This window comes from Scyliorhinus canicula, chromosome 8, assembly GCF_902713615.1.
Source record: "Scyliorhinus canicula chromosome 8, sScyCan1.1, whole genome shotgun sequence".
Lineage (NCBI taxonomy): Eukaryota > Metazoa > Chordata > Chondrichthyes > Carcharhiniformes > Scyliorhinidae > Scyliorhinus > Scyliorhinus canicula.
Window position 1 is genome coordinate 112,629,248 of NC_052153.1, and position 144,179 is coordinate 112,773,426.

The window sequence follows — 144,179 nt, forward strand, 5'->3', positions numbered from 1 at the left end:
CCAGCCTGGCATGGGCTGAGACATTCCCGCCCAAGGAATTTTTTATGTGTAGATAATTGGGAAAGCTGCGGTTGTTTCCCTTGAAGCAATGAAAGCTTAAAGGAAATTTAAATCATGAGGGGTGTTGATAGAGAAATGCCCCTCCCATTGGTAGAAGGCTGAGAACTAGAGGACACCAATTTAAGGTGAATAGCCAAAGGACCAACCATGACATGAGTAATAACTTCTTTACACAGTGAGTGATTCGTGTCATAACCTGCCCAGATCCGATTGGCTGTGTACAATTGATTACCCCATGTTCCTTGAGGAATATGAGCTTCCCCAATGAGAGGGGGAAGGGGGGCTGCAATTATTAGAAGTGCAGCTATATAAATAGAGCTAGCCAGTGTGGTTCTAGCTAGAGAGGGAACGAGAAGTGACATGCTGGTTCATATTGTAAATAAAGTTACTTTCTGTTTGATGCAACAAACTTATGCTGGTTTTTTGTGGTCCTCACAAAAGTTAGGATCTGGTATAACTGCCTGAAAGTGTGGTGGAGCATGACACAATTGTGGCTTTAGAAAGGCAAATCGATAAACATCTGAACAGGAAATAAAGTTCCAGGGTTATGTGGATATGGATGAGCTGAGGTGATCTTGCAGAGAACAGACATGGGCACAATCTGAATATTTCCTTTCTGTTCTGTAACCATTCTATGATTCTATAAATTGAGGAATATTTGCTTCAGTACATCTACTTTGAAAAATATGTTTATATTGGGTGGGATTTTCCTGGGATTTTCCTGGTTATTGGCAAAGGTTGATATTGGGTAGGAAAAGCAGTGTTGAAGTCGCTGGCACCAATGGCGGCTTTCTCTGCTGTATCATCCAGGAAATAACATAGTGCATGACCCTCTCCCTTCTGAGTGATGCATTCACCTGAGCTCCTCTGGGATGGCTGCCTGACAGGTGCACGCATTGATGGAATTTCTTTGGGGGAGGTGGGGTCAGATGATTCAGACAGAAGAGGCTTGATAATCAGATATAAATATATGGAAATGATGTTCCTGATGTTCAACATCAGGAATCCCATGAATCCCATTATGCCACTGATAGGGAGCAGGGACAATCAGGGATGTCAAATCCAATTTGGACATATTGTAATATTTTCCGCTCCTGTCGCTGATCCTTCTCTTCAAAAATAGGAGCAGAAACCACCCCCCAGAGTTTAAAGGATCTCTGGTCCGTGCAAAGCCAGCATGCATATTGTTGCAACCTGGATTCAGGACCAAACCTAAACTGAACTCAAACTATTCTGAGAATAGATGTTCATCAATAATGTCTAATTAAATTTCCAAAGTAGAAAGAAATAATGGGAAACATCCATACATCATCAATAGTGTTGGGCTAAATGAAAATGAAGTTGAAACAGATGTAGAAATTTCTGGACACTTGTTAATTAATATGTCCAATCATTGAATTGGCATTATTCACAAAACAAACGAATGATGAACACGGTAATCAAAAAAGGGTATAAGTTAAAGGATCTCATGTTCAATCTGTATCATGTTGATCAATTAATTTTCCAATTTAGTCCCGCTGCCGGTGGTTGGAGGTGTTTGTCTTTCAATGGCGAACCAAGAACAAAAAGAGAAATAAAGTGAAGGAAAGAAAGGTTGGATTAAGAATGAAAAGTGAAAGAAAATTTTAAAATTATTCATAGAATTCATAGAATTTCCGGTGGAAATACTGTGGTTATGAATGATATTTGCATACTTGAGTTCAGTTTATTGACACTTAGGTAATGTTACTTGCAGAGAAGCACATCCTACTCAAACGTTGATGTCACTCACCATTTTTAATATATATAGAGATAATGAACAATCTTCTGATAAAATTGCAATGATTATAGTCTGTTGAAGACAGACAAGTACAGCCAATGAATGGCAGAATCTATATTAGAATCTGGCTGGAAAGCAAAGGCCAAATAAACAATCGACATCAGGAAACACATAACTATGGAAGGCATAAAAACTAACAGCACATGACAGTGTTTTAACCGGTACTGACTGATTTTGCTGATGGGATATGCAAGTTAATCAGGGTGGTCTTGGAGAAAGAGACAAATAGTAACAGTGATTCAAGAATTTAACAATGTGGTCATGAGCAATTTGTCACTCGGCCCCACACAAACCAAGATGAGGAAATTGAAATTTGATCAACAACTATATATGTAAATCCTGCTTTCTTCATGCAGTGTTATGCAGAACAATGAAACTATTTGAAATGTAAATATATCACAGGATGTAGCACCGGTATTGGGTTGCAAAGAGCCAAATCTCAATCTGGCAAAACAAATCCCGAGGTAGCTGTAATATGGAGTGGAAGTTATGCAACAGTTATATAGATCTGCTCAGATCTATTTTTGAGTGCCTGATCCAGTTTTGGGTACTCTAACCCAGGAAGGCTATATGAACCTGGTGGGAGGGTGTAGGTGTAAAGCAGACTCACCAAAATGATACTGGGGCTGTGTTTGGTTTCATGTGTTCATGGGACATGGGCATTGCTGGAAAGGCCATAATTGGTGATCGTTAATTCCCTTGAAAAGGTGTTGTTGGTGAACCACCTTCTTGAACCGCTGCAATCTGTTTAATATGAGTACACCCACTGCCCTGTTAAGGAGGGGTTTCCAGAATTTGAACCCAGCAACAGGGGAGGAATGGTGATATAGTTTGTTGTCAAAATGGTGTGCGCTCAGTGGCAGACTGGGTCTAAAAATATTGGTTGCCAGGAGACAAAGGGGGCCCACCCACAACTACAATGCTATCATTTAATTTTCATAACGAATAAATAACATTTTCAAAAAATACATTTGGAAAAAAGGGTACAATTAAAATTTTTGTGGAAATCCTTTCTTAGTAATTACAGTGCACATGTACTGTATATATTACTGGCAGTAGATACCAAATGTAAATACAGAATGTTATAATTGAATTATTATTTTTTTTTTAATTTTAAGTAATTGGTTGATGTTTTTAAATAGTTTACTGCACAATTTACACATTAACAGATAGTTCAAAAGCACAATAGAGCATTGCATGCAATCCACTATATTAAGAGCAATCGTTTGTGTTCACTAGATGATTGTGCGAATCTGCCAATAATTGCTTCTGCATCCAATTCATCTAACAATTCCTTTTCAATAGATAGCAACATGTATGATTCCAAATTTTCCTCAGACAGCGAATTTCTTAACCTTGTCTTTATGATCTTTAGCTTTGAAAATGTACTCTCACATTGGACTTGAGTAACTGATAGTGTGCAGATGACTTTATAAAGTTCATAAAGGTTATCATATGCCTTGTCATGAAGTCTGTTGGATGGCAGAATTTTTAGTACACACGATAGGCAAGTGCTGCAAATTTTACAATTGTTGCAACTGGAATCCATGTTCTCACCATCATTAAGCAATAGCTTTAATACATCAAAGTTTGAAGCAAAAGAAAACAATTCCAATATGACTTGATCTTTGCTGATTTGTGGAAACAGTTTAATAATACCTTCCAATGCTTCATCTTCAAGACCCTTCTCTGCAATAGTTTTAAACTTTGCTGGGTCCAAGCAGGATAAATCTTTATACAACTGTTTGTGTTGTACAAAGCGTGATTCTAGTGACTGGACAATGCGATCCATTATTAGGTTAAACACATTTACTCGAAAATCAGCTAGAGAATCTGAGGAATTTCTTTCATCATCAATAAGCTCATCTGCCATTCTTTTCTTCTTCCTTTGCCTCTTAACTGGCAATGCTGTTTCCAACGCATCAATTTCCAATGTTTGATTTTCATCCATATTCATCTGTGAAATCCTGTCATTGCATTTATTTACAAATTCTAAAGCCTTGCTGTGAACGTTATCAAATGTTCTTGTCTGTTCCTTCAACTTTGTTGTAGCTGAATCTACCAAACTCCATGCAGTAAACATATCTAAACCACTTGTCTGTAGATAACTTGATAACAGGGTTGTAGTTTCAAATATATACAAGTAAGTAAATGCTGTCAATATGGTTTCAAACTTTAGAAGACTTTGAAGACATTTGCTTCATGTTCATCAAAACGTCCAAATATAGTTGTTGCTGCATTGGATTTTCCTGACCATCTGGTCTCACCAATTAGCTTTAATCGTTTCATTTTTTCTTGTCCTAGATGTTTTCCAACAACCTCTATCCATACAGCCATTCTCTTGTAGGATGCTTTCACAAAAGTTGCTATATTCTGGAGCAAATTGAAAAAAGAAACTGCAGGCACACAACATTTTGTTGTTTCAGTTATCACCAAATTCAAGACATGGGCATAGCACCATATATGAACATGTTGATCAGCCATATCAGCAATTTTACTTTGTAAACCATTGTACTGGCCATGGTAGCTTGCAGCGCCATCTGTGCTATCAGATAAACATTTTTGGGGTCAATTTTAAGATGCTGTAATGTTTCAATCAATAGATCAAAAAGTCCTTATCCTGTGCCATCATTACTTGGCACAACTGAAAGTAGTCGCTCACAGATAATACCTTTAAGCACATACCGAATAATAATGCTAAACTGATCGATGGATGAATTATCTTGTGTTGAATCAACCTGAATAGAATAATATTTTGCTTGAGAAACTTCATGACTAATTCTTTCTTGCATCATATTCTTCATAATTTTGATTAACATGATTATAGTTGTTTTACTCAGGTATGTAACAAGTCCACCATGGCCTTTACTTTGAGCCTTTCCTTGTTGCTCTAATCATTTGATTCTTTGTTTAGACTTGTTTTGCACTGCAGAAACGTGAGCTGCCATAATGGGGTCATATTTTGCCATCAACTGCACTGCAGCTAAAAAATTGCCATGATTCAGAACCTCATTATCTAGAGTGTAGGCCGATTCATTTCTGTGACCTCAAAAAGGAGGTGCTTGCTTGCCTAACATCTTTATGATGTCTATAATCCTCATGACAATACTTCTCTGCTTCAATACTTCTTCTTTTCTTTTAATTAGTGATGCTGCAAAAAATTTATCTAAGGTGCCATCATTAACCACACTGATATATTGCTGAGCATTTCTGACATGTGTTGTTGTCGATTCATGTAAAGTCAAGCTCTGGCTAATACGCCTGTAGTCACTAAAGCCACGTACAAAGGGTGATGGATTACAAGTGTTGGGAAACTCAAAGGCTAAGCAGTATGAACAATATAAGCATCTATTTTCTTTGTTATATGTTAGCCATTTTCTTGGGACTGAGTCATTCATAATTTTCCTCATACAAACGAGCATCAAATGGCAGATCATCAAGTGGCTGAAGTGGATGTTCAGCAAAAAACTGTTTTAGCTTTGCTCGTGATGGATATTGGAAGATTCCAGTAATTGATCTTTCATTTTCTTGCTTAGGTTCATTTACAGGATGTGCTTCAGAAACCAAGTCATTTATGCTTGAAGGAATATCTGATTCCCTGTCACCAGTTGAAGCTATGTGTTCAGATGTTGCAATTACAGGCAGTACAGATGCCGGAACAAGGAAGCCAGAAGAAATATTGGGCCTGGGTTGATTAGTAATGGATGCACTTGTATTTGTCTCTACATTCAAAGTAGCTTTTCTCTGTTCTTGTAACTCGTATGTCATTGCATCACCACCATGAGCATTGTTTCTTGCTTCTTGATTATTTGTTGCAGAACTGGATATTGATGTGGATTGTGCTTGTGGTATTATAAACTCTGTAATAGGCCTGCATCGCTTGGCTGATTCCTTCCTTTCTGCTTCTTTTTGTTCTTTGCGTTTTAGTAACCCAGATTTATGTTTTTTTCTGTTCCATGCTGGTAGGGGTAATATTTCTGAAATAAAAACTTAATTAAAAATAGCCCACATTGGGAAAAATGAATATGGATGATTGCAAGAATAACTTGAAGGAACACCAGATAAACCCCTACTTGATAAAAAATATAAAATAACTTACTTACACTTCAATAGGCTATGTCCATTAGTCAATACTACTGTGGCCTATGCAGCTTCAGAAGAGGAGACAATCCACTGTCCAGTGTTCACACCAGCAAGCAACTGAGACAACTGTTGAAACTTAGAAGTTTGGTCCGACTATAGTAAGACATTAAGAATGGTCCCACGACCAAAGTTAACATGTCCAGTTTGATACCAGTGTAGTGTTACAAGTCGCAACCCTTTGAGTTTACCGATCATGGCTTATCACTTCAATATCTTTGACCTCATGATTCACGGTCAAAGGTACCGCTTCTCCTTTTCGGTGACCTCACGACCCTATGTACTGCTTGATATCCTTTCAAGTTGCCGACCATCTCAAATCATGAACTGTAACTTTATCTTTAAATTCACACACTCTTGCTGAAAACGTGGATTTCCAACTATGTCCGACCCGGGTGAACCAGCCCCCCCCCCCCCCACTCCTTTTCACATCCGATTAACACTGCTTCGTTCCTTCATACACTGAGTGATTATTTGTTTGTTTCTTTATTGCATTTTTATTTGGTATTGCTCTTTTTAAAAACAATTATATTTTATTAAGTTAGAATACAAATCTCAGGAAAGAAGTTGGAGATTTATTTATCTAATTAATTATAATTTTTAAGGGCCCATCAGAGATTCACGGGCCCCTTCTTGGCTCTCCGGGCCCCGGACCGATGTACCGGCTGAACCAAGACTACTGCTTGATATCCTTTGAAGTTGCCGACCATCTCAAATCACAAATTGTAACTTTATCTTTAAATTCACACAATCTTGCTGAAAACATGGAATTTCCTTAATAATGCCCGACCCGGGCCCCCCTATTTCACATCCTTCCACTACCTCCCCTGCTTCGTTCCTTTTCATGCACTGCTTATTTGTGTCCTGTTCTCTTTTTTTTCTTATTCCTTTTTATTACTAAAACAGTTGTCTGTGTTTGTTTCTTTATTGCATTTTTATTTGATATAGGGGGCCCTCTTCATCAGGGGCCCACTTGCCATCGGGCAAGCTGACACCCTGGCCAGTCCGCCACTGTGTGCGCTTGTAGGACACCTTACAGTTGTTGGTGCTCCTGTATGTCCGCTGTCGTTGTTCATCTACATGGGAGCGTTTGCTGGTGTTTGGGAGGTTGTGGAGGGAGCTTTAATGATTTTTTTCAGTGCATCTGTAGACAGTATACATTGCTGCTACTGTGCACTGGTGGTGAAGGGAGTGATGTTTCAGGCGATGGATTAGATGCCTATCAAATGGGCTGCCATCCTGAATGTTATTGGAGCAGTGTGGTAATCACCACTGTTGTGTATATTAACAGATGTGTGGTAAGACCCTGTACTACAGGTACGGGGGTAGTCCCTGCCTGCTTACTCCGCCCAGTAGGCTGAGTATAAATATATGTGCTCCCTGTACAGCAGCCATTTCGCCAGCTGCTGTGGGAGGCCACACATCTTAGAGTAATAAAGCCTCAGTTGTATTCAACTCTCGTCTCTGTGCAATTGATCGTGCATCAAGCAGCACTCATACAGACAAGGAGAAAGCATATCATTCATAACCACAGTGTTTTCACTGGAAGGTAGCACTCCTGACTTGTGTCTTGTAGATGGTTGGCAGGCTATGAGAAGTAAAGAGGTGTGTTACTCACCTTAAAGCCCCAGTCTCTGACCTGTTCTTGTAGTCACAAAATTCTGATCAATGATAGTTAATGATGAGGGATTCAACAATGATAATGTAATTTAACATCAAGGGGAGGTAGTTAGATTCTCTGTTTTTGGAGACGGTCATTGCCTGGTACTTGAATGGCATGAATGTTACTTCCCACCTATCTGGCCAAGCCTTAATGTTGCCCATGTCTTGCTGAATGCAAGCAAGAACTACTGCAATATCTAAGAAACTAAGAATGGTGCTGAACATTGTGCAAACAAAGTTAAAGAAGAAGATAGGAATGCAAGTTAATGGTGAGGAATTTAAACTCGTTAAAGGAGCCGAGGGCTCATGAGAGGTTAGTACAGTTTCCAGACTACGTAATAGAACAGAGACTGTAGAAGATGGCAGGAATCTAACCTCAGGCAGAGCAAAAAAGGGGACAAATATGAGAAGGGGGGCGGCCAATGCAGGACTGAGGGTGTTGTGCCTAAATGTGCGCAATATACGGAACAAGGTCAGTGAGTTTGTTGCACACATTGAAATTGGCTGGTACGATGTTGTGGGCATCACATGGCTTCAAGGGGATCAGGGCTGGGATCTAAATATCCAAGGATATGTGTCCTATCGAAAGGACAGGCAGATGGGCAAAGGGCACGGAGTTGCATTGTTAGTAAGGAATGAACTTAAATCGGTAGCAAGGAGTGATATAGAATCAGAAGGCATATAATCTGTATGGGTAAAGTTGAGGAATTGCAAAGATAAATAGACCCTGATGGGTGTTATGTACTGGTCCCCTAGCAATAGTCAGGATGTGGCAGAAAATAAATCAGAAGATAGAAAAGGCATATAAAAAAGGCAATACTACAATAGTCATGGGGTACTTCAATATGCAGGTAAACTGCGAAAATCAGGTTGGTAGTGGATCCCAAGAAAAGGAATTTGTGGAATGTCAAAGAGATAGTTTGTTTGGAGCAGCTTGTCTCAGAGCCTACTAGGGAACAGGCAAACCAGTTATTCTATTTCATTTTTTATTATTTACTATTTTCTTTTCTTTGGTATGTTTGGGTGTGTCCTTCTCTTCTATATATGTGTGTGTGTAAATATATATATATATATATATATATATATATGTCTCTTATCCTGTGTACATAACGGTAAATATACTTTGTTCAAAAACGCAATAAAAAATATTTATAATTAAAAAATTCTGGATTTGGTAATGTGTAATGAGGCGACTTGATTAGGGAACTTGAGATGAATGAACCCCTAGGGGGCAGTAACCACAATATGATAGAATTTACCCTGTAATTTGAGAGGAAGAAGCTGGAATCAGATGTAACGGTATTACAATTAAATAAAGGTAACTAAAAAGACACGAGGGGGAGCTTGGCTGAGTTGAATGGAAGGGGAGCCTAGCAGGGAAGACAGTGGAACAGCAATGGCAGGAGCTTTTGGGGGTTATTTGGGAGGCACAACAGATATTCATCCCAAGGAGGAGGAAACATGCTAAGGGGAGTACGAGGCATCCATGGATGATGACGGAATTGAAGGACAGCATAAATGCAAAAGAAAAAGCACGCAAAGTGGTAAGGGTTAGTGGGAAGTCAGAGGATTGGGAAGCCTTTAAAAGTGAGCAGAAGACAACTAAAAAAGCAATAAGGGGGAGAAGATGAAATATGAGTGTAAGTTAGCTAGTCATATGAAACAACATAGCAAGAGTTTTTTCAATATATAAAATGTAAGAGAGAGGCAAGAATAGACATTGGACTATTGGCAAATTAGGCTGGCGAAGTAGTAATAGAAAACAAAGAAATGGCAGAGGAACTGAATAGTTACTTTACATCAGTCTTCCTGGTAGAAGACACCAGTGGGATACCAGGACTCCAGGAGAATCAAGGGGCAGAGGGGAGTGTAGTGGCCATCACTAAGGAGAAGGTTCTGGGGAAACTGAAAGGTCTGAAGGTGGATAAACAACCTGGACCGGATGGACTACACCCCAGGGTTCAGTAGGAGATAGCTAAGGAGATTGTGGATGCATTGGTGGTGATCTTTCAGGAATCACTGGAGGCAGGGAGGGGGCCAGAGGACTGGAAAATGACTAATGTAAAACCACAGGTAAAGAAGGAAGGAGGCAGAACACAGGAAATTATAGGCCGGTTAGCCTGACTTCGGTCATTGGTAGGATTTTAGAGTTCATTATTAAAGATGACATTGCGGAGTACTTGGAAGTGCATGATAAAATAGGACTGAGTCAGCTTGGCTTCGTCAATGGGAGGTCATGTCTGACAAATCTGTTAGAGTTCTTTGAGGAGGGAACAAGGAAGTTAGACAAAAGAGAACCAGTGGACGTGACCTATTTAGATTTCTAGAAGGCCTTTGACAAGCTGTCGCATAAGAGGCTGTAAAATAGGTTAAGAGCCCATGGTGTGAAGAGTAAGATACTGGCATAGATAGAGGATTGGCTGACTGGCAGAAGTGGAGGTAAAGTGGTCTTTTTCAGGATGGCAGCCGGTTACTAGTGAGACCACAACCTTTCAGAATATGCATTAACAGCCTGGAAGACGGAACTGAAGGCACTGTTGCACAGTTTGAAGATGATACAAAGATATACAGAGGGACAGATAGTATTGAGGAAGCAGGAGGGCTGCAGAAGGACTTTGACAGGCTAGGAGAGTGGGCAAAGAACTGGCAGATGGAATACAATGTGGAAAAGTGTGGAGTTATGCACTTTGGAAGGAAGAATGGAGGCATAGGCTATTTTCTAAATGGAGAAATGTTGGGGAAATCAGAAGCACAAAAGGACTTCGGAGTCCTTGTTCAAGCTTCTCTTAAGGTTAACGTGCTGGTTCAGTCGGCAGTTAGGAAGGCAAATGCAATGTTAGCATTCATGTCGAGAGGGCTAGAATACATGAGCAGGAATGTACTGTTGAAGCTGTATAAGTAACAAGTCTTACAACACCAACACCAGGACTTTAACCTGTTGGATTCTAACCTGGTGTTGTAAGACTTCTTACTGTGCTCACCCCAGTCCAACACCGGCATCTCCACATTGAAGCTGTGATAGAAATCTAGCTTTTAATATATAATAAGTCTAAAGGTAAGAAATGGTTCAGAATCAAAATGGTTTATTAAAGTGGTTCAGAATTAAAATGATTTACTAAGGTCACACAGTTCAAACAGACAAACAGTGAGAACTGCTGAATAGCATGAGAATGATCAGATTAAAACTCCAGACAGACACATTCGTTGGTATGTAAATCTGGGCAGCGTCCCTAGTTCTGTTTTCATGAGAAGTGAAAAACGTTTGGTGGGAACGGGATATCACAGTCACACCACATCAAAATTTAATGGACAGCCATTTCTATTGAATTAAATGAACTATAATTATTATGACCCAATCACAGACAGAACGCGGACAGAACATTAACGATAACAATTACCTTAAAAATAGGTGCTGGTTGAACAATTCATTCCGGAATCATCTTACTTAATTTCTTTAACTATTTCCTGCGCTTTGCTCTGAAAGCCACCATTTTTTCTATTTCCAACTTCTCTGTATTGTGTATTTTAATTTGAAGAAATCATCAAGAACTGTAATTTGTATTGAATTTAACTCAGTTATCTGTATTTGCTCAGACCAAATGAACTTTTAAGAAACTGACCTGATCAAGAGACATTTGAAAACTGACTGAATAAAGTTGCAACTTACTTCACGCATGAAGCTCAGTTTTAAGTTCTGTCGAGTGATATATAGGGCGGCAACACATAAGACATGTTAACCAAGTACAGATTTATCAAGCTGTATAAGGCTTTGGTCAGACCCATTTGGAGCATTGTGAGCAGTTGTGGGCCCTATATCTAAGGAAGGATGTGCTGGCCTTGAAAAGGGTCAAGAGGAGGTTCACAAGAATGATCCCTGGAATTAAGGGCTTGTCATATGAGGAGCGGTAGAGGACTCAGGGTCTGTATCGGAGTTTAGAAGGATGAGGGGGTAATGCAAATTAGCAGCAGTTACTTACCAGCCAATGAACTTGCCATTTTCCTATGATGTCACTCCTGGATAGTTTTTGCAAGCTCAGCCCGCTGATCAGAGGCGTCCCTCTCAGCTCTCGCTCCTTTTAAACCTCCTCTTGGTCTCTTGGTCTCTCAGCTCTCGCTCCTTTTAAACCTCCTCTTGGTCTCTTGATCTCTCAGCTCCCGCTCCTTTTAAACCTCCTCTCTGACTCTCAGCTCTCGCTCCTTTTAAACCTCCTCTCTGACTCTCAGCTCTCGCTCCTTTTAAACCTCCTCATGGTCTCTTGGTCTCTCAGCTCTCGCTCCTTTTAAACCTCCTCTCTGACTCTCAGCTCTCGCTCCTTTTAAACCTCCTCTCGGTCTCTCAGCTCTCACTCCTTTTAAACCTCCTCTCTGACTCTCAGCTCTCGCTCCTTTTAAACCTCCTCTCTGACTCTCAGCTCTCGCTCCTTTTAAACCTCCGCTCTGCCACCCAGCTCCCGCTCCTTTTAAATCCCCGCTCTGCCACCCAGATCCCGCTCTTTTTAAATCTCCTCTCTGACTCTCAGCTCCCGCTCCTTTTAAACCTCCTCTTGGTCTCTCAGCTCTCGCTCCTCTTAAACCTCCTCTTGGTCTCTCAGCTCTCGCTCCTTTTAAACCTCCTCTCTGACTCTCAGCTCTCGCTCCTTTTAAACCTCCTCTTGGTCTCTCAGCTCTCGCTCCTCTTAAACCTCCTCTCGGTCTCTCAGCTCTCGCTCCTTTTAAACCTCCTCTCTGACTCTCAGCTCTCGCTCCTTTTAAACCTCCTCTCTGACTCTCAGCTCTCGCTCCTTTTAAACCTCCTCTCAGTCTCTCAGCTCCCGCTCCTTTTAAACCTCCTCTCTGACTCTCAGCTCCCACTCCTTTTAAACCTCCTCTCTGACACTCAGCTCCAGCTCTTTTTAAACCTCCTGTCGGTCTCTCAGCTCTCGCTCCTTTTAAACCTCCTCTCGGTCTCTCAGCTCTCGCTCCTTTTAAACCTCCTCTCTGACACTCAGCTCCAGCTCTTTTTAAATCCCCGCTCTGACACCCAGCTCCCGCTCCTTTTAAACCTCCTCTCGGTCTCTCAGCTCCCATTCCTTTTAAACCTCCTCTCTGACACTCAGCTCCAGCTCTTTTTAAATCCCCGCTCTGACTCTCAGCTCCCGCTTCCTTTAAATCTCCGCTCTGACACCCAGCTCTCGCTCCTTTTAAATCTCTGCTCTGACACCCAGCTCCCGCTCCTTTTAAATCTCTGCTCTGACACCCAGCTCCCGCTCCTTTTAAACCTCCTCGCAGTCTCTCAGCTCTCGCTCCTTTTAAACCTCCTCTCTGACTCTCAGCTCTCGCTCCTTTTAAATCTCCGCTCTGCCACCCAGCTCCCGCTCCTTTTAAATCCCCGCTCTGCCACCCAGATCCCGCTCTTTTTAAATCTCCTCTCTGACTCTCAGCTCCCGCTCCTTTTAAATCTCCTCTTGGTCTCTCAGCTCCCGCTCCTTTTAAACCTCTTCTCAGTCTCTCAGCTCTCGCTCCTTTTAAATCCCCGCTCTGCCACCCAGCTCCAGCTCTTTTTAAATCCCTGCTCTGACTCTCAGCTCCTGACCTTTTTAAATCGAACCCAGGTCGAACAGTGAAACAACAGTGCTAACCACTGTGCTACCAGGCCATCCAAAAAGTTAGAAACGAACGCATAATATATTGCAAGGGCCAGTTGCAGGTTGGAAGATTAGGAAACTTTTGAAGATCAACAAAGGATTAATAAAAGGTATTAAAAAGAGCAAAGTTAAATTATGTTTAGAAGAATGAGAGGAGATATAATTGAGGTATATAAGATGATAGAAGTTAACTGCCCCTCAAGGGCAATCAGGGATGTGTAATAAATATAGGGCCCAGCCTGCAACGCGCACATCCCATGAACGAATATAAAAAGAACTTTGTCCATGTTATGGCGTGTCAAGTGCTTATCCGGGCACTTTTTAAAAGATGTGAGGCAACACGTTTCTACCACCCTCCCAAATAATGGATTCCAGACCATCACCACCCTCTGGGTAAAATGTTTTTCCTCAAATCCTGGCTCAACCTCCTGCCCCTCACCTTGAACTTGTGTTCCTTTTTGATTGACCCTTCAACTACGGATAACAGCTGCTCCCTATCCACCCTGTCCATGCCCCTCATAATCTTGTACACCTCGATCAGGTCACCCTTCAGTCTGCTCTGCTCCAGCGAAAACAACCCAAATCTATTAAACATCTCTTCATAACTTAAATATTCCATCCCAGGCAACATCCTGATGAAATGAAACAGAAAATACTGGAAAATCTCAACAGGTCTGACAGCATCTGTAGGGAGGGAAAAGAGTTAACGTTTTGAGTCCAGATGACTCTTTGTCAAAGCTATAAGACAGAGAAAGTGGGAAATATTTATACTGTGGAGTGAGAATGAAAGATGATGTGGAGATGCCGGCGTTGGACTGGGGTGGGCACTGCAAGAAGTCTTACAGCACCAGGTTAAAGTCCAACAGGTTTGTTTCGAATCACTAGCTTTCTGAGCGCAGCTCCTTCATCAGGTGAATTCACCTGAGGAAGGAGCTGTACTCCAAAAGCTAGTGATTTGAAACAAACCTGTTGGACTTTAACCTGGCGTTGTAAGACTTTTTACAATGAAAGATGAGTCATAGCCACAGAAACCCAGGGAAATGGTACTAATAGCTACAGAAACCATGGGGAAAGAGTGCTAACGGCAGGCCCCAGAGAGAACAAAAGGTGCGAAAGGCCAAACAGCAGAGAAACTAACATCAGAGGGTAAACCATGACAGATGTAGATATGGGGGGAGGAGAAGAGGGAAGCAAAGGGGAGAAAGGGTAAGGAAAGGTGGCTAAGATGAAGGGGGGTTAAATATATATAAAGAAAGACAAGAAAGAAAGAAATGGTAAAATACAGTTAAAATGAAATGGGGAGAAAACAAATGGGTTGAGGTGCGATAGAGCTAATCATCTGAAGTTGTTGAATTTGATGTTGAGGCCGGAAGGCTGTACTGTGCCTAACCATAAGATGAGATGTTGTTCCTCCAGTTTGTGTTGAGCTTCACTTGAACATTGCAGCAGGCCAAGGACAGACATGTGGGAATGGGAGCAGGATCTTGTGTTAAAATGGCAAGCAACGGGAAGGTCCGGGTCCTGAATGCGCAGATCGAAGGTGCTCAGCAAAGTGATCACCCAGTCTGCTTTTGGTCTCTCCGATATAGAGGAGACCACATTGGTAGCAGCGAATGCAATAGACCAGATTGAAAGAGGTGCAAGTGAAACGCTGCTTAACCTGGAATGAGTGTTTGGGCCTGGGATGTTAAGCATGGAAGAGGTAATGGGGCAGGTGTTACACCTTCTGCGATTGCATGGGAAGGTGCCATGGGTGATGGGAGAGGTACTGGGTATGGTGGAGGAGTGGACTAGATTATCTCGGAGGGAACGGTCTCTGTGCAATGCTGACAGAGGGAGCGAAGGGAAGATGTGTTTGGTGGTGGTATCACGCTGGAGTTGCCGAAAATGGCGGAGGATTAACGGAGGCTAGTGAGGTGAAATGTGAGAATGAGGGGACTCTATCTTTCTTCTAGGAGGGAGGGGAGAGGGCGAGGGTTGTGGTGCGGGAGATGGACCGCACACTGTTGAGGGCCCTGTCAACAACTGTAGGCAGGAAATCACGGTTGAGGAAGAACATCCTGGTGAATCTCCTCTGCACCCCCTCCAGTGCAATGGCATACTTCCAATAATGTGGTGACCAGAATTGCACACAGTACTCCAGCATTACCAAAGTTCTATACAACTCCAACATGACCTCCCTACTGTTGTAATCTATGCCTCAATTGATAAAGTAAGAAGTCTTACAACACCAGGTTAAAGTCCAACAGGTTTGTTTCAAACACGAGCTTTCGGAGCGCAGCTCCTTCCTCAGGTGAATGAGGAAGAAGCTCACCTGAGGAAGGAGCTGCGCTCCGAAAGCTCGTGTTTGAAACAAACCTGTTGGACTTTAACCTGGTGTTGTAAGACTTCTTACTGTGCTCACCCCAGTCCAACGCCGGCATCTCCACATCAATTGATAAAGGCAAATTTCCCATAAGCTTTTCTCACCTCCTGCCTTTCTGCCTTCAGAGATCTATGGACAAACATGCAAAGGTCCCTTTGTTCCTCAGAACTTCCCAGTGTCATGCCGTTCATTGAATACTTCCTTGTCAAATTATTCCTACCAAAGTGTATCACCTCACACTTTTAAGAGTTAAATTCCAATTGCCACTTTTCTGCCCATTTGACCATCCCATCTATATCTTCCTATAAACCAAGACACGCAACCTCACTGTTAACCACCCGACCAACCTTTGTGTCATCTGCACACTCAATGATCTTAACCCCCACATAGTCATCTATGTCATTTATATAACTGACAAACAAGAGGGAACCCAGCACAGATCCCTGTGGTACACCACTAGACACTGGCTTCCAGTCACTAAAGCAGCCATCTGTCACCGCCCTCTGTCTCCTACAGCTAAGCCAATTTTGAATCCACCTGATCAAATTATCCTGCACCCCATCTGCATTTGCCTTTTTTATAAGTCTTCCATGTGGGACCTTGTCAAAAGCTTTGCTGAAACCAATAGAAACGACATCATCTGTACTACTCTCATCCATATACCTGGTCACCCCTTTAATACAAATGGGAAAAATGAGAATAAAAGAAGACAAAAGGGTGACTCAATAAAATCAAGAAATGGTTTGATGATCTTTGAGGTATTTTCTTCGATAACTCACCAGATACGGGGGCAGGGGGAGTTGGTCAATCAGGTGGGAAGAATGCAGAAATACTTCCAATTATTTTGGAAGGCGGTAAGAAAGAGCTCGCTAATAATAGGGCCATTAATTTCACGCCATTAAGAGGTAAGATGTTCAAAGATATCATAAGAGACCAAACACAGATTCTGCAAAAGAAGGCTATTACATGTCCACAAATATCAACTGGCTTAGGAACAATGGATGTTCATCATTAAGGCTGCTAGTCTCCAGGAGATAGGAATTGCTGAACTAAACGAGAATATAATGATCTGTAGCAATTACCTTGCACCATCTTAATTTATGTCCCAAGCAAGTTCATCCAATATATCGTCTGGCCAATTTTGCCAAATTCTAATAAAACCACAGACTGCAGGCTAAACACCTATTGCATTGTCACAGTGGGATATGTATTAATTATAAATTATGATTCAATAGTTATTGCTTTTGTGTGATACTCCCTCCAATTAACCATGGGGCTAATGGCATGAACCCAGGGATTCTTTCGATATTATTGAACTAAAACAAGATACCAAATAACTATGTAGCAGGGATGCTACTTGGCATGATGCCTTGTTTTCTGATTGGATTTGCAAAGTTGTGTGTGGTAGGTAAATTATACCAAATTCTGAAAACAGTTAAAGTTGAGCTTGCAGTTTGAAGATGGGAGAAAGGAAACAAATATATAACTCTTCTCGTAGCTGAAATTGGTATAAATATGTAATGTAAAAGGCAGTGTTTGGAGATAGAAATGATGTATTATTCATAAATTATACACTCCTTTGCTGTGAAATATTCTATTATAAAACTCACTAAGCATCACATCATACAAGAATGAAGCTTGAATATGTTATAACCTGATAAGAGGCTGCTTTAGCACACGGCTAAATCTCTGGCTTGGAAAGCAGACCAGGGCAGGCCAGCAGCAAGATTCAATTCCCGTACTAGCCTCCCTGAACAGGCACCGGAATGTGGCGACTAGGGACTTTTCACAGTGACACTAAGCAATTTTCATTTCATTAAAGAAGCGCACATAATGCAACATATTTCTGCTGTGAAAATGTTTCAATTACATTTAATTCCCAATGTATGAAAAAAGGCATTAACAAACATATTTGAGTTCTTGTCCTTTCAGTTTCCAGTTATTGAAAACATATTGACAGCTAATTGGCAGAATTTTCCAGCTGCTCACACCAGCGGTATCTTCCTCTCCCACCGATGGCACATCCATGCCGCGGGTTTCCCGGCGGCAAGGGGTGCATTCAACAGAAAATCCCATTGTCAATGGCAGGGCAAATCCTGCAATTAATATTCAGCTTGACATAATAAAACCATGTTAATTTTGGATGAAATTGGATGAATTTCATTTCCTGAAATGGGGCCCAGAACCACCCCCTCTTTTGTCGGACTTTCTACATGCTGGCTCAAAAAGCTTTGCTGGATCCACTTTTAGAATTCCACCCCCCCTGAATCGTTCAAAATTTGCCTCTCCCAATTAATATTGGGGAAGTTGGAATCCCCGACTATTATTACCCTATTGTCTTTACACTTCTTTGAGATTTGCATATATATCTGCTCTTCTATCTCTCTCTGTTTGGGGTTCTATAGTACACTCCCAGCAATGTGATTGCCCTCTTATCATTTTTACGTTTCTACCATATGGCCTCAATTGAGGAGCCTGCTAAGATATAATCCCTCCTCACTGCCTCACTGCAGTGATTGACTCCTTGATCAATATTGCGAGACCACCTCCACAATAGCACAGTGGTTAGCACTGTTGCTTCACAGTGCCAGTGTCCCAGGTTCAATTCCCAGCTTGGGTCACTGTCTGTGCGGAGTCTGCATGATCTCCCCGTGTCTGTGTGGGTTCCCTCCGAGTGCTCCGGTTTCCTCGCACAAGTCCCGAAAGACGTGCTGTTAGGTAATTTGGACATTCTGAATTCTCCCTCTGTGTACCCGAACAGGCAACTCAGGGATTTTCACAGTAACTTCATTGCCGTGTTAATGTAAGCCTACTTGTGACAGAGATTATTATTATTTTATCGCACCCACCGCCCCAACTCATCCCCTCGTCTCGCCTGAAGATTCTATACCCCCGGAACATAGTGCTGCCAGTCCTTTCCCTCCATTAATCATCACCTGGGGAAGGTGGGGATTGAGTCGGAAAGATAGGGGTTGAATAGGGGGAGGCGGGGGTTGCGTCGGGGGGAGAGGGGATTGTGTCGGAAAGTTGGGTTTGAGTTGGGGAGTTGAGGCCTGAGTCTGGAGTAGACGGGGGTGAGTTGGGGAGATGGGAGTTAAGTCGGGAAGACAGGGATTGAGTTGATGAGACGTGGGTTGAGTCGGAGAGATGGGCTTTGATTCAGGGAGATGGGAGCAGAATCGGGGGAGACAAGGGTTGAGTTGGGAGAAACGGGGGTTGAGTCAGGGAGACGGTGATTGAGTTGGGGGAGATGTGGGTTGAATTGGGGAGATGGGCTTTGATTCGCGAAGATGAGGGCAGAATCGGGGTTGTCAAGGGTTGAGTCAGGAAGACAAGGGTTGAGCCGGGGAGAGTTGAGGTGAGATATGCCAATTTATTCAAAATCATACACCAGATCCACACCTTTAAAGTACTTAATCCCATATAAAAACAAACATTTGTATTCATAGCCCACCATCAAGCCAGCTGATCTCTTTATGGCCACTTGGAGCCTTCTATCAATTGTGAGTGTACAGGCCCTCCACTGTGATAATGATAGATTAGCGAAGCAATCAAGCAAAAATAATATGAAAATGATAATACAGGCTTATGTCAACAAATATTTATTAACATTGCAAGCACCATTTTTTATCAACTGCTTGCTGGCTGGTACATTTCAAAGTTTAACATCCAGGAGGTCGAAATAATTGGCACCTTCACAGTTCCACAGACTTTATCTACTTTTTGTACACATTCATTTGTATTCTTAACAATCCCAAAGGAAAAAAAGGGGCACCTAACCTTCCCTAAAGGGATACTTGACCTCTCAAAAAGGGGTACCCTACCTCTATAAATAATTCCAGTAGGTGTAGGTCTTTTCAATCAAATTCATAAACTGATAAGCAGTGTTTCAGAAACCCAGTTGACCAAATGTGCTTCTGTTTGATGGCAGCTGCTATTTTTATAGAATTTACAGAACAGAAGGAGGCCTCTCGGCCCATTGAGTCTGCACTGGCTCTTGGAAACAGCACCCTACTTAAGCCCGCACCTCCACCCCATCCCCATAACCCAGCAACTCCATCTAACCTAAAGGCAATTTAGCATGACTAATCCATCTAACCTGCACATCTTTGAACTGTGGGAGGAAACCGGAGCACCCGGAGGAAGCCCACGCAGATAAGGAGAGAACGTGCAGACTCCGCACAGACAGTGACCCAAGTGAGAATCGAACCTAGGACCCTGGCTCTGTGAAGCCATAGTGCTAACCACTATGCTACCATGCTGCTTCTGTGAACCATGGATGTGTGGAATATATCCTGCCTCCATTCCCACCCTCCCCTCCCCGGATTCTGGACCCTGCTGCCATTTTGACTGGAACCTTTCCCATTTTGCAAGCATTCTGACCTAAATACCTGCCACTGTTCATTATGAAAACAGGATTCCACTCTTGATAAAAGGGTGAGTACAATGTGAAAGTTGTTGGTCATTTTTTTTATGATTGTGCTATCATGAAAAATTATTTTGCCGTACATACCACACTACTCTCTCCATTATTCTCATTTCAGAATTGGACTTATGGAAATGTTTTCTCCAGGAGCTCACTGTTGGCACTATATATTTATGATGATCAATTCATTTGTCGAAGAAAGAGACAGCACAATAGACCATGATCTAGAGGATACAACCCATCTATACACACCTCAGAAAATGAATGGATTGGCATTTAGAGGAGGCATTAAAGGCTCCAAAATAGATCTTCAAATGTTTCCCTGTCATTAAATTGAAAATCACCAGAACCAAAGGGATGCAAACTCACTAAATGTACTTCTTTCTTATGGGACCAAGACGACCTTGCTGTGATGCTTGGAGAAGCAATTAGTGGAAAATAAAGGATTTTGATCATAATTGGAGCCTCTGCAATTGCTAAGCAACATACTGCCTCACAGTTATTCTAATTGCCAAGCTCTACAAAAAAAATCACTTTACCTTATGTAACATAGAGGCTTTGGCACAGGGTGCATTCTATATAAACATCTCCCACTCGTGAAGCCAGCATTGAGTGAACTGCAGACGCTCATTTATGCAAACATTTATTACATCCAGCAGCTGACCGTGGCACATTCCAATTAGAATGTTATAGTCGTTCTATAATTGGAAGTTCAATATTTGTAGTGTTTCTACTCTAAGGAAATAAATTGAAACTGCTTGGAAATGTCAGTTGAAGTACTTTTCAATTTTCTAACAAGATGATATGGCAGCTACAAAATCCATTTTCTGTGTTCACAAACAAACCAAATCTATCTATGAGTACTGTTTATCATAACTCTGGCATTATTCATAGGATTGTGGTAACATCAGTTTATTCTTAAACAGCAGTTGTTTATGGTGGTTATCTTGGTGTGTGAGTTGATACTGATTGTAGATCAAGTGGTCATGTGATGACGCGGTTATTTAAGAGATCACGTGACGGAGGCGTGGGAGTTCTCGGTGAAGCCTGGGCAGAGTACAAGCATGGAGCAGCTCCTCAGCTAGTGAATAAAGTATTGTTTGTTACACGTCCTTTCATTCCAGTCTTTGGAACCCAGCATTTCTATATGGTGTCAGGGGTTGGCAGTATGGCACAAGGACTTTGCTGCATCGACCCGCTCATATGCAATGAAAATATTGTGGACAGCTGTTCCAAGTTTGAAAAGGAGTGATACATCTATTGCAGTACTGGATTATTGGATAAATCCAAAAAGGGCCAAGCTTAGACCTCAATAATTCTAACATGTCCTGAGACTGTTACCATCATTGTCTGAGGAGAATCTGAAATGTGAATTAGCATATCAGTGAGAAAAGCTATGTGACTAGTGGAAAACAATGGAATATAGAAGAGGTAACAGGAGATATAAGGAAATTGGCGCATATCTGCCAACGGCCAAGTCCCCAGGCTGGGTAACATCAAAAGGAAGAAGTATGGGATGGATCCTCCATTTCTGAGACTAAGTGTTGACGCCGGCGCAGGTATTGTGGAATTCCACAACAGCAAAACTGGTGCCACACCTGGACGGAGTCAGCTACTGTTAAGTGGCTAGCACCGGCACCACGTGGAACACAATTGATTCCAATGAAAAATGGGATTTGCCGGTTTCGTGATTGCCACTCAGGAGACTGACAAGCTGCAGCTGCATATACACACTGCACTCCCCACACTCACCATCCCAGGCAATGAGATGGCAACAAGGAGAGGAGCTCCATGATTCACAGACGCCAAGCTGGAGACCCTCTTGGACACGGTGGAGGAGAGGCAGATGACCTTGTACCCCGGCCTGGTTAGGAGGCTGCCAGCTACTGCCATTTGTGGTCGCTGGGCGCAGTGGCCGAGGTTGTCAACGCCGTGGCAACACCGTCCAGACCGGCCAGCAGTGCCAAAAAAAGCTGCATGACATCCTCAGAGCAACCAGGGCACTTAGGCAACACTGTGCCCCTGGCACTAACCTGCATCTCCCGCATCCATAACCCGGCCCCCCAACCCGGAGGGAGGCAAAACCCCCACCCTGCACCACATGCGGTACCCATACTGGCCGCCATGGTCGGGTGCCCTACCACTAAGGCCACCAGTTACCCACCCCTGGCCGGCATGCATCGGACTGTCTAACACTGTCATATTCCGTTTGCCTCCCCCCCCCCCCCGCCCCCCCCCCCCCCCCCCCCCGCCCCCCCAGGAGAAGGCCGCTCATAACTGCTGGGAGAGGGAGAAGACTGGATTGGGAATGGCGGACCTGTGGCCCCTGACCGGTGCAGAGCAGGAGGCCTTGGATGTGGTTGTTGGCCCGGTTGGAGTTCAGCCACGGATGAGACCCTGCTGAGTTGCGGTTCCTCATGACATGTGTGTCAACACCCCACCCCAGCACTACCCTCACCTCCACACCACTCTCACCCCCACCCTCTCACCCCCCCCTCCCCCACCAATACCACAGCCGGTGCCCTCCCCCCCGCCACGTGCCGAGCACTGACGGCGAGGGCAGCACCGACGACGAGAGCAACTTAGGACACCCCAGAGCTGGAGTCCGATGTTGACACTGATTTCCCGTCACAGCTGTCTCCAACACCCTCCACCATCCTAGAGACAGTCAGTTCGGTTGGGCATTTTAGTGAAGACGCTCCTGGGACACTATCTCATGCGCACCACACAGCTGCTCCAGTACATCAGGTGGAGGTAGGACATGCCATGGGGGTGGATGGTCGGAGGGTGGGCCGACCCCAGGGACTAGCTGCCGTCCAGACGGGTTTCGGGCTTCTGAAACAGACAGTCCCATCTATTGTGGAGATGCAGTCGCAGAGCCAGAGACTGCATGAGGGGTTGGCGGCAAGCATCCAGCACCTGCAGGTGCCGTTGGAGGAGTCCAACTGCATGCAGGAGCAGGAGGTGGTGCAGGCCAGGCATGCTTCCCAAGCCAACACCACACAGGTGCCGTCCGCGATGGAGGCATTGGGGACGACGGTCTTGGCGATGAATCAGCATGTCCAAGGCTTGGGGCATTCTATGCGGATGTTGGCTAAGGTCCAGGGCAGGGTTACCGCCTCACAGGCAACCATGTGCGAGAGCCACCTTGAAATCACAGTGGCGCTCCTTAGCGTGACCAGTCACAGCAGGCATTGGCTGGGAAAGTCAGCGGCATTGCTCAGGCACTGGCAGATGTGGTGCAAACACAGAGGGAGGTGCCTCAGTACCAGATGGAGGTGGCGCAGTCACTGGTTGATGTGATACTTACCCAGAAGGTGGTAGCAAAGTCACAGCATGATGTGGCGCTGTCCCAACGGAGATGGTCCACTCCCTGCGCTCCATGACCTTGAGCATGCAGACTCTGGTCAAGACCAGAGTGGGCCTCTAGGACTGACAGCGCCAGGTGGCAGAAGAGCCTTGGGGATAGCTCCCTCACATCTCCGTCTCATGGGGTAGCCGGGGGGTCATCAGGCATCCCAAGGGAGGACGAGGTGATGGGGCCCGTGCCAGTGACTCGCGCAGGGGAGGTGTCAGAACATTGCAGCACCTCGGACACCCCCTCTTGTCCTTGGCACATCTGATGGGCAGCGGGTAAACAGGGCAGCACCACACCACCTGGAAAACCCAAGAGCAACCGGCCCTCAATGTCACATGGAGTGAAGGCACATGTTACAGCAAATAACAACATTATGACTGTATACTGTACACCCAGTCAAGCTGTTCCAATATAGCTACAACACTGATACCTACCTGAAAATGTGGCAAATGACCTGTCGAAATAAAGTGCAACAAATCCAATCTGGCCAATTAATGCCCCATTAATTTAGAACAACTCTCTGGGAAGGAGAATTCTAACGATCCACAACCCTTTGATAATCAGCAAAGTGATGGAAGATGTCATCAACAGTGCTATTAGACTGCACTTCCAAAGCAATAACTTAGTCGCTGGCCACAGTTTGGATTCTTTAATAATAATCTTTATTGTCACAAGTAGGCTTACATTAAAACCGATGAAATTACTGTGAAAAGCCCCTAGTTGCCACACTCCTGAACCTGTTCGGGTACACAGAGGAAGAATTCAGAATGTCCAATTCACCTAACAGCACGTCTTTTGGGACTTGTGGGAGGAAGCCGGAACACCCAGATGAAACCCACGCAGACACAGGAAGAACGTGCAGACTCCGCACAGACAGTGCAGAGTCTGCCAAGGGCCCTCAGCTCCAGACCTCTTACAGGTTTGGTCCAAACATGAGCAAAAGCCTGAATTCAAGAGATGAGGTGAGAGTGATTGCCCTTGAATCAAGGTTGTATTTGACCGCGTATGGCATGAATAAGCCATAGAAAAACTGGAGTCAGTCGGAATCAGGGAGAAACTCTCCACCAGTTGGAGTCACATCTAGCATAAAATAAAGTTGGTTTTGGTTGTCGGAGGCCAATTATCTCAGTCCCAGGACATCACTGCAGGAGTTCCTAAGGGTGATGTCCTAGGTCCAACCATCTTCAGCTGCTTGATCAATGACTATCCCTCCACCATAAGGTTAGAAGTGGGGATGTTTGCTGACGATTGCACAGAGCTCAGCATCATTCACAACTCCTCAGATACTGATCCATGCCAACGTGCAGCAAGACCTGGACAACATTCAGCCTGGGACCGATGAGTGGCAAGTAACATCTGCATCAAAAGAAAATCTAACTATCTACTTTTCCCATTCAATAGTATTGTCATTGCTGAATTCCCCACCATCATCAATGTCGACCCGATCATTCAACCCCCCTCAGCTAGCCTACCGCAGCCTTCTGACCCCCCCCTCCCCCCCCCCACTGCACCTAAATTACCTCTTACGGGTCCTCGAGCCTCCCATCACCCCATTTCTTTTTTAAAAAATAAATTTAGAGTACCCAATTATTTTTTCCAATTAAGGGGCAATTTAGCGTGGCCAATCTACCTAGTCTGCACATATTTTGGGTTGTGTGGGCAAAACCCATGCAGACACGGGGAGAATGTGCAAACTCCACACAGACAGTGACCCAGGGCCGGGATTCGAACCCGGGTCCTCAGCGCCGTAGGCAACAATGCTAACCACTGTGCCACCGTGCTGCCCCAATTTCTTAAGGGCAAGACACCCCCAGGCCCGACTCATGGCATGGGCAACCTGCACCCAGGCACCTTGACACTGCCAGGTTGGCATCCAGGTGCCCTGGAAAGGTCTTCCAGGCATAGCCATTAGGTCCTGGGCGCCAGGAGAATCCAAAAGAGCCAAATGGCTCATTTACATGTACTAATATGGATCACAGCCAGTACGGACTTACTGGTGCAATGGACTGAATGACCTCCTTACTCAATTCCTCTGATTCAAGAAGTTTCTAGCAGACAGTGCTACAAATATTGTAAATATCCAGAAGGACCAAGTGGATGATCCATCTCGGCCATCTCACGAGACGTTTCGAAAGTCTCGAATCCTCGAGCGAGATTCAACGACCTCATCGCATCACCAACTCGGGCACTACGTGCATGTTAACTCATGCCCAATCTCTCAGAATGCACCCTGTCAAACCCCATCAGAGGGTTTCATTGAGATCGTCTCTGATTCTTCTAAATTCCAGAGAATTTAGGACCAATTTACTCAACCTCTTATCATATTCTTTATTCTTCTTTATTCTTGTACCCCAATCCCCTTGCAATTAAGGCCAAATTATGTGGCGATTAATTTACCTCCTGACTCCCTAAAACCTTTCCACCATCGCAAGGCACAAGTCAGCAGTGTGATGGACCACACTCGGCATGCCTAGATGAATACAACTTCAACAACACTCATGGCTTTTCAGACCATCCAAGCCAAAGCAGCCTACTTGACCAGCACACCATACAGCAGCTTAAACATTCATCCTCCCCAACACTGGCACGCCGTGTTAGTAGTGTGTGCCATATACAATGTGCATTGCAACAACTTGCCTCAGCTTCTTGACAGCATCTTCCAAATCTGCACCCATTACCACCTGGAAGGCCAAGGCAGCAGAACCAATACCTGCAAGGTTCCTGCCAAGCCACAGATCATCCTGAAATATATTACTGTTCCTTCACTGTCACTGGGTCAAAATCCTAGAACTCTCTTCCTAACTGCACTGTGGGTGTACCTACTCCATATGGAATACAACAGATCAAGAAGGCAGCTCACCACCACCTTCTCAAGGACAATTAGGGATGGGCAATAAATGCTGGCCTAGTCAGCGAATCCCAGAATCTGTGAGAGAAAACAAAAGTCACCTTTGATCTTGGGTCCCTCGTTGATTCTGGGCTTTTGGCGAGTGTATTCCTGGCAGCTGCACCCTGCACCTAATGGTGCTGATGTCAATGGACAGCTGCTGGCCTACCAAAGGAATTTCTGTACCTGGGTTCCTTAATCCAGGGCTAGGTGTAATGGTGGCCACCTATGTGCCTGATGGGCACTTTATACCAGCAGGCTTTCACTAACGGAGGTGATGGAGGTCTCCACTCAGTTTTCCTATTGGCAGGTGAGGCCCCCAGAGTAAAGATTAATTTCTACCCTTAGTACACAGCCATTCAGTGTTCTCCTGTATGCCGCTTCATTGAGGTCCTAACCCAAGTCCCCTGAACAGAACTTGTCAATGGCCTCACCCTCCGAGGAGCTAGTATGTGAAGCATACATCACCTTCTGGCCTGGGTACAGCCTATTCACAACTGGTTACTCATTAAGTGCAGAGCCCAACTCTATCATAGTCTCTAGGATAAATGAAGTGCCAATATCTGAGTAACTGAGTTGATGGTTGCAGATGACAGATCAATTAACTGGGGCTCTTCATCAGTGCTGAGTGCTGAGCAATTGTTCTCTTTCTCCCTCTTGGGTGTGCTGTGGCTGGGCAGGTGGCAATTGTTGGATGCGTAAAAGCAGAGAATCAAAAGGAGAAGGTTGGGGTGAGAAAAGTTAAATGTTGGTGGGGGAGAAGAGGTCCATGGTGGCACCACTTGCAGTTTGCTCCTCAAGCCAGACAGCAGGATGAGAGTGAGTTAAGTGTTGGCAAGAGGAATAAGTCAGCAAAATAATGTTATCCTCAATGTTTTCAGCGATGCTAGGTGCAACGGGTCCTCTTGCTACTGTTTCCACAATGCAGCCCCTATTCCTCCATGGGGTTTAGAAGATGTAGGTGTCCTTGTCTCCCATCAGTTAGGCTATTCTCCCAGCAGTTATAGGAAATATTGCCCTGCAAGTCCTACAATACCGCTGGTGCAGTGGTATTGTTGCTGGATTGATAATCGAGAGTCCCAGGGTAACCCTTTGGGACTCGGGTTCGAATCCCACAATAACAGATGGTGAAATTTAACCTCAACAGAACATCTGGAATTGAAAGTCTATTGATGAAACTATTGTTAATTGTCATAAAAACAGGCTCACTAATGTCCTTTGGGAAAGTAAACATGTCCTCAGCTGGTCCATGAATGGTGGTGAACAATTAAACAACTGACTGGAGGAGGCTTCACAAATATCCCATCCACAGTGATGGGTGAGCCCAGCACATCGGTACATAAGATAAGACTGAAGCATTCGCAACGATTTTCAGATAGGAGTGTCAAGTAGATGCTCCATCTCAACCTCCTCCAGAGGTCCCCAATATCACAGTCTTCAGCCAGTTTGGTTCACTCCATGGGATATCAAGAAATGGCAGAAGTCACAGATACTGCAAAGGCTATGGGCCCTGACAATATTCCGGCAATAGTACTGAAGACTTGTGCTCCAGAACTTGCCGCACCCATAGCCAAGCTGCTCCAGTACAGCTACAACACTGGTATCTACCCGGCAATGTGAAAAATTGCTCAGGTACGTCCAGTTCACAAAAAACAGAATAAATACAAGCCGGCCAATTACCCTCCTATCAGTCTACTCTCCATCATCAGGAAATTGATGGAAGGAGTCATCAATAGTGCTATCAAGTGGCACTTGCTTATCAATAATCTGCTCGCGGACTCTCAGTTTTGGTTGTGTCAAGGTCACTCAGCTCCTGACCTCATTACAGCATTGGTTCAAACATGGGCAAAAAAGCTGAATGCCAGAGGTGAGGTGAGAGTGACTGTCCTTGACATCAAGGCAGCATTTGAGCGAATGTGGCATCAAGGAGCCCGAGTAAAACTCGAGTCAATGGGAATCGGGGGAAAACTCTCTGCTGGTTGGAGTCATACCTGGCACAAAGGAGATGGTTGTGTTGGTCGGGGGTCAATTATCTCAGAGTGTTTCTCGGGTTAGTGTGCTGGGCCAAACCATCTTCAGCTGTTCATTAATGACCTTCCTTCCATCATAAGGTCAGAAGTGGGGATGTTTACAGATGATTGCACCATGTTCAGCACCATTCATGACTCCTCAAATAATGAAGCAGCCATGCCCAAATGCAGCAAGAACTGGACATTCCACTTGCCTGGATGAGTGCAGCTCCAAATACACTCAAGAAGCTAGATACCTTCCAGGACAAAGCAGCCCGCTTGATTGCTCCCACTTCCACAAACAATCAGTCCCTCCACCACTGACGCACAATAGCATTGTGTGTACCATCTACAAGATTCACTGCAGGAACTCGCCAAGGTTCCTTAGGCAGCACCTTCCAAACCCACGATCACTACCATCTGGAAGGACAAGAGCATCAGGTACCTGGGAATCCCACAAGCTGGAGTTTCCCCAAGTTACTCATAACCCTTACTTGGAAATATACGCTGTTCCTTCACCACTGTTGCTGGCTCCAAATTCTGGAACTCCCTCTCTAAGAGCACAGTGGGTGCACTTACATATCAGGACTGCAGAGGTCAAAAAGGTAAAACACCACCACCTTCTGAAAGGCAATTAGGAATAGGCAGGAAATGGTGGCCTAGCCAGCGATGCCCACGTCCCGTAAATGAATAAAAATAGGACAGAGGACAGGATGTCAGTGGCTGAGTAACACCGTGTTTGAGTCATGTGCCTGCCACCATTGCATAGCTGAACATCTGTGGATGTGGTAAAAGGTGGGCATGAAACTGGCAATATTGGTTAGATGGAGTAACTAGATGTTAGATCTGAGTGGTTGGTACTGCTGATAGCTGAATGTGTGAGTCTGTGGTGCATTGAGAAGTTTGAGGGGTGGTGATGTGGCAGGTAGGAGATGTCACCACAGGTATGTTCACTGACCTTGACTATCCAAGTGAGGTCATTAGACTTTTTGTGTCACTGCTGCCAGGTGTCCAGATTCCACAAGTCACACTCATCCCCTTCCCCTATATACCACAAACGCCTTCTGAAAGTGATCCCATGGTCTCTAAGACATGGACCACCTCTCTCCCAGTGGAGCCTTGGCATCTCCCCTCCTGTGCGTCTCTACCACTAAGGTTTCCAACACTGAACGTATGATCCTGTAGTCCTCTCGCTGTCCAGGTGCTCCATTTTCTTTGTTTACAAGTTCAGCAATAATATTCAGAAGCAGCTTCCTGCAATTTAGCACAACTTCCCTTCGAGAAGGACAGACTATCTTTAAGATCAGAAATCTGGCAACACCATGTGATCTCTGCTCATATTGCTCAGCCTCCTGCTGAGTGCAGAGGCAGTCAGCAGTGCAGCGGAGGTTTGCCACCACTCTACAATCATGAAGATGAGTTGACAGGACAGCATTTATGTCTTGCTTACCTCCATTAGAACTGGCATGGGCTGATTGTGATGCCTGTGATTGCCTGATTGTACAGCCAATATTTAGGTCTGCATTTCTGAGCATGCCACAACAGTTCACAATTTGAACACCAATAAGTTGCTGTGGAATAGTAAATGGAGATTTCATTTATGGGCCTGAGGGAGATCTCATGTTGCCATTAATCAAGTTTAGAAATTTAGTAGCAATTCTTCCTCTCATAATGTTGGCTCACCATCCTTGATTTCATGCATTAGTTTCAAGAACTTACATTTATCCAACATATAGTCCGAAGGCACTTCACAGAGCCAGTAGGAAAAACAGACACGGAGCTAAGGAAGGAAACACTAAAGGGGATAACTAAAGGTTTGATTAAAAAGATATGTTTTAACATAGTGAGGCAAAGGGGTTTCGACTGGATTTTCAGAGTAAGGAGCCTTTGAGGCTGAATGTACAGCCAGAAATGGTGGGAAAAAGGAGGCGAAAAAGCATAAAGGCCAGAGTCAGTAGAACACGTCAGCATAAAATGTAGTTACTAAGAAACATCCTCCGGGATTTGAGCTCTTTAAACTTGAGCGCTTCCAGTAAAATCAACAGACCGTGGCAAGTCACAGTATGTTATTTAGCCTATTAAAGTTTAAACTGAGCAATGGGGACAGTAGTGATGTCGATGTATGGATGGATGGATTTGTTTATTGTCACGTGTACCGAGGTACAGTGAAATGTATTTTTCTGCGAGCAGCTCAGATCATTTAATACATGAAAATAAAATAAAAGAAAAAGAAAATACATAATAGGGCAACACAAGGTACACAATTTAAATACATAGACACCGGCATCGGGTGAAGCATACAGGAGTGTAGTATTAATCAGGTCAGTCCATAAGAGGGTCGTTTAGGAGTCTGGCAACAGCGGGGAAGAAGCTGTTTTTAAATCTTTTCGTGCGTGTTCTCAGACGTTTGTACCTCCTGCCCAATGGAAGAAGTTGGAAGAGTGAGTAAGCCGGGTGGGAGGGGTCTTTGATTCTGCTGCCCGCTTTCCCCAGGCAGTGGGAGATGTAGATAGAGTAATGTTTGCGAGGCAGGTTTGTGTGATGAACTGGGTGGTGTTGGCTGTCCTTCCATTAGTATTTTATTTGCATCACAATACTTCTATAACACAGCCAGATGAAAAAAATACTCATCCCCCATAACCCCACATAAGGAGAAACCTCCATTGGATACAGAATTGGGCAGAATCGTGGAAAGAAGAGATATTGACCCTATTCCCACTCTTCATTTTATTTCCCAATCACTATCATGCCCCAACAATGCCTCAAGCACCAAAGAAATTTGGGATATTTTATCCTCCATTCACATAATCTGCCATTACAATTAATTAGAACACAGAATTCCTGGGTGTAGAAGGAAGTCATCCATCCGATTGTGTCTGCACCAACCTCTGAAAGAGCACACACCTGCAACCCCATAATCCCACCTTACTTGCAAATCCTTGGACTGTGGGAGAAGACTGGAGCACCCAGAAGCACATCAGGTTAAAGTCACTACTGAGAGCAGCTATTAGTTTTAAATCACCAAAGGATCGATTTACAGTCTTTAGATTCCAGAGAGAGACTAATACCCCTTCTGGCTGTGACTGCATCCATCCAGCTCTGAAAACGAAACTAAAACACACCCTGCAGCAAGCAGCCTAAAACAAAAGTAAAAAGCTGACAGACAGCCCATCTCCACCCACACTCTGACATCACTGATAAACACCCATTTCTTAAAGGTACATTTATTAAACACCCATTTATTAAAGGTACTCTCACATGACAGTACTCAGAAGGAGAAGTATCTTAGCCTGTCAATCTATCTTCATTTTAAAAGCTGCTTCCAGACTGCTTGATAACTTGAAAAGAAATATCTGTTTTCCGGAAGGAATTCAAACCTGCTGTTTTGGAAAGGAAACAAGAAATATCCATACCAGGTCTTGAGTGCTGTGTGCTGGGCCACACCTTTGAAAAGTGGGTACTGGGTTATGGGATCTTATGGAACCGTTAAAGGTGGGAATTTATTAATGGTGATACATAGATTACTGTAGCTGTGTGGTGTATTTATGTTGGTAGTTGATAAAAATGCTTACTGTGTGTGTTTATGAAAATGTTAACTCAATTTGTAGAATAAAGCTTGTTTTTGATGAAAAGTGCTGAAGGCCTCTGTTGAATAACAGCTGAAAGGCAGGCCCTTGTGCTGCTCCCAACCAAAATGATAAACAGTCGTAGGTCAGGTGAACTCTATGATATACTTTCTAAACCCTGGCCCACAACAATTTTAAAACCTAGGTTTGGTGACACCTAACTGTAGATTGTTGATCTACTTAATCTTCTGTCCTGCCTTTTACCGCCTGTGACCGAATGGATCCTGATATTTCCATAATCGAGTCAGAGGCAGAGGGAGTTCAAATATAAGCCTGATCGTAAACTCAAAGAGTTCATAACCATCATCTAACCCTTAGATTAAATGACAGCAGTGAGATCACTGGTTCCTCCTTGTATATATAATTGGAACATGTTGACTGTTAGTGTGGGAGTACAGGCTCCATATGATTGATGCATAATATTACTCACACACAATAATTAAATGATTGTTATTCTTGTGTGTAGGCTTGTGAGCTGGCTATTCTGTGTAATATTGATTTTCATGTGAACATTTCCTATGAAATGTCTCCGATGAAGTATTCCACTGCATTCTAAACTGGTAATCTAAAAATGGCATTATTATTAAATATATATGTAGACAGTATTCATTCACACTAAATGTCATTGTGGTCTACACAATGACTGCTAAAGGACTGATCCCAATCAGACACAAGGATAATGCTCAGTTATAATATTCATCTCCCTTTAATTGTTTCACCTCTTGATTTGGTTTCCAAATAATTCAAGGCTAGTTTTCATAATTAGACATGACATTAAGGCTCTATCTCTATTCACTTCAGATAATAAAATTACATGAAAAGGCATCCATCATTACACACTAATTACTACCTATCAATGTACCAAAGATTCAAATATAATCACTTTGTTCAACTCTGAGAATCTTGCATATATGCAGCAACAATCCCCAAAGGGTTTGTTGTGATTTTTTTCACTTCACATATTGCTCTCATCTCATTAATAACCCAGGAGAGTAAATAATCATCTTCATAAATTTTGGAAAAATACAATCAGTTAAAGTAAAATTCTTATACCGCTGTTGGACCACCGGAAGTGATGTTGGGCAGGGCATGGGCTGATTCCAAACTGAATGTAAATTATGAGCTAGGTAAGAAACATATCAAAGGCTTCCAGGTTCCGTAACCTACAACACCTCAGGTATGGCCAGGATAGGGTGAATTCCTGTCGTGATAGAAGTTAGGCTCAGAAAGATTTTAGAATAGCTGGCAAAATGTTTGGTGGGGAAGAAAATTGAGTCCAGGGAGTGATAGAGGCCTCGTTCAGCAACAAGATAGAAAACCAACCTTTGATTGAAAGCAAATGAGAGCACTGGAGGTTGTTGGTGACCAAGGTGAAAAGGATGGCACTTGTATGAAGAAAAGTAAGGCAAAATGTAGGGGAGATATTATGGGTTTGTTTGGATTGGGTCCTGAATATTGGGAGATACATGACATTCGAGACAAATAGGAAGCTAGGTTAAGGTGCAGGGATAGCACTGTTAATCAAGAACAGCATTTGTGCAATAGTTAGAGATGACCTTGGTTCAGGAGTTCAGGATGTAGAATAGGTTTAGGTAGAGATGGGAATAGTAGGGGAATTAAGTCACTAGTGGGAGCGCTCTTCAGAACACTGACCAGTAATCACGATGTAGGAATAAATATTGGATGCTTGTAATTAAGGAACAGCAATAATAATGGGTGATTTTAATCTACCAATAAACTGGATAAATCGCATTGGCAGTTGATAGTTTGGATGAGGAGTTTTTAGAATGCTTCTGTGATAGTTTCTTAGTACAGAATGTTTTGAAACCAACCAGTGAGCAAGTTATATCAGACTTGGTATTGTGTAATGTGACAGGATTAATTAATGACCTCAGAGTAAAGGCACCCAGAGGTAGCAGCCAACACAATATGGTTGAATTTTACAGCCAGTTTGAACGGGAGAAGAGTGGGTCTAAGACTAGTAGTTTAAGCTTAAATAAGAGCAACTTTGTGGGCATGAAAGCTGAGCTCGGTGAAGTGATCTGGGATACTAGGCTAGGGTACAGATCAATACAGAAGCAGCGGCAGACAATTCACCGGATATTTCAGAATATTCAAAATAAGTATATTCCTGCAGTAAATAAAAATTCCAAAGGGAGGATCCACGAATGGTTGACTAAATAAGTTAGGGAAAGCATCAAACTTAAGGAAAAAATGTATAACTGTGCGAAGATGAGTGGCAGATCAGGGGCGGGATTCTCCGATCCCCCGCCAGGTCGGAGAATCGCCGGGGGGGGGTGGGGGGGGGGGGGGGGCGGGGGGGGGTGGCGTGAATCCTGCCCCAGCCGGCTGCCAAATTCTCCGGCGCCAATATTTTGGCGAGAGCGGGAATCGCGCCGCGCCGGTCGGGGGCCATTGGCAGCAGCCCCCCCGGCGATTCTCTGGCCCGCGATGGGTCGAGTGGCCGCCGTTTTCGTCTGGCTCCAGCGTAAATCACAACAGGTCCTTACCGGCGGGACCTGGATCCACGGACGGCCTGCAGAGTCCTCGGGGGGGGGGGGGGGGTGCGTGGGGGGATCTGGCCCCGGAGGATGCCTGGCCACCGATCCGCGGGTGGGCCTGCGCCGTGGGGACACTCTTTCCCTCCGCAACGGCCGCTGTCAACCTCCTCCATGGCCAGTGTGGTGAAGAACCCCCCTGCGTATGCGCTGGGAGGACGCCAGCCCACGCCGGCGCTCCCGCGCATGCGCCAACCCGTGACGCCGGCGGAGGCTCTTCGGCACCGGTTGGCATGCCGCCAAGCCCTTCCGCACCCTCTGGCACGGCACCAAACACTCCAATGCCGGCCTATCCCCAATCCTCCGCACCTTCGGGGCGACCCAACACCAGAGTGGTTCACGCCACTCCTCGGCGCCGGAGTGGACCGCCCGATTGGTTCGCGGAGAATCCCGCCCAAGATGTTTGGTCAGAATAGAATGAATGCCAGAATATGATTAAAAGGTTAACAAAGGGAAAGAAATTACAGGATGAGAAGCTCGCTAGGAATGTAAAAATGAACAGTAAGAGTTTCTACAGGCATTTAAAAAGGAAAAGAGTAAGTAAAGTGAGTGTTGGCCCTCTCAAGAGTGAGAATGGTGTTGTTAGAAGATAATAAGGAAACGACAGAGAGCATAAACAAATATTTTGCCTTGGTCTTCACTAGCGAGTATACAAAAAGCATTCCACTAATAGCTGTAAATCAGGAGGTGGAACGGAGAGAGGAATTTGGTGAATCATTAGGGAAGAGGTATTAAGCAAACTAATGGAGCTGCAGGGTGACAAGTCTTTGGGTCTGAATGGATTTCATCCTTGGATCTTAAAAATCAGGTCGTAGATGCTGTTAATTTTCCAAAATATAACCCCTCTGTTCAAGAAGGAAGGAAGGCAGTAAACAGGAAACTATCAACCAGTTAGCTTGATGTTTTTCATGAGGCAAGAATCGATCATTAAGGAGGTTATAGCTGGGCACTTAGAAAAACATAACGTAATCGGGAAGAGTTAGCATTGTTTTTTGAATGGGAAATCATGTTTAACCAATACTCTTTGAAGATGTAACATGTGCTGTGAATAAAGGTGAACCTGTAGATACACAGATTTCCAGAAGCAATTTAATAAGGTGCGACATCATTGATTTTCCACAATAGCCTGAGCTCATGGTGTATGGATTAACATATGAGCATGGATAGATGATTAACTAGCTGGAAGACAACAGGGATATGCATAAATGGGTTATGTGTGAAGAGCGAGATGATGAGTGGAGTCCCACAGGAGTCTGTGCTGGTTCCTCAGCTATTTACAATTCATATCGATGACTTAGATGAAGGAAGGAAAGGTATGGTAGCTAAATTGGTGAATTGGTTAATGAAACAAAGATAGGGGGTGGGATTGTCCATAGCCCGAGTCCATAATCGAGAACGGCAATCGGGCGGAGAATGGCCCCAATGCCGAAATCGGGGCAGGCACCGGTTTGATAGAGGTTCACGATTCTCCGCTCCCTCCAAATCGGCGTTATCGGGCCTTGGGCCACACACAGTCGCAACCCCGTTGGAGTGCCATCAGCCAGCCCACCTGCGATGCTCCACCTCCGATGGGCCAAGTTCCCAACGGCGAGGGCCACGTGTGGTCCCAGTGGTCGGGAGCCCGGCGTGCCAGCTGCGGACAGTGTCCAGCGCCGCCACACTCGGCCGTGATCCGTGCCGCTGGCTGGGGGGTCTTCTGCTAGGGCTGGAGGGGAGTGGTGGAGGGTAGCCAGTAGTTGGGCTGTGGTGTCAGGGTGGGCGGGTACATGGTCCAGCACTGCCGGCTCCATGTTTTCCAGTGCAACCGGTGCGTGTGTGTGGGGTGCAGGCGTGCACGTCTGCAGCTGGTCAGGCCTGCACATGTGCAGCCTGGGACCTGGCGATTCTCCGACCATTTTCCATGCATTCTGCGGGTGTTTCACGCGGCGCTGGTGCTATCCTCTTGAATGCCTTGATTTTCTACCAACTGCAAACTTTGAAATTGTCTCTTGTACACCAAAATACAGAGTATTAATATATGTCTGAAAAAGCAAGGGTCCCAATACAGACCCTTTGGGAACTCCACTACAAGCTTTGCTTCAGCAGGAAAAACATCCATTAACCGTTATCCTCTATCTCCTGTCATTCAGCCAATAGTGTATTTATGTTGCTACTATCCCTTTTATGCCATGAGCTAAAACGTTTCTCACAAGTCTGTTGTGTGGCATTATATTGAATACCTTTTGGAAGTCCATGTACACCACTTCAACAGCATTACCCTCAATCAACCCTCTCTGTTATCTCTTCAAAAAACTCCAGCAAGCTAGTTGAACATGATTGCGAGTGGGCAAAAATCTGACAGATTGAGAATATTTGGGAAAATGTGAAGTCGTTCACTTTGTTAGGAAGAATAAATAAAGCAGAGTATTTCTTAAACAGAGAACAACTGCAGAATTCCTTTTCTTTTAAAATAAATTAAGAGTATCCAATTCTTTTTTTCTAACTAAGGCAATTTAGCATGGCCAATCCATCTACCCTGCATATCTTTGAGTTCTGGGGATGAGACTCCTGCAGACACTTCAGAATTTGCAAATTCCACATGGGCAGTGACCCGGGGCCAGGATCGAACCCAGTTCCTTGGCGCCGTGAGGCAGTACTGCGCCACCATGCTGCCCCAGGGACTGCGAAATTCCGAGGTATAGAGGGATCTAAGTATTCTAGTGCATGAACCACAAAGAGCTAGTATGCCAGTACAACAAGTAATTAAGAAGGTTGATAGAATGCTATACTCCATTATAAGAAGAATTGAACATAAATGTAAAGATGCTTGAGTTTTACAGGGCATTGGTGACACTTCATCTCAAATACTGAATGCTTTTTTGGCCTTCTTATTTAAGGAAGGATGTTATTGCATTAGAAGTGGTTCAGAGGAGGTTATCCAGATTGATACCTGGAATAAGTGGGATGTCTTATGAGGAAAGGTTAGACAGGCTGTATTTGTTTCCACTGGAGTTTAGAAGAGTGACGGGTGATTTGATTGAAATATATGAGTTTCTACGTGGTCTTGACAAGGGGGATGTTGAAAGAATGTTTCCGCTCATGGGTGAGTCCAGAACTAGGGGCACTTTTTAAAAATTAGGAGTCACCCTTTTAAGACAGATGAGGAGAAATCATTTTTCTCAAAGGATTGTGCGACTTTGAAATTCTCTGCTTCAGAAGGAGGTGGAAGCAGAGTCACCGAATATTTGTAAGGCAAAGGTAGATAGTGTGGTATTATAATAACTGTCAGTAATGCAAGTGTTAATGAAATGTTGAGAGTAGCCACTAGAGGGAGCTACAGTTACAACTATATAAGGCAGTGATGCTAAGCCTTGGGGAGAGTATGTTCAGGAGTGAGAGTCAGAAGTATAGGTAGTGTAAGTGAGTACAGATCATAGTTTAAACCAGTAGTGAGATTAGCTGTAGATGAGTATAGATCAGCTGTTATTAATCAACTGTCTATTCTTTAGGAGTACGTGTCAATTCCAAGTTAGTAGTGTCAATAAATTTATAGCTTTGTTTAAGTTCAAGCTATTTTGTGGTTTTTAAGAACACTACGCCAACCATCCTGAAACAAGCAACACAAAGAACACCACAGATAGATTATTTTGGGCCAAAATAATTGAAGGTTATCAGGGGTAGATGGGAATATGGAACTCAAAACACAAACACATCAGCTATGATCTTATTGAGTGGTGCAGCAGGTTTGAGGGACCAAATAGTTACTTCTGCTCCTATTTTGCATGTTCATATGCTCGTATGCTTATGGAACTGGTTTCAAGAGGAATGGTAGTGTTTGTTTGACGGTCCTCTCATTGAATCCAGAGGTTGCGGCAGAGGCATTGCTGATGGAATTTCTCTTGCACTCTCACATGTCACTAATCCAGGTCTCACTGCAAAGGACAGCAGTGAATGTTTTACAACAAAGACTTCTCCAAGACAACAGAGATTCCAGTGTGCAGAATAGTTGTCATCCTGTCGTGCCCTGAGGTAGAAGTCAACATTGAACCACCATCAATGGGAGAGCAGCAACAAGCAATCAAACAGACCCAGAACAATGAAGCCTGCAACCTCAATGGTATTCCAGTTGAGGTCTTCAAAGCTGGTAAACATTTGCACCCATCAAGACTCAATGCACTCATCTATGGATTTGGGTAGAAAATAACACCAGGAATGTGACAATTATAACTATGTCCAAATAAATCATTTTGTGGAAACTGTTGAGGTATGTACTATTCAGTGGTTTAATTGATCTGTTTGATTATATTAGTCTGCTGATTGATTTATGTTCACTGTCCTTGATTGATTAAACCTATGTAGCATCTGAGATCTAAAGTTAACTGAAGCTTCCAAAAAGATCGGAGAAGCTAGAGCTGCGAACATGTATGAAGAAATCAAAAGATTGCTAAGAAATGTTAAAGCACTGGAAATAAAGCTGTTGCAGACTTGAACCATTATCACCTCTGCATTGCTTTGAAGTAACTCATATGTCATAATATACACCAGTATATCATGGTGCAGATACATACTGATGGACATACACTAGGACCAATCAACATGCACAAACACCGCAGCCAATCACGTTAGAACACACACACTATAAAGGCAGAGGGCATCACCTTTCCTGTTTATTTTGGATGCTGTCTTTAACTTGCTCACCTTCTCTGATGGGGAGGATAAATCAAAGTTCAAGACAGTCCACTGAAAGTTCGACAGCCACTGCGAGGTCAAGGTAAACGAGAGCTTCGAGCGATATGTATTTCAGCAACGCCTACAGGGTAAGGACGGACCTTTCCAGTCCTTTAGCACCCACCTCCGTGTCCTTGCGCAGTCCGGGTCCACCTCTGACTCCATGATCCGTGACCAGATAGTTTTTGATGTGCAGTCGGAGCCCTTTCGCCAGCAGCTACTTAAAGTAAAACAGCTCACCCTGTCCACTGCCATAGAGACCTGCGTGTTCCATGAACACGCCTCCATGCAATATTCCCGCATCCAGGACGCTGAAACGGCGTGGCAAGCTCCCCACGAGGCAGAATGGGTCCAAGTTATAAAGTCTCTCCAGGGCCTAAGTCTGGACGATGGCGGCCATTTCGCGTGCTTTTCGCGGGCTCCCGCGCCGGCACGCAATGAACGTGGTGAAATCGAGGACCGTTCTGCGCAGGCGCGCACCTCGCTGGATCGTCCCGCGCATGTGCGGTGGCGCAACGAACGTGCCGACGCAACGGCGTGCGGCAACTGTGGCTCCCCCCACTTAAAGCGGCAATGTCCAGCGAAGACCCGACGCTGTCTGCAGTGTGGCAAACTTGGCCACTATGCTGCTTTATGCAGGTCGACCCAGCCTGCTACTTTCAGGAGATCCAGCCAGCCCCGCAGGGATGTCCAGGCCATTCAGCCTACAATCAACGAACCTGTTCCAGACCTGTCCGCCAACTTTAACAGCGATGACCTGCAAGCCCCCTTCCAAGTTGGCATTATAACCAAGAACAGGATGTCTCCTAAGCGCAGCACCAAACCCATTCCAATACACAGCATCGATCCGGATGATGAGTGGTGTGCCACCCTTACGGTCAACTGGTTCCCTGTGAGGTTCCGCCTGGACACTGGCACCTCTGCCAATCTCATTGCGTCGTCTCACCTTCGCAACCTCTGTGTCCAGCCTGCCATCCTGCCATCTACATGCCAACTGCTTGACTACAACGGGAATGCCATCGCTGCCAGTGGATCCTACCAACTCGAGGTGACACACCGTGCTCACACAACTGTCCTATCTTTTGAGATTGTTGCCGCCTCGAAAGCCTCCTTGCTGGGTGCGCAGGCATGCCAGCTGCTCAACGTAGTGCAGAGGGTTCACTCTCTCTCTCTCCCAGCCACGTGTCTGCCTCTCCTGACACCGACTTCAGGGCGCAACTCGACTCCATCATCCAGCACCACCACGATGTCTTCGAGGGCATGGGCACGCTCCCGTATGCATACAAGATTCTACTCAAGCCCAACGCCACACCTGTGGTACACGCACCTCGCAGAGTCCCAGCGCCCCTTAAGGACCACCTCAAGCAACAGCTCCGGCTCCTCCAGGACCAAGGGGTCATACCCAGAGTCACGGAACCGACGGACTGGGTGAGTTCCATGGTCTGTGTGAAGAAACCGTCTGGCGAGCTCAGGATCTGCATTGATCTTAAGGACCTTAATAGGAATATCATGCGGGAGCACTACCCGATTCCAAAACGTGAGGAACTCACGTGTTAAATGGCCCACGCCAAAATCTTCACAAAACTCGACGCCTCAAAAAGCTTCTGGCAAATCCAGCTGGATGAATCGAGCAGAAAGCTGTGTACATTCAACACGCCCTTTGGCAGATACTGCTACAACCGAATGCCATTTGGCATCATCTCGGCGTCCGAAGTGTTCCATCGAATAATGGAACAGATGATGGAGGTAATACGTCGACGACATTATAATCTGGTCCACCACCCCGCAGGAAGACATCAGCCGCCTCAGGCGCGTCTTCAAGTGCATTCACGAACATGGCCTCTGCCTCAATAGGGCCAAATGCTCCTTCGGCCAGTCAGACATTAAGTTTCTGGGTGATCATATCTCCCATTTAGGGGTGCGGCCAGATGAGGACAAGATTGCGGCGGTCACGTCCATGAAAACGCCCGAGGACAAGAAAGCGGTCCTCCGGTTCCTGGGCATGATGAATTTTCCTCGGGAAGTTTATTCCAAATCTCGCCTCGCACACCACGGCCCTCAGAAACCTGGTTCGCAAAACAACGGACTTCCAGTGGCTCCCTGCCCACGAGCTCGAGTGGAGGGAACTAGAGGCCAAACTTTCCACGGCCCCAGTGCTGGCCTTTTTCGACCCGAACAAAGAGACTAAAATCTCTATGGATGCTAGTCTGTCTGGGATTGGAGCCGTGCTTCTGCAACATGATGAGGCCTCGTCATCGGCCCCCGTTGCGTATGCGTCACGGGCAATGACCCCCACAGAACAGCGCTACACGCAAATTGAAAAGGAGTGCCTCAGCCTTCTGACCGGTGTCGTGAAGTTCCACGACTATGTATATGGACTTCCCCAGTTCACTGTTGAAACCGACTATCGTCCGCTCGTCAACATAATACAAAAGGACTTGAATGATATGACGCCTCGCCTCCAACGCATCCTACTCAAGCTACGGAGGTATGACTTCCAACTTGTTTATACCGCTGGCAAAGACCTTGTCGCTGCCGACGCCCTCTCCAGGTCGGTCACCACTCCATGCGATCACGAAGGGTTCGTTTGCCAGGTCGATGCTCAAGTTCAGTTCGCAGCCTCCCACTTGCCAGCATCGGATGCACGCCCGGTACAGATTCGCCGCGAGACAGCGGCTGACCCCCTTCTGCAGCATGTCATGCGTTTAATGACGGACGGGTGGCTCAAGGGCCAATGCCCACAATTTTACAATGTTCGTGACGATCTGGCGGTTGTTGACGGGGTTTTCCTAAAGTTAGACCGCATCGTGATCCCGCACAGCATGCGCCAGCTGGTCCTAGAGCAACTGCATGAAGGCCATCTAGGAGTTGAAAAATGTCGCCGCAGGGCCAGGGAAGCTGTCTATTTGCCGGGCATTAACAATGACATTGCCAATGCGGTACTCAACTGCCCCACCTGCCAGTGTTTTCAGCCCGCCCAGCCACAGGAGACCCTGATGCCCCATGAGTTGGTCACATCGCCCTGTACCAAGATGGGCATCGACCTGTTCCACACATTGGGCAGGGACTATGTCCGAATCATTGATTACTTCTCCAACTACCCGGAGGTCATCAGGTTGCACGACCTCACTTCTTTTGCTGTCATTCGGGCGGGCAAAGAGACTTTTGCCCAGCATGGCATCCCGCTCACAGTGATGTCGGACAATGGCCCCTGTTTCACAAGTCAGGAATGGGCCAGCTTCGCCCGGCAGTACAACTTTGCACACATCACGTCCAGTCCCCTGTACCCTCAGTCAAATGGCAAGGCGGAAAAGAGGGTTCATATAGTCAAGAGGCTACTCTGCAAGGCTGCCGGATCTGACTTCCATCTTGCTTTGTTGGCCTATCGCTCCGCTCCGCTCTCCACTGGGCTGTTACCTGCACAATTACTGATAAACCGCACCCTCAGGACGACGGTGCCATCGATTCACACCCCCAACCTCGATCATGTCCCCGTGCTCCACAGGATTCAGACATCTCAGGTGCAGCAAAAAGCGACACACAACTCACGTGCTGCTGATCTCCCCAACATCCAGCCAAACCACAAGGTTCGCATTCATCTGCCGGATGGTGGCTGGTCTGCACCTGCTGTTGTCCTTAGGCAGGTGCCCCCCCGTTCCTTCCTGGTCCGGTTACCGGACGGATCCATTCGGCGCCGCAATCAGCGTGCCCTTCGCCTTGTTCCACAGTCGTCACGGGATCTTCCGAACAATTCCTCTGCTGACCCTGCCATGGACTGTGCAGAGCTTCCGGTCACTCTGCCTCCCCCTGACTGTGCTGCAGCCCACCCAGCTCCTGACCTGCCAGCTATTGACCCACCCTTGAGGCGGTCAACCAGAGCTCGTCACCCACCTCAGAGACTGAATTTATGAACTTTGCAAATATGTGGACTCTCTGAGATGTTTCCTTCCCTGTTAAAATCATTTTCCAGTGGTTTGTAAATAGCATTGTTCTTGTTCAATTTGCTGCATATTAATTATCTGCACCAAGCACCTTCCCTTGTATATAGCTTTGTTTCCTGTAAATAGATTTGTACATATGTCTTCGCACCTCACATGTAGTTAGGAACATTCATCACACAGCCAGACTATTTATTGTCACACATTCACATCAACAATTTTTTTAAAAGGGGGGGGGAAAGTCATAATATCCACCAGTATATCATGGTGCAGACACACACTGATGGACATACACTAGGACCAATCAACATGCACAAACACCGCAGCCAATCACCAGTTAGAACACACACACTATAAAGACAGAGGGCATCACTTTTCCCGCTCATTCTGGATGCTGTCTCTCAGAAGCACAAGAGCTCATCAAGTATAGTACAGACTCATACCACGTGCTGAGAGATTCAATTGGCTCGGACAGGCACAGGTCTCTAGTTAAACTAGCATCGTTTAAACCCACAGTTATAGTATGTCTAGTATTTTATAAGAGTTAATAAAATAGTGTTGAACCTTCTTCAGTGTTGGTGGCATATGTTAGCTTCACAAGTCTACACTGCCCAACACTTCATCATATATATATAAAATATACAACAGACTGGTGAATACACAAGATATCCAAAGCAGGGAAAATCCTAACATGCATTTTCCAGAGACACCAACTTTCTATGCCTGAGGAAACACAATGTGGTTCTGGACCCTCCAGATGAACCTCTGGTATAGCCTTTGTTGCTAAACAAATCCAAGACAATGTTGAGAATGACACCAGGAATTCTTTATTGCATTCACTGACCTGACCACAGCATTTGACTCTGTATATCATGAGGCTCTGTGCATTGTGCTCCAAAGGTTTGGATGCCCAAAAAACCTCATCACAATTTTGCAATTGCTTCATGATGATCTGACTCCAACTGTCTTGAGTACGTGACCTGAAACAGATACCTTCAAACTCTGAACCGGGACCAAGCAAGGCTATGTATTAGCCCCCATACTATTTACAATCTACCTGGCAGTGGTTATCCATCTCATGAAAGGTCCACTGCCCTCTTGCGTCAGCATTAAATGCCACCTCGATGGAAAATTCTTTGAGTTTGCAGATGACTACAATGCCATGACTCACTCTGCACCGGATTTACAAGTCACTCTCAATCTTTCCAATTCTGTGTACAAATGGCTCCTCCTGACCTTGAATGTTGTCAAAACAAAACTCATCTATAAACCTACAAGTCAACATTCCACCTCATGTATATGCTGCTGGAGAGACTCTGTAATATGTTGAGCATTTCCCATATCTTGACGGCCATCGCTCTGAAAAATGCCAGCATAAATGAAGAAATCCGACATTAGATCAGCTCCGCCAGCTTCGCCTTGTACAAACCATGGCAGTGAATGTTTGACAACAAAGACCTCAGCAAGTTGACAAATGCCTGACTGCACAGAACAATTGTTGTCACCACTCTTCTGCACTGCAGCGAGACTTGGACTGTTTGTCAGCGATGCATAAGAGAGAAATTCCAATGGCAATGCCTCCACCACATTGCTCAGATACAATAGGAATACCCTGAACAAATGCTAGTGTGCTGCTTGAAGAAAACTCATTAAACATTCAAACTCTGGCAAAATCAATTTCAATAGACTGATTAGAGTATCTGGAGGCCAAAAACAGTCACCCCCACAAGGTCCTTTTCTCTCAACTCTCAAATGGCCAAGGTCCAGGGGACACCCAAGAAAATGATTCAAAGATCTCTGAAGCTCTCCTTGAAGCGCAGTAGCATTGACATTAATGATTGGGAGGAACTTGCTACCAATTATTCAAAATGTCACCGAAGTGTCCATCAAGCTGCATCATGTTTTGCATTCCAATGTCTCAATGATGAGGCAGGCCAATGGCAGAAAAGGAAGAAAGTCCTGCACTCCAGATCCCCCCACCTCATGAGAGATCCACCCCATATGCCAAAAGATCTGTGGGTCGAAAATTGGCCTGTTCAGTCACATGAAGACCCAGGGCGAAAACACACAGCCATGTAGCCATCATCTCGAACTGAGGGACAGCCAAAGACAACAACCCTTTATATCATGGTTTTTAAAACTAAGATTCGCGACCCGCAGATGGGTCATGGGTGGGTGTCGAGGGAGTGGGGTGGCGCAAGGCTGGGCTGTGCGCTGGTCACCGCATGCATAGAGGAACAGGGGCTGATGGGCGGCAAGATGGGCGCGCAATGCTCACAGTGGTCACCCCAGCTTGGAGTTCTGCTCTGGAGCTCATCCTCTCCGTGATGCATGGCTCGCTTCCCACCACCGATTGTCAGTATGTGATCTGCGGTATGTGGTCAAGCCGCTCAACGGTCGGCACAAGATCCGCTTGCATTCGCACGACGTGAAGTACAGGTAGGGAAGTGGTTAGCAGTCTATGACTGGGGTAGACGCATCTGACAATAGTAACAGCTACTGGACATGAGAGAGAAGCCAGATCAGGTTTGCCAGTGAGGCTATTGATCAAATGAGGCCAGTTAATACGGCTGACACACGATAACTCTGGAAATAACCTACACAGTCATCACTTTGTGTTACCACTCTCTGGAAACCAGGAAGTCAGTGCTTTTGGTGAGAATGGAGAAGGAGATGGCTTGGATGTTTGAATAGTGCAATGCAGTGGAACCAGTAAGAAACATTGTGACATTGTGTGTGTTTGAAAAGTGGGGGGCTGGTTTAGATCAATGGGCCAGCCAGCTGGTTTGTGATGTAGAACAAGGCCAGCAGCAGAAATTCATATTCCCATACCAGCAGATTATTCATGAAGGCTCCACCTTCTGAACTGTGCCTCTCGCCTGAGGTGTGGTGACCCTCAGGTGAATTCACCACCAGTAGGCACTCCCCCTCAAAGGGGAAAGCAGCGCAGCCTATCAGGGCCTATGGCAACTTTGCCTTTACTTCATCTTGTCAAAACTCATAGTTTGTAAAGTAATTTTTCTATATTTGTTTCAATTTCTAAAGAAATGGGAATATATTGAAAACAAAGTTTATGTGTAAATATTAAGAGGCACATGTTCAACTGAAATTGCTTTAATTTTCAGGAGTAAAAGTCATAAACTTGGAAACATTAGGTAGTGGAAATAAAGTTTCAAAGTTTTTTAAAATGCCAGCCGTGACTGGCCTTTAAATACGAACGGTGGAATCTTTCTGCTAGAAGTGGAGGCAGAGAGAACGTCACGGGCCCAGCACATACACTGACATAACACGCCCTTTATGTTCATAGATTGGGCCCAAAATCATGGAGGAGAGATTCCTTCATTTTGTAGCTGCAGGCAAGCAACGCAACAGGACTGTGTGAAGATCTGAAGATGGATTATATTATAATAAAGAAGAGAGGGCCAGAGACACAAAAAGGCTAGGATCTCACAACTGAATCTGCTGGACAGAGCTGCCAAGGAGAGTCCGCAGCAGAGCAAAGCAGTGCTGGGATCATCATAGAATTTACAGTGCAGAAGGAGGCCATTCGGCCCATCGAGTCTGCGCTGACTCTTGGAAAGAGCACCCTACCCAAGCCCACAACCCCACCCTAGCCCCATAACCCAGTAACCCCAGCCAACACTAAGGACAATTTTGGACACGAAGGGCAATTTAGCATGGCCAATCCACCTAACCTGCACATCTTTGGACCATGGGAGGAAACCGGAGGACCCGGAGGAAACCCATGCACACACGGTGAGAACATGCAGACTCCGCACAGACAGCGACCCAAGCCGGGAATCGAACCCAGGGACCCTGGAGCTGTGAAGCAATTGTGCCCACAACTATGCTACCCTGCTGCGGAGAAAGTGGGAAATATTTATACTGTGGAGTGAGAATGAAAGACGAGTCATAGCCATAGAAACCCAGGGAAACGGGGTGCAAATGGCCAGGGACACCAAGGGGAAAGGGTGCTAATGGCAGTCCCCAGAGAGAACAAAAGATGTGAAAGGCCAAACAGCAGAGAAACTAACATCAGAGGATGAACTGTAGATATGGGGGGAGGGGAAGGGGGAAGCAAAGAGGAGAAAGGCTAAGGAAAGGTGGATAAGATTTGGGGGGGGGGGGGGGTGGTTAAATATATATTAAGAAAGAAAGAAATGTTAAAAGATAGTTAAAATTAAATGGGATGAAAACGAAAACAAATGGGTCGAGGTGGGGTAGAGCTGATCATCTGAAGTTGTTGAATTCGATGTTCAGGCCGGAAGGCTGTAGCGTGCCGAACTGGAAGATGATATGTTGTTCCTCCAGTTTGCGTTGAGCTTCACTGGAACATTGCAGCAGGCCAAGGACAGACATGTGGGCATGGGAGCAGGGTCTTTTGTTAAAATGGCAAGCAACAGGAAGGTCAGGATCCTGAATGCACACAGACTGAACATGCTCAGCAAAGCGATCATCCAGTCTGCATTTGCTCTCTCCGATATAGAGGAGACCACATTGGGAGCAGCGAATGCAGTAGACCAAATTGGAGGAGGTGCAAGTGAAACGCTGCTTAACCTGGAATGAGTGTTTTGGGCCTGGAATGTTAGGCATGGAAGAGGTAAAGGGGCAGGTGTTACATCTTCTGCAATTGCATGGGAATGTGCCATGGGTGATGGGAGAGGTACTGATATGGTGGAGGAGTGGACTAGATTATCTCGGAGGGAACGGTCTCTGCGGAATGCTGACAGAAGGAGTGAAGGGAAGATGTGTTTTTTTCCATTTTTGAGGACCATTATTGAAAACCATTTTTGAGATCAGTGATGCACAATCAATGGACACGAAACGTAGGTGAAGTCCAAAACGAAAGGCTTTAATCAGCAAGAAGTGAGCCGGCAGCAGCTGTACAGAAATGGCATGGCTGCTGGGGAACACGGGTTCTTATACCCCGCCTCGTAGGCGGAGCTACCTTCCTCTTAGCCAATAGGAACACAGAGAACACGATACTTGGGCCAATGGGCAGCAAGCCCTGTGCACCAATGGCAGCTCACACTCCCAGGTACCGTAATACCCCTAGTCATACTACCACAGTCAGGTTACACGCTGCCCTCAACAATTGATGACTATCACAGGCAGACAGCAGTTGTGTGGTCAGCAGGGAAAAGACTGGTAGACTTTGCTAGATACTGAAGCCAGATGCAAGAGGAACATAGTTTCTAGTTTTTAATGATAGTTGTGAATTTAAGAAACTTGCCGCAACCAGCAGTTAGCCTGTTCTGATGCTTCTTCATCCCTGCCATGCATAAACAAATTTCCGAACTGAAGGATGCGTTTTTCCTCTGGAGATTGTAGGTGGGGGAGCGAAAGCAAGACCGCCAGCCCAGGATAGGCAAGTGAGAGCCAGACCGCACACCCGCCTGGGGCTGGCCAAGCAAGAGCCAGACCGCACACTGGGGCTGGCAAAGCAAGAGCCAGACCGCCCACCCGCCTGGGGCTGGCCAAGCAAGAGCCAGACCGCACACCCGCCTGGGGCTGGCCAAGCAAGAGCCAGACCGCACACTGGGGCTGGCAAAGCGAGAGCCAGACCGCACACTGGGGCTGGCAAAGCGAGAGCCAGACCGCCCACCCGCCTGGGGCTGGCAAAGCGAGAGCCAGACCGCACACCCGCCTGGGGCTGGCCAAGCAAGAGCCAGACCGCACACCCGCCTGGGGCTGGCAAAGCGAGAGCCAGACCGCACACCCGCCTGGGGCTGGCCAAGCAAGAGCCAGACCGCACACTGGGGCTGGCAAAGCGAGAGCCAGACCGCCCACCCGCCTGGGGCTGGCAAAGCGAGAGCCAGACCGCACACTGGGGCTGGCAAAGAGAGAGCCAGACCGCACACCCGCCTGGAGCTGGCCAAGCAAGAGCCAGACCGCACACTGGGGCTGGCAAAGCGAGAGCCAGACCGCCCACCCGCCTGGGGCTGGCAAAGCGAGAGCCAGACCGCACACCCGCCTGGGGCTGGCCAAGCAAGAGCCAGACCGCACACTGGGGCTGGCAAAGCGAGAGCCAGACCGCCCACCCGCCTGGGGCTGGCAAAGCGAGAGCCAGACCGCACACTGGGGCTGGCAAAGCGAGAGCCAGACCGCACACCCGCCTGGGGCTGGCCAAGCGAGAGCCAGACCGCACACCCGCCTGGGGCTGGCCAAGCAAGAGCCAGACCGCACACTGGGGCTGGCAAAGCGAGAGCCAGACCGCACACTGGGGCTGGCAAAGCGAGAGCCAGACCGCACACCCGCCTGGGGCTGGCCAAGCAAGAGCCATACCGCACACTGGGGCTGGCAAAGCGAGAGCCAGACCGCCCACCCGCCTGGGGCTGGCAAAGCGAGAGCCAGACCGCACACTGGGGCTGGCAAAGCGAGAGCCAGACCGCACACCCGCCTGGGGCTGGCCAAGCGAGAGCCAGACCGCACACCCGCCTGGGGCTGGCCAAGCAAGAGCCAGACCGCACACTGGGGCTGGCAAAGCGAGAGCCAGACCGCACACTGGGGCTGGCAAAGCGAGAGCCAGACCGCACACCCGCCTGGGGCTGGCCAAGCAAGAGCCATACCGCACACTGGGGCTGGCAAAGCGAGAGCCAGACCGCCCACCCGCCTGGGGCTGGCAAAGCGAGAGCCAGACCGCACACTGGGGCTGGCAAAGCAAGAGCCAGACCGCCCACCCGCCTGGGGCTGGCAAAGCGAGAGCCAGACCGCACACTGGGGCTGGCAAAGCGAGAGCCAGACCTCCCGACAAAGCGAGCACCTGGATGCTCAGCTCCAGGACCTCTGCTGAACAACCTGCTAAGAAGAAACTGAAATTTTCACTTTCTCCCGTGTCTGTGTGCATCGCACCCCCACAACCCAAAGATGTGCAGAGTCGGTGGATTGGCCATGCCAAATTGCCCCTTAATTGGAAAAAAATGATTGGGTTCTCCAAATTCTTTTTTTAAAGAAACTGAAATAGGGTACACAGCAGTGTAAAGATGATTTCTTAAGGTAACGCTTTAATTGTGCCAATGCATATCAGGATGCAAGGCCCAGGTGTGTTATATGCAGGGATGTACTGTCAAATAAAAGTTTAAAATCCTCAAAATGTCAAAGGCATTTAACGATGCGTTTGAGGACAAAGATTTTTTACATAGGATGCAGCAAGAATGTAAATTGACAGCTGAAATCCTTAGCAGAAATGTAACATTGAATGACAAAGCAAGTGAGTTTGTGAGGATCAAGCAGACTCACCTGTCACATTAAAGGTAAGCAATAATGGTGTGTTGTGAAGGTTGGCTAGCGTGGGTCGCCAAGGTCGGCCTGCGTGGGTCGCGAAGGTCAGCTGGCATGGGTTGCAAAGGACGGCCGGCATGAGTCCCTAAGGTTGGCCAGTTGGTAAAAGTGGGTGCCGGGAGAGAAAGTTTGAAAAACACTGCTTTACATAAACTCCACACGCTGCTGTCTGGAACATTAATTTTGTGCCATGTGCACAGAGCATTCCCCATTCCAACTACATTACAATTTCCCTCCCCAACATATTCCAATTCATTAAAGACTTATCGTGCTTCTGGGCAAAGGGTCAGCATTCTGGGTAATCTCTAAGTTCCTTTACCATCCCCTGAACACTACTCTCAGCAAATGATTTTCTATGAAGTTGATGCTTCAATAATTTTTTCTCCCTGACCTATTGTATGTGCTCAGAGCAGTATAAGAACTAATACTCCTCAGTATGGACAAATATCACACCCATGATTTCCTCAGTTGTTCGATTTATGTGTTTTAATTAAAGGTCAAAATTGATTGTTTCTGAGATTTTATATCAAACACTCAAAATGAAGATTATCTCCATAAATGTGGTATAATAAGGGAAAGCAGATCTGGTTTAGAATCGAGTTTGCAATGTAAATTAAAATGAAGAAACAGCAGGCACCAGTCCTGACTTTGAACTGTCAGATTAAAAAAAACAAGACCTACGTGACTGAGAAGGTTATGGAGAGCAATTACTGAATTTTGTAACTGTTTGTACTGTACCTCTGTAAAATATGCTTTTATGTGCGACAACTACTCCATATGCATGAAGAATACGTGGAGATCATGATGTTTGAAATATTAAAAATAAATACCTTTTTGCATTTTTCCCAGCTAAAATGGAGCAATACCAGTTAAAATGTCTTTGCAGAATTATTACCAACTCTTTGAAATGTAAAATCCATGATACGAGACTGTATGCCTGCAGAAGAAGATTAGAGGGATGTAATTATGCATCATGAAAATGCTTTTTGAAATGTTGATGGAAAAGGCCTCCATAATAGACACAAATCACCATATGTGTCAAAAGCAACTCGACTGGTATAAATAACTGCTCAAATGATCTCCATGGTGCTTATTCTTTGAGCATTATTTGAAAGAAAGCCCCAGTTTGCCCAGTATTGTACAAGTAAACACAATAACAAATGGGTGAAAGTATAAATTGTGATGAAATAGATACATCATAAATATTAATATATAGAATTATGATCAGGAACAGTTAGAAGATATTATCCACCTGCTGACATCAGATAGTGTTATAATATTCAATCGCAATATAAGCCACATATGTAGATATCTGGGTTTAAGATTGGTGCACAATTTTAAACCTAAACCCAGAGAGAGCTGAGGTGAACCAAGGTTCAGTTTAGGAATTTATTACAACTTTGGAAAGATATGCCCCTAAACCAGAAGAGAACCCCATGGAAAGTAAACATGAGCTGGCCACAAGTTATACTAATTTCAAAGCTCCCGTCTCCCTATCCTAATGTCGGCACAAAGCAATGCACGACAGTTATGGTGAAATGTTATGGGTTCATGAGTTCTCCTGAATGATTCCCTTAGCAGATGAAGAGTTGGCATCCGATAACTTCACTACACTCTGGTCCACATACATGTGGTAAAAAGGTGACAAAAAAGGAAACAGAACAGAAATAGCATTAAATCAAGATAAGTGTTAAACTGGACTTTTATTCCTTCATGGGATATGTGTGCCACCGAGATACCAGCATTTGTTGCCCATACCCTAAATGCCCCTGAGAAGGTAGTGGTAGGAAGTCCATCAAGTGTAGTTAGAGCAACAGTGCTGTTAGGGAGGAAGTTCCAGGTTTCTGACCCAGTGACAGTGAAGGAATGGCAATAGAATTCCAAGTCAGTTGAGTGGCTTCCCATACATTCCCATGGTGGTGGTGTTCCCATTTATCTGCTGCCTGTGGTGGTATGATTAACATAGCTGCCTGCCATTGTTGCAGAACACCGGCTTACCATTGGCCCTGGTCGGTCATGTGCCTCTCGACCGATTGGTTGAGACCAGTCATGTGACGGCTCCCCGGTTGGTCGAGAGGCTGAGTTAACCCCGCCTCCAGGGCGGGGTATAAATACCCAGTACTCCCGGCGGTCGTCCATTTACTGTAGTCGACCGCAGGGCTAACATCTAGCTGATTAAAGCCATACTTTTGTACAGCAACTTGTCTCGCGTTCAATTGATGGTACATCACTGCCCTTGTCCTTCTAGGTGGTAAAGGTTGTGGGTATGGCTGCTGGTGGCAAAGGAGGCTCGGCAAGTTGTGGCGGTGTATCTTGTATACGACACCTACTTTTCCGCGGTGCACTAGTTATGCAGGGAGTGAATATTCAAGCTGGTGGATTGGGTGCCGAGAGAGTGGGCTGCTTTTTCCTGGATGATGTCCTGGATGATGTCCTGGATAAGGGAATGATATATTTTTGAAGCTGTCATTTGGTTAGATGATTGTCCAGCAACAAAGCACTGCCTGTTACAGCAGTTCATGTAGATGTTACTCGAAAAGGCTTCTCTTCGCACTCCCACACCGGTACCCTTGGCTCCCCCAAGATCTCCAATTACTCATCTATATGCGGTCCCTTGGTGGCATCCTGTGAAGAAACAGTAGTATATCTCACATGTTCGCTGATGACATCTAATTCTACCTCACCACCATTTCTCTTGACTCCTCCACTTTTGCTAAATGATCAGTCAGCTTATCCAACATCCCGTACTGGATGAGTATCAATGTCCTCCAATTAAATATTGGGAAGACTGAAGTCAGTGTTTTTCATCCCCATTCCTACCTTTGTTCCCTAGGTCTTGGCTTCATCTCTCTCCTTGACAACATTCCGAGATTAAGCCAGTCTGTTTGCAACCTTGGTGTCATGTATGACCCCCAAGGTGAGCTTCCAACCTCATATTCATGCCATCAATAAGGCCGTCTGTTTAAACCTCTGTCACATTGCTCGACTCCATCCATGCCCTTGTTACCTGCAGACTTAACTATTCCAATGCACTCCTTGCTGGTCTCCCACATTTTGTAAACTTGAGTTCATCCAAAAATCTGTTGCCCTTACTTTAATTTGCAGCAAGACCCACTCCTCTATCACCACTTTGTTCACTGACTTACATTTGTCTCCCAGCAGGCCAGGTAAGTATTTCAAAATGTTCATCCTTGTCTGCTAATCCTTTACGGCCTTGTCCCTTCCTTCTTCTGCAATCTCCTCCAACCCTCCGAGATATCTGTGCTCATCTAAACCTGGCCTCTTATGTATTCTCAATTATAATTACCCCACCGTTGGTAGCTGTGGCATAAGTTGCCTGAGATTTGAGATGTTCCCCATCCCTACACCTCTCTGCCTGTCTACTGCACTTCCTTCCCTTAAGTCACGCATTAAAGTCTACATCCTTGACCAAGCTTTTAGCTTTCTGACCTCATGTCTCAGTATGTGCTCATAATTTTGTTTTAATGCTCCTGCTGTTGTTCAACCATTTAATTGCTATTTGTAGTACTTTTCTGTGCACAAAATGCTTATTACATCTGCCTACATGACAGTCATGACAGTTCATAGTAATTCATTATTTAAGAAGCACTTGGAAACATTTTCAAGAGATGTCATAAGTGTACAAATAAATGTAAATCTTTGTTTCTAATGCTGTACCTGGGAACTAATAAATTTCACATATTCGTATCTAATTAACGTTTTCTCAGCTTCTTTTGAATTGTTGAAATTCTCAGTGTTTCCTGGAACTGGTCCATGCATGACATCATGCAATCCTTAATATTGATTGCACCTGAAATCTGATTATTAATTTCATTAAAATCTGATTATTCATTTCACTACTAAGTTTCATGGTTGGTTGCTACCATGTAAACACAATACCATTGTGACAAATTCATTGGATACTTTTCAGAATAGTTTAATAAAGGAAACAATTTCATTTTGATGTGAAATAGGGAAATGTAAGATGTGAAAGTGTCATTCTGCCGTCTAAGTTTCCAGTAGTCGATAAGACCATAAGACATTGGAGCAGTAGTAGGCCACAAGGCCCCTTGAACTGCTCCCCCATTCAATGAGATCTTAGCTGACCTGATATAATCCTCAACTCCACTTTTCCGTCTTATCCCCATGACCGTTGATTCCCTTACTGATTAAAAATCTGTCTACGTCAGCCTTGAACATACTTAACGATCCAACCTCTACAGCTCTCTGCAGTAAATGATTCCACAAATTCACTGCCCTCTGAGAAAGAAATTCTTCCTCATCTCTGTCTTAAAAAAGGTGACCATTTACTCTTTTATTATGTCCTCGGGTCCTAGACTCTCCCACAAGAAGAAACAGCCTCTCAGCATCTACCTTGTCAGGTCCCCTGAGAATTCTATAAGTCTCAATAAGGTCACCTCTCATTCTTCTAAACTCCAATGAGTACAGGCCCAACCTATTCAATCTCTCTTGATAAGAAAATCCCTCTGTTTCGGGGATCTACCTTGTGAACCTTCTCTGGACTGCCTGCAATGCCAGTATATTTATCCTTAGATAAGGGGTCCAAAACTGTTCACACTTTTCCAGGTGTGGAACTAGTGTTCAATCTGTTGTCGTGTAGACTCTCCCTAATACATTTAAAACTACAAAAGAAGCAAATTAGAGAAATTTGTGAAATTTGTATTTGATCCCAAAATTAAGTTAACAAAATCTATGACTTCAAATTCACACTAAAATGAAAGTGGTTTGGATCTAATTTATCATATTCCCATGATCATGGGCTAGTGTGTGGTGAATTACAGCCCCTCTTGACCCAGAATTGCAACACAATTGAATTAACCAATAATTCTTAGAAAAATACAAATACTTTTTGCCCTTAGTTGCCCAGGTGTGTAAGGTTAAACACAATTACTCTTTATTTATAACAAGGCCTTAAATGAAATATGCAGCAAATACAACTGGTTAATTATTAACTAATCCCTAATTCCCCACTTTAACTTGCCCCTACCCTCGACACACACACAGAAGACAAACAAACACAGAGAGGAAGAACGGGGTGAAAATAATAAGTAAAATAATAGATAGATCTATCTAACAAAGATAGATGTTAGTCGGTGGAGTTGTAGACAGTGCGGAAGGATGTTGCAGGTTACAGAGGGACATAGATAAGCTGCAGAGCTGGGCTGAGAGGTGGCAAATGGAGTTTAATGTGGAGAAGTGTGAGGTGATTCACTTTGGAAAGAATAACAGAAATGCGGAATATTTGGCTAATGGTAAAATTCTTGGTAGTGTGGATGAGCAGAGGGATCTCGGTGTCCATGTACATAGATCCCTGAAAGTTGCCACCCAGGTTGATAGGGTTGTGAAGAAGGCCTATGGTGTGTTGGCCTTTATTGGTAGAGGGATTGAGTTCCGGAGCCATTAGGTCATGTTGCAGTTGTACAAAACTCTAGTACGGCCGCATTTGGAGTATTGCGTACAGTTCTGGTCGCCTCATTATAGGAAGGACGTGGAAGCTTTGGAACGGGTGCAGAGGAGATTTACCAGGATGTTGCCTGGTATGGAGGGAAAATCTTATGAGGAAAGGCTGATGGACTTGAGGTTGTTTTCGTTAGAGAGAAGAAGGTTAAGAGGTGACTTAATAGAGGCATACAAAATGATCAGAGGGTTAGATAGGGTGGACAGCGAGAGCCTTCTCCCGCGGATGGAGGTGGCTAGCACAAGGGGACATAGCCTTAAATTGAGGGGTAATAGATATAGGACAGAGGTCAGAGGTGGGTTTTTTACGCAAAGAGTGGTGAGGCCGTGGAATGCCCTACCTGCAACAGTAGTGAACACGCCAACATTGAGGGCATTTAAAAATTTATTGGATAAGCATATGGATGATAAGGGCATAGTGTAGGTTAGATGGCCTTTAGATTTTTTCCATGTCGGTGCAACATCGAGGGCCAAAGGGCCTGTACTGCGCTGTATCGTTCTATGTTCTATAGATTGTTATCTTTAAGTACACCTCCCTTAACTAGGCTTTCAGGTCGAGGCCTCTGTCTTCAGTCTGTACTGGTTTAACTGTAGATTAATTCATTCAGGTTCTCTGTAGGCTGAGAAATACATCAGCTCACAGACTTTCTGGAGAGAGGAAGTGAGAAGGCACTCACAGCTCCTTCTTCCTTGAGCATCCAGGAGAAACTCAGCTGTCCTTAGGTATCTGGAAATCATCCCACTCAGGCAATATCCAATTACCACCAGTTACTGCGTAGAATCCAACCTTTTGGCCAATTCATTGGCCACCAGCCAACCAAACAAACTAAGTCCCACCTCATCTCTCGGGTGCCACAAAGTCCTAGTTTGGCTGGTTGGAAACTAGCACCAAGTACTATTTTGAAACTTTTTGAATTCCTCATTCTCTCTGCTGCTTGACTTAAAGATACATGTCCATTAACCATCCATGGATCAAAAATGATAACGGCAAAAATAAAGAAAGGAGAAATAAGAGAATCAGCAGGAAGGGCCCTGACAAGTTGTATGACAACAAATTGACAACTCATTCAAAATCCTGTACAATTCTCCTATTATTGATTTAACCCATTTTAGACAACTACTGATGACCCATTTCACGTCTTCTAAGTCTTGAGAAAATGAGATTTCCTGCATACTTCTGAAACCTGTTCAACATAAAAAATATCCTTTGAATGGTAGCGTCCCTAAATTAGACATGATATTCCAAGTATAGGTTTGCCAACAACTGATAAATTTTAAATTTTAGACCACCAGTGGGCCCGGAAAAGAATGTTTCAGACAAAAATTGTGTTTGAATGTGATTCTGAAACAAACACTAACACTGCTGTATTAATAAGGGCAACTTTATTATAGCAAGAATCCATTTAAAGTACAAAAATGGTTAATAATTTTCCAATAAAAATTCTTCATAAATAACGTTTTTGCCATATTCCATCTCGCCTTTTCCCATTTTCTTTTATCCAATTTTATTGATTGAAATTATTATTTTTTTGTCCTTTCACAACTTAAAATATCGTCGCTATACTTACTTTCGGACTTACAAGCAGATGCCTTCAAGTGTGTCCAGAATACTGCCATCAAATGATTTACTTTCATTAAACAGCTATTCCAAGATACAGGGCTGGATTCTCCGAGTCTGAGACGAATTGCTGATGCCGGGATGGGAACCGTGGCGTTTTACGACAGAAAAAACGGCGCAACAGCTGCACCAGTTCAGCTACTTTGAATTGGCTAGCACCATCGCCACGTGGAACACAATCAATTCCATGCAAAACAGTGCTGGGTTCGCCGGGTCCGAGATTGGCGCACATGAGTCTCACTCGCTGCAACCGCACTTAAACGATCCATCACCCCACACATACCATCCCATCCAACAAGACGGCTGGAAAGAGAGCAGCGCCATGGTTCAGGGATGGTGAGCTGGACACCGTCATGGACACCGTGGAGGAGAGGCGGATGGCCCTGAACCCCGCCCGGGAGGAAAGCCAGCTGGCGCTGCCACTCGCCGTGCCTGGGCGCAGGTGGCAGAGGCAGTCAGCGCCGTGGGCAACGTCACCTGGCCTGGCATGCATTGCAGATAGAAATTGCACAACCTCCTCAGGGCGGCCAGGATGAGTTTGCCACTCCGTAGCCCTGGCACTAAACTTCTCCCCCCCAACTCACACCCACAACTTGGCCTCTCCCCCCGGGGTCGGCTGAACCCCCACCCTGCCCCACATGCCAGCGTCCATGACAGCCACCATGGCCGGGTGCCCTGAGCTGCATGCATCGGAACGTCTAACGGTTCTGCTGTTTGTGTTCCCCCTGCTCCCCCCAGCAGAAGGCCGCGCACAATCGCAGGGTGCGGGAGAAAACTGAAGGAGGATCACCAGAACTGCGGCTCCAAATCATGCCCGAGCAGAGGCCACTGGACGTGGTCGGCGGGTCAGAGAAAAGGGAGGTCGCCAAGGCGGAGATCGGCGGCGGACAAGGAAGTCAGACCCTGCATAGTTGTGGATCCCAATGACACATTTATGCCCCCCCCACACCCCAGTCACTACAGCCCCCATCACCCCACACACCCTCACCCCCTCACCCCAAACACCACAGACCCCTCACCCCACACCCCACACCCCCACCCCCTTTCCCCACACCCACCCACCCTCCTCACCCCACCCCACACACCCCCATCCCCCTCAACCCACATCCCCTCACCCACACCCACATCCCCCACCCCCTCACCCCCCCATCCCCAAGCCAGTGCCAGAGCCGGTGCCCCCAGACAGCCGAGCACTGACGGGAAGAGCAGCCGGAGCACCAAATCCTGCTCAAGATTCAGGACACCCCGTTGCTCGGAGGATGACACTGACTTTCCATCACAGCTGTCTCTTACACCCTCTACCATCCCACAGACTATCACTTTGGTTGGGCACATTAGTGAAGACGCTCCTTGGGACACTATCTGGCGTGCACCACATATCATATCCAGTACAGCAGGTGGAGGTAGGAGCAGCCGAGGGGCCGGATGGTCGGATGACAGGCCGGCCCCAATAACCAGCTGCCGTCCAGATGGATCCCGGGCTTCTGGGACATCCAGTCCCAGCCACAGTGCAGGTGCAGCCAGAGACCCAGGACTCCAATAGGGGATGACAGCGGGCATCCAGCACCTGCAGGCGCAGGTAGAGGAGTCCACCTGCATGCAGGAGCAGGGGGTGGTGCCGGTCATGCATGTCACCCAGGCCGAACCCGCACGGGTGGCGTCCGCAGTGGAGGCAATCGGGGTGATGGTTTTGATGGCCCAGGACAGGGCTGCCCTCTCACAGGCAGCCATGTGCCAGAGCCACCTCGACATCGCAGCTGTGCTCCTCAGCATGGCCCTGTCATTGCAGGCCATAGCTGGGAACGTCAGTGGCATTGCCCAGGCGCTGGTCAAGGTGGTGCACAGAGAGTGGTGGGACAGTCCCAGAGGGAGATGGCACAGTCACTGGCTGATGTGACACAAACTCAGAAGGTGGTGGCACAGTCAATGAGTGATGTGACGCAGTCCCAGGGGGAGATGGTCCATTCCCTGTACTTCATGGCCATGAGCGTACAGACCCTGGTCGAGACCAGAGAGGATCTCCAGGACTGGCAGTGACAGATGGCGTGGGGGCCTCGGAGTTACCTCTGTTTGCACCCCGCCCCATGGAGTAGCCGGGGGCCATCGGGTACCCCGAGGGTGGAGGAGGTGATGGGGCCCGGGCCGGTGACTCCCGCAGGGGAGGTGCCGAAACACAGAAGCACCTCAGACCTCCCCCCATCCTGTCCCTGATACATCTGGTGGGCAGTGTGCAGGACGGGGCAGCATCACGCCACCTAGGACACCAAGCAGCAGCCGGCCCATCCAGACCCTGTCTCCCCAGAAGACACCAGCCAACAGGGACCCAGGTTACAGGACAGCAAACACAGCAGCCACCCCCACTCCTGCTGTACCATCTGGGGAAATACCAAGGCATAGCATTAGGGCTGGTAAGGCCAGAAAGTTAGACACTAGTTAAGTTGGAACAGATGCAGGACACAGTTTAGGTATAGGGGCTAGGGCACAAATATGTAAATATTTGTTCACATTAAACATCTGCTACCACTGCTGCTACCACTGTTACAACCTATCTGGGTGCTCTGTCAGATAGGAGTGAGGGAAGGAAGAGTGCTGCCTACTGAACCACAGAATCAAAGAAGAATGATAGTTAACACATTTATATATGCAAACGTCACACAAATTCAGAGTGAGAAAGATCGCAGTGGAGCACCTCTGATGAATAAATAATCACATTGTTTATTAAAGCCACAAATTAGAGAAAGCCAACCAACTGTAATAAATCTCAAAAATGATGTACATTGTTTTTCAAGTGTTCTGCAGTAATTGGGAAATGAAGAAACTCCTTTGATTTGAAAATTTAAAACAGATTTGTTGCATTATCTGACTGGATACAGTTGGTCTCCAAGACAAGTACCATTTTAGTCAGCCAATACCTTGATTATACTGTCTCACTCTGATTGGAATTTCTTCACCCAGGGAAATCTCTGTGCACACAAACTCACAGCTCCACTCCTGTCATTTCAAATCTAGATGTTTAGAGCACATGAGAAGAAGTGTCTGCAATTTCCAAACTGAAATCAGTTTCTGTTAAGTTTAAAAACACTTCTCTCTGAGTCAGGCTTGGACTCTAAATAGGAGCAAGAATGGGCCTTTCTTACCATGAACCATGGCTAATCTGCTGCCTTAACTCTACTTTCCTGCCTGTCCCCATAACCTTGATACGGTGGTCAGCAAGGAATAATCACTTGTGTGCTCTGATTCTTGTGCTGCACTCTTCGGTGCCTGTTATACACCTGTAAGATAGGCCCACTGCAATTGACTCTCAAGCCCAATACATTTTAATCCAAATCAACTCCAGATCAACATAAAAACTGAACTGGACAATGTGAATCGCTGAGCCAATTTTCATAGTCCTTAGCCAGACCCCAAATTGTTGGTACGATCTGGTTTGGGGTCAATAAGTTTTTGTTGAAAATATACCAAGTTTGAGATTCAAAATGCTTACTATGTGGAGGCTGCCACCAGATTCCACAGGTTTGGAACAAACAAATATAAACTTTGCAAGTTGATAAAGAACAATTTACAACATGTATCTTTTAGTCTAACATTTTGGGTAAGTATGAGGTCTATGTGAATTAACAAGCAAAACGACCATAAGACCATTAGGTATAGGAGCAGAATTAGGCCATTCAGCCCATCAAGTCTGCTTAGCCATTTGATCATGGCTAATATGTTTCTCATCCCCATTCTCCTGTCTTCATCCCATAAACCCTGATCCTCTTATTAATCAACTATATCTATCTCTGTCTTAAAGACACTCAGTGATTTGCCTCCACACGCTTCTGCAGCAAAGAATTCCATAGATTCTCCACCCTCTGGCTGAAGAAATTCCCCCTCATCACAGTTTTAAATGATTGTCCCTTCAATCTGAGGCTGTGCCCTCAGCTTCTAGCCTCTCTTGCTTGTGGAAACATCTTCTCCATGTCCACATATCTAGGCCTCTCAGTAATCTGTAGGTTTCAGTTAGATCACTCCTATAAACTCCGTTGAGCACAGACCCACAGTTCTCAACTGTTCCTCATATGACAAGCTCTTCATTCCCAGGGTCATTCTTGTGAACTTGCTCTGAACCCCTCCAAGGCAAGCACACTCTTCCTCAGATACGGGGCCCAAAACTGCTCACAATATTCCAAACGGGGTCTAACCAGAGCCTTATACATCCTCAGCTCTTGTATTCTTGTATTCTAAAAAGGGGACATGAGATTGTCTTGGCAGATAAGGCAAAGGAAAATCCAAAGAGCTTTTACAGATACATAAAGGGTAAAAGGGTGACTAGGGAGAGGGTATATAAGAACTAGGAGCAGGAGTAGGCAATCTGGCCCCTCGAGCCTGCTCCACCATTCAATGAGATCATGGCTGATCTTTTGTGGACTCAGATCCATTTTCCGGCCAGAACACCATAACCCTTAATTCCTTTATTCTTCAAAAAACTATATCTTAAAAAAATTTAATGAAGGAGCCTCAACTGCTTCACAGGGCAAGGAATTCCATAGATTCACAACCCTTTGGGTAGGGTCTCTTAAGAATGAACAAGGTCAACTACGTGCAGATCCACAAGGGGTGGGATGTCCAAAATGAATATTTCTCGTCAGTATTTACTGTTGAGAAAGGCACAAATATTACGAAAATTGGGGAAATAATGTCTTGAGGAGTGTGCATATTACAGAGACAGAGGTGCTGCAGGTATTGAAGCGTATCAAGATAGATAAATCCCCGGGACCTGATGAAATGTATCCCAGGATGTTGTGAGAGGCAAGGAAGGAAATTGCCAGCCCTCTAGCTGAGATATTTGCATCATCGATAGCCACAGGAGAGGTGCCTGAAGATTGGAGGGTAGCAAATGTTGTTCCCTTGTAGGAGGCGTGGTTAGTAAGTTTACAAATGACACCAAGATTGGTGGTAGAGTGGCTAGTGAAGAAGGTTATATAAGATTGCAACAGGATCTTGACCAATTGGGCCAGTGGACCGATGAATGGCAGATGGAGTTTAATTTGGATAAATGTGAGATGATGCATTTTGGTAGATCAAATTAGGGCAGGAGATTGGTCAGTTATTGGGTTGAGGAGAGTTACAGAACAAAGAGATCTAGGGGTACAGGTTCATAGCTCCTTGAAGGTGAGTGGCAGGTGGACAGGGTGGTGAAGAAGGCATTCAGCATGCTGGGTTTTATTGGTCAGAATATTTAATACAGGAGTTGGGACATCTTGTTGAAGTTGTACAAGACATTAGTAAGACCACACATGGAATACTGTGTTCAGTTCTGGTCACACTATTATAGGAGAGATATTGTTAAACAGAAGAGATTTACGAGGATGCTACCAGGACTTAATGGTCTGAGCTATAAGGAGAGGCTGGATAGGCTGGGATTTTTTTCCCTGGAGCGTAGGAGGCTTAGGGGTGAACTTATAGAGATCTATGAAATAATGAGGGGCATAGATAAGGTAGATGGTCAACATCTTTTCCCAAAGGTAGAGGAGTCTAGAACTACAGGGCATAGGTTTAAAGTGAGAGGGGAGAGATGCAAAAGAGACCAGAGGGGGGATTTCTTCACAGAGGGTGGTGAGCACCTGGAATGAGCTGCCAGAGGCAGTGCTAGAGGCGGGTACAATTTTTTTCCTTTAGAAAACAGTTAGACAGTTACATGGGCAGGGTGGGTAGAGAAGGATATGGGCCAAATGCGCGAGGCGGGACTAGCTTTGTGATAGAAACTGGGCGGCATGGACAAGTTGGGCCAAAAGGGCCTGTTTCCATGCTGTAAACATCTCTGACTCTATGAGCCCTCTCAACATGAACGCTAACATTGCTTTGCCTTCCTAACTGCCAACTGAACCTGCATGTTACCTGAAGAGAATCCTGAACAGGATTCCAAAGTCCCTTTGTGCTTCAGATTACCGAAGTCTTTCCCCATTTAGAAAATACTCTATACTTCTGTTCTTACCAAAGTGTACAACCTCACACTTTTCCACACTGTATTCCATCTGCCACTTTTTTGCCCACTCTCCTAGCCTGACAAGTCTTTCTGCAGCCTCCCTGCTTCCTCAACACTACCTGTCCCTCTACATATCTTTGTATCATCTGCAAACTTAGCAACAATGCCCTCAGTTCCTCAACAATGCAACAATGCCCTCAGGTTATTAATATATATTGTCCCAACACTGTCCCCATATGGAACACCACGAGTCACCGGCTGCCATACTGAAAAAGACCCTTTCATCCTTATTCTCTGCCTTCTGCCAGTCAGCCATTCATTTATCCATGTCAATACCTTGCCCCTAACACCATGGGCTCTTATCTTATTTAGCAGTCTCCTGTACGACGCCTTGTCAAAGACTTTCTGGAAATCCAACGAGATTACATCCACTGGTTCTACTTTGTCTAACTTCCTTGTTCCCTCCTCAAATAATTCTAACTGATTTGTTAGGCTTGTCCTCCCTTTGCTGACGCCGTGCTATCTCAGCCCTATTTTATCTCGCACTTCCAAGTACTCCGCAATCTCATCCTCAATAAGGGACACTCAAGTCTTACCAACGACCAAAATCAGGCTAGCTGGCCTATAATTTCCTGTCTTCTGCCTTCTTCCCTTCATAAACAGGGGTGTTACATTACCCATTTTCAATCCTCTGGGGCCCTCCCTGACTCTAGCGATCCATGAAAGATCAACACCAATGCCTCCACAGTTCCCTCAACTATTTCCTTCAGAATCCTGGGGTGTCGTCTGCCCGGCCTGGGTGTTTTATCCATCTTCAGACTTTTCAGCTTCCGTAGCACATTCTCCTTAGTGATGGCCACGACACTCACCTCTGCCCCGACTCTCTTGATTTTCTGGTATCCCACTGGTGTCATCCATCTTGAAGACTGATGCAAAGTACCGATTCAGTTCCTCTGCCATTTCTTTATTCCCCATTACTACTTCTCCAGCCTCATTTTCCAGTGGTCCAATGTCCATTCTTGCCACTCTCTTATCTTATATATGTCGGAAAAAACTTTTGCAATATTCTTTTATATTGCTAGCTACCTTAACTTATATGTCATCATATTTCATAATTTCAAGCCCATACTACACATTAAATGCTAACTACAACCAAAACAGATTCCATGGATTTATCAACAACTGACTCAGATTTCAGTCACACTATGAGTCAACCAGTCTCTATAACATTCCATCTTTCTTATGAGGGTTTCCCATACCCACGCTCAAAGATGTTGGACGAAATTCTCTCCAAAAGTTATTCCTCCTCAGATGGCTTCAACAACAGCCCACCTCACAGGATTTCAATCTTTTCTTCTGGGATTTCATTCCCCTGGATTCCGGAGTACACTGAAACATCAACTTACAAGCACAATTTCAGATCTTCAGCTATGCCAAGCAGAACACTACTACTTCAATGAGATACCTTTTCCCTATTCGGCCCCTTTACTTAAAGCTCTTTCTCCAACTTGGAGCTTGTTTCTCTGCCTTAATTTTTTTTAAAATAAGATCTGTTTCGTCACCTACCTTTGTCCCTTGCCTGGGAATTCCTCTTGGGACTTCTGCCTCTCACCTTCCCTTGTACCTCTCTCTCTGGGACACTTTTCTTCAGATTAAAACTGACTCTAACTAACTGTTCACTGACCTTTGAACTGATCTAGTCGACGGGGTCCTGCCTTTATCACCAGGCAACACCAAATATCGCAAATAGTGGAAAATCCTGTACCTCAAATGTTACAATTTCCCCAAACCAGAAACTTACATAGTACACACAGACACAGAATGAATATATTTCATAGCACTATTCAAGATTAAACTATACTAAACCGAGTAAATGGGTACAGGAACCTTCACTGAAGGAACTGAAGCAGAGTTCAAAGTAAACAGTAATTTAGACAATCACGAATAAATTAAATTCAGCAAGTCAGAATCCTCGAGTCTAGACCCCGAGACTCTTCCCAACACACAGCCAACCTTATTAGTTCCCTGTCAACTGGTGTGTATCTTAGTGATTGCCATTTTAGAATGAGCATATTATGACCTATTTACGAGACCTTGATCTGCACTGGTTATTGCTATATCAATTGCACACCCATGGTGCTGGTTTTAATTCGTTGAAATCCAAAAATGTGTTTTAACAGTGATCGCATGGTCTGAGGTGCTTTTAATTCTTTAGAAACTAAAACTGGGTTCCCTTCATTGCCCATGTAGTGCCCAGAAACGTCAAACTCGGAGCTTTTCCGCAGAAAGGGAGGGAAATGAAAGGATCTCTAAGCCGGAGACTTGGGTCTGATGAGACTGGGGAAGATGGTAGGAAGCTGGTGTACTGCACGAACAGTCCCTGAAGCTGGAGAAATATATCTTGGATAAATGATGAACTGTGAAGTGCCTGAAAGCGGCTGTGCTAAGAGAGGCTCGGGAACAGAAAGCCCACTGCAAGGATGAGTAACTCTTTGCTACGTTCAAGATTAGAACAAATTTGAACCTTTAGCTTCAGGTTGGTAAGGCGCGCGATTGGGAAAAATAACAGTAAGAAGTCTTACAACACCAGGTTAAAGTCCAACAGGTTTGTTTCAAACACGAGCTATCGGAGCGCAATAAAGACCAGATTGCCGACTGGAATCTGTGCTCACCGTTATTTCTGCACAGTTAATTCTCAATGTTGTGTGAGTCTATAAATAGTTCTTTATTTTGAACAACCCCTATCTTCCCCGGAGTATTTCTACATCAGCACTGCTGGCTGGCAGAGTGGATATTCCTCGCACATTAGTGGGAAGAGTGGCAATGTTAACCACACAGACCTCAACAAGTGGCCGCTGAAACTTCTCGCAAGGCGTCGGGAAAACAGTCTTACCTGCCGGGTCTGCGCCCAGGTCAATGCTGGTATATACTCCAGGCTAAAGTATCCTCCAGCCCCGCCAGCTAGCGTGCAGAGCAGCTCCTTCTGCCTACCTGGTAAATGCTGCAAAAAGACACAGGTCGAGAGTGTATCTGGATGTTCTGGAACAGCTGCCCACACCTTAATCCAAAAGGATGATCCCGATGGACACCTCAAGTTCGTCTTGAAGCAGAAGACAGCGGGGCAGCTTTGTCTTGAGAGCAAAGCCACGCTCCACAGGACATTCAAAACTCAAGAGCGGCTCCCCCAGATGTTCAGAGAAAATAGCTTGTGCTGCACTGAAATGCTGGCAGCACCAGTGAGTGTGAAGGAGGAGGGAGGGCCTGCCTCAGTGACTGGCAGGGAGCTCGACCTGTACCTCTGATCCTCGGCACCATACTATCTGCTCCACACCGAGCAACCCTGTACCTCTCACTGCGGCGATTGCTCATCCACAAATTCACTCGCTTCCACAATTCAAAGCGCAAAGCCAGAGATTGAGAACATCTCTGAACTTCAGAAGCATTTACATCGATTGAGTCAGGAATAAAACCCCAGTGCCGGTTTATTACTGAAAGTCAGGGGTTCACCTCGAACGATAAGGGAAGCTGTGGAATGTGAATGTGTGTGGGGATGAATTGCATGTCTCCGATTGACAGAGGATAAAGTGGCGCTTCTCCCTCGTGTAAAAATGTCTCACGGCTTTAATATTTGCAAGTTTGACGTTAAACAGTCAAAGAAAGATTCCCTCGTCCCAACTGTTTAAAAATGTCACACGTCAGCCTCCTCCACTGTTCTGTGTCTGAAAAACACAAACAATCCTCCTAATTTACTAAACAGATGAGATCACTTCATTTAAAAGGACCGTCATCTTCATGAAAAGATGTTCGGCAAGTGTTTTTTTTGGGGGGGGGGGGGGGGGGGAGGGGGTGGAGGAGTTTGTATTACTTTCATCAAATAGGATGTGGTGCTCATTGATGTGATGTTTCAGCCCAGTGATGTGCATTGTGAGCTTGTAAATCAAAAGCAAATGCTTTTCAAACATTTCCATACTTCAATTCCCATCTTTCATTTGAAGAGGGGGATTGATGCAAGATCTAAGCGCTGGCTGAGACTTATTATTTAGCTCGACACCAGCCCATGGGGGGAATATTTGTATTTTATGACTTTTTAAAGATTTTTTGGCACATGTGAGCTCCTCCTGAGGTATTGCTAATAATTGTCAGATCGCAGTCTGTAAATACTGGGCCAGTGGGGTAGTTGTCATCTACCATCTGTGAAAAACAAGGCAAAAATAACTTGCAGTCAGGTGAGTTTCTCTTGTGTGTGTTTATTTCCCCGCCTTCCTTGCTATATCTTTGGTGGTGGCACATGGTGTAAATCCAACCTTTACCCATTGTCTGTGTTTGAAAGCAAATATGTCCCTACTATAGTAGTGTGTAGAGTGTTGGAGCAACAGATTCATATAAAGATCTGGAAAGAAAGACCACAGCAGATTGCCAGGCCCACCAATGTCCATGGAATCCCAAAATTGGCGGCATTGCCTTATGCTGAGAGTTTAAACAAACTGGCTCTGTGTTCTTTAGAATTTCAAGAGTTACTCTCATTGAAACTTATAAAATTCTTACAGGTTGGGACAGGGTAGAGGTAGAGAGGATGTGTCCGCTGGCTGGTGAATCTAGAACCAAGGGGGCACATTCTCAGAATAAGGGGCAGGCCTTTTAAGACTGTTTTGAATTCCCAACTCCAGAGGGCTGTGGAAGCTCAACCATTGAGCATATTCAGGACTGAAGTCAATAGGTTGCCAGAGACTGTTACCAGGTTGTTTTTTTAAAGAATTAAAACATTTTTTTTAGAGTACCCAATTCATTTTTCTTTCCAATTAAGGGGCAATTTAGTGTGGCCAATCCACCTAGCCTGCATGTCTTTGGGTTGTGGGAGTGAAACCCATGCAAACACAGGGAGAATGTGCAAACTCCACACGGACAGTGACCCAGAGCCATGATTGAACCTGGGACCTTGGTGCCGTGAGGCTGCAGGGCTAACCCACTGCGCCACCATGCTGCCCGTTTAAAAAAAAAAGAATAATGTACAATTTCTAATGCCATTTTTCTGGCTAGATTTGAATAAACTGTAATCCTATTAAGACAATGAAAAGACTGAACATACAACTTACATTCCACGGGGCAGCACGGTGGCACAGTGGTTAACATTGCTGCCTACGGCGTCGAGGACCTGGGTTCGAATCCCGGCCCTGGGTCACTGTCCGTGTGGAGTTTGTACATTCTCCCCGTGTTTGCGTGGGTTTCACCCCCACAACCCAAAGATGTGCAGGGTAGGTGGATTGGCCACGTTAAATTGCCCCTTAATTGGAAAAAATAATTTACGTTCCACACCAAATGGGAGAAAAAGGCATCCCCTTCCACCCCACACCATACCCCATGAGTGTGAAATAACTTATCTCCTGTTGACATTTGCACTATTACGCTTGAAAAGACATCAAAAATGTAATACCTGCTCGGCAACAAAATTACAACAACAGATATGATAATCAAATTCCTTTGGAATATACAACCAGCAAGGTTTTTTAAAATAAATTTAGAGTACCCAATTCATTTTTACCCATTAAGGGGCAATTTAAAATGGCCAACCACCGACCCTGCACATCTTTGGGTTGTGGGGGCGAAACCCACGCAAACACAGGGAGAATGTGCAAACTCCACACGACACTTATCCAGAGCCGGAATCAAACCTGGGACTTCAGTGCCGTAAGGCAGCAATGCTAACCACTGCACCACCTTGCTGCCCAGCAAGGTTTTTTTAAAGACTATTTCCCAAGACTGTTTAGGGCAGCACGGTAGCACAAGTGAATAGCACTGTGGCTTCACAGCGCCAGGGTCCCAGGTTTGATTCCCCGCTGGGTCACTGTCTGTGCGGAGTCTGCACATTCTCCCCGTGTCTGTGTGGGTATCCTCCGAGTACTCTGGTTTCCTCCCACAGTCCAAAGATTTGCAGGTTAGGTGGATTGGCCATGATAAATTGCCCTGAGTGACCAAAAAGGTTAGGGGGGTTATTGTGTTACCGGGGTAATGTGGAAGTGAGGGCTGAAGTGGGTCGGTGCAGACTCGATGGGCCGAATGGCCTCCTTCTGCACTGTGGTTTCTATGTAAGTCAGAGTAGAGATTGTATTGATGTACTAAAAGGCTTCAAGACCCATGGGGGGTGTTTTCCAGCCGTTCCCATCAGCGGGGTCTTCAAGACCTGCCAATGTCAAACTCTGCTGCAGATTACGCGGCAGCTGGACAGGCGAACCATGCAAATTGCCATTTATTTCACAGAGATTGGAAGATCCTGCTGGCAGCCAATTGCAAGTCTTCTGTCTTCACAAAGGAGGACACAAATAATGTACTAGAAATGTTGGGGAACACAAGGTTTAATGAGAGGGAGGAACTTAAGGAAATCTGTTATTAATAGGAAAATGTTGTCGAGGAAATTGATCAGATTGAAAGCCAATAAATCCCCAGGGCCTGATAATCTACATCCCAGAGTACCCCTTCCAAGTGGCCCTAGAAATAATGGATGCATTTGTGGTCATCTTTCAAGGTTCCATAGACTCTGGATCAGTTCCTGCAGTTTGCAGGGTAGCTAATGTAACCCCACTACTTAAAAAGGGAGGTAGAGAGAAAACATGGAATTATAGTCCAGTAAGCTTGACGTTGGTGATGGGGAAATGCTAGAGTCCATTGTAAAAGATTTAATCGCAGAACACTTGGAAAACAGTGGCAGGATTTGACAGAGTCAGCATGGATTTACAAAAGGGAAATCATCCTTGACAAATCTATTGGAATTGTTTGAGGATGCAACTAGTAGAGTTGACAAGGGAAGCCAGTGAATGTGGTTAATTTGGACTTTTAGAAGTTTTTCGACAAAGTTCCACACCTAGGTGTCCTTGTGCAACAGTCGCTGAAAGTAAGCATTCAGGTGCAGCAGGCAGTAAAGAAGTCAAATGGTATGTTGGCCTTCGTAATGCAAGGATTCGAGTTTAGGAGCTGGGATGTTTTTCTGCAAATATATAGTGCCTTAGTTAGACCTTACTGGAATATTGTGTGCAGTTTTGGTCTCCTTATCTGAGGATGGATGTTCTTGCTCTAGAGAGAGTGCAGCAAAGGTCTACCAGGCCAATCCTGAGATGGTAGGACTGACCTATGAGGAAATATTGAGTCATTTAGAATTATATTTGCTGGAGTTTAGAAGAATGCGGGGGGATAAAATTATAACAGGACTAGACAGGGTAGATGCAGAATGGACGTTCTCGATGGTGTGGGAGTCCAGAACCAGGGGTCACAGTCTGAGGTTAGGAGGTTAAATATTTAGGGCTGAGATGAAGAGAAATGTCTTCACCCAGAGAGTGGTGAGCTTATGGAATTTGCTATCACAGAAAGCAGTTCAGGCCAAAACATTGTATGTTTTCAAGTAGGAGTTAGATATAGCTCTTGAGGCTAAAGGCATCTAAGGAAATAGGGGGTGGAATGGTAACAGGTTACTGAGTTGGATGATCAGCCATAATGAAGGGTCAAATCGACTTTTCTTGATCTTATTTTCTATGTTTCTATGAGGTAACACCCAGCACTCCCGTGGTCAAATGTCCTCAGAATATTATAAAAAAATTAAATTGTGTGTGTTTGGGGTGGGAGGGGTGCAATATCTTGTGCCCTAATGAAGCCAAATGTCACTCCTGAAATTGATTACACCATTTTTGGGATATCTCTGACAGTCACGTAAGACAAGTGTTAACCCCTTTAGATATGCAAGTGAGGGGTTGAGGCTTGTTCGAAATCCTGGCTTTCCCAAGGAAGAAGCATAAAAATTGGCCAAGCAAAACAACAGGTCTGAGCATTGGGCTCACTTCTGAATTCAGCAAAGGAGGACCAAGGGATTGTTTAAGAAAGGGAAAATAGAGTTCCACAGTAAGCTTGCAGGGACCATACAAACTGACTGTAAAGGTTTCTATTGGTGTGAAGGGAAAACGATTGGTGAAGACAAATGTCTTCACAGTCAAAAACAGGGAAATTTATAATGTTGGACAAAGAAATGGCTGAGCAACTAAATACATACTTTGGTTCTGTCTTTACAAATAGGATACCAGAAATTTTGGGGAATTCAGGTGGGAGGGAGGAACCGATGTTCCTTCTGAGGAAGGATGGGCGCGATTCTCCGCAAATGCGGAGAGTCGTAAAGGCTGCCGTGAAACTGGCCGTGTTTCACGGCATTCTCCGCGCCCCCTCCCGGGACCCGATTCTCCCCCCCGGTCGGGGCTAGCAGCGCGGCCCCGTGAAGAACGGCATTGTGGGCTTAGCGACCGTCGCTAAGCCCGCGCGCCAAGCATCACGGCGGCTGACGCGCACGATGACGTCAACCGCGCATGCACGGGCTGGACGGCTCCAACCCGCGCATGCGCGGATGATGTCATCACGCATATGCGTCAAACCCGCGCATGCGCGGGCCGTCATGCCCCTCAGCCTCCCCGCGGACTGATCCTGCGGGGCGGAGGAACAAAGAGTGCGCGGGTATCGGACCCGCTGCCCGCAATCGGTGGGCACCGATCGCGGGCCCGTGCAAATCGGTGCCATGGTTGTCCGGGACGGCACTTTGCGGCCGTTCTCATGAACGGTGAGAGCAGGTGTGTTTGCGTTCGTGAAAATGGCCGTAAAGGCCTGGGAAATCGGCCCATCGGCCTGGGGAGAATCGCTGTTCGCCGTAAAAAACGGCGAACAGCGATTCGTGTCGTGGGGCGGCCGTGGGGGGGGGGGGAGAATAGCGGGAGGTCGGGAAGGCCCTCCCGCTATTCTCCGACCCGTCGTGGGCAGCGGAGAATTGCGCCCGATGTTCTTGCTCTCGAGGGAGTGTAGCAAAGGTTTACCAGATGTATTCCTGGGATGGCAGGATGGACATATCAGGAGAGACTAAGTCGATGAGGATTGTATTCGCTGGAATTCAGTAGAATAAGGAGGGATTTCATATAAGCCTACAAAGTTATAACTTTCTGGAGGAAGGTGGATCAGAAAGGGTACCTGGATGTCCTAGGCTAGCTTGGGAAATATGGGTCAAATGGCCTCTTTCTATGCTGTAACATTTCTCTGATTCTATGACCAGACCGAGTTAATGCAAGATGGATGTTCCCGATGGTGGGGGTGTCCAGAACCAAGGGTCACAGTCTGAGAATACAGGGTAAACCATTTTGGACAGAGATGAGGAGAACTTTCTTCACCCAGAGTGTGGTGCTCCTGTGGAATTCCGAACCACAGAAAGTATTTAAGGCCAAAACATTGTATGCTTTCAGGAAGTAGTTAGAGATCACACTTCGGGAGTAGGGGATCTCAGGATATGGGGGGGGGGGGGGGGGGGGGGGGGGGGAGTGGGATTAGGCTATTGAGTTGGATGATCAGCCATGATCATAACGAATGGCGCAACAGGCTTGAAGGGCTGAATGGCCTCCTCCTGCTCCCATTTTCTGTGTTTCTATGTTTTGAAATCGGTTTACAATAGGCGAAGCAAGCAGCAGACCACTGCCACTCATAACTCCTCAGCAGCCTCTGCAGTTTAATCTGAAGCCAGGAGGAGCAGGGGAATCCATTATGGTTCTGCAGGACCACAGCTGACTGATGCTTAAGGCTGATCCCCCTCCACTGTCATTACACTCCCGTTCCAGGGGGAGGGTTTGAGGAAAAACCTTTTTACCTAGAGAGTGGTGACGGTCTGGAATGCACTTCCCAGAAGGGTGGTAGAGGCGAGATCACTCATAACCTTTAAAAAGTACCTGGATGAGTACTTGGCCATAACGTTCAAGGCTATGGTCAAGTGCTGGCAAGTGGGATCAGGTGGGCAAGTCAGCGCCTTTCATGAGTCGGTGCAGACTCAATGGGCCAAAGTGTCTCTTCAGCACTGTAGTATTCTGTGATTCTGTGATTACCGGAGGTCTATTACCAATGAAGTCAGGTAAGCTGAAATTTGATTAATCAGGCAAGCTGCCGATGAAGGCGCAATAGGCCCCAACACCTCATACAACTGAAGCTGGCCTTGAGTCTTCCAGTTTGTGTGTGCCTTCAAGCCGAAAATGGAACTCTGAAAACATTTTTACCATGTGGCTTTAGGCACTATTTAGTTGAAAGATTAAAGATTAAAATTCAGCTAACGACGTCAGTATTGGAACACTTTGCACCAACAGAGAGTATTTTTCATCTGTATCCATTATTAATATTTATTAGATATGGATAATGCTCTTGACAAACATGCTTTTTTGTATTGGTAAAACTTATCTAAGATATAAGTAACAATTCCTTTGCATATGTTTGATAAACCTATCAACAGTTACAATGGGGGAAATTGTCTCAAGCTGTTGGAGGCAGGATCGGGGTGAACAGGATGGGAAAGTCTGGGGAATTGACCTGGGTCATGATCTTAATGTTATCCTTGCTCATAGCATCATAGAGTTTTAGAGCACAAAAAGAGGCCCTTTGCCCCATCATGTGTGCGCTGACCATCAAGCGCATACCTATTAATTCCAGTTTCCAGCACTTGGCCAACAGCCTTGTATGCTATGACAGTTCATGTGCTCATCTAAATGCTTCTTCAATATTGGGAGCATTTCTGCCTCTACCACCTTTTCAGGCAGTGAGTTTCAGAATCCCACCACCCTTTGGATGAAAATGTTTATTTGCAAATCCCCCCCCTAATCTCCTACCCAAAACCTTAAATCTCTGTCCACTGGTTATTGATCCCTCACCTAAGGAGGGATGTTTCTTCTTATCTATCTATGTCCTTCATAATTTTGTACATATCAATAAAGTCACCTTCAACCTTCTCTGCTCGAAGGAGAACAATCCCAGCCTAACCAACCTCTCTCCATAGCTGAAATGCTCCAGCTCAGCAGGCAACATCCTGCCGAATCGCCTCTGCACCATTTCTAGTGCAATCACATCTTTCCCATAAGGCGGCAACCAGAACTGCATACAATATTCCAGCTGTGGCCTCACAAGTATTCCTTTGACATTCCCAGGGTGTGTTTGAAGCTGAACTAACCTGCTCTGACCTACTTAATAAGTATTTAAGAAGGGTTGGCGTTTTAAGTTTGTAATTAAGTCTGATTTTAACACTGAATCCTGGGTGTCCCAGCCATGGACACTTGTTTCTTGACCACTCAGCAAACTGTTCAGGCCACTAAGGTATGGAAGGCGGTGGCATAATAGTATTGTCACTGGACTAATAAACCAGAGATTCAGAGTAATGCTCTAGTGACCCAGGTTCAAATCCCGCCACTACAGATGGTGAAATTTGAATTCAATGAAAATCTGGAATTAATCTAATGATGACTTTGATTGTCGCAAAATCCCATCTGGTTCACTAATATCCTTCAGGGAAGGAAATCTGTCATCCTCACCTGGTCTGGTCTACAGACCTACAGCAATGTGGTTGGCTCTTAATGTCTCTCTAGGGCAATTAGAGATTGGCAATAAATGCTGACACATGTCGCCCATCTCCCATCAACAAATAAAAGAAAATGTGCACAGGAGGAAGGGAATCTATCAAGCTGGGTTAAGGCTTTTATCAGTAACATTGAAGCGCTCCAGCTGTGACCATTGAGAGACTGTGCTTCAAAGCACCTCTTCACACAGACAATACTTCCAATGCTTGATAGGTGATTGAAAACTTCTTGAAAGGTACTTCACTTGTGGAACATTTCACTCATTTTTAGCTTCACTTTCCTGTAGCTAGCTTTCACCACAGCATGGGACCAGATTCTGTAGTCCCCCTTACAGCAGAACTGAGGGATATGATGGGAGGCCACACCATCACCAGCTACAGGACCAATATCAGCCACAGCAGCAATAGCCTTCTCCTCAACCACACACCTCTCCAGGGGGAAAATGGATGCAAACCAGCTGTAAAGAGGCAAAGCCCCCAACACAGGGTCTACAGGCAAAGGATCATCCCTCTCAACCTGTCCAAGCACTGGTGCCTCCGAAGGCTTAAGTTCTCATTGCAGGTCGCTGTTGACATATGCAGCTGCCTGGAAAAGGACATCCTTCTCAATGGAGCAGGTGAGCACACTGTGCCAAACGTGGCTATCACTGGAAGGCCCCCACCCCTCACCTCCCCTTCGACCCCCCTCAACTGGGACTCTGCCTCTCTTCAAGTTGTGTGCTTTCCTCTCCTGCAAGGAGATAAAAGAGGAGGGCCATGTGGTTGTGGTGAGGAGGGAAGGGAAGCATTTGTGGAGAATGACTGTGAGGGAAGTGTATGGGAGGGATATAAACCATCAGTGAGTGTAACTGTTGTCTGCTCAGATGGGGATGTGAGGGGCCTGTGGCAGATGAATTCATGCAGCTGACAAGTGAGGTGTACTGTGCAAGTCAGACTGCGGGAACTGGCATCAAATGTATTATGTCACTCCCTTTTTCCCACTCTCCTCCGGTCCTTGATCGTTTTGGTGCACTGCCTCCAGGTTGGAGGAAACACATTCTTCCTGCTGCTGACCTCCTTGGCCACTTCCACCCATGTTTCGGTTGGGGATGTTACCCTCTTCCTCCTGTCGATGGGAGAGCTCACTTTACTGAAGATCTCACAGTCTGACCTGCAGGCAAGAGTGCTTGACCTTTTGGAGACAGCCTTCACAGATCTCCCCGAGGGTGGAATTGTAGGGCTCCTCTCACTAGCAGGATTTACTGGTCTTGCTGAAGTCAGTGAGAATTTTAACAACTCGACGGATTTTCCAACCCTGCCCCCACCAAAACGAGGCAGTAGAAATCCGCCTCCTGTGTGTGGTTCCTGCAGCCGGTAAAGCCGAAGTGCTGGTGAACCTTTGTGAAAAATGCTACAATCTCTTTAATTAGAAATCCCTCATTTGACAGGATAGACACATCATCCTGCCCACGCTCCTTAATGAGTCAGGAAAGCCGGAGGTGTGATGACAATTGGTTTGCTCTGGAGGAACGGGTGGGCACGCTATGCAAGGAGTCAGTTTCCAAGCTCAGAAAGAGCCCTGCCTTATTAGGCCATAATAACACCACCTCAGACTTTCCAGGTGCTCATTTTGTAAAATGAATTGCAAAATGGTAAAAAGAGCCAGGGACGAAGTTGCTGCGATTTTACCCAATGTTCACAGCGTCAAAATATTATCCTTGGGAAATAAAAATTCAGACATACCAATATACCCTCAGATCATTCTGCGAAATATCTAATGATGATGGAAAGCAAAACACATAGATATGAAATTTAAATTATTTTCTTGAGAGATTTGGAAACGTCAACAGTAGTCAATTCCATTGGTGTTCAAAGATAAAGAAATTAGTCTGCTGGGAACACTGAAAAGAAACAATGGACTGGATTCTCCGTTCTGGAGACAAAGTGCTGATGCCAGAGTAGAATGAGTGAACTTTCATGACAGGAAATTCGGCGCCAACCTCTCACCGATTATGGTACCGGTGAGGGGCTAGCAATGGTGCCGACTGAAATGCTTGCGCCAAAAATGGGCAGAGAATGGCCGCGTGCCGGGCCACGCATGCGCACGGCTGACGACCTGAACCGGTCATGGCTGCACAACATGGCACCGGTTGCACGCGTAACCTAACCCGCAAACTGTGACCCCACAGACCAACGCCTGGCCACCCTCTGGCCACCCCCCACCAGACCCCCAGCCCTAGCAGGCACCCCACCCGCCCCGCCCAGCGGCACGGATCCTGGCCGAATATAGTGGTGCTGGAGAAAGTCCGCAGCTGGCACATCGGCTCAGACCACACGTGTCCCACGCCGTTGGGAAGTCAGCTGATTGGGAGAGAATTGCGGGCGGGTCAGCATGGCAATGGCACTGTAAATAGCGCACGGTGCGCGTCACGATTATGCCATTTTGGAGGGGCGGAGCATGGCGGATTGGCATAAAACTGAAATCAGCCCCGATTTCTTTTTATTTTCTACAGCGTAGTACAGGCCCTTCGGCCCTCGATGTTGCGCCGACCTGTGAAACCCCTCTAAAGCCCATCTACACTATTCTCTTATCGTCCATATGTCTATCCAATGGGCATTTGAATGCCCTTAGTGTTGGCGAGTCCACTACTGTTGCAGGCAGGGCATTCCATGCCCCTACTGCCCTCTGAGTAAAGAACCTACCTCTGACATCTGTCCTATATCTATCTCCCCTCAATTTAAAGCGATGTCCCCTCATGCTAGACATCACCATCCGAGGAAAAAGGCTCTCACTGTCCACCCTATCTAATCCTCTGATCATCTTGTATGCCTCAATTAAGTCACCTCTTAACCTTCTTCTCTCTAACGAAAACAGCCTCAAGTCCCTCAGCCTTTCCTAATAAGATCTTCCCTCCATACCAGGCTACATCCTCTTAAATCTTCTCTGCATCCTTTCCAATGCTTCCACATCCTTCCTATAATGCGGCGACCAGAACTGCACGCAATACTCCAAATGCGGCCGCACCAGAGTTTTGTACAACTGCAACATGACCTCATGGCTCCGAAACTCAATCCCTCTACCAATAAAAGCTAACACACCGGACGCCTTCTTAACACCCTCTCAACCTGGGTGGCAACTTTCAGGGATCTATGGACATGGACACCGAGATCTCTCTGCTCATCCACACTACCAAGAATCTTACCATTAGCCCAGTACTCTGTCTTCCTGTTATTCCTTCCAAAATGAATCACCTCACACTTTTCTGCATTAAACTCCATTTGCCACCTGTCAGCCCAGCTCTGCAGCTTATCTATGTCCCTCTGTAACTTGTAACATCCTTCTGCACTGTCCACAACTCCACCGACTTTAGTGTCATCTGCAAATTTACTCACCCATCCTTCTACGCCCTCCTTCAGGTCATTTATAAAAATGACAAACAGCAGTGGCCCCAAAACAGATCCTTGTGGTACATCACTAGTAACTGGACTCCAGTCTGAACATTTCCCATCAACCACCACCCTTTGTCTTCTTCCAGCTAGCCAATTTCTGATCCAAACTGCTAAATAACCCTGAATCCCATGCCTCCATATTTTCTAAAATAGCCTACCGTGGGGAACCTTATCAAACGCTTTACTGAAATCAATATGCACCACATCAACTGCTTTACCCTCATCCACCTGTTTGGTCACCTTCTCAAAGAACTCAATAAGGTTTATGAGGCACGACCTACCCTTCACAAAACCATGTTGACTATCCCTAATCAAATTATTACTTTCCAGATGATTATACATCCTATCTCTTATAAACCTTTCCAATACTTTGCCCACAACAGAAGTAAGGCTCACTGGTCTATAGTTACCGGGGTTGTCTCTACTCCCCTTCTTGAACAAAGGGACAACATTTGCTGTCTTCCAGTCTTCTGACACTATTCCTGCAGACAAAGATGACTTAAAGATCACAGGCTCATCAATCTCCTCCCTAGCTTCCCAGAGAATCCTAGGATAAATCCCATCCAGCCCAGGGGACTTATCTACTTTCACACTTTCCAGAATCGCTAACACCTCCTCCTTATGAACCTCAAGCCCTTCTAGTCTAGTAGCCTGTATCTCAGTATTCTTCTAGATAACATTGTCTTTTTCCTGTGTGAATACTGCCGCAAAATATTCATTTAGCACCTCTCCTATCTCCTCGGACTCTACGCACAACTTCCCACTACTGTCCTTGACTGGCCCTACTCTTACCCTAGTCATTCTTTTATTCCTGACATATCTATAGAAAGCTTTAGGGTTATCCTTGATCCTACCTGCCAAAGACTTCCCATGTCTCCTCCTGGCTCTTCTTAGCTCTCTCTTTAGGTCCTTCCTAGCTAACTTGTAACTCTCGAGCGCCCTAACTGAACTTTCACATCTCATCTTTACATAAGCCTCCTTCTTCCTCTTGACAAGTGTTTCAACTGCTTTAGTAAACCACGGTTCCCTCGCTCGACCACTTCCTCCCTGCCTGGCAGGTGCATACTTATCAAGGACACGCAGTAGCTGTTCCTTGAACATGCTCCACATTTCCATTGTGCCCATCCCCTGTAGTTTTCCTCTCCGTCCGATGCATCCTAAGTCTTGCCTCATCGCATCATAATTGTCTTTCCCCCAGATATAACTTGCCCTGCGGATATACCTATCCCTTTCCATCACTAAAGTAAACGTAATCGAATTGTGGTCACTATCACCAAAGTGCTCACCTACCTCCAAATCTAACACCTGTCCTGGTTCATTACGCAGTACCAAATCCAATACGGCCTCGCCTCTCGTTGGCCTATCTACATACTGTGTCTGGAAACCCTCCTGCACACATTAGACAAAAATGGACCCATCTAAAGCACTCGAACTATAGTGTTTTCAGTCAATATTTGGAAAGTTAAAGTCCCCCAGAAAAACTACCCTGTTACTTTCGCTCCTATCCAGAATCATATTTGCAATCCTTTCCTCTACATCTCTGGAATTTTTCGGAGGCCTATAGAAAACCCCTAACAGGGTGACCTCTCCTTTCCTGTTTCTAACCTCAGCCCATACTACCTCAGTAGACGAGTCCTCATCAAACGTCCTTTCTGCCACCATAATATTGTCCTTGACTAACAATGCCACCCCTCCCCCTCTTTTACCACCTTCCCTGAGCTTACTGAAATATCTAAACCCCGGCACCTGCAACAACCATTCCTGTCCCTGCTCTATCCATGTCTCCGAAATGGCCACAACATCGAAGTCCCAGGTACCAACCCACCTTATTCCGGATGCAAGTTCACCCACCTTATTCCGGATGTTCCTAGCATTGAAGTAGACGCACTTTAAACCACCTTTCTTCCTGCCGGTACACTCCTGCAACTTTGAAACCTTACTCATGACCTCACTACTCTCAACCTCCTGTATACTGGAGCTACAATTCAGGTTCCCAATCCCCTGCTGAACTAGTTTGAACCCTCCCGAAGAGCATTAGCAAACCTCCCCCCCAGGATATTAGTATCCCTCTGGTCCAGGTGAAGACAATCCCATTTGTAGAGGTCCCACCTGCCCCAGAATGAGCCTCATTATCCAGGAATCTGAAACCCTCCCTCCTGCACCATCCCTGTAGCCACGTGTTCAACTGCCCTCTCTCCCTATTCCTCGTCTCGCTAGCATGTGGCACAGGTAACAACCCAGAGATAATAACTCTGTTGGTCCTAGCTCTAAGTTTCCACCCTAGCTCCCTGAATTCCTGCCTTACATCCCTATCCCTTTTCCTACCTATGTCATTGGTACCTATGTGGACCACGACTTGGGGCTGCTCCCCCTCCCCCTTAAGGATCCCGAAAACACGATCCGAGACATTGCGGACCCTGGCACCTGGGAGGCAACACACCAACCGCGAGTCTCTCTCGTTCCCACAGAATCTCCTATCTATCCCCCTAACTATGGAGTCTCCAATGACTAATGCTCTTCTCTTCTCCCCCCTTCCCTTCTGAGCAACAGGGATATTTCAGCATTGGAGTACATTCTCTGTCCGATCACCGAACACGATTTTGGCGGCGGGCTGCATAGAATCTCGCCCCATATTTTACCAGTAACCACTGACTGTTATGCCTGGAATTGCAAATGTGACATAGTTCCAAATAAATTGGAACTGGCTATTAATTGTGTTTTTTTATTAGCCACCTAAGCTAAGGAACCGGAAAAAAATGTTTTCTTTACTGGAACAAAATAAATTAGGCCATAATAACACCTCCTCAGACTTTCCAGGTGCTCATTTTGTAAAATGAATTGCAAAATGGTAAAATGTAAAAGACACGCCAACTCAGCACTCAAATCCAAGTCTAATGTCATCTTTTTTAGAGGAGACATTTTAATCATCGAACAAATTTAAATTTTCTTGTATTGTATTAAGTTCCCCAACAAAATGGTTTGTATTCATTTAATAAATGAATTTCATAGTTTTTCAAGGCTGTGTCATGGAAACGCTTTTTAGTAAATATAGTTAACTGTAGGTTTTCACCAGTAAACGTTTAAATTAATAAATTATAGCTTTTAAACTAACTACATTTGAGCCTCAGCAGCCTACAATAAATAAAGAATAAACTATTTTGCAACTTCACACACACCTTAATAAATAACCAAGACAATTAGGTTCATTTCAGCTGAATAAAGATTGGTACTACAAGGTTTTGTAATATTGGCCAATCCAATGGTTTGCCAGTGCAATAATTTGTGCTAATTTCTTCTGCCCTGCTCCTAAATAGTGTCCCCAAAAATCAACGTAATGCTGAGGAAAAATAAATACTAATCCTTTGTTTCCATTTTCATTCCATTTAAGCTGCACATAAGAACATAAGAACTAGGAGCAGGAGTAGGCCATCTGGCCCCTCGAGCCTGCTCCGCCATTCAATGAGATCATGGCTGATCTTTTGTGGACTCAGCTCCACTTTCCGGCCTGGACACCATAACCCTTAATCCCTTTATTCTTCAAAAAACTATCTATCTTTATCTTAAAAACATTTAATGAAGGAGCCTCAACTGCTTCACTGGGCAATGAATTCCATAGATTCACAACCCTTTGGGTGAAGAAGTTCCCCTAAACTCAGTCCTAAATCTACTTCCCCTTATTTTGAGGCTGTCCCCCTAGTTCTGCGTTCACCCGCCAGTGGAAACAATCTGCCCGCATCTATCCTATCTATTCCCTTCATAATTTTATAAGTTTCTATAAGATCCCTCTCATCCTTCTAAATTCCAATGAGTACAGTCCCAGTCTACTCAACCTCTCCTCGTAATCTAACCCCTTCAGCTCTGGGATTAACCTAGTGAATCTTCTCTGCACACCCTCCAGCACCAGTACGTCCTTTCTCAGGTAAGGAGACCAAAACTGAACACTATACTCCAGGTGGCCTCATGAACACCTTATACAATTGCAGCATAACCTCCCTAAGTGTTAAACTCCATCCCTCTAGCAATGCAGGACAAAACTCCATTTGCCTTCTTAATCACCTGTTGAACCTGTAAACCAACTTTTTGTGACTCATGCACTAGCACACCCAGGTCTCTCTGCACAGCAGCATGTTTTAATATTTTAGCATTTAAATAATAATCCCTTTTGCTGTTATTCCTACCGAAATGGATAACTTCACATTTGTCAACATTGTATTCCATCTGCCAGACCCTAGCCCATTCATTTAACCTATCCAAATCCCTCTGCAGACTTCCGGTATCCTCTGCACTTTTTGCTTTACCACTCATCTTAGTGTCGTCTGCAAACTTGGACACATTGCACTTGGTCCCCAACTCTAAATCACCTATGTAAATTGTGAACAATTGTGGTCCTGAGCGACATTACTAGCTACTGATTGCCAACCAGAGAAACATCCATTAATCCCCACTCTTTGCTTTCTATTAATTAACCAATCCTCTATCCATGCTACTACTTTACCCTTAATGCCATCTTTATCTTATGCAGCAACCTTTTGTGTGGCACCTTGTCAAAAGCTTTCATACAATCAGATATACACCATCCATTGGTTCCCCGTTATCTACCGCATTGGTAATGTCCTCAAAATATTCCACTAAATTAGTTAGGCACGACCTGCCCTTTATGAACCCATGATGCGTCTGCCTGATGGACACTTTACATCCAAATGCCTCGCTATTTCTTCTTTGATGGTAGATTCCAGCATCTTCCCTACTACCCAAGTTAAGCTAACTGGCCTATAATTACCCGCTTTCTGCCTACCTCCATTTTTAAACAGTGGTGTCACGTTTGCTAATTTCCAATCCGCCGGGACCACCCATGGCTTTCCCGGAGCCTGCACCTGGCTGTGTCTGAAGATGGTGCAGTAAGTTGCATACAACAGAATGTCAGAGAGCTTCACACACAGATTTCCTCCAATAGCACCAGGTGAAGTTCAGGTGCAGATGATCCTCATTAAAACCTGGCACTACTGCTTCCGTGCTGACATTTTAGGTGTTGGCTGGGGTAAAGGGACGGATACGTTCTGAAGTAATGGTCAGTTGCTGAAAGAATCAATAAAGGCTGTCATACTGAGGAGGATTGTTAAATGTATTCTAGTACAGAAATTCATTTCAGAATAAATTGAACAACTGTTGTCAGTTGTAACACACTACTAAAGTGTTTACAAACACTTCAGAAAAATTAGCTGGAAAGTAACTTGCCCCAAGTTTCAAAACTTACCAGATTTTTAAAACATTGATGCACCACATATTTTTCTTTAATGTACTGGAAAGAAACGGGGAAGAAGATGTAAAGGCTGAGAGAAATACAACGATAGAAAGATGAGGCCCCCAATTTCTCCATTCCTCCCTCCCAGACAATTTTAATGGAAGTTGGTGAAAACATTGCCAATGCCCTGCATCTGTCAACTACAATCTTCCAAAGTTCTCAATTTAGGAAGTGCACCACCTGATAGGAAAAGTGTTCATGTCAGTCCACACGGTAAGAATTGTAGACCAGTTAGCTTTGCATGTGTTAACAGGAAAATACTGGAGTCTATGATATTGGAAACCAAATACTTTGAACATTAACCGGATTTGTAAAGGATGGGCCATGGGCGGCATGGTAGCACAGGTTAGCACTGTTGCTTCACAGCACCAGGGTCACAGGTTCGATTCCCAGCTTGGGTCACTGTCTGTGCGGAGTCTGCACGTTCTCCACCTGTCTGCGTGGGTTTCCTCTGGGTGCTCCGGTTTCCTCCCACAAGTCCCAAAAGACATGCTTGTTAGGTGAATTGGACATTCTAAATTCTCTCTGTGTGTACCCGAACATGTGCTGGAATGTGGCGGCTAGGGGCTTTTCACAGTAACTTCTTTGCAGTGTTAATGTAAGCCTACTTGTGACAATAATAAAGATTATTATTATTATGCTTAATGAAAAATGAAAATTGCTTATTGTCACGAGTCGGCTTCAATGAAGTTACTGTGAAAAGCTCCTAGTCGCCACATTCCGGCGCCTGTCCGGGGAGGCTGATACGGGAATCAAACCGTGCTGCTGGCCTGCTTGGTCTGCTTTAAAAGCCAGCGATTTAGCCCAGTGAGCTAAATCAGCCCCTATGAATCCAAATGAATATTTTGGAAGTGGACAGAATGTTTTTGGATGTTATTTATATAGATTTCCAGAAGACATTCGATGAAGTCCCTCAAAAGAGACACCTAGCTAAAGTTGAAGCCTATGGGATTGCAAATAAATTATTGATCTGGTTGGAAAGATGGCTGAGCTGGGACACTGGAGCTGTGAAACAAGAGTGCTACCCACTGTACTACCGTATCATGCTACATGTATCTTTAAGACAAGCAGCAGGGAGAATGAGGAATTCAAAAGTTACAGGAGAGAACAGGAGTTTCAGAACCTTCGGCACCAGAGAGCTGGGGTGGGACTCGGCTTGATTGATTGGCTGGGGGCCAAAGAATTGGCCCAAACGGACATATTCTACCCACTAGCAGGCAGTGATTGGATCCTGTCCCAATGGAATGATTTTCAGAGCCTCAAGGAGCTCAGTTTGACTCCGAGAAGCACAGGGCCAAGGACTCTTCCTCTTCCCCCCTCCGTGTTTTCTCCAGGAGGCTTTGCTTCCTGTATTTCTGGAACTGCAGAGAACCTGAGTGAATGAATTTACAGGAAAACCGTTACTGGCTGCAAACGAAGATCAGGACCCTCTTTCTCTCTCCAGAAAGGCTGTTGGTGCTGTATCTTTTTAAGTGGCCTGAATTAATCTACAGTAAAGTCTTGGACTGAAAGTAGACTTGAAGAAGAGTAAGGTTCTGGAAACAACCATACGAAATGAAGACTCTTTTTCCCTTTTACTTATGATTTTTTTTATATTTCTTTCCCTTTGTGTTTGTCTGGCTTGTGTGAGTGTGTGTGTGTGTAAGGTGGGGTACAAGGTAAGTTGGGAATTAGCAATTAGATAATAGTTAACCAGCTGTATTTTCATTATAGTTCTTGTTATCAATAAAAAGCAATTGTGTTTGCATTTATAAATCTGGTAATTATTGGACTTAGGGGGCGCGATTCTCCGCTGCCCACGCCGGTTGGGAGAATAGCGGGAGGGCCTCCTGATGTTTTTTGTGCCCTCCCGCTATTCTCTTCCCCTCCCCCCCCCATGCCCGACCCACGTCACGAATTGCCGCTCGCCGTTTTTTACGACGAGCGGCGATTCTCCGCGGCCGATGGGCCGAGCGGCCGGGCCTTTACGCCCGCTTTTTCACAGCAGCAAACACACCTGCTTGTTGCCGTCATAAAAGCGGGCGCTGGATGCCCGTTTGGGGCAGAAAGGCCCATTTGGGGCGGGAGCACCACCGTTGTGCTCGGGAGGGGACAGGCCCGCGATCGGTGCCCACCAATCGTCTGGCCTGCGCCCAAAAGGGACGCACTATTTCCCCTCCGCCGCCCAACAAGATCAAGCCACCACATCTTGTCGGGCGGCGGTGGAGAAATGCGGAACCGCGCATGCGCGGGTTCCGTCAATGGTGTGATGACGTCACCTGCGCATGCGCGGGTTGGAGCCGGCTCAAATCTGCGCATGCGCGGCTGACGTCATACAGACGCCAGCCACGTGTCATCTTGGCACGCGGCCTTAACAACTGTCATTAAGGCCGCGGCGCCGTGATTCCCAGGGTCCCGTTCCTAGCCCCGATGGGGGGGGAGAATCGGGTCCCGGGAATGGGCGTGAAGGCTTCCGTGAAACACGGCCAGTTTCACGGCAGCCTTTACGACTCTCCGCATTTGCGGAGAATCTCGCCCAGGGTATTTTTATAAGAATTATTGGTTAATTCACTTGTGTTGTGATGCTGGGTCAAGTAGGGCTGGAATTGACTGTCCAATTCACCGTTGTAATGGAGCGAGTATCTGTGAGAATGAAAGGGCAAAATTCTCCCAAAACGGGAGAAATCGTCAAACTGCCGTAAAACCCGGGCGGGTTTTACGGCATCGCGCCCCTTCCCGACGGGGGACCGATTCTGGTCCCCCGTCGGGGCTAGCAGCCCGACGTCGGAGGCTCCGACAAGTCGGGCTTAACGAAAATCGTTAAGCCCGCTTGTCGGACTTAGCGCCGGCTGACGCGTCATATGACGTCAGCCGCGCATGCGCAGGTGGGAAGACTCCACCCGCGCATGCGCGGGTGACGTCATCGCGTTTTTGCGCGAAACCCGCGCATGCGCGGTCCGGGTTGCCCCTCAGCCGCCCCGCGTATTGATACTGCGGGGCGGCGGAAGGACAAATAGTGCGCGGGCATCGGGCCCGCTGCCCGCGATCGGTGGGCACCGATCGCGGGCCCATGGCACCCTTGGCACGGCCGTGGTACTGCCGTGCCAATCGGTGCCATGGTTATTTTTTTCCAGGTGGTCACGACGTTTTTACGAACGGCAGGACCAGGTGTGTTTGCCGTTCGTAAAAAGGTCGTAAAGGGCTGGGACTTCGGCCCTTCTAACAGCTGTGAATCGCTGCCGGCCGTAAAAAAACGGCGGCAGCGATTCGTGTCGGGATTTCGGCGGGGGGGGGAGAATAGCGGGAGGGCGTCAAAAAAGTCGGGAAGGCCCTCCCGCTATTCTCCCACCCGTCGTGGGGGGGGGGGGGGAGAATTTCGCCCAAAGTGTGTGAGTGTGAATGTGTGTGAGTTGAATGTGTGTGAATATGAATGTGTGTGAATATGAATGTGTCTGAGTGTGAATGTGTGTGAGTGTAAATGCATGCATTTTTAAAATTCGTTCATGGGACCTGTGTGTCGCAGGCTGTGTGCCGAACGTGACACCAGGGAGGCTGACAAGCTGCAGCTGCATATATTTATTACACTCCCCACATGCACTCATCCCAGTTAACAAGATGGCACTGGTTGTTCTGAAGCATGACCATACAGCTGATGGGTTGGCTGGGGCCAGGGGGGTGCCCTGGGGGGACACGTATACGACCGTGCTGTTAAGGAGGGAGTTCCAGGATGTTGCCCCAGCGACAGTGAAGGGATAACAACATATTTCTAAGTCAGGATTCTGAGTGACTTGGAGAGGAACCTCCAGGTGGTGAGGTTCCCAAGTATCTGCTGTTCTTGCCCTTCTAGACGGTAGTGGTCATAGTTTAGGAATGTGTTGTCTAAGGAACAATGGTGATTTACTGCAGTGCATCCTGTAGATGGTACACATGGCTGTCACTGTTTGTCGGTGGAGGAGGGTTTGAATGGTTGTGGAAGGGGGAGCAATCAAGCGGGTTGCTTTGTCCTTGATGGTGTCGAACGTGAGTATTGTTGGAGCTGCACTTAGCGAGGCAAGTAGAGAGTATTCCATTACAATCCTGGTTTGTGCCTTGTAGTTGTTGGGCAGGCTTTGGGAGGATCAGGAGCATGAGTTACTCGCCATAGGATTCCTAGCCTTTGAGCTGCCCTGGTAGCCACAGTATTAATGTAGCTAGTCCAGTACAGTTTCTAATCAATGGCAATCCCAGGATGTTGATTCTGGGGGATTTAGCAATGGTAATGCCTTTGAATGTCAAGGAGCGATGGTTAGATCCTCCCTTGTAGGAGATGATCATTGACTGGCACTTGTGTGGCACAAATGTAACTTGCTACTTGCCAGCACAAGCCTGGATATTGTCCAGGTCTTGCTGCATTTGGACATGAACCATTTCATTGTATGAGGAATCGCGAATGGTGCTGAACAATGTGAGCACATCCACAAACATCCCCACTTCAGACCTTATGATGGAAAGGAGGTCATTGATGAAGCAGCTGAAGATGGTTGGGCCTAGGACACTAGCCTGAGGAACACCTGCAGTGGTGTCCTAGAGTTGGGATGATTGACCTTCAACCACCATCTTTGTGCCAGGTATGACTCCAACCAGCAGAGAGATTTCCCCATGATTCCTATTGACTCCAGTTTAGCTAGGGCTCCTTGATGCCATACTCGGTCAAATATTGCCTTGATGTCAAGGGCAGTCACTCTCACCTCACCTCTGGCATTCAGCTCTTTTGCCCTTGTTTGAACCAAGGCTGTAATGAGGTTAGGAGCTGAGTGACCCTGGCGGAACCCAAATTGAGAGTCCGTGAGCAGGTTATTGCTGAGTAAGTGCCGCTTGATGACTCCTTCCATCAATTTGCTGATGATGGAAAATAGATTGACAGGGCAGTAATTGGCTGGGTTGGATTTGTCCTGTTTTTTGTGTACATGACACACCTGGGCAATTTTCCACATTGCCGGGTAGATACCAGTATTATATCTGTACTGGAACAGCTTGGCAAGGGATGCAGCAAGTTCTGGAGCACAAGTCTTCAGTACTATTGCCGGGATATTGTCAGGGCCCATAGCCTTTGCAGTATCCAGTGCCTTCAGCCATTCCTTGGTATCACATGGAGTGAATCATATTGGCTGAAGACTGACAGCTGTGATGTTGGGGACCTCCGGAGGAGACCAAGATAGATCATCCACTTGGCACTTCTGGTTGAAGATTGTTGCGAATGCCTCAGCCTTGTCTTTTGCACATACGTACTGGACTCCTCCATCATTGAGGATGGGATATTTGTGAAGCCTCCTCCTCCAATGAGTTGTTTCATTGTACACCACCATTCACGGCTGGATGTAGCAGGATTGCAGAGCTTAGATCTGATGTGTTCATTGTGGACGCTCTGTTTATTACTTACTACTTATGTTGTTTGGCACACAAGTTGTCCTGTGTTGTTGCTTCACCAGGTTAACACCTCATTTTTCGGTATGCCTGATGTTGTTCCGGGCATGCTCTCCTGCATTCTTCACTGAACCAGGGTTGAATCCCTGGATTGGTGGTAATGGTAGAGTGGGGAATATGCCAGGCTATGAGGTTGCAGATTGTGGTTGAATCCAATTTTGCTACTGCTGATGGCCCACAGCGCCTCATGGATGCCCAGACTTGAGTTGCTAGATCTGTTCAAAGTCTATCCCATTCAGCACGGTGGTAGTGCCACACAACACGATGGACACAATGGACAGATGCATCTGCAGCAGGCAAATTGGTGAGGATGATGTCAAGTATGCTTTTCATTGTTGGTTCCCTCACCACCTGCTGCAGTCTCAGTCTAGCTGCTATATCCTTTAGGACCAAGCCACTCTTGGCGTTGAACATTGAAGTCCCCCACCCAGAGCATATTCTGCGACTTGCCACCCTCAGTGCTTCCTCCAAGCAGTAATCAACAAGCAGGAGTACTGCTTTGCCAGCTGATGGTGGCCGGTATGTGGTAATCAACAGCAGGTTGCCCATGTTTAACCTGAAGACATAGTATTTCATGGGGTGCAGAGTTTATGTTGAGGACTTCTCGGGCAACCACTGTGCCACCACCTCTGCTGGGTTGTCCTGCCGGTGAGACAGGACATACCCAGGAATGGTGAAAATGATGCCTGGGACATTGTCTGTAAGGTATGATTCTGTGAGTGTGACTATGTCAGGCTGTTGCTTGACTAGTCTGTGAGACAGCTCTCCCAACTTTGGCACTAGCCTCCAAATGTTAGTATGGAGGACTTTATTAGTCAGCAGGACTGGGTTTGCTGTTATCGTTTTTGATGCCTGGGTTGATGCCAGGTGGTCTATGCCAGAACAGGATGGCCTAATGACAGAACTAAATTTGTTCTCTTGGGAATATATTACTATTAATTAAGTGCTGCAAACAAATTTTACCTTTTCATAGAACTTACAGTGCAGAAGGAGGCCATTCGGCCCATCGAGTCTGCACCGGCTCTTGGAAAGAGCACCCTACCCAGGGTCAACACCTCCACCCGACCCCCATAACCCAGTAACCCTACCCAACATTAAGGGCAATTTTGGACACTAAGGGCAATTTATCATGGCCAATCCACCTAACCTGCACATCTTTCTGACTGTGGGAGGAAACCGGAGCACCCGGAGGAAACCCACGCACACACGGGGAGAACGTGCAGACTCCACACAGACAGTGACCCAAGCCGGAATCGAACCTGGGACCCTGGAGCTGTGAAGCAATTGTGCTATCCACAAGGCTACCGTGCTGCCCTTATTGGGTGCCCTTGTTGGGACTTTATCAATTTTGCCCTGTGCCAAGGGCAAGAGTGGAGAGAGAGAGATCATTGGAATGGAGCGCAACAACCCAGTGCCTTGTGGAGTCAGTCAGCCTGGAGGCAGCTTCTCAGCAATAGACCAGGACATCAGCATTCCAGGCAGGCTCTGAGATCCTCCCCACCTGCTTGACCTCAGCTTCAGCTACAAACAACATTGTGGAGAAGTTTCCCCTCCACAATGATGGCCTGACTTCTGAGGTCATTATCTAATTTAAATGTTTTAAATGTGCAGAGAGGGCAATCCAAAATGGAAGTGCTTTTTCTCTCTTACTTGAACTGTTGGCTTCATCCTCCACCGAGATGAAGAGCCTCCTATTAGCTGACAGACTAAGGAGCCTGCCCAATACCACAACTGGACAGCAAGCCTTCCTTCTGGCCAATTGGCTGATTCAGGGAAAATTATTGTTGGCAAAATGTTTCTCCAGCAGTGCAAAGTTGTGTCCCCCGCCCTCATTTGACTCTGACATCAGAACTGATAAAAAAGATAAAATCCACTCCATGGAGAAAATTGCTATCTCAAACATGACTTCTTGAGAATAATTATGAAGCTATTTGCCCAGAGTTTGTTTATAATCTCACTATGCTTTCAATGTATCAATCAGAATGCAATATCATGTTACATCTCTCCTCATAAGGAGGTCAAAGTTGAATTTCTGATTGCCCCATTGCAGTCTCCTAGAGATTGCCGAGCAATTACTTGCCCACCATTAGCAATGACTATAATGCTGACGTGTTCCTTTGAACGGAAATCCCATTTGGTGTTGGATGCTAATCGTGAAAGATCAGTGATTTATATAATGGTATACCTGCAAGTGTTACATCGACAGTGAACTTAAAGTTAAGATCGTTTGGAGATTTACACGCAAAGAGTTTGCATACATGTATTTCATCAACTAGTTCAGGTTTTCAGATACATGCACAGAAAATAAGCTCTGTATCACAAAGCTTTTTCTGGATTACAACGAAGGCACAACCTCTGTTTTGGAATCTTTAGCTGACTGGTAAATAAAGAATCGTTTGAAGTCGGAATATATACATGCTTAATTTATCCTCTGTTCTAGTGGTAACTCTAACAACCACCACAAGCTTTAAACCTTTATTCATTTTGTATATCAGACCAAACACAATTTTACAATTCAGATTCGGGTTCTTTCATCTGCCGCATTTCACTCAGAGAAACAGGCGAAAGCTGATGGCATTATCAAGCTTTCAAGCTACTTGCAAAAATCTCCAAAAGATCTTGAGTGAAGAATCTCCAGCAACAAACTGCTAAAGAAATAACAGAATAATATAATCTGACAACATGCTGACAGAAATGAGAAGGGAAGAGATAGGGCGGGATTCTCCGACCTCCCGCTGGGCCAGAGAATCGCCTGGGGGCGGCGTGAATACCGCCCCCACCGGCTGCCGAATTCTCCGGCGCCAGGGTTTTGGCGGGGGCGGGAATCGCACCGCGCTGGTCGGCGACGGTGGGAACCCCCCCCCGGGTAATTCTCTGGCCCGCAATGGGCCAAGCAGCCGCCCGTTATAGGCCCGTTCTGCCGGTGTAAATCAGACATGGTACTTACCGGTGGGTCCTGGCTCTGCGGGCAGCTTCCGGGCTCCTTGGGGGGGTGTGGGGGGATCTGGCCCCGGGGGGTGGCCCCACGGTGGCCTGGCCCGCGATCGGGGCCCACCAATCCACAGGCGGGCCTGTGCCATGGGGGCACTCTTTCCCTCTGCACCGGCTGCTGTGGGCCTCCGCCATGGCCGCTGCGGTCATGAACCCACCCCTGCGCATGCGCTGGGATGACGCGAGCACACGCTGGCGCTCCTGCGCAAGCACCAACCCATGCCAGCCATAGAGATCCTTCGGCGCCGGTTGGAGTGGCGCCAAGCCCCTTCCACGCTGATTGGCGCAGTGCCAACCCCGCCGGTGCTGGCCTAGCCCCTGTTGGTGCGGAGGATTCCGCACCTTCCGGTGGCCTGAACCGGAGTGGTTCACGCCACTCCTCAGCACCGGGGTCGACCGCCCCGCCGGGTAGGGGAGAATCCCGCCCATAATCTAAAACAGTTTAGGAACAAAGCCTAAATTACTTTGGGTATTTGGGCCATTTATTTATTAAAGTCTTATTGAATTTAGTTTAAAGTATCTGAAGTTAAAATATAATCCATCTTTAATTGTTCCCATTCTGAGACCCAAATCTCGAAAAGGTAAACAAACCAATTGTCTTGCTTTGAATTACTTTAATTTGATGTTAGTTTGCAATATGATCGCTATTTTACACTTTAATACCATAAGATGATTATTGAAAATTAATGTGTCAGCATTTTACAATCAGGCTTTTACTTTTAGGGAATGAAAGGCCACAAAACATGATTTTGTATTCCAGCATCGAGACATAAGCTCTCTCCTAACAAGTGAAATATACAATCAATGCAGTCCAAAAAAAAAATAGAAAGGAAAATGGAGCTCAGGCTAATAATTTTTCAGTCATGGGCAGACAGATTCTCCACGGGAAGGTAAACCAAATAAGATTTTAGATTGTCTATTAGTGGGAACCATTGTAAACTGTACAGCATTGATGCATGAATATAAGTGATTAAATCCAAATCATTAAATGGTGCCTTTATAAATTATAAAAGAACCATAAATGTATCATGCAGTAAGCTTTAAAATGCCTACATTAAGCATTCCACAATGTCTGATTCTCATGTGTGATACCCCCATTTTGATTTGATACCCTGTGAAGGCACCCAGCATTCTGGAGTGACCTGGATCCAACTATACCAGTTTGCTCATATATGAGTAAAGAAACATGACTTATTTTTCTGTCACCTTTTCTTGAAGTTATTCTATTTTTCAAATGTTGAAATGCTTATTGTTCACTCCATTCCTCTACTCTTCCCCCCCGCCCCACCTACCCCCCACCCCCTTACTACCTGCACAAATACTAAAGCTGAGAGGGCCAATCACTGAAGCTGTGAATGTTTACTCTGGGGATGAACATCTGCCTAATAGAGACACACGTATCCTAGACTTGCCCCCCTCAACAATCAGCTCTGTAAAGAGGAAATTGAAGTTGCAGTCCAGTAACCGAATACTGTTGCAAAACAGCTGACATTTCTCACTGCTCTTCATCTGGAATAGTGAGGTGTTCATTAGGCAGGAGGAGTCAACATCTGCAGTGAGCTAATAGCATTACCTGTCAGGGTATCTGAAAACAATCCCATCTAATTGCTGCCTCAAATGTTTGGGATATTCTCCACCATGCAATGAGCACATCCGATGTAATTAGGAGGTGCCAGTACAGAATATTGCAGGAAAAGGGTATAAATCTGCTGATGTATAATCTGTCAATACCCAGATTTGCACTGACAAGCTTCACCTACGATATACAGTTGGATTGAACACAGTTGGCAGGACTAGGTGTGCTTTTCAATCAGTTCTTACATCTCTTGTACAGAATCTACAAATTTCTTCCACTTTGTTCTAGAATGCAACATGGTGACATCTGAAGACTATCGTCTGTTTCAGTTGTGGTTGAATGATGAACTGTCTCATCTGTTCCACTCGTGCAGCATCCTTTGATGTGACACACCCTAAAGCTCAGCAGACAAACTTCCATAAACCTGAACAATAGAAAATACAGAACTATCAAAGTCCATTCCACAAATACAGAATATGTGATCCAATCATGGGATTTAAACAATCCATGAAATCTCCTGAAGGTATGTTTAATGTACATACTCCTGATATTGTAAATATTCTAAGCAGTAATAGTTTGATTACTACTAATAAGCTTTTGGGTAGAATCTATGGCAATCACAGCATGGATATATCTTTAATGATTTTGTACATGTTGGGCAGGATTCTGCGCCTCACATCGCTAGAAGCGCAAATTGCAATCGGGCAGAGAATCATGCGTAATTGAAAACTTGAGGTTTGGTCCCGACGCCGATTCCGACACCAAACTCCGGCCCCTCACTGCCGGTGATATTGAAGATTGTGTCGGTGGGCACATGCTAAACTTATTTGAATGGATTTAATATCACAGTGTGCTCCACCCTTTCGCGATGCACTACCCTCTCAGGTGGAGGTCATGCAACATGAATTGGTGCAAGTATCTATAAGTAGGGCCTGAGCACCGTGGCTGCTGAGGGGGAGCGAAAATGTTAGGAAACTTTAAAAAACTCTCCAAAATGGTTGCTTTTGCTGGGGGGTGGCTGCCTGGGCCGGTGGAGTAGCAGGAAGTGACTTGGGGATACGTTCAGGCATTCGGGGCACCCCCTCAGGATCGAGGTGCAATGCAGACAGCAACACATAGAAGGGGCCAGGTGAGGGTGGGATTGGGGGTGCATGTGTTGAGAGTGGTGCTCAGGATACCTCAGGGTTACCAAGTAACCTGGTGGCTTTGGATGTACAAGGGAATAATCATCTTACTACGGGCACCGATCTGGAGGAGGAGGCGCTCAGTGCCAACCTGGGCTCGTCCCATGGGGCGGCATTCCCGAGTTCCATCCCTCTGATGAGGCTGTACCCCGGCATCAGCACACGGGCCAGGGTGGCACGGCTGTGCATGTGCTGTTGAAAAGTGAGCCGGGGCCCACCGATTGTGGTGGCAGCACTCTCGGATATGGGGGACTGTACAACACATTAAACAACTTTTTGCACAACCAGTATGATGCCTCTGTGACTTTCTTCCACAATGCGGGCTGACCCCCGGAACCTTTGCCCACCTCTCCAGGCAACCCCCCCTCCGTGTGGCACCCACACATCATCCGGCCATGGTCGTGTCCCGGGAGCTGTGTCCCATCGCCTGGGTATTCGGATGTTGGCTACTACGTGTGTGGTGTTGCCTCCCGTAGTGTTCAGGCACAATGTCCAGGCATCAAGGTGTGATTGGAATGCTAGGCAATGACTCCCACATGTTGCACAGCCCGACTACCCATGGGAATCCACTTGGCATGTGTCAAGTGCTTACTTAACCACGATTGTCAATGAGCGATTTTCTTCAGCCACGCGACCAGAGGCTTCAGCAGTCGGTGGGGGTTATGGGTGATCGGTGGGGCAGACCAACAGGGACAGGGGTTGCCCCCAGAACGGGGTTGGGATCCAAGGATTGGCATTGTGGTGCCACGAGCAACTGCCCCTCAGTTGCCCCCCTCCCCCACAACACCTTCTCCCCACCCTCCCATGGAGGCCCACCCCAGCGGAGGGTCCCCCCCCCCCCCCACCACCAAGTGGGAAGGCCAGAGCTACCTGGCTCTTTGCCTGTGAGCAAAGATGGTCACTCACCTCCTTGGCTCCCCACAGAAGCCCTTCCATCAGGTTCACGTATTTAAAAAGGAGTACTAAGTGTCGCCAGCGTGGTCACTTGCTGGGGAGGCTGGTAAATGACAGATTGTCATTGGATGACAGGTGGCTCTTGTTAATTGTATGGAAATGGGGCTTAAGTTGTTATAATTGGTTTCTCGCCATGCTACGGTGAGATTCCAAATTCACCTACGGGAGTGGGCCAGTTGATTCGCAAACTGTTTGGCACCTGGCTCCATTCTCAGTTTTGACCTCTCCCGCTATTCACTGGCCTTGTTGCACTTGAGCACGAGTATAACGATGCCGGAAGATTGCACCTATTGTTTAGATTGCATCCAAGTTGGCTTTAGCAGGGCATAATTGAGAAGCAGGGGCAAAATTCTCCGACCCCCCGCAGGGTCGGAGAATCACCATCCAAGTTGGCTTTAGCAGGGCATAATTGAGAAGCAGGGGCAAAATTCTCCGACCCCCCGCAGGGTCGGAGAATCGCCCAGGACCGGCGAAAATCTCGTCCCCGCTGTGGCCGGAATTCTCCGCCACCCAGGAATTGGCGGGGGCGGGAATTGCGCCGCGCCGATCGATGTGCCCTCCGCGCTGATCGGCGTGCCCTCTGCGCCGATCGGTGAGCCCCCTGCGGCGATTTTCCGGTCCGCGATGGGCCGAAGTCCCGCCGCTGAGAGGCCAATCCCGCCACCATGGTTTCAACCACCTCTGGTGGCAGCGGGATTGGCGGCGCGAACGGGCCCCCGGGGTCCTGGGGGGGGCGATCGGGGCCCACCAATCGGCGGGGGGCGGCCAGTGCCGTGGGGACACTCTTTTTCTTCCGCCGCCACCACGGCCTGCACCATGGCGGAGACGGAAGAGAACCCCCCTACCGCGCATGCGGCGGTGGTGACGTCAGCAGTAGCTGACGCACCGACGCATGCGCGAACCGGCGAAGGCCTTTTGGCCAGCCCCGACGCCGGCCGGCGGGCATCAAAGGCTGTTGGTGCCGGTTTTGGCGCCAGTCGGCGTGGCGCCAACCACTCCGGCGCACCTTTGGGGAGGCCTGAAGCCGGAGTGGTTGGCGCCACTCCGCTACACCAGGGCCCCCCACCCTGCCGGGTAGGGTGAGAATCCCGGCCCAGGTTTCCCCCATGTTGAGTGGGGAGATGAGTTTACACCAGCGGTTGGAGATTAGATCGAGCCCTTCTCGTTCTGCAATAGTCGGTATAAATTAGGCATATTTGATAATACGATTTTTCTCTTACACTGACTTTGAATGCAGTGAGGACTAAAATACGTACACAAAATGTTCATATCTCTATTCATTGCACATCACAGCACTACCCCTATTCTCAGCTGGCTTGATTTCAATAAATGTTGCAAGTATCTGTTGAAAAGCTGACGTGTTCAAGTACATTTATAGACACTTTGTCCCAATTTCTGTGATCTTCCCTTACTTCCTTCTGAAAATACCAGAGCAATTACCTTTTCAACAAGGTGACCTTTGTGATACAAACAGGAAAAACTCACAATCAAAGGGCTTAAGGCGGTTTTCTTTAACTCTGAATTCAAACTTCATCTATCACATTAGGAAAAGGACCTTCTTTCATTAGATGAATCCTCCAGAAATACATTGAATAATTTATTAACTGGATGTTGGAGAAATTTTATTACCCAATAAGATGACAATGATATGCAGGGTAGGCACATGTTGTTACTTGAACATTAAACAGTCCCTGATGAAAGTAAGCACATTTTAGCAATTACACTCCAAGGTCTCTTGTATTGCTTTTGTTATTCTTTGGAGGGAATAATCAAGAGGGTCTGGAAATAAAAACAATTAGTTATTAACTCGGGGGTTATAGAATTTATTTGGAGATAACAGTAACTATGAGGATAAAGTGAAGTGCATTGTTAAATATTGAACATATTTGTTACCTAGGTCGTGTAGACCAGGTCATCACGTGACACGGTCGTCACGGAGCATCATGGGGGTGGAACCTGGCTGAATTCCCCAGGACCTCGGGTAGAGTCAGTGTGTTAATGAGAGTTTGTATATTTAGTTAATAAATCTCCCGTTTGTTGAAAGTCCCTTTTGCAGTCGTTTTGCGGACCATGCAGAAACTACCTGCTGTGAGGGCTGGCAGTATGGCACAGGGACTTCGAAACATTGTCACACTTGTCTTCGATGAGAACGTGACGCATAATTTGGACAATTTAAGCAGAAATGGATCATCTTCTGCAGTGCAGCGCTGATGATCATAGCAGATCCCGCAGCTGCCATGAAGTTTACATTGTTTAGATTCAATTCGGAAGAACATAAGGAGGATCCCATAATAATCCCACAGAATTTTAAAGAAACATGCTCCTTGCTTAAAAACATAATTTTAGACTGCCACATATTCCATTCTGCTGATCAGAAACCACTGGAATCAATCCAGTCCTATGTGGATACAATAAAGCAAGAAGTGTGCATTTGGAGCATTTACTGACAGATTTGTTAGCTATCGGTTCTTGGTTAAGTGCATAGTAAACGATGTGCTCTGAAAAGAGTGATTGAAACAGAAGGACCTGACTACACTCTGCTTTAGAAACGTGCATTTTAGACAAGCAATCTGAGACTTCGAACAGTGAAATCAGGCGTGAAGCAATACGGTTTAGGAGGGAAACAGAAGTTTGTGCAGCAGCCAGCAGCCTGTGCGCACAATCTGAAACATTGCAGAAAGATTTTCAGCAGGAACTGCACCATTTTGGTGGGTCACTGGATGAATTAATTGCCCATATAGATAAAACGGGAATGATATTGTCAGGGTTACACCGACATGGCTGCAGGGTGACCGTGGATGGGATCTGAAAACCCAGTAATTCAGTAATTAGGAAGGACAGGCTGTGGTGGTATGATTAGCATAGCTGCCTGCCATTGGTGCAGAACACTGGCTTACCATTGGCCCTGATCGATCATGTGCCCCTCGACCGGTTGGTTGAGACCAGTCATGTGACGGCTCCCCGATTGGTCGAGAGGCTGAGTTAACCCCGTGGAGGCGGGGTATAAATACCCAGCACGGCCAGCGGTCGTCCTTCTACTGTAATCGACCGGAGGGCTAACATCTAGTAGATTAAAGCCATACTTTTGTTCAGCAACTCGTCTCACGTTCAATTGATGGTACATCAATTTAATCTACTAGAAATTTGAAGATGGAGCTCCAGATCAAACCCGAATGTCTCCGCATCAGCCCGCAAACTCCGAAAGCATCGGAAATCTTCAAGCATTGGCTGGCGTGTTTCGATAGCTACCTGGCGACCGCAAGCAGCCCCCCCCACCATGGCACAGAAGCTTCATATTCTCCATTCCAGCGTGGGCATGGCGGCCGACGCGATGATAGGGGAAGAAAAGGAATAGGACGTGGCCATGGATACGCTAAAAGGACAATTTCTTAAGCCGGTAAACCGAGTGTTCGCCCGACATCTGTTGGCTACCAGACAACAGCTCCCCGGTGAGTCATTAGACGATATTTACCAGGCCCTCGCTGTCCTGGGGGGGAATTGCACCTGCCTCCAAGTTTCAGCCACGGAGTACATGGAACTTCTGATTAGAGATGCTTACGTGGCTGGGACGCAGTCTGCCGCTATCCACCAGCGGATACTGGAGAAAGACGACCTCAGCCTAACTGAGGCACGGACTCTCTCCAACTCCCTGGAGGTCGCCGATTTAAATGCCCGCGCCTATGTCCCCAGCCGCGCTGCAGCACCCTGGGCCTCCTGGCACGTTTCCCACCGGCATCCGCCGCTCCCGACCCTCCTCAGGTCTGCGCCGCAGGACGTGGGGCCCCGCTGCTATTTCTGTGGGTTCGCTAAACACCCTCGCCCGCGCTGCCCGGCTGCCTCTCTGCCCCCGCTCTCAGCCGCTCCGATCGGCCCGCTGGCACCACTAACCCCGCACTCCAGAGCACCTCACCAATCCCCCCCCCCCCCCCGCTCCCGGGCCCCTGCGCCCGGCCTGCGCATCTCTCTGCCCCCGGTCTCAGCCGCTCTGATCGGCCCGCCGGCACCGCTAACCCCGCCCCCAGGAACCACGAGGGTCCTGCGGGTGCCGACATAATGGGCGCCGGACGCCACGTGCGGGTCCTGGGCGCCGCCATCTTGGGGCCCCGACTCCACGTGTGGGTCCAGGGCGCCACCATCTTGGGGCCCCGATCCCACATGCGGGTCCTGGGCGTCGTCATCTTGGGGCCCCGACTCCACGTGCGGATCCTGGGCGCCGCCATCTTAGGGCCCCGACTCCACGTGCGGGTCCTGGGCGCCGCCATCCTGGACTGGCACACAAGGTCCTGCCAGCACCCACTCGGCCGATGACGATGGATCTTCTCCACGGCTTGTGGTCATTCAGCTCAACCAGTCACGTCAACGCACGCTCACCAAGGCGACGACGCAAATCCACCTGAACGGGCACGAGACGGGCTGCCTGCTGGACTCCGGGAGCACGGAAAGCTTCGTTCACCCTGCCACGGTAAGACGCTACGCGCTCCCTGTCCACCCTGGAAAACACAAAATTGGGTTAGCCTCAGGTCGCACTCCATCCGCATCACCGGGTGCTGCATCGCGGACCTCACGGTCCAGGGGAAGGATTTTTAAAATTATAAACTCCTTATCCTCCCCGACCTTTGCGCACCGGCACTCCTAGGACTGGACTTCCAGTGCAACCTGCAGAGCTTGACCTTCCAATTCGGCGGCTCTATACCCCCCCTCACTGTCTGCTGCCTCGCGTCCCTCAGAGTGGACCCCCCCCCCCCCTCCTTGTTTGCTAATCTCACCCCCGATTGCAAACCCGTTGTGACCCGGAGCAGACGGTACAGCGCCCAGGACCGGACCTTCATCAGGTCCGAGGTCCAGAGGTTGCTGAAGGAAGGGGTCATCAAGGCCAGCAACAGTCCCTGGCGAGCCCAAGTGCTGGTGGTCCGGACTGGGGAGAAAAAACGGATGGTCATCAACTACAGCCAGACCATCAACCGGTTTACGCAACTGGACGCGTATCCTCTCCCCCGTATTTCCGCCATGGTAAACAACATTGCGAAATACAAAGTCTTCTCCACGGTGGACCTCAAGTCCGCTTATCACCAGCTCCCCATCCGCGTGAGTGACCGCAAGTACACCGCGTTCGAGGCAGATGGGCGCCTCTACCACTTCCTCAGGGTTCCATTCGGTGTCACAAATGGGGTCTCGGTCTTCCAACGGGAGATGGACCGAATGTTCGACAAGTACGGATTATGGGCTACCTTCCCGTATCTTGATAATGTCACCATCTGCGGCCACGACCAGCAGGACTATGACGCCAACCTCCGAAAATTCCTCCAAACCGCAAAACTCCTTAACCTAACTTACAATAAGGATAAGTGCGTGTTTAGCACCGACCGTCTAGCCATCCTCGGCTACATAGTGCGCAACGGAGTGATAGGCCCCGACCCCGAACGCATGCGCCCCCTGATGGAACTCCCTCTCCCCAATACCCTCAAATCCCTTGAACGCTGCCTGGGATCCTTTGCTTACTACGCCCAATGGGTTCCCAATTACGCCGACAGGGCCCGTCCCCTCATTCCGTCCACGACCTTCCCGCCGTCGTCAGAGGCCTGCTAGGCCTTTAGCCGCATCAAAGCGGACATCGCAAAGGCCACGATGCGCGCCATCGACGAGTCCCTCCCCTTCCAGGTTGAGAGCAACGCATCAGAAGTAGCTCTGGCGGCCACCCTGAACCAAGCGGGCAGACCCGTGGCCTTCTTCTCCAGAACCCTCCAGGCTTCCGAACTCCGCCACGCCTCAGTGGAAAAGGAAGCCCAGGCCATAGTCGAAGCTGTGCGACATTGGAGGCACTATTTGGCTGGCAGGAAGTTTACCCTCCTCACAGACCAACGGTCAGTAACCTTCATGTTCGATAATCCACAGAGGGGCAAGATTAAGGACGACAAGATCTTGCGGTGGTGGGTCGAGTTGTCCACGTACAACTACGATATCTTGTATCGTCCTGGGAAGCTCAATGAGCCTCCTGATGCCCTGTCCCGCGGTACCTGCGCTAGCGCGCAGATAGACCGCCTCCGCTCCCTCCACGTGTACCTCTGCCATCCAGGGGTGACCCGCTTCTATCATTTCATAAAGACCCGCAACCTGCCCTACTCCATCGAAGAAGTCAGGACAGTAACCCGTGACTGCCACATCTGCGCAAACCGCACTTCTACCGCCCCGAGCGCACGCATCTGATCAAAGCATCTCGCTCCTTCGAACGTCTCAGCATCGACTTCAAGGGGCCCCTTCCCTCTAGCAAACGCAACATTTACTTCCTGACGGTGATCGATGAATACTCCCGCTTCCCCTTCGCCATTCCCTGCCCCGACATGACCACATCAACCGTCATTAAGGCCCTCCTCTCCATTTTCTCCCTGTTCGGCTACCCTACGTACATACATAGCGATCGGGGGTCCTCATTTATGAGCGACGAGCTGCGTCAATTCCGACCCGTTGGTGGAACAAGTCCAGTTACTCCACGCTAACCCGCAGTATGCGTATGTGGAGTATCCCGACGGTCGGCAGGACACGGTCTCCCTTCGGGACCTTACAACCGCCGGCGTGCGGCCTCCCTCCCCTTCACCACAGACCACCCCCCCTGCCCCTTTTCCCCCAGCGCCCCACCCTGGCCACCCCTTTCTCATCCATGGCGTCTCCACCACCAGCCCGGGGTATGGAGACAGTTCATAGAACAGTACAGCACAGAACAGGCCCTTCGGCCCTCGATGTTGTGCCGAGCAATGATCACCCTACTTAACCCACGTAACCCGTATACCCGTAACCCAACAATCCCCCCATTAACCTTACACTACGGGCAATTTAGCGCGGCCAATCCACCTAACCCGCACATCTTTGGACTGTGGGAGGAAACCGGAGCACCCGGAGGAAACCCACGCACACACGGGGAGGACGTGCAGACTCCACACAGACAGTGACCCAGCCGGGAATCGAACCTGGGACCCTGGAGCTGTGAAGCATTGATGCTAACCACCATGCTACCGTGAGTTCAAGGACCATCGCTCCCGGAGTCGAGGACATCAGCTGAACCATCACCATCGGCTGAACCAACGTCACCAACTCCCCTGCGCCGGTCTGCCAGAACGTCACGGGCAACGAAAAGGCTGATCGAGTCCATCTAACTTCAACACCACCATGGACCTTGTATGGACACTATGTACTGTTGCGAAATGTCTGGGCCAGTGGGAAGCCAAGGGTACATTTGTTTTGTTCTGTCCTTACTACTGATTCCACCAGTTCTCCCCCCCCCCCCAGCTCTCGTTGACACCCGCACTCCCCACACCCCCCCCCCCCCCCCGGCTTCTTTCTCCGCAAGGGGTGAATGTGGTGGTATGATTAGCAAAGCTGCCTGCCATTGGTGCAGAACACCGGTTTACCATTGGGCCTGGTCGGTCATGTGCCTCTCGACTGGTTAGTTGAGACCAGTCATGTAACAGCTCCCCGATTGGTCAAGAGGCTGAGTTAACTCCGCCTCCAGGGCGGGGTATAAATACCCAGTACGCCCGGCGGTTGTCCTTCTACTGTAATCGACTACAGGGCTAACATCTAGTAGATTAAAGCCGTACTTTTGTCCAGCAACTCGTCTCGCGTTCAATTGATGGTACATCACAGGCAAAAAAGAAAAGGCGTTGACAATGTATTGCTGGCTAAAGAGGAAATTAACACAATAATAAGGAAGGCTGTTAGATCCAACAATGAGGAATCTGTATGGGTAGAGCTGAGAAATACCAAAGGGTAAAATAATATGAATTGGGGATGTATAAAGATCTCCAAACTGAAGTGGTGATGTTGGGAATGACAATAAACAGGGAATTAGAGACACGTGCAATAAAGGAACATCTGTAATTATGGGTGATTTTAATCTGCATAGATATTGGGCAAAATCAAATTAGTCACAATACCATGGAGGAGGAATTTTTGGCGTGTTTACCGATAGTTTTCTAGACCAATTGGTTGAGAAACCAACTAGAGAACGTGCCATCATAGAATAGATATTGTGCAATGAGAAAGGAATTATTTGTAATCTAGTTGTGCAAGGCCCCTTGGGAATGAGCGACTATACATGATAGAATTTTTCATCAAGATGGAGAGTATTGTAATTGATTCTGAGATTAGGGTCCTGAATCTTAATAAAGGAAACTATGAAGATATAAGGCGAGAGTTGGCTACTATAAATTGGGAAATGTTACTGAAAGGATAGCCAAATATTCAAGGATGAACTGCAACAACTGTTTATTCTGTTTATTCATGTCTGGCGCAAAAATAAAATGGGAACGGTGCCCAAACCATGGATTACACGAGAAACTAGAGATAGTATTAGATCCAACGAAGAAGCATACAAATTGGCCAGGAAAAACAAGAGATCTGAGGATTGGGAGCAGTTTAGAATTTAGCAAAGGAGAACCAGGGATTGATTAAGAAGAGGAAAATAGAATACAAGAGTAAGCTTGCAGGAAACATAAAAACTAACTTTTTAATTTTTTAATAATCTTTATTGTCACAAGTAGGCTTACATTAACACTGCAATGAAGTTACTGTGAAAATCGCCTAGTCATTACCTAACAGCACATCTTTTGGGACTTGTGCAGACTCCACACAGATAGTGACCCTAGCCGGGAATCGATCCCGGGTCCATGGCACTTGAAACAACAGTGCTAACCACTGTGCTACAATAAATGTTTCAATAGGCATGTGAAGAGAAAAAGACTTATAGTCAGAAACAGGTGAATTTATAATGGGGAACAAAGGACTGGCCGACCAACTTTAGTTTTATATCAGAAATGTTGGGAAACACGGTTAGTAAGAGGGAGGAACTGAAAGAGATCAGTATTTGTAGAGAAATAGTTGGGGAAATTGATGGCATTGAAGGCCGATAAATCCACAGGGCCTGATAATCTATATCACAGAATAATTAAGTACGTTTCCCAAGAAATAGTAGATGCATTGGTGGTCACCTTCCAAATTTCTAAAGACTGTAGAACAGATCCTACAGATTGGAGGGTAGCTAATGAAAAAGAGAGCTAGAGAGAAATTAAAGATTATAAACCAGTAACTTGACGTCGGTTGTGAGGAAAATTCTAGAATCCATTATCAAAACATTCTATAGCAATACACTTGGAAAACAGTGGCAGGATTGGACAGAGTCAACATGGATTTATGAATGGGAAATTGTGTATGACAAATCTACTGGAATTCTTTGAGGATGTAACTGGGAGAGTTGACGAGTGGAAGTCAGTGGATGTCACAGTAGAAGTGTGGGGCTTAGGGGCAGCACGGTAGCATGGTGGTTAGCATAAATGCTTCACAGCTCCAGTGTCCCGGGTTCGATTCCCGGCTGGGTCACTGTCTGTGCGGAGTCTGCACGTCCTCCCCGTGTGTGCGTGGGTTTCCTCCGGGTGCTCCGGTTTCCTCCCACAGTCCAAAGATGTGCGGGTTAGGTGGATTGGCCATGTTAAATTGCCCTTAGTGTCCTAAAAAATAAGGTTAATGGGGGGGGGGGTTGTTGGGTTACTGGTATAGGGTGGATACGTTGGCTTGAGTAGGGTGATCATTGCTCGGCACAACATCGAGGGCCCAAGGGCCTGTTCTGTGCTGTACTATTCTATGTTCTATGTTCTAAGTCAGTGGTCAAAGTGCCACATAAGAGATTAGCATATAAAATTAAAGCGCATGAGATTGGGGGTAGTGTATTAAGATGGATAGAAAACTGATTGGCAGACAGTAAACAGAGAGTAGGAATAAACGGGTCTTTTTCCAAATAGCAGGCTGTGACTAGTGGGGTACCGCAGGGATCTGTGCTGGGACCCAGCTATTCACTATATATAATCAATGATTTAGATGAGAGTATTAAATGTAATATCTCCAAATTTGCAAATGACACCAAGTTGTGTGGTAGGGTGAGCTGTGAGGAGGATGCAATGTGATTTGGACAAGTTGCGTGAGTGGACAAATGAATGACAGATGCAGTATAATTTAGATAAATGTGAGGTTATCCTCTTTGGCAGTAGAAATGGAAAGGCAGACTATTATCTGAATGACCATAAATTGGGAGTGGGAAATATGCAATGAGACCAGGATGTCCTCATACACCAGTCACTGAAGGTAAGTATGCAGGTGCAGCAGGCTGTAAAGAAGGCAGATGGTATGTTGGCCTACATAGTGAGAGAATTCAAATGCAGAAACAGGGATGTCTTTCTGCAATTAAACAGGGCCTTGGTGAGGCCAAACCTGGAAAATTGTGTGCAGTTTTGGTCTCCTTATCTGAGGAAGGATGTTCTTGCTCTGGAGAGAGTACAGAGAAGGTTTACCAGACTGAATCCTGGGATGGCAGGACTGACATATGAGGAGAGATTGAGTCGGTTCAGATTGTATTCGCTGGAGTTCAAAAGAATGAAGGGGGAAACTGATAGAAAGCTATAAAATTCTAACAGGACTAATCAGAGTTTGTGCAAGAAAGATGTTCCCGATGGTGGGAGTGTCCAGAACCAGGGTCACAGTCTGAGGATATGGTGTTGACCATTTAGGGAGAATGTAGCAGAGATTTCTTCACTCAGAGAATGGTTAGCCTGTGTAGTTGTGGCAAAAGCATTGTGTTTTCAAGAAGCAGTTAGATATAGAACTTGGAGGAAAGGGGATCAAAGGATATGGGGGAAGGCAGGATCAGGTGATTGAGATGGATTGTAAGCCATGATCATAATGAAATATGAAGCAGGCTTGAAAGGCCGAATGGCCTCTTCCTGCTCCTATTTTCTTTGTTTCAATATTTCCATGTTAACTGCAGTGGCCAGCACCCTCCAAGCAGGACACAATGTTTGACCTTTGGAAAAAAGTGTAATCACTGCGGCAAGTGGAATCACTTTGGCGAATGGTGCAGATCCATACAACAGCAGTCTCTCTCCTATTCCAGCAGTCCCATTTCCAGGGACAGGCGGATAACTAGGGACAGTGAGTTACACTGGAATCAGAATGAAACACCCAAGGCACCATCAACAAAATCATGCATGCTAGATTGCGAAAGTGTGGAATTGGCTACACAAAAAAGTGGAAATATTCACTAGACTACAGATAATCTCAACCAATGCCAATTTAAAATAGACACGGGGCATGTGAAATGTTCTATCCAAAAACAAAGAGCGAGAAATGGACCTCGGGCAACACTGGATACCAACCAGCAGTCCGACCTTGTGGTTTCCGGTGGACAATCACCACCGAGGGCGTGGAAGTCCCTTGTGCAGTCATTAGTTTAAAGGACCACGCAGAAATACAGGCGGTTCATATGCTCTTTGTTGGCATTAGCTGGAAAACTTGTGGCGTTCCACTTGTGTATAACTTCATGGCCACACATCCTGGTGGACGCCATCTGGATGTAGGCCACATGGGGACCAGGTACCTTGTCATCCTTCCATGCTTCCAGGTGCCCGTTCTCCTCCAGGAGCCATGCCGGGGCCCTCTGACATCCACAGGACGATGGTCATCACCTCAGTGCAGTTTGTTACTGGCCCTTATGTGTTGTCAGGGAGATGTGTGTAATTCTTTATTAGGAGTGAATGATGGGTGAGTTTCCAACCCTGAGTCCTCAAGGGATAACAATGGCAGAGAAGGGTATATACTTCAGATATAAGATTACCCGCACATCTGGGTTCCCTAACTGATGGTGCCCCAAACCACAACACGCACTTTAGGGTGAGAGCCCTACGCTGGTCCACATTACCTTCACGGCAATGCTTGCATTCTTACACAGAGTGGGAAGTGCCTAGCCTTGGCTCACATTGATGTTCTTCCTTGCTGGAGTTGAAGTTGACAAAGTGCATCAGTGGGACATCACAGCTAAGATCTAACCCCAGTGTCGAGAGCTCTTGGGCCCAGGTTTGAATGCAGGACTCGTCCTCTCAGCTCGATGGGTGGCATGGTAGCACAGTGGTTAGCACTGTTGCTTCACAACACCAGGGTCCCAGGTTTGATTCCTGGCTTGGGTTACTGCCTGTGCGCAGTCTGTACGTTATCCCCATGTCGGCGTGGGTTTCCTCCGGGTGCTCCAGTTTCCTCCCACAAGTCCCGAAAGACGTGCTGTTAGGTGAATTGGACATTTTGAATTCTCCCTCTGTGTATCCGAACAGGCGCCGGAATGTGGCAACCAGGGGCTTTGCACAGGTAACTTCATTGCAGTGTTAATGTAAGCCTACTTGTGACAATAAAGATTATTATGATTATTCCCTCAGTAGTCACAAAATGGCTTGCAGGGCGAGAGGAGATGTTTCCTGATGACCGAACTTACTACTACTTCCCCTGGAATCTGTGGATAATGGGCACACCTCCCACATTTTCCCTCCTCGATAGCATCAGCACAGTCGTTCCTCAGCATTCCCTTGGGCTTCCGGGAACTCCTCATCTGCTTCTTGTGAGGAATTCTCCTCCTCCAGTTCAGCATCTGGCAGAGCCTTACCTTTCTGCATAGCTGTATTAATAAGGGCACAGCAAACCACCATTATTCAACAAACCCTCTCCGGTGCATATTGCAGAGTGCCACCTTGAGCAGTTCAGGAATCAGAATCATTGGGGGTTTATTCCCTACCCGGCGGGGCGGGGGGTCCCGGCGGGATGGAGTGGTGTGAACCCTCCGCACCTTTCGGGGCCAAGCCTTCGCCTTTAAGTAAATTGGCGCGCCGCCAGCCGGTGGGAAAGGCCTTTGGCGCCACGCCAGCCGGGGCCAAAGGGACTCCGCAGGCTGGCGGAAGTCATGTGCGGGAGCACAGCGGCTGCTGACGTCATCCCCGCGCATGTGCAGGGGGTGTCACCTCCGCGTCGGCCATTGCAGAGGCTGACACGGTGGGCGCGGAAGGGAAAGAGTTCCCCCATGGCACAGCCCCGCCCGCAGATCGATGGGCTCCGATCGCGGGCCAGGCCACCGTGGGGGTACCCCCCCCCCCCCGAGCCCGCCCGCGCCGCCTGGTCCCGCTGGTAAGGGAGGTGGTTTAATTCACGCCAGCGGGACCTGCATTACAGCAGCGGGACTTTGGCCCATTGCGGGCTGGAGAATCGTCGGGGGGCTCGCCAACCGGCGCGATTCCCGCCCCCGCCAAATATCCGGAGAATTCGGCTTGAGTGTGAGGGTGATGCACCGGAGTCAGGAACCAGTGTTTAAGTGGGCATGCAGCATCTCTTGCTGGAGTTGCGCGTGCAGAGGCCTTTCCCTCCTTTGCCTCCTGCTTCAAATGAGGATTTGTAGAAAAGCTCCTCTCTGAAAAGAGATATTGAAGACCAGAATGGCTGAAGGGTGCTGAGTACAAATGTGAGAATGAGAGAGCTATGGGAGAAATTGGACAGCTAAGCTTTGGCATGTTAGATCGCATTGTTCCTCATGTTACCTTACCCCTAGGACTCTGGCGCACAGATCAAGGTGAGCAGCCTTCCATTCCACAGGTGTTACATCAGGAGCCCTGTCAGGGTGAGAACTTGTGAATTATCTGACTGAACCAATGTGGCTCTGAAATCCGCTCATTGGCATAACTATGAGCTTTCACTTGCTTTTGGTGAATGAATGGGAGGCACCGAAGCACAGTGGTTAGCACTGTTGCTTCACAACACCAGAGTCCCAGGTTCGATTCCCCTGGGTCACTATCTGTGCGGAGTCTGCACATTCTCCCTGTATCTGCGTGGGTTTGCTCCGGCTCCCGTTTCCTCCCGCAAGTCCCAAAAGAAGTGCTGTTAGGTGAATTGGCCATTCTGAATTCTCCCTCTGTACACTTGAGCAGGCGCCAGGGTTTGGCGACCCGGGGCTTTTAACAGTAATTTCACTGCGGTGTTAATGTAAGCCTACTTGTGACAATAATAAAGATTATTATGAATGGAATCCATTTAGCCACTGAAGAATGACATTAATTATAGACCCATGACTCCCATTCACTGATGGGATGGCAGAGTTGATGCAGCTGCACTACCTTCACTATAGCCTTCACTCATCAAGTCAACATTCCTGTCTGCCACTATGTTGCTTTTCAAACTGGATATGAGCCTTTTAAGTTTTGAGCACAAAATTAGAAATCTGGCTTGCTCTTGCTTCCTGGGCATCAGGCTCTGAGTCCTGTGTTGTTGACCTGGGCCCTGTCCACTGTAGCAGCACCTACAAGTGAGAATGCGTTGCAAGAAGGAGCCCCAGAGGCCAGTTTTGCGGTCCTCCCAAACTTCATCATACCCCTCCCAGACAGAACCGATCTTACTTTTGATTTTAGATTATGCTATTTTAACTGTGAGTCGAGATGGTGGTGCTGCACCTTTACTGCAGGTATAGAGTCCCCCCCCCCCCCCCCCCCCCCCCCCCCCCTCTCCTCTGTCCGTGTGCCTCCAATTTACCTGGAGTCTCACTATGTGCAGGTAGAGATGCCACCTGGTATTCTCCAGCATCCCGCACTCATCCTGGATCCTGTCCTGGTGGTGGTAGACAATGACGCCCACACCCACGAGCCCGTCACCTGCAAGGCACTCATGCCTCATGTGGATCTGTACCCACCCCATGAGAGCTTCATATATTACCCCTCTGTATGTTGTGCCCCCTATCTACAGGCTTCAGATGCCTCCTGTGACCATCTGCAGCCCAATACAGAGCCCACAAAGGTGGGGGATATCGATCGTAGGGCGTACCAAGCTGTATATTTTTCCTGTAGAACACACGGCCCTTGCCCCTCCCTGCAGCTGGGGTACACAATGCCTCCAATGATTGCTCCTGCTGTATGGCCGCTGCTCTTCTGGACTGTCTCTTATCTCTGATTTCAGACTGAGGTCCACATCGCACTTGGACTGCCTGCCATCTGTGACTCCTTTCCATTTCACAGCCGGAATCTCTGCACTCTGATTCCTGCCCAACAGCCTCTGAACTTAAATGGGAGCCTTGACATAGTTCCAGTTTCCAAAGAGGACTATGGACAACAGTGACCTTCTCAAAGCACTGCAGCCTTGACCTGTTTAGTCCAGTAATACATGTGCTAGCCCTTAGACACCCATGCTTGTCTATGTGTCAGGGTCCAGCTTTCCTTCCATTGATCTTCCCTCAGCTTTCTATTGTTTGTCTTCTTCATCCACTTCTTTGCTCCTCTGCCTGCCATTGTGAGGCCTTGCCAATCCTCCAACCCCCTTCTTGCACAGCCCTCCTTCCACATTGCCCTTTAGTGTTTTTCCTTACCCCAGCCCCTGCTTGCCCAGTCCTCATTCCATATCACCAATGTAATTTCCCGCTGATGTGATGCAAGTTTTAAAGGCCTGATGGGATTCTGGCAGGAAGCTATTTTAATGAGTACTCATGAGATGCAAATCAATTCAAATGGTGTTTGTGCCACCTACCAATGGGAAGACTGACCCACCATTAATCCACTCTAGAATAATTGCAACATGATTTTACACCAACGGGTTTCCAATTTTTTGACTCTCACCAGATTCTCCATGTTGATTCACCATCAAACCTGCCTCAGGTGGGTTGGGAGAATTCCAGCCATGATCTTCTCTGTGAAATCTTCTGCATTCCTATTGACTCCTACGACATTTACTCATGATCTATGCAGATCAGTAACTTTAATTAGCTATAGTTTTCAGCTTTGCTTTGGTTGCCTGTTATGTCGAAATAGATACTATAATTTGTCAGGTAATAACTACCTACTTTTATTTACAAACCCTCTGGAATATTGAGACTTTGCGGAGTCTGCACATCTCCCCGTGTCTGCGTGGGTTTCCTCCGGTTTCCTCCTACAGTCCAAAGATGTGCAGGTTGTAGTGATATTCAGATATCAATATCCATGATCAATGTATATAAATGTAGTACAGTCATTTCAACACAAGATGGCTCACAGTCAGATACTATAAGAACTGGTTTCCCTCCTTCACTAAATCAGAAGACATGATGATGTGATTCAGAACAGTGAACAAGCAAGACATAGAATAGCTAGAGTGAGAGAAGTTAGAACTAGTTTGTTATAATAGTGTATAGTCATATAGTTATCTGTATTGTACTTTAATTCTTTATTGTTAGTTTAGTATTGAGTAAAAGGACTCACAGTTTATTATTTTATTACTCATTAAATAGTTAATCTTTCAACAAGAAGACTATTGGTCATTTTATCATCCTGGTGGATTCAAGAATAATATATATATTTTAGATAAGTCAGTTTTTAAAATATAACACAGGTTAGGTGGATTGGCCATACTAAATTGCCCTTAGTGTCCAAAAATGTTAGGTGGCGTTACTGGGTTACCTGGATGGGGTGGAGGTGTGGGCTTAAGTGGGGTGTTCTTTCCATGGGCCGGTGCAGATTCGATGGGCTGAATGGCCTCCTTCTGCGCTGTAAATTCTATGATTGCTTAGATTTCACTATTTATATTGCAGGATAAGTTCAAAAGCTTTAGCAGCAACATCAAATGAACTATTCACGCAGTTTCATTCACAGTTTTATTTTTTCATTAATGTCCGTAAAGGGTCTGCCCGGGTCAGAAATGTAAAAGTCAAATTGTTGGTTTATAAATTAACCTGGGGCACTTTGAAGAAATTCAACCCTTTTTCACCCATTAAGGCCCAAGTGGTGAATTTAAGCTCACAATCTCCAGCCTTAGAGTCTGCAGACTCGGCGCTCAAATTGAAAACTGAAGAATTCCACTGCGGCAGGATGTCCATCTGAAATAGGTGCTGTCACATTGAATTTGAAAATAGAGTTTCCTACCACGGCATTAGGAACTCAATGGAAAATTAACTAAGCATGTGTCATGTGTGCTTTGTCCAGTAGTTCCTGTCTTCAACGGCTATCAAGGACTACATGCATGCTAAACAGGGAACAACATGCAATAGAAAGAATTCAGCCATATCACAACCAAAGGATCAGATCAAAGTTCTGCAGCCCTGACACATCCCAGAATGAGTTGCGGTGTTCATTGGAGGAGCAGGAGGAAACTCCAGGAACATCCCCAATTTCAGTGATGCATTCCAACTTATCCCTGCAAAAGACAAGGCTGAATTTGGGAGAATCCAGTTAAGAAGGTCATGCAATGCTTGTGCGAGGCAACAGAAGAGCTCCTCTGTGACTGTTTGGACTCAGTAGCTGGTCCATATTGGCTTCATCTAGAAGCAATGGATACAGGAAATAATATAGGCCCCAAGAACATCCTGATAGAGTGCCAAAGGTTTATGCTCCTGAACAATACATAACCCTAGCCATGTCGTTCCTGCGGAGCTACAATACTAACATATACCTGACCATGTGGAAAATTGCCCAGGTATGTCCTGGCCACAAAAAGCAACAAATCCAACCCAGCCAATTACTACCCCATCAGTCTACTCTCAATCGTCAGAAAAATGATGGAAGATGTTGTTGACAATGCTATCAGATGGCACTTTTTTACTGATGCTTAGTTTGGCTCTGCAAGGACAACTCTGCTTCACACCTCATCACAGCTTTGATCTAAATATAGGGAAAAGAGTTGAATTTCAGCAGAAAGGTGAAAGTGCAATTCGCATACCATTGCGCAATTCGCATACCGTTGCAACCGGTCCACAGCAGACGCCATTTCCCTGGCCCTAGAGCATCTCGACAACAAGGACTCCTACATCAGACTCCTATTTATTGACTACAGCTCCGCCTTCAACACCATAATCCCAGCCAAGCTCATATCAAAGCTCCAAAACCTAGGACTTGGCTCCCCACTCTGCAACTGGATCCTCCATTTTCTTTTTTTTTAATAAACAATTTTATTGAGGTAGTTTTTGGCTTTATAAACAGTTACAGACATCATCAGAAAGAAAGCAAAAAAGGCAAAAATGTGCAAACATCCACGTACTTTCAATACTTCCATCGTAACATATTGCACAAGCCCACTCCCCTCCCCCGGTACTACCCGCCAAATTTTCCCTCCTACTCTACTCTACCCCCCCTCCCCCCACCCCCCTGCTGACGCTCACTCTCCCGCAAAGAAGTCAATAAATGGTTGCCACCTCCGGGTGAACCCCTGCACAGATCCCCTCAAGGCGAACTTAATTTTTTCCATACCCAGGAAACTCGACATGTCCGCAAGCCACCACTCAGTCTTCGGGGGCTTTGGGTCCCTCCACGCCAATAATATTCGTCGCCGGGCTATCAGGGAAGCAAAGGCCAAAACATCGGCCTCTTTCTCCCCCTGGACGCCCGGGTCTTCCGAAACCCCAAAAATTGCCACCCCTGGGCTCATCACCAGCCTTGTTCTTAGCACCTGGGACATGACCCCCGCAAATCCCTCCCAGTACCCCCTCAGCTTAGGGCATGCCCAAAACATGTGAACATGGTTCGCTGGTCCTCCCGCGCACCTAGCGCATTTGTCCTCTATCCCGAAAAATTTGCTCATCCGAGCCACCGTCATATGGGCCTGGTGAACGACCTTAAATTGGATCAGCCCAAGCCTAGCACATGTCGCGATCGAATTTACCCTACTCAGGGCCTCTGCCCACAGCCCGACCTCCATTTCCCCGCCTAGCTCCTCCTCCCATTTAAGTTTCAGTTCCTCTGCCTGGGACCCTTCCTCCCTCATGAGCACCTTATATACACCCGAGACTCTGCCCTCCCCTTCTTCCCTCCTAGAGACTATTCTGTCGAGGATCCCCATTGGCGGGAGGCGTGGGAAAGATGGGACCTGTCTACGAACAAAGTCCCGCAACTGTAGGTATCTAAAATCATTTCCCCTTACCAACCCAAATTTCTCCTCCAAGCTCCTCAAACTAGCGAAGCTCCCTTCCAGGAACATATCACCCACCCTTCCCGCCCCCGCTCGCCGCCATACTCGGAACCCCCCATCCATACTGCCGGGGGCAAACCGATGGTTGTCGCAGATTGGCGCCCAGACAGACGCCCCCATCTCCCCCACATGCCTCCTCCACTGGCCCCATATCCGCAGGGTCGCCACCACTACCGGGCTGGTGGTGTACTTGGCCGGCGGCAGCGGTAGAGGAGCCGTGACCAGGGCTTCCAAGCTGGAACCCCTGCACGTAGCCGCCTCCACCCGCTCCCAAATAGACCCCGTACCCACCATCCACTTCCTTATCATAGCGATGTTGGCCGCCCAGTAATAATTAATCAGACGCGGCAAAGCCAGCCCTCCCTCGCTGCGATTCCTCTCCAGCATCGCCTTCTTCACCCGCGGGGATTTTCCCGCCCAGACAAAGCTCATGATCAGCCCGTTAACTCTTTTGAAGAAGGACTGTGGGATAAAGATCGGGAGGCACTGAAAAATAAACAAAAATCGAGGGAGGATTGTCATCTTTACAGTCTGCACCCTCCCTGCCAGCGACAGCGGGAGTGCATCCCATCTCCGAAACTCTCCCTTCATTTGCTCCACCGGTAGTAGGACAATTGGCCGAAAGACAATTGGCCGACAGACAGTTGGCCGACAGACAATTGACAGACAGGACAATTCACAGACAGGACAATTCACAGACAGGACAATTCACAGACAGGACAATTCACAGACAGGACAATTGACAGACAGGACAATTCACAGACAGGACAATTGGCCGACAGGGAACCCGCTTAAAATAGTTATACTAAATTACGTCCTTCTAAACATTTATCAACACTTCCTTTGGTCAACGAATCTCTGTATTGTTACCACCTAAATGCTTAAGTTTCCCCCCTGTAAGTACGGATGCTGTTTCCTACAAAAGCATCTCATTGCAGCAAACCCTCGGATGTGCCAAAGGTCCAAAAATATCGGAATCGTTGGCTCTCATGAATATTCTGTTCAAATTCTGTCAAGCTATATGTCCAGCTGCATATGAAAGCGGAGGTTTGTCCATTATGCTCTGCTGAATTCCAAGCCACATGATGTGACGCAATGCTTGTGTCATGAATTACTCCAAAATAATTCGGCACACTTTGTTTTCTTAATGCCACTTGTAATTATATCCGTCAGGATTCAGGTGGGGCACAGTATTTACTTGCCAAATTTGACTGAGCTATTTTCTCCATTTTACAGGTGCTTCAGTTTGATTGCAAAATGAGCGACAATGTTATGTTTAATATGTATGGCATGGGGGTGGGGGGGAATCTGGTGGGAGGGGTTGGGGGGAGGGGGAGGTGGACGATACCTTGAAATAGTCATATAGAAGCCTTGTTCTTGGACATTTCTGTTGAATGTTTTAATAGCATAAATTTCACCGAAACGAAAGAAATGCAGACTCTTCTGTACATGACATTGGAACTCACATATTTGTTGATATAAGGGGTTATGATCTTATTGAATGGCGAGGCAATTGTCGGCCAATTGTCCTGTCTGTGAATTGTCCTGTCTGTGAATTGTCCTGTCGGCCAACTGTCTGTCGGCTAATTGTCTTTCGGCGAATTGTCCGCACACGGCTCCACCACCCTGGCCAAATTTAACTTATGCAGCCTGCCCCAGTCTCGTGCCACCTGGATTCCCAAATACTGGAAATTTTCCTCAACCAGCCTAAACGGTAGCCCTCTCAATCTGTTCTCCTGGCCCCTTGCCTGGACCACAAACATTTCACTCTTGACCGTATTTAATTTGTATCCTGAGAACTGGCCAAACTTCCTCAGCATTCCCAGTATAGTTCCCATCCCGGCCACTGGGTCCAACACGTACAGGAGCAGATCGTCTGCATAAAGAGAAACCCTGTGTTCAACCCCGCCCCTCACCATCCCCTTCCATCGCCAGCGGCTCTATGGCCAGCGCAAACAGCAGCGGGGAGAGCGGGCAGCCCTGTCTGGTCCCTCGGTACAACCTAAAGTACTCCGACACTTCTCTGTTGGTCCTGACGCTGGCCCTCGGGGCCTGATATAATAATTTGATCCAATCCACCAATCCCTCCCCGAACCCAAACCGTCTGAGCACCTCCCATAGATAGTCCCACTCCACCCGGTCAAAGGCCTTCTCGGCGTCCATCGCCACCACTACCTCCACCTCCCTACCCGCCGGGGGCATCATTATCACATTGAGTAATCTCCTCAGATTGGCCGCCAGCTGCCTACCTTTCACGAACCCCGTTTGATCCTCCCCAATCACCTCCGGTACACAGTCCTCCATTCTAACCGCCAGTACCTTTGCCAGGAGCTTGGCGTCAACATTAATCAGGGAAATTGGCCTGTAGGACCCGCATGCCTCTGGGTCTTTACCCCGCTTCAATATCAGAGATATGGTGGCTTGTGACATTGTCGGCGGCAGGGTCCCTCTGTCCCTTGCCTCATTGAAAACCCTCGCCAAGACCGGGCCCACCAGCTCAGAGAACTTCCTATAGAACTCTACTGGGTATCCATCCGGCCCCGGGGCTTTCCCCGACTGCATGGCCTTTAGGCCCCCCAATACCTCCTCTACTCTAATCGGGGCCCCCAGCTCTTCCACTCGCCCTCCACCAACTGTTGGGAATGTTAACCCGTCCAGAAACCTTTTCATCCCTTCCGTTTCTTCCGGCTGCTCCGAAGTATACAGCTTACGATAGAAGTCCCGGAATACCCTATTCAATTCTGCCGGGTCCTCCACTTTGCGCCCCTCCCCATCCCTCACTCTACCTATTTCCCTGGCCGCCTGCCTCCTCCTGAGTTGCTGCGCTAACAGTCTGCTAGCCTTTTCCCCATGCTCGTACACCACTCCCCTCACCTTCCTAAGCTGTTCCACAGCCCTGCTCGTGGATAGTGCCCCCAGTTCCGCCTGTAGTCTCTGCCTCTCCCTGAGTAAAACCTCCCCCGGGGACTCCGCGTGCTCTTCATCTATCCGACCCATTTCCCTGACCAATCTATCCATCTCTGCCTGGTCTGCCTTGGCTCTGTGGGCCCCAATTGAAATCAGCTCCCCCGCACTACTGCCTTTAGCGCCTCCCACAGGGTCGCCGCTGAGACCTCCCCCATGTCATTCACCTGCAGGTAATTTTTTATACATTTCCGAAGCCTCTCGCAGATCCCCTCCTCCGACAGCAGTCCCACATCTAGCCTCCATTGCGGGCGTTGATAGCTCGCTCCCCCGAACTGCAGGTCCACCCAATGCGGGGCATGGTCTGAAATGGTAATTGCTGAGTATTCCGTGTTCTTTACCTCCCCCCTACAGTCCCTGCTTAGTACAAAGAAATCTATCCTAGAATATACTTTATGGACGTGCGAGTAAAACGAGTAGCCCCTTCCTGTTGGCTGTCTATCTCTCCAGGGGTCCACTGCCCCCATTTGCTCCATAAACCCTTTCAGCTCCCTTGCCATTGCTGAGAGTCTACCCGTTCTGGGACACGACCGATCCAAAGTCGGGTGAAGGACCATGTTAAAGTCCCCTCCCATTATTAGCTTGCGAGAATCCAGGCCCGGGATCTTCCCCAGCACTCTTTTAATGAAGTCCACGTCATCCCAGTTCGGGGTATATATATTCACCAGCACCACTCTTCTCCCCTCCAGTCTGCCCCGTACCATCAGGTATCTGCCCCCCCCTGTCTGCGGATATGCCCTCTGCCTCAAATTGCACCCGCTTGTTGATCATGATTGCCACCCCTCTGGACTTCGAGTCCAAGTCCGAGTGGAAGACCTGGCTAATCCAGCCCTTCCTTAGTCTGGTCTGGTCTGACACTTTCAGATGTGTCTCCTGCAACATAATTACGTCCGCCCTCAGGGCCCGCAAGTGCGCGAACACCCGCGCCCTCTTAACCGGCCCATTCAGTCCCTTGACGTTCCAGGTGATCAGCCTGGTCAGGGGGCACATCCCACCCCCCCCCACCCCGCCGGTCAGCCATAGCCTTTCTCGGGCCGGCCCCCGGCCCGTGCGTCGCGCCATTCCTGGCCCGCCCTCTGGCTGCCTCCACCCTCGACCTCCTTTCCAGTGCCTATTTCAAGTCCCTCTCCCGTCAGCAGAACAACCCCCCCCTTCCCTAACCCCATCCCCCGATACCCCCACCCCTGCCATCTACTGGCTGTAACTTCCCCCCCCCACCTGACTCCCTTGACTAGCCAATCTGCTAGCCCGGTGACTCAACACTCCGGCACCTTCCTGTCTCATTCCCATTGTTTCCCCGCCCTCCTCCCCACTCCCCGGCGCCCCATCCCCCTCTCCCACCCACTGGGGTAAGCCGGCTCCAGTATCTTCCGCGAGCTGCACAAAAAGCACAAACCAGCCCAAACAGGAGAAAAAAACACAGAAAAAAGAGAAAAAGCACAAAAATATATACCCAAACCCCCCCCCCCCCCCCATGAGAAACAAGAGAGACCACAAAAAAAACAAAAAAAAAGGGGGGGGGGAAAGGGGGGGGTTAACCCCCCAAACCAATGTCCATGAACAAAGGAAAGAGTCCCAAATGTTCCGCTTGGCCCCTTTGGCCCAGCAAACCGTTGAGCAGCAGTCCAGGCACATTCGGCGTTCCTTCCCACAGAAATCCTCGGGCCCTAATTCGAGTCCTTGGGGCCTCCTTTCGGGACCAGCCCCAGGTCCCTCACAAAATCCATCGCTTCTTCGGGCTCGGAGAAGTAGTGGTGTTGACCCTGGTGCGTGACCCATAGCCGAGCTGGGAACAGCAGACCAAACTTCACGTGCTTCTTGAACAGCACCTCCTTGACATTCTTAAAGGCTGCTCGCCGCCGAGCCACCTCCTGGCTTAGGTCCTGATAAATGCGGAGAACACTGTTGTTCCACGTGCTGCTCCTGGCGCTCTTTGCCCACTGCAGCACCCGCTCCTTGTCCACGAACCTGTGGAACCTAATCACCATCGGGCGGGGGGGTCCGCCCGGCTGCCCCTGCCTTGCCTGCACTCTGTGTGCCCCCTCCAGCTCCGGCGGTCGCGGAAAGGCTTCGGCCCCCATCAGCTGCATCAATAGGTCTGCTACAAACGCTGCGGCATCAGCTCCCTCAGCCCCCTCCGGGAGGCCGACCATCCTCAGATTGTTCCTGCGGACTCTATTCTCCAGCTCCTCCACTCTGTCCAGCAGTCTTCTCTGCCGCTCTTTCAGGCCGTCAACTTCTAGCGCTGCAACCGTTTGCGCATCCGCCTGCTCCTCCACCGCCTCTCCCAGCTCCTTAACTTTAACATCCTGGGCATCCAGCCTCTGGTTCAGCTGATCCACCGCTTTCTGGATTGGGTCCAAGCTGTCCCGCTTCAGCGCTTCAAAACTGGACTTCATTACCTGGAGCATGTTATCCAGCGCCTGCTGGATTGCTGAGTCCGGGGTCCGTGTGTCCGTCATCTTAGGTCCCAGGTAATTTTCTTCAGGTCCTTGTCTCTGTCCCTTTTTCTCCTTCTTCTTCTGCCTTCTGGACTCCCGCTGTTCCATGTGCCGCAGCCCGCTCCTCAGCACCTTCGCTGCCGCCTTCCTTCGCCCAGCTCCTTAAATTTTACCTTCTGGGCATCTGAAGTGGGTCCAAGCTGTCCCTCTTCAGCGACTCCAAACTTTTTTTTCTTGTCCTGGAGGAAGGAAGGTCCGTGGGTCCGCCATCTTACCCTTCAGGTCAGTTTCCTCCTTGCCTCCGTCTCTCTCCCTCTCTTTCTTCCTCTACCTGCTGGCCTCCCACGATTCCATCAGCTGCAGCCCGCTCTCCTCTTCTTTCACGGCAACCTTTTTGCCGCCCCCGTGGTCCCGCTATCGCGGGAAATCAGCTGCTAAGCCCCGCCGGAGTGAGAGCCCACCGAATGTGCGGCTCACTCAGGCATCGCCGCCACCGGAAGTTGGATCCTCGATTTTCTGACCAACAGACCACAATCAGTAAGAATGAACAACAGCACCTCCTCCACAATAGTCCTCAATACCGGGGCCCCACAAGGCTGCGTACTTAGCCCCCTACTCTACTCCCTATACACACACGACCGTGTGGCAAAATTTGGTTCCAACTCCAATGTTATTCTCTAAGTCTGAATAAAGATTGTAGACGTCCAGTTAACACAAATACTTTATTCAATGGGTTTGTTCTGTTTCCAGAGCTTAACTAGATATAATACAGTCAATAGGTATGACCAGTGAAACTAAGGTAAACTGCCTATGCTGAGCTGTCTCTGTCTGCTGCTGCTCACTAGCCTTGTGTTTCTGAAAGAGATGGATCCTCCCTTGGACTGGACCCTTTATACCCGTCTCTGATGCTGCCCTCTAGTGATGCTGTTGCTGTTACATCTGTCTGCAGTCCCTGGTGTATGTGCAGATGTATGTACAGATGTACAGATCACTACAACGCCATCTCCAAGTTTGCTGATGATATGACCATAGTGGGCCGGATCTCGAATAACGACGAGTCAGAATACAGGAGGGAGATAGAGAACCTGGTGGAGTGGTGCAGTGACAACAATCTCTCCCTCAATGCCAGCAAAACTAAAGAGCTGGTCATTGACTTCAGGAAGCAAAGTATTGTACACACCCCTGTCAGCATCAACGGGGCCGTGGTGGAGATGGTTAGCAGTTTCATATTCCTAGGGGTGCACATCTTCAAAAATCTGTCCTGGTCCACCCACGTTGACGCTACCACCAAGAAAGCACAACAGCGCCTATACTTCCTCAGGAAACTAAGGAAATTTAGCATGTCCACATTAATCCTTACCAACTTTTACAGATGCACCGTGGAAAGCATCCTATCTGGCTGCATCACAGCCTGGTATGGCAACTGCTCGGCCCAGGACCGCAGGAAACTTCTGAGAGTCGTGAACACCGCCCACTCCATCACACGAACCTGCCTCCCATCCATTGACTCCATCTACACCTCTCGCTGCCTGGGGAAAGCGGGCAGCATAATCAAAGACCCCTCCCACCTGGCTTACTCACTCTTCCAACTTCTTCCGTCGGGCAGGAGATACAGAAGTCTGAGAACACGCACGAACAGACTCAAAAACAGCTTTTTCCCCACTGTAACAAGACTCCTAAATGACCCTCTTATGGGCTGACCTCATTAACACTACACCCTGTATGCTTCATCCGATGCCGGTGCTTATGTAGTTACATTGTATATCTTGTGTTGTCCTGTTATGTATTTTCTTTTATTCCTTTTTCTTCCCATGTACTTAATGATCTATTGAGCTGCTCGCAGAAAAATACTTTTCACTGTACCTCGGTACACGTGACAATAAACGAATCCAATCTAAAAGTGACTGCCTTGACATCAAGGCAGCATTTGAATGCGGTATAAAAGAGCAGCAGTAAAATTGAAGCCAATGTGAAAACTCTCCACCGGCTATCAGAAAGGAAGATGTTGTGGTTGTTGGAGGTCAATCGTTCTTAGCCCCAGAACAGGAGTTCCTCAGCATCGTGTCCTTGGTTTAACATCTTCAGCAGCTTCAACAATGACATTCCCTCTGTCATAATGTCAGGACTGGGGATTTTTGATCATGATTGCACAGTGTTCCTGATACAACTCTTTAGTTACTGAAGCGCTTTGCACCCACATGAAAGCCCTGTGCCGAAAGGTGGAAAACAATTGTTGCACCACAGGTAATGACCATCTCCACCAAGAGAGTTTAACCATATCCCCTTGATGTTCAACAGCTTTACCATCACTGAATTCCCCCAGCATCAACGTCCTGAGGGGTCACCACAGACCAGAAACTTAACTGGACTACCCTTATAAATGCTACACCTACAAGGGTAAGTCAGATGTTGGGCATTCTTCACTCCCCAAACACTGTCTACATGTACAAGACACAAGTTCGGAGTGGGATGAAATACTCGCCACTTGTCTTCATAAGTGCAACTCCATCAAACTAGACACCAGGCAGGACAAAGTAACTTAAATGTTCCATCCCAGGCAACATCCTGGTAAATCCCCCCGCATCCCTTCCAGTGCAATCACATCCTTCCTATAATGCGGCGACCAGAACGCCACACAGTACTCCAGCTGTGGCCTCACCAAACTTCTACACAACTCCAACATGACCTCCCTGCGTTTGTAATCTATGCCTCGCTTGGTAAAGGCAAGTGTCCCATATGCCTTTTTCACCACCCTATTAACCTGCACTTCCTCCTTCAGAGCGCCATGGACAAACACGCTGTGGGGAAACATTAAATCTCTCCAATCTTTGTTCTTTTCCCATTGTTTGTGTATTTTGGCCCACTGGATTTTTATTACTTTTGTTTGTATTTGAAAGTGTATCAACCCCAAGTTTTCCAATAAACTTAATCTCAAACTACCACTGGACCCCGTCTCTTATTAGAAAATAGGAGCTTTGCTGCCGACTGCGCTGAGGACCCGGGTTCGAATTCCGTCCCTGGGTCACTGTCCGTGTGGAGTATGCACATTCTCCCCGTGTTTGTTAAGGGGGGGGGGGGGGAATGGTAGCACAGTGGTTAGCACAGTTGCTTCACAGCTCCAGGGTCCCAGGTTCGATTCCCAGCTTAGGTCACTGTCTGTGTGGAGTTTGCACTTTCTCCCCATGTCAGCGTGGGTTTCTTCCGGGTGCTCCGTTTTTTTCCCCACAATCCAAAGATTTGCAGGTTAGGTGGATTAGCTATGTCAAATTGACCTTAGTGTCCAAAAAGATTGGGTTGGGTGGGGTTACGGGGATAGGGTGGGGTTGTGGGCTTGGGTAGGGTGCTCTTTGCATGGGCCAAATGGCTATCTTCTGCACTGTAAATTCTACCTATTTGTGTGGGGTTTCACCTCCACAACCCAAAGATGTGCTGGTTAGGTGGATTGGCTATGCTTAATTGCCCCTTAATTGGAAAAAAAAGTAATTGGGTACTCTAAATTTATTTTAAAAAGAAAATAAGAGATCCTACACATGCCAAGGTCCCTTTGATCCTCGGAACTGCCCAGTATCATGGCATCATTGAATACTTCCTTGTCAAATTACTCCTTTCAAAGTGTATTGCATCACACTTTTCTGGGTTAAATTCCATCTCCCACTATCTGCCCATCTGATTATCCCTTCTATAGCTTCCTATAACCCAAGACACGCAACCCTCACTGTTAACCACTCAGCCAATCTTTGTGTCATCCGCAAACTTACTGATCCTACCCTCCCACATAGTCATCTATATTGTTTATATAAATGATGAATAATAGGGGACCCAGCACAGATCCCTGTGTATGCCACCAGTCAATGGCTTCCAGTCACAAAAGCAGCCATCCGTCATCACCCTCTGTCTCCTGCAACTCAGCCAATTTTGAATCCACCTGATCAAATTGCCCTGAATCCTATGTGCATTTGCCTTCTTTGTACGTCTCCATGTCGGACCTGGTTTAAGACTTTGCTGAAATCCGAATCAAATTAACTACACGCACTACATTACCTTCATCTACGTACATGGTCACCTCTACACAAAACTCAATCAAATTTGTTAGGCATGACCTCCCTCTGACAAAGCTATGCTGACTGTCCCTGATCAAACCTTACGTCTCCAAGTGGAGGCAGATTCGCTCAAACAGAATTTTCTCTAATAGTTTCCCTACTGACATGAGACTTATTGGTCTGTAGTTCCGTGACTTATCTCTACAACCCTTCTTAAATAGTGGGAACATATTAGCTGTTTTCCAGTCCTCTGGCATCTCCCTTGTGGCAGAGAGGAATTAAAAAATTAGGTCAGAGCCCCTGCATCCTCCACTTCGCCTCCCGCAGCAGCCGAGGATATAATTCATCCGAACCTGGAGATTTGTCCAATTTTAAGCCTGCCAACACTTCCGATACCTTGTCAGTCCCTATGTCAATTTGATTAAGAACCATAGGCTCTCTCCCTGAGTTGCGTACCTACCTCCTCATTCTCTTGGGTGAAGACGGATGTGAAGTATTCATGCAACACCCTCCCAATGTCCTTTGCCTCCACCCACAGATTTCCCCTTTGTCCGTAATGGGCTCTACTCTTTCCTTGGTTATCCTCTCCCCATTGAATATCTTGGGATTTTCCCTACTTTTACCAGCCAGAACTTACTCATCTCTGCTCTTTCGCTTTCCTAATTACATTCTTAAGCTCCAACCTGCACTTTCTGTACCCACTAATGCCAATGCTGATATTCTCCCCTCATACTTGCTAAAAGCCTCTCTTTTCCTTTTCATCGTATTCTGAGTATCTCTGGTCATCCATGGTTCCCTGAGCTTGTTACCTCTTCCTCTCCTACCTATGCAGGTATATAGGAACACCTGCAATTTTCCCTCCAAGTCACTCCATACTGACTTTCCTTCACTGGAGCTGGATCAAAATTCTAGAACCCCCTCCCTAACTGCACTATTGATGTACCTACATAATGTAGAATTAAGCAATTTAAGAAAGTGGCTCGACACCATCTTCTCACGGGCAATTCAGGGTCAGCAGCAAATGCTGGCCTTATATCATTGGGTTCTGTCACACATGGGTGCGATTCTCCGCTCCCCACGCCAGGTGGGAGAATCGCGGGAGGGCCGGGCGAATCATGACACGCCGCCCTGGCACCCCTCGCGATTCTCCCACCGCCCCAGAAATGGCGTGTCGCGTTTTTCGACACGCCGCTCGGAGAATCGCCGCTCGCTGTTTTTCAGGCAACCGGCGATTCTCCGGCCCGGAAGGGCCGAGCGGCCTGATGAACCCGACCGGTTCACGCCGGCGGCAACCACACCTGGTCGCTGCCGTTGTGAACAGCGCGCGACAGGTAAGTGTGGGGCCTGTGGGGGGCGGAGGGAGGATCGAGCACCACGGGCGTGCTCATGAGGTGACTGGCTCGCGGTCGGTACCCACCGATCGTCGGGCCGGTGTCTCTAAGAGACGCACTCTTTTCCCTCTGCCGCCCCACAAGATCAAGCCGCCATGTCTTGCGGGGGCAGCGGAGGGGAAGACGGCAACCGCGCATGCGCGGGTTGGAGCTGGCCAACCCGCGCATGCACGGCAGACGTCAGCTCGGCGCCACCGGCCGCGTCATTCCCGGCGCGCCGCTTTGACGCAAGCGTCAAGGCCGGGCGTTCAGGATTCGCGAACCGCCGCTCCTAGCCCACTGGGGGGGGGGAGAATAGGGTGCGAGGAGCGGCCTCCGATGCCGTTGTGAAACACTTCGGGTTTCATTCCGGCGTCGGCACTCAGTCTCCCTTTGGGAGAATTTATGTTTAGCATGGAAGCAAGTAACCAGAGCTAAATTGAAAATAAGTCTTTAGTAAAGAATGCCATAATACAGCAGCTAATCCATAATTAGTCAAAACCACTGCAAATTTTCACTCCAGCCAAACTCTGACTCCAGCCTTAGACCATAAGACCATAAGACATAGGAGTGGAAGTAAGGCCATTCGGCCCATCGAGTCCACTCCACCATTCAATCATGGTTGATTTCAACTCCATTTACCCGCTCTCTCCCCATAGCCCTTAATTCCTCGAGAAATCAAGAATTTATCAATTTCTGTCTTAAAGACACTCAATGTCCCGGCCTCCACCGCCCTCTGTGGCAATGAATTCCACAGACCTACCACTCTCTGGCTGAAGAAATGTCTCCTCATCTCTGTTCTAAAGTGACTCCCTTTTATTCTAAGGCTGTGCCCCCGCGTCCTAGTCTCCCCTGCTAATGGAAACAACTTCCCTACGTCCATCCTATCCAAGCCATTCATTATCTTGTACGTTTCTATTAGATCTCCCCTCAACCTCCTAAACTCCAATGAATATAATCCCACGATCCTCAGACGTTCATCGTATGTTAGGCCTACCATTCCTGGGATCATCCGTGTGAATCTCCGCTGGACCCGCTCCAGTGCCAGTATGTCCTTCCTGAGGTATGGGGCCCAAAATTGCTCACAGTATTCTAAATGGGGCCTAACTAGTGCTTTATAAAGCCTCAGAAGTACATCCCTGCTTTTATATTCCAAGCCTCTTGAGATAAATGACAACATTACATTTGGTTTCTTAATTACGGACTCAACCTGCAAGTTTACCTTTAGAGAATCCTGGACTAGGACTCCCAAGTCCCTTTGCACTTTAGCATTATGAATTTTGTCACCGTTTAGAAAATAGTCCATGCCTCTATTCTTTTTTCCAAAGTGCAAGACCTCGCACTTGCCCACGTTGAATTTCATCAGCCACTTCTTGGACCATTCTCGTAAACTGTCTAAATCTTTCTGCAGCCTCCCCACCTCCTCAATACTACCTGCCCCTCCACCTATCTTTGTATCATCGGCAAACTTGGCCAGAATGCCCCCAGTCCCGTCATCTAGATCGTTAATATATAAAGAGAACAGCTGTGGCCCCAACACTGAACCCTGCGGGACACCACTTGTCACCGGTTGCCATTCCGAAAAAGAACCTTTTATCCCAACTCTCTGCCTTCTGTCTGACAGCCAATCGTCAATCCATGTTAGTACTTTGCCTCGAATGCCATGGGCCCTTATTTTACTCAGCAGTCTCCCGTGAGGCACCTTGTCAAAGGCCTTTTGGAAGTCAAGATAGATAACATCCATTGGCTCTCCTTGGTCTAACCTATTTGTTATCTCTTCAAAGAACTCTAACAGGTTTGTCAGGCACGACCTCCCCTTACTAAATCCATGCTGACTTGTCCTAATCCGACCCTGCACTTCCAAGAATTTAGAAATCTCATCCTTAACGATGGATTCTAGAATTTTGCCAACAACCGAGGTTAGGCTAATTGGCCTATAATTTTCCATCTTTTTTCTTGTTCCCTTCTTGAACAGGGGGGTTACAACAGCGATTTTCCAATCCCCTGGGACTTTCCCTGATTCCAGTGACTTTTGAAAGATCATAACTAATGCCTCCACTATTTCTTCAGCTATCTCCTTTAGAACTCTAGGATGTAGCCCATCTGGGCCCGGAGATTTATCAATTTTCAGACCTTTTAGTTTCTCTAGCACCTTCTCCTTTGTGATGGCAACCATATTCAACTCTGCCCCCTGACTTTCCTGAATTGTTGGGATATTATTCATGTCTTCTACTGTGAAGACTGACGCAAAGTACTTATTAAGTTCCTCAGCTATTTCCTTGTCTCCTATCACTAAATTACCAGCGTCATTTTGGAGCGGCCCAATGTCTATTTTTGCCTCCCGTTTGTTTTTAATGTATTTAAAGAAACTTTTACTATCATTCCTAATGTTATTGGCTAGCCTACCTTCATATTTGATCCTCTCCTTCCTTATTTCTCTCTTTGGTATCCTCTGTTTGTTTTTGTAGCCTTCCCAATCTTCTGACTTCCCAGTACTCTTTGCCACATTATAGGCTCTCTCTTTTGCCTTGATGCATTCCCTGACTTCCTTTGTCAGCCATGGCTGCCTAATCCTCCCTCTGATAACCTTTCTTTTCTTTGGGATGAACCTCTGCACTGTGTCCTCAATTACTCCCAGAAACTCCTGCCATTGCTGTTCTACTGTCTTTCCCACCCGGCTCTGCTTCCAGTCGATTTTCGTCAGTTCCTCCCTCATGCGCCTGTAATTACCTTTATTTAACTGTAAAACCTTTACATCTGATTCTACCTTCTTTCTTTCAAATTGCAGACTGAATTCTACCATATTATGATCACTGCTTCCTAAGTGTTCCCTTACTTTAAGGTCTTTTATCAATTCTGGCTCATTGCATAACACTAAGTCCAGAATAGCCTGTTCCCTCGTGGGCTCCATCACAAGCTGTTCCAAAAAGCCATCCTGTAAACATTCAATGAATTCCCTTTCTTTGGGTCCACTGGCAACATTATTTACCCAGTCCACCTGCATATTGAAGTCCCCCATGAACACTGTGACCTTGCCTTTCTGACATGCCCTTTCTATTTCGTGGTGCATTTTGTGCCCCTGGTCCTGACCACTGTCAGGAGGCCTGTACATAACTCCCATTATGGTTTTTTTGCCTTTGTGGTTCCTCAACTCTACCCACACAGACTCCACATCGTCTGACCCTATGTCGTTTAGTGCTATTGATTTAATTTCATTTCTAATTAACAAGGCAACCCCGCCCCCTCTACCCACCTCTCTGTCTTTTCGATAGGTTGTAAATCCCTGGATGTTTAACTGCCAGTCCTGAACCCCCTGCAACCACGTCTCTGTGATGCCTACCACATCATACCTGCCAGTCACAATCTGGGCCACAAGCTCATCTACCTTGTTCCGTACACTGCGGGCATTTAAATATAGCACCTTTAATTCCCTATTGACTGTCCCTTTTTGTTTTCTTAGTGTGGTGGACCTTGGTTTACTGAGCCTTTCCATACACTGTGTCATATTTTGTGAGATGGGGACTATCGTAACCTCTCCTGAGCTCTGTCTTTTCGTGATTTTTTGTAATCCTAAGCAGCTACGCTTCCCACTGATTCCTTTACCTCTTGGTTCCCTGACTTTCCCTTCCCCCCCAATCTCTAGTTTAAAGTCCTATTTACCACCCTATTTACTCTTTTCGCCAGAACACTGGTCCCAGCTCGGTTCAGGTGGAGACCATCCCAATGGTATAGGTCCCCCCTGTCCCAAAACTAATGCCAGTGTCCCATGAAAAGGAACCCCTCTTTCCCACACCACTCTTTCAGCCACGTGTTAACTTCCCTTATTCTTGCCTCCCTATGCCAATTTGCACGTGGCTCGGGCAGTAATCCGGAGATTATGACCCTTGAGGACCTGTTTTTTAATTTGAATCCTAACTCTTTATAATCTCTAAACAGAATGATGTGCTTAAAGGACCACTTTGCCCCATTCAACACATCCAACTGAGCTCGACTTTGAAGCAAATATGAAGAGAGTAAGGAGATTTTAAAAAATATAAATCCTAAATATTAAGTAAAACCCATGAAAGTGCTCCTCAAGAAAGTGCATTAATTAAATCTACTTACTTTCATTTAATTGAAAAAGCAGTATGTGATTGAAGCCTTGCTAATTGGATTGAAATGGTTGTTTATATAATATTTGGATATGAGTTTGCAGTTTATTTGTGTGGTGTTTGGAATAACATTCTGTGGGATGCTGTGTATGCCCTACAGTCGGTAGCACAGTGGTTAACACTGTCTTCACAGCTCCAGGATCCTAGGTTCGATTCCGGATTGGGTCACTGTCTGTACGGAGTCTGCACATTCTCCCTGTTTCTGCATGGATTTCCTCCGGGTGCTCCAGTTTCCTTCCACAAGTCCCGAAAGACAAGCTGTTAGGTAATTTGGACATTCTGAATTCTCTGTCTGTGTACCCGAACAGGCGCTAGAATGTGGCGTCTAGGGACTTTTCACAGTAACTTTATTACAGTGTTAATTTATGACAATAAAGATTATTATTATTATTCTGTAAGTTTACTTTCCATCATAAGGCAGCAAAATGTTGTTAACATAACATAATCAAAAACAGAAAACTCTGGACACAATACACTGGTCTGACAGCATCTGTGAAGAGAGAATGGAGATAAAGTGTCAAGTCTGAATGACTTTTGCCAAAGCTTTCATTCAGTTCCTTTGACAAGGAATCATCCATTCACAGATACTGCCAGACCTGCTGAGAATGTCCAGCATTTTCTGTTTCTGTTTCACATTCCAGTGTCCGCAGTAATTTGCTTTTCACTAACATAATAGTGACGACACGGGACGATGCACTGAAAGTGCAGCTAGCCTGAGATCAAAAGCCATTAATTTTTAAAGGATCGCCATTAAAGATGGTCTGCCACTGAGGTGGAAAGACAGAAATGGCTCTTCCAACTGAAATAAAGCATACTGCAGCACTTTAGATTTATAAATCATGCTGCAGGAAGTTCTCCCTGTTACAGTATTGTGATGGATAAAAAGAAACTTTCAGATAAGGATAAAAGGTGATGAAGTGCTCTACGCTGACAAAACATATAATTGGGAAATAAGTGAGGACATTTTCAATTATATTTCAAGGCCTAATGAGTGTAGGTAAATGCCATGGCCGTGATTCTCCGGAGAATGGGGTGTTAGACCCGCGATCGGGTCCGACACCGGGACGCGAACCTCCGGAGACCGGAAAATCGGCGGCAGTCGCGCACGCACGGTAGACGCGGCGCCGGTCGGGAGCCGTTGAAAGAGGCCCGCGTGGCGATTCTCTGCCATTGACCGGCCGAGTTCCCGCCGGCTTGGTTCACGTATGGTTCCACCCAGGGAGCTCGGAGTCGCGGCTGCGATGGCCGTCCCGGGGGGGGGGGGGGGGGGATCAATCTCCGGGGGGCCCTCAGGGTACAGAAAATATGTGAAACAAGGGGTAAGGATGTAGTGATCTGCACATCTGTATAAACATAAGGGGATCATGTATATCATAACAGCCAAGTGATCACTAGATGGCAGTATAAGCGGTATAAAGGGGTATAAAGACAGACTCAATCTGAGTTCCAGCCTCTTCGTGTCTACAGTGAGCAGTGACCAGAGTAGAGAGATAGCTCAGAGTGCAAGTGTAGTTAATCATAGTTTATTCTTATTCAATCTTGTTTATTTAATATCTAGTAAAAGTATTAGAGACAGAACAAACTCACAATTTATTTGTTTTAGTTACCCAATAAATTATTTGCTTTCATTGGACGACTACGAGTGTTAATCAACATTGAGTTTAAGAGCATCTTGGTATGAAGCAAATGAGTAACATATATAACAGTAAGTAATATAACAGAGATCAGCTGTTGGGGAGAGAAGACTTTACTTAGGGGGGGGGTGCGGTTATGTTTGGTGTTGGTGGTCCTGGAGTCTGCTATCTGTGCTGTATGACTCTACTTTCAGATCTGTGTGAATCTGCAGTCTGTGCTGTGAGGCACGATCAATTGGCCAAAGACGATAGTTGAATCCAACTGAGGCTTTCTTGCTATACAATGTGTGGCCTCCCACAGCAGCTGGTGAAATGGCTGCTAGCTGGAGGACACTCATATTTATACAGCAGGCAGAGACTACCGGCGAACCTGTAATGCAGGTCCTACCGTACATCACCTAATACAGGTACAACAGTGGTTTACCACATGCTGTGTGAGTCTGCAGTCTGCGCTGTGTGAGACTGTAGTCTGCGCTGTGTGAGACTGCAGTCTGTGCTGTGTGAGTCTGCATTCTGTGCTGTGTGAGACTGCAGTCTGCGCTGTGAGACTGCAGTCTGTGCTGTGTGAGACTGCAGCCTGTGCTGTGTGAGACTGCAGTCTGCGCTGTGTGAGACTGCTGTCTGTGCTGTGTGAGACTGCAGTCTGTGCTGTGTGAGACTGCAGCCTGTGCTGTGTGAGACTGCAGTCTGCACTGTGTGAGTCTGCTCTCTGCGCTGTGTGAGTCTGCAGTCTGTGCTGTGTGAATCTGCAGTCTGTGCTGAGTGAGTCTGCAGTCTGTGCTGTGTGAGACTGCAGTCTGTGCTGTGTGAGTCTGCAGTCTGTGCTGTGAGACTGCAGTCTGTGCTGAGTGAGTCTGCAGTCTGCGCTGTGTGAGACTGCAGTCTGTGCTGTGTGAGACTGCAGTCTGTGCTGTGTGAGACTGCAGTCTGTGCTGTGTGAGTCTGCAGTCTGCGCTATGTGAGTCTGCAGTCTGCGCTGTGTGAGACTGCAGTCTGTGCTGTGTGAGACTGCAGTCTGTGCAGTGTGAGACTGCAGTCTGTGCTGTGTGAGACTGCAGTCTGTACTGTGAGTCTGCAGTCTGTGCTGTGTGAGTCTACAGTCTGCGTTGTGTGAGACTGCAGTCTGTGCTGTGTGAGACTGCAGTCTGTGCTGTGTGAGTCTGCAGTCTGTGCTGTGTGAGACTGCAGTCTGTGCTGTGTGAGTCTGCAGTCTGTGCTGTGTGAGACTGCAGTCTGTGCTGTGTGAGACTGCAGTCTGTGCGGTGTGAGACTGCAGTCTGCGCTGTGTGAGACTGCAGTCTGCACTGTGTGAGTCTACAGTCTGAGCTGTATGAGACTGCAGTTTGTACTGTGAGTCTGCAGTCTGTGCTGTGTGAGTCTGCAGTCTGCGCTGTGTGAGACTGCAGTCTGTGCTGTGTGAGACTGCAGTCTGTGCTGTGTGAGACTGCAGTCTGTGCTGTGTGAGTCTGCAGTCTGTGCTGTGTGAGTCTGCAGTCTGCGCTGTGTGAGACTGCAGTCTGTGCTGTGTGAGACTGCAGTCTGCGCTGTGTGAGACTGCAGTCTGTGCTGTGTGAGTCTGCAGTCTGCGCTGTGTGAGACTGCAGTCTGTGCTGTGTGAGTCTGCAGTCTGAGCTGTATGAGACTGCAGTCTGCACTGTGTGAGTCTGCAGTCGGCGCTTTGTGAGTCTGCAGCTGTGCGGTGTGAGTCTGCAGTCTGCGCTTTGTGAGTCTGCAGTCTGCGCTTTGTGAGTCTGCAGTCTGCGCTGTGTGAGACTGCAGTCTGCGCTGTGTGAGACTGCAGTCTGCGCTGTGTGAGACTGCAGTCTGCGCTGTGTGAGACTGCAGTCTGCGCTGTGTGAGACTGCAGTCTGCGCTGTGTGAGTCTGCAGTCTGTGCTGTGTGAGTCTGCAGTCTGCTGTGTGAGACTGCAGTCTGTGCTGTGTGAGACTGCAGTCTGCACTGTGTGAGTCTTCTCTCTGCGCTGTGTGAGTCTGCAGTCTGTGCTGTGTGAGTCTGCAGTCTGTGCTGTGTGAGTCTGCAGTTTGTACTGTGAGTCTGCAGTCTGTGCTGTGTGAGTCTGCAGTCTGCGCTGTGTGAGACTGCAGTCTGTGCTGTGTGAGACTGCAGTCTGTGCTGTGTGAGTCTGCAGTCGGCGCTTTGTCAGTCTGCAGCTGTGCGGTGTGAGTCTGCAGTCTGCGCTTGTGAGTCTGCAGTCTGCGCTTTGTGAGTCTGCAGTCTGCGCTGTGTGAGACTGCAGTCTGCGCTTAGTGAGACTGCAGTCTGCGCTGTGTGAGACTGCAGTCTGCGCTGTGTGAGACTGCAGTCTGCGCTGTGTGAGACTGCAGTCTGCGCTGTGTGAGTCTGCAGTCTGTGCTGTGTGAGTCTGCAGTCTGTGCTGTGTGAGACTGCAGTCTGCACTGTGTGAGTCTGCTCTCTGCGCTGTGTGAGTCTGCAGTCTGTGCTGTGTGAGTCTGCAGTCTGTGCTGTGTGAGTCTGCAGTCTATGCTGTGTGAGTCTGCAGTCTGCACTGTGTGAGTCTGCAGTCTGCGCTGTGTGAGACTGCAGTCTGCACTGTGTGAGTCTGCTCTCTGTGCTGTGTGAGTCTGCAGTCTGTGCTGTGTGAAACTGCAGTCTGTGCTGTGTGAGACTGCAGTCTGGGCTGTGTGAGACTGCAGTCTGTGCTGAGTGAGTCTGCATTCTGTGCAGTGTGAGACTGCAGTCTGCGCTGTATGAGTCTGCAGTCTGCGCTGTGTGAGTCTGCAGTCTGCGCTGTGTGAGACTGCAGTCTGCACTGTGTGAGTCTGCAGTCTGCATTGAGTGAGTCTGCAGTCTGCGCTGTGTGAGTCTGCAGTCTGTGCTGTGAGACTGCAGTCTGTGCTGTGTGAGACTGCAGTCTGTGCTGTGTGAGTCTGCAGTCTGCGCTGTGTGAGTCTGCAGTCTGCGCTGTGTGAGACTGCAGTCTGTGCTGTGTGAGTCTGCAGTCTGCGCTGTGTGAGACTGCAGTCTGCACTGTGTGAGTCTGCAGTCTGTGCTGTGTGAGACTGCAGTCTGCGCTGTGTGAGACTGCAGTCTGCGCTGTGTGAGACTGCAGTCTGCACTGAGTGAGTCTGCAGTCTGTGCTGTGTGAGTCTGCAGTCTGTGCTGTGTGAGTCTGCAGTCTGTGCTGTGTGAGTCTGCAGTCTGCGCTGTGTGAGTCTGCAGTCTGTGCTGTGAGTCTGCAGTCTGTGCTGTGTGAGACTGCAGTCTGCACTGTGTGAGACTGCAGTCTGTGCTGTGTGAGTCTGCAGTCTGCGCTGAGTGAGTCTGCAGTCTGCACTGTGTGAGACTGCAGTCTGCGCTGTGTGAGTCTGCAGTCTGCACTGTGTGAGACTGCAGTCTGCGCTGTGTGAGACTGCAGTCTGTGCTGTGTGAGTCTGCAGTCTGTGCTGTGAGACTGCAGTCTGTGCTGAGTGAGTCTGCAGTCTGCGCTGTGTGAGACTGCAGTCTGCGCTGTGTGAGACTGCAGTCTGTGCTGTGTGAGTCTGCAGTCTGCGCTATGTGAGTCTGCAGTCTGCGCTGTGTGAGACTGCAGTCTGTGCTGTGTGAGACTGCAGTCTGTGCAGTGTGAGACTGCAGTCTGTGCTGTGTGAGTCTGCAGTTTGTACTGTGAGTCTGCAGTCTGTGCTGTGTGAGTCTGCAGTCTGCGCTGTGTGAGACTGCAGTCTGTGCTGTATGAGACTGCAGTCTGTGCTGTGTGAGTCTGCAGTCTGTGCTGTGTGAGTCTGCAGTCTGCGCTGTGTGAGACTGCAGTCTGCGCTGTGTGAGACTGCAGTCTGCGCTGTGTGAGACTGCAGTCTGTGCTGTGTGAGTCTGCAGTCTGCGCTGTGTGAGACTGCAGTCTGTGCTGTGTGAGTCTGCAGTCTGAGTTGTATGAGACTGCAGTCTGCACTGTGTGAGACTGCAGTCTGCGCTGTGTGAGTCTGCAGTCGGCGCTTTGTGAGTCTGCAGCTGTGCGGTGTGAGTCTGCAGTCTGCGCTTTGTGAGTCTGCAGTCTGCGCTGTGTGAGACTGCAGTCTGCGCTGTGTGAGACTGCAGTCTGCGCTGTGTGAGACTGCAGTCTGCGCTGTGTGAGACTGCAGTCTGCGCTGTGTGAGACTGCAGTCTGCGCTGTGTGAGTCTGCAGTCTGTGCTGTGTGAGACTGCAGTCTGTGCTGTGTGAGACTGCAGTCTGCACTGTGTGAGTCTGCTCCCTGCGCTGTGTGAGTCTGCAGTCTGTGCTGTGTGAGTCTGCAGTCTGTGCTGTGTGAGACTGCAGTCTGTGCTGTGTGAGACTGCAGTCTGCACTGTGTGAGTCTGCTCCCTGCGCTGTGTGAGTCTGCAGTCTGTGCTGTGTGAGTCTGCAGTCTGTGCTGTGTGAGACTGCAGTCTGTGCTGTGTGAGTCTGCAGTTTGTACTGTGAGTCTGCAGTCTGTGCTGTGTGAGTCTGCAGTCTGCGCTGTGTGAGACTGCAGTCTGTGCTGTGTGAGACTGCAGTCTGTGCTGTGTGAGTCTGCAGTCTGTGCTGTGTGAGTCTGCAGTCTGCGCTGTGTGAGACTGCAGTCTGCGCTGTGTGAGTCTGCAGTCTGCGCTGTGTGAGACTGCAGTCTGTGCTGTGTGAGTCTGCAGTCTGAGCTGTATGAGACTGCAGTCTGCACTGTGTGAGTCTGCAGTCGGCGCTTTGTGAGTCTGCAGCTGTGCGGTGTGAGTCTGCAGTCTGCGCTTTGTGAGTCTGCAGTCTGCGCTTTGTGAGTCTGCAGTCTGCGCTGTGTGAGACTGCAGTCTGCGCTGTGTGAGACTGCAGTCTGCGCTGTGTGAGACTGCAGTCTGCGCTGTGTGAGACTGCAGTCTGAGCTGTGTGAGACTGCAGTCTGCGCTGTGTGAGTCTGCAGTCTGCGCTGTGTGAGTCTGCAGACTGTGCTGTGTGAGACTGCAGTTTGCACTGTGTGAGTCTGCTCTCTGCGCTGTGTGAGTCTGCAGTCTGCGCTGTGTGAGACTGCAGTCTGCACTGTGTGAGTCTGCTCTCTGTGCTGTGTGAGTCTGCAGTCTGTGCTGTGTGAAACTGCAGTCTGTGCTGTGTGAGACTGCAGTCTGGGCTGTGTGAGACTGCAGTCTGTGCTGTGTGAGTCTGCAGTCTGCGCTGTGTGAGACTGCAGTCTGTGCAGTGTGAGACTGCAGTCTGCGCTGTATGAGTCTGCAGTCTGTGCTGTGTGAGTCTGCAGTCTGTGCTGTGTGAGTCTGCAGTCTGTGCTGTGTGAGACTGCAGTCTGCGCTGTGTGAGTCTGCAGTCTGTGCTGTGTGAGTCTGCAGTCTATGCTGTGTCAGTCTGCAGTCTGCACTGTGTGAGTTTGCAGTCTGTGCTGTGTGAGACTGCAGTCTGTGCTGTGTGAGTCTGCTCTCTGTGCTGTGTGAGTCTGCAGTCTGTGCTGTGTGAAACTGCAGTCTGTGCTGTGTGAGACTGCGGTCTGCGCTGTGTGAGACTGCAGTCTGAGCTGTATGAGACTGCAGTCTGCACTGTGTGAGTCTGCAGTCGGCGCTTTGTGAGTCTGCAGCTGTGCGGTGTGAGTCTGCAGTCTGCGCTTTGTGAGTCTGCAGTCTGCGCTTTGTGAGTCTGCAGTCTGCGCTGTGTGAGACTGCAGTCTGCGCTTAGTGAGACTGCAGTCTGCGCTGTGTGAGACTGCAGTCTGCGCTGTGTGAGACTGCAGTCTGCGCTGTGTGAGACTGCAGTCTGCGCTGTGTGAGTCTGCAGTCAGTGCTGTGTGAGTCTGCAGTCTGTGCTGTGTGAGACTGCAGTCTGCACTGTGTGAGTCTGCTCTCTGCGATGTGTGAGTCTGGAGTCTGTGCTGTGTGAGTCTGCAGTCTGTGCTGTGTGAGTCTGCAGTCTATGCTGTGTGAGTCTGCAGTCTGCACTGTGTGAGTCTGCAGTCTGCGCTGTGTGAGACTGCAGTCTGCACTGTGTGAGTCTGCTCTCTGTGCTGTGTGAGTCTGCAGTCTGTGCTGTGTGAAACTGCAGTCTGTGCTGTGTGAGACTGCAGTCTGGGCTGTGTGAGACTGCAGTCTGTGCTGTGTGAGTCTGCATTCTGTGCAGTGTGAGACTGCAGTCTGCGCTGTATGAGTCTGCAGTCTGCGCTGTGTGAGTCTGCAGTCTGCGCTGTGTGAGACTGCAGTCTGCACTGTGTGAGTCTGCAGTCTGCACTGTGTGAGTCTGCAGTCTGCGCTGTGTGAGTCTGCAGTCTGTGCTGTGAGACTGCAGTCTGTGCTGTGTGAGACTGCAGTCTGTGCTGTGTGAGTCTGCAGTCTGCGCTGTGTGAGTCTGCAGTCTGCGCTGTGTGAGACTGCAGTCTGTGCTGTGTGAGTCTGCAGTCTGCGCTGTGTGAGACTGCAGTCTGCACTGTGTGAGTCTGCAGTCTGTGCTGTGTGAGACTGCAGTCTGCGCTGTGTGAGACTGCAGTCTGCGCTGTGTGAGACTGCAGTCTGCACTGAGTGAGTCTGCAGTCTGTGCTGTGTGAGTCTGCAGTCTGCACTGAGTGAGTCTGCAGTCTGTGCTGTGTGAGTCTGCAGTCTGTGCTGTGTGAGTCTGCAGTCTGCGCTGTGTGAGTCTGCAGTCTGTGCTGTGAGTCTGCAGTCTGTGCTGTGTGAGACTGCAGTCTGCACTGTGTGAGACTGCAGTCTGTGCTGTGTGAGTCTGCAGTCTGCGCTGAGTGAGTCTGCAGTCTGCACTGTGTGAGACTGCAGTCTGCGCTGTGTGAGTCTGCAGTCTGCACTGTGTGAGACTGCAGTCTGCGCTGTGTGAGACTGCAGTCTTTGCTGCGTGAGACTGCAGTCTGTGCTGTGTGAGTCTACAGTCTGCACTGAGTGAGTCTGCAGTCTGCACTGTGTGAGACTGCAGTCTGTGCTGTGTGAGTCTGCAGTCTGTGCTGTGTGAGTCTGCAGTCTGTGCTGAGTGAGTCTGCAGGCTGTGCTGTGTGAGACTGCAGTCTGTGCTGTGTGAGTCTGCAGTCTGTGCTGTGAGACTGCAGTCTGTGCTGAGTGAGTCTGCAGTCTGCGCTGTGTGAGACTGCAGTCTGCGCTGTGTGAGACTGAGGTCTGTGCTGTGTGAGACTGCAGTCTGTGCTGTGTGAGACTGCAGTCTGTGCTGTGTGAGTCTGCAGTCTGCGCTATGTGAGTCTGCAGTCTGCGCTGTGTGAGACTGCAGTCTGTGCTGTGTGAGACTGCAGTCTGTGCAGTGTGAGACTGCAGTCTGTGCTGTGTGAGACTGCAGTCTGTGCTGTGTGAGTCTGCAGTTTGTACTGTGAGTCTGCAGTCTGTGCTGTGTGAGTCTGCAGTCTGTGCTGTGTGAGTCTGCAGTTTGTACTGTGAGTCTGCAGTCTGTGCTGTGTGAGTCTGCAGTCTGCGCTGTGTGAGACTGCAGTCTGTGCTGTATGAGACTGCAGTCTGTGCTGTGTGAGTCTGCAGTCTGTGCTGTGTGAGTCTGCAGTCTGCGCTGTGTGAGACTGCAGTCTGCGCTGAGTGAGTCTGCAGCTGTGCGGTGTGAGTCTGCAGTCTGCGCTGTGTGAGTCTGCAGTCTGCGCTGTGTGAGTCTGCAGTCTGCGCTTTGTGAGTCTGCAGTCTGCGCTTTGTGAGTCTGCAGTCTGCGCTGTGTGAGACTGCAGTCTGCGCTGTGTGAGACTGCAGTCTGCGCTGTGTGAGACTGCAGTCTGCGCTGTGTGAGACTGCAGTCTGCGCTGTGTGAGACTGCAGTCTGCGCTGTGTGAGACTGCAGTCTGCGCTGTGTGAGACTGCAGTCTGCGCTGTGTGAGACTGCAGTCTGCGCTGTGTGAGACTGCAGTCTGCGCTGTGTGAGTCTGCAGTCTGTGCTGTGTGAGTCTGCAGTCTGCGCTGTGTGAGTCTGCAGTCTGTGCTGTGTGAGTCTGCAGTCTGCGCTGTGTGAGTCTGCAGTCTGTGCTGTGTGAGTCTGCAGTCTGTGCTGTGTGAGACTGCAGTCTGTGCTGTGTGAGACTGCAGTCTGCGCTGTGTGAGACTGCAGTCTGCGCTGTGTGAGTCTGCAGTCTGCGCTGTGTGAATCTGCAGTCTGTGCTGTGTGAGTCTGCTCCCTGCGCTGTGTGAGTCTGCAGTCTGTGCTGTGTGAGTCTGCAGTCTGTGCTGTGTGAGACTGCAGTCTGTGCTGTGTGAGTCTGCAGTTTGTACTGTGAGTCTGCAGTCTGCGCTGTGTGAGTCTGCAGTCTGCGCTGTGTGAGTCTGCAGTCTGCGCTGAGTGAGTCTGCAGTCTGTGCTGTGTGAGTCTGCAGTTTGTACTGTGAGACTGCAGCTGTGCTGTGTGAGACTGCAGTCTGTGCTGTGTGAGTCTGCAGTCATTGCTGTGTGAGTCTGCAGTCTGCGCTGTGTGAGACTGCAGTCTGTGCTGTGTGAGACTGCAGTCTGCGCTTTGTGAGTCTGCAGTCTGCGCTGTGTGAGACTGCAGTCTGTGCTGTGTGAGACTGCGGTCTGCGCTGTGTGAGACTGCAGTCTGAGCTGTATGAGACTGCAGTCTGCACTGTGTGAGTCTGCAGTCGGCGCTTTGTGAGTCTGCAGCTGTGCGGTGTGAGTCTGCAGTCTGCGCTTTGTGAGTCTGCAGTCTGCGCTTTGTGAGTCTGCAGTCTGCGCTGTGTGAGACTGCAGTCTGCGCTTAGTGAGACTGCAGTCTGCGCTGTGTGAGACTGCAGTCTGCGCTGTGTGAGACTGCAGTCTGCGCTGTGTGAGACTGCAGTCTGCGCTGTGTGAGTCTGCAGTCAGTGCTGTGTGAGTCTGCAGTCTGTGCTGTGTGAGACTGCAGTCTGCACTGTGTGAGTCTGCTCTCTGCGATGTGTGAGTCTGGAGTCTGTGCTGTGTGAGTCTGCAGTCTGTGCTGTGTGAGTCTGCAGTCTGTGCTGTGTGAGTCTGCAGTCTGCACTGTGTGAGTCTGCAGTCTGCGCTGTGTGAGACTGCAGTCTGCACTGTGTGAGTCTGCTCTCTGTGCTGTGTGAGTCTGCAGTCTGTGCTGTGTGAAACTGCAGTCTGTGCTGTGTGAGACTGCAGTCTGGGCTGTGTGAGACTGCAGTCTGTGCTGTGTGAGTCTGCATTCTGTGCAGTGTGAGACTGCAGTCTGCGCTGTATGAGTCTGCAGTCTGCGCTGTGTGAGTCTGCAGTCTGCGCTGTGTGAGACTGCAGTCTGCACTGTGTGAGTCTGCAGTCTGCACTGAGTGAGTCTGCAGTCTGCGCTGTGTGAGTCTGCAGTCTGTGCTGTGAGACTGCAGTCTGTGCTGTGTGAGACTGCAGTCTGTGCTGTGTGAGTCTGCAGTCTGCGCTGTGTGAGTCTGCAGTCTGCGCTGTGTGAGACTGCAGTCTGTGCTGTGTGAGTCTGCAGTCTGCGCTGTGTGAGACTGCAGTCTGCACTGTGTGAGTCTGCAGTCTGTGCTGTGTGAGACTGCAGTCTGCGCTGTGTGAGACTGCAGTCTGCGCTGTGTGAGACTGCAGTCTGCCACTGCGTGTGAGGTTGCAGTCTGCGCTGTGTGAGTCTGCAGTCTGCGAGTTGAGTCTGCAGTCTGTGCTGCGTGAGTCTGCAGTCTGCGCTGTGTGAGACTGCAGTCTGCGCTGTGTGAGTCTGCAGTCTGTGCTGTGTGAGTCTGCAGTCTGTGCTGTGTGAGACTGCAGTCTGTGCTGTGTGAGACTGCAGTCTGCGCTGTGTGAGTCTGCAGTCTGCGCTGTGTGAGTCTGCAGTCTGTGCTGTGTGAGTCTGCAGTCTGTGCTGTGTGAGTCTGCAGTCTGGGCTGTGTGAGACTGCAGTCTGCGCTGTGTGAGTCTGCAGTCTGTGCTGGTGAGTCTGCAGTCTGTGCTGTGTGAGTCTGCAGTCTGTGCTGTTGAGTCGCAGTCTGCCTGTGTGAGACTGCAGTCTGTGCTGTGTGAGTCTGCAGTCTCACTGTGTGAGTCTGCAGTCTGTGCTGTGTGAGTCTGCAGTCTGTGCTGTGTGAGACTGCAGTCTGTGCTGTGTGAGTCTGCAGTCTGTGCTGTGAGACTGCAGTCTGTGCTGAGTGAGTCTGCAGTCTGCGCTGTGTGAGACTGCAGTCTGCGCTGTGTGAGACTGCAGTCTGTGCTGTGTGAGACTGCAGTCTGTGCTGTGTGAGACTGCAGTCTGTGCTGTGTGAGTCTGCAGTCTGCGCTATGTGAGTCTGCAGTCTGCGCTGTGTGAGACTGCAGTCTGTGCTGTGTGAGACTGCAGTCTGTGCTGTGTGAGACTGCAGTCTGTGCTGTGTGAGACTGCAGTCTGTGCTGTGTGAGTCTGCAGTTTGTACTGTGAGTCTGCAGTCTGTGCTGTGTGAGTCTGCAGTCTGTGCTGTGTGAGTCTGCAGTTTGTACTGTGAGTACTGCAGTCTGTGCTGTGTGAGTCTGCAGTCTGCGCTGTGTGAGACTGCAGTCTGTGCTGTGTGAGACTGCAGTCTGTGCTGTGTGAGTCTGCAGTCTGCACTGTGTGAGTCTGCAGTCTGCACTGTGTGAGACTGCAGTCTGTGCTGTGAGACTGCAGTCTGTGCTTGAGTGAGTCTGCAGTCTGTGCTGTGTGAGACTGCGGTCTGCTGCGTGAGACTGCAGTCTGCACTGTGTGAGTCTGCAGTCTGCGCTTTGTGAGTGTGCAGTCTGTGCTGTGTGAGACTGACATGTCTGCGCTGTGTGAGTCTGCAAGTCGTGCTGTGTGATGTACTGCAGTCTGCGCTGTGTGAGCCTGCAGTCTGCGCTGTGTGAGTCTGCAGTCTGTGCTGTGTGAGACTGCAGTCTGCGCTGTGTGCGACTGCAGTCTGTGCTGTGTGAGAGTCTGCAGTCTGCCTGTGTGAGTCTGCCAGTCTGCGCTGTGTGAGACTGCAGTCTGATTCTGTGTGAGATCTGCAGTCTGCGCTGTGTGAGTCTGCAGTCTGTGCTGTGTGAGTCTGCAGTCTGTGCTGTGTGAGACTGCAGTCTGGGCTGTGTGAGACTGCAGTCTGCGCTGTGTGAGTCTGCAGTCTGTGCTGTGAGTCTGCAGTCTGCACTGTGTGAGTCTGCAGTCTGTGCTGTGAGACTGCAGTCTGTGCTGTGTGAGACTGCAGTCTGTGCTGTGTGAGACTGCAGTCTGCGCTGAGTGAGTCTGCAGTCTGCGCTGTGTGAGTCTGCAGTCTGCGCTGTGTGAGTCTGCAGTCTGCGCTGTGTGAATCTGCAGTCTGCGCTGTGTGAGACTGCAGTCTGCGCTGAGTGAGTCTGCAGTCTGCACTGTGTGAGACTGCAGTCTGCGCTGTGTGAGACTGCAGTCTGCGCTGCGTGAGAATGCAGTCTGCACTGAGTGAGTCTGCAGTCTGCGCTGTGTGAATCTGCAGTATGCGCTGCGTGAGAATGCAATCTGCACTGAGTGAGTCTGCAGTCTGCGCTGTGTGAGACTGCAGTCTGTGCTGTGTGAGTCTGCAGTCTGCGCTGTGTGAGTCTACAGTCTGCACTGAGTGAGTCTGCAGTCTGCACTGTGTGAGACTGCAGTCTGTGCTGTGTGAGTCTGCAGTCTGCACTGAGTGAGTCTGCAGTCTGTGCTGTGTGAGTCTGCAGTCTGTGCTGTGTGAGTCTGCAGTTTGCGCTGTGTGAGTCGGCAGTCTGCACTGAGTGAGTCTGCAGTCTGCGCTGAGTGAGTCTGCAGTCTGCGCTGTGTGAGTCTACAGTCTGTGCTGTGTGAGACTGCAGTCTGCGCTGTGTGAGTCTACAGTCTGCACTGAGTGAGTCTGCAGTCTATGCTGTATGAGACTGCAGTCTGCACTGAGTGAGTCTGCAGTCTATGCTGTATGAGACTGTGGTCTGCGCTGTGTGAGTCTGCAGTCTGCGCTGTGTGAGTCTGCCGTCTGCGCTGTGTGAGACTGCAGTCTGCGCTGTGTGAGACTGCAGTCTGCGCTGTGTGAGACTGCAGTCTGCGCTGTGTGAGACTGTGGTCTGCGCTGTGTGAGACTACAGTCTGCGCTGTGTGAGTCTGCAGTCTGTGCTATGTGAGTCTGCAGTCTGTGCTGAGTGAGTCTGCAGTTTGCGCTGTGTGAGACTGTGGTCTGCGCTATGTGAGACTACAGTCTGCGCTGTGTGAGTCTGCAGTCTGCGCTGTGTGAGTCTGCAGTCTGTGCTGTGTGAGTCTGCAGTCTGTGCTGTGTGAGACTGCAGTCTGTGCTGTGTGAGACTACAGTCTGCGCTGTGTGAGACTGCAGCCTGTGCTGTGAGACTGCAGTCTGCGCTGTGTGAGTCTGCAGTCTGTGCTGTGTGAGACTACAGTCTGCGCTGTGTGAGACTGCAGTCTGTGCTGTGTGAGTCTGCAGTCTGCACTGTGTGAGACTACAGTCTGCACTGTGTGAGTCTGCAGTCTGCACTGTGTGAGACTGCAGTCTGCACTATGTGAGTCTGCAGTCTGCGCTGTGTGAGTCTCCAGTCTGCACTGTGTGAGTCTGCAGTCTGCACTGTGTGAGTCTGCAGTCTGCACTGTGTGAGACTGCAGTCTGCACTATGTGAGTCTGCAGTCTGCGCTGTGTGAGTCTCCAGTCTGCACTATGTGAGTCTGCAGTCTGCGCTGTGTGAGTCTCCAGTCTGCACTGTGTGAGTCTGCAGTCTGCACTGAGTGAGTCTGCAGTCTGCACTGTGTGAGTCTGCAGTCTGTGCTGTGTGAGACTGCAGTCTGCACTGAGTGAGTCTGCAGTCTGCGCTGTGTGAGTCTGCAGTCTGCATTGAGTGAGTCTGCAATCTGTGCTGTGTGAGTCTGCAGTTTGCGCTGTGTGAGTCTGCAGTCTGTGCTGTGTGAGACTGCAGTCTTCGCTGTGTGAGTCTGCAGTCTGCACTGAGTGAGTCTGCAGTCTGCGCTGTGTGAGACTACAGTCTGCGCTGTGTGAGACTGCAGTCTGTGCTGTGTGAATCTGCAGTTTGCACTGTGTGAGACTGCAGTCGGCTCTGTGTGAGTCTGCAGTCTGCACTGTGTGAGTCTGCAGTTTGCGCTGTGTGAGTCTG